Source organism: Ranitomeya imitator, chromosome 1, assembly GCF_032444005.1.
Source record: "Ranitomeya imitator isolate aRanImi1 chromosome 1, aRanImi1.pri, whole genome shotgun sequence".
Lineage (NCBI taxonomy): Eukaryota > Metazoa > Chordata > Amphibia > Anura > Dendrobatidae > Ranitomeya > Ranitomeya imitator.
Window position 1 is genome coordinate 1,032,876,996 of NC_091282.1, and position 144,179 is coordinate 1,033,021,174.

Genomic DNA, 144,179 nt, shown 5'->3' on the forward strand with positions numbered 1-144,179 from the left:
CAACACGTACACAATTTAGCCCATTCTACAGTCAAACTGTAGTTGAGGCGTGACTTGTATTTTTAAGGAGACGCAGCATAGGTGTCCCAAATAACGCCTTTGTGCTTGGCGCAGCTTCCTGAGCGTTGTTTTTTGCTGTACAGGAGTCTGCGCTCTTGTGTTATCCCTTGGCAATGCCCTGTTAGTGCTGCCCGTCTTATGACCTCATTTCATGTTGGCCGCTGCGGTTAACGATGGCCATAAATCCCAGACCCACACTGCCTTTTCATAAAGTCACACTGCGGTGCTGGGATTCGTGGCCTTGAGCAGTAAATATTTTCGACGCTCACACACGTCCTTACACCTGCTTCAGACTGGGCGGCCTCTGCTGTTCCCTTTTCGCATGCCGCGGCCATGAGGCCGCACAGTCTGAAGAAGACGGAAGGAGATGAGTGACGACAGGCGAACATATGCACTGCAAGTGCCCATAAACCACACCCTCGCTGACAAAATAAATAAGACAACGAGGGGCGTTGTTTCACGCAGGGCGGATGCACAGGTGCAGCCAGCTAACCATGATGTCAAAAGACGGGAAGCGCTACCAAGGGGGGTGCTGCGTATCATTACAAAGGAAAGTCACACCTCAGGGACAGTGGAATGGTCTCAATGAGACACATTTTGTACGTGTTGAGTTCCACGTGGGCAAGGAGAAAAAGTCAGCCACCTTGTACAAATGCAGCAGTACTGCTGAACAAGGTGGCTGTTATACATAGAAACACCTGGGGGTGGGGAGCAGGCTCCCTTCAATTTCAGTTCATGTGCCTGCATGGCGTTTGCAGGGCACATTGCCGGCTACACAGCTGGGGAACAGCTGGCGGTGCTGAACCCCACTAACACATTGGCTGGTGTCTTTCTCTGTGCAGCTAGCACTTCCAGGCTAAAACTGGCGGTGTTATGAGCCCAGGGTCAGCAGGAGGAGGAGAGGAGCAGAGTGTAGGCCGAAGCCTGCACTGGTGGCAGCTTTTGTTCTGTTGTGCCTGCGTGGCGTTTGCAGGTCACGTTGCCGGCTACACAGCTGGGGAACAGCTGGCGGTGCTGAACCCCACTAACACATTGGCTGGTGTTTTTCTCTGTGCAGCTAGCACGTCCGGGCAAAAACTGGCGGTGTTAGAGCCCAGGGTCAGCAGGAGGAGGAGAGGAGCAGAGTGTAGGCCGAAGCCTAGTTGAACCAATTTCAAAGGTAACCTTTAACCCCCCCTCAGGTGTTGCAAGGTACAAGAGCCACACCTTGTGCAGCATTAATGCTGCACAAGTAAAAGGTTGCTCTATTTAGTTTACTCCTTGTACACGCTGAATAAAACACGTACACTATTTAGCCCATTATACTGTCAAACAGTAGTGGAGGCGTGACTTGTCTTTTTAAGGAGATGCAGCACAGGTGTCAAAATTTACACGTAGGTGCTGGGCGCAGATTCCTGAGCCTTGTTATTTGCTGTACAGGAGTCTGCGCTCTTGTTATCCCTTGGCCATGCGCTGTGAGCGATGCCTGTCTTATCACCTCATTTCATGTTGGCCGGTGCGGTTAGCGATGGCCATGAAACCCAGACCCGCAGTGTCTTTTAATAAAGTCACACTGCAGAGCTGGGATTCGTGGCCTTGCGCAGTAAATTTTGTCGCCTGTCCCTCATGTCCTTACACCTGCATCAGACTGGGCGGCCTCATCTGATCCCTTCTCGCATGCCGCGGCCATGAGGCCGCACATTCTGAAGAAGGCGGAAGGAGATGAGTAAAGACAGGCGAAGATATCCACTGCTCGTGCCCATCAATCACACCCTCGCAGTCAAAATAAGTAAGACAACGAGGAGCGTGGTTTCAGGCAGGGCGGACGCACAGCCGCAGCCAGCCAACCAAAGATGTCAGAAGACGGGCAGCGCTAACAAGGGGGTGCTGCGTGTCATTAAAAAGGAAAGTCACACCTCAGGGACATTGTAATGGTCTGTAATGAGACACATTTTTTACGTGTTTAATTAAACGTGGGCAAGTAGACAAAGTCAGCCACCTTGTACAAATGCAGCAGTACTGCTGTACAAGGTGGCTGTTATACATAGAAACACCTTGGGGTGGGTGGCAGGGTCCCTTTAATTTCAGTTCATGTGCCTGTGTGGCGTTTGCAGGTCACGTTGCAGGCTACACAGCAGGGGAACAGCTGGCGGTGCTGAACCCCACTAACACATTGGCTGGTGTTTTTCTCTGTGCAGCTAGCACTTCCGGGCAAAAACTAGCGGTGTTAGAGCCCAGGGTCAGCAGGAGGAGGAGAGGAGCAGAGTGTAGGCCGAAGCCTGCACTGGTGGCAGCTTTTGTTCTGTTGTGCCTGCGTGGCGTTTGCAAGTCACGTTGCCGGCTACACAGCTGGGGAACAGCTAGCGGTGCTGAACCCCACTAACACATTGGCTGGTGTTTTTCTCTGTGCAGCTAGCACTTCCGGGCAAAAACTAGCGGTGTTAGAGCCCAGGGTCAGCAGGAGGAGGAGAGGAGCAGAGTGTAGGCCGAAGCCTGCACTGGTGGCAGCTTTTGTTCTGTTGTGCCTGCGTGGCGTTTGCAGGTCACGTTGCCGGCTACACAGCTGGGGAACAGCTGGCGGTGCTGAACCCCACTAACACATTGGCTGGTGTTTTTCTCTGTGCAGCTAGCACGTCCGGGCAAAAACTGGCGGTGAAAGAGCCCAGGGTCAGCAGGAGGAGGAGAGGAGCAGAGTGTAGGCCGAAGCCTAGTTGAACCAATTTCAAAGGTAACCTTTAACCCCCCCTCAGGTGTTGCAAGGTACAAGAGCCACACCTCGTGCAGCATTAATGCTGCACAAGTAAAAGGTTGCTCTATTAATTTTGCTCCTTGCACACGCTCAATAAAACACGTACACTATTTAGCCCATTCTACTGTAAAACAGTAGTGGAGGCGTGACTTGTCTTTTTAAAGAAAAGCAGCCCAGGTGTCGAAAATAATACCTTGGTGCATGGGCGCAGCTTCCTGAGCGTTGTTATTTGCTGTACAGGAGTCTGCGCTCTTGTTATCCCTTGGCCATGCGCTATGAGCGCTTCCTGTCTTCTGACCTCAGTTCATGTTGGCCGATGCGGTTAGTGGTGGACATGAATCCCAGACCCACAGTGTGTTTGGAAAAAATCACACTGCGTGGCTGGGATTCGTGCCCTTGTGCAGTTAATATGTTTGCCGCTCACACATGTCCTTACAACTGCTTCAGACTGGGCGGCCTCATTTGATCCCTTATCGCATGCCGCGGCCATGAGGCCGCACAGTCTGAAGAAGGCGGAAGGAGATGAGTTAAGACAGGCGAACATATGCACTGCACATGCCCATCAATAACACCCTCGCAGCCAAAATATATGAGACAACGAGGGGCGTTGTGTTGGGCAGGGCGGACGCACAGGCACAGGCAGCCAACCAATGATGTCAGAAGACGGGCAGCGCTACCAAGGGTGGTGCTGCGTATCATTAGAAAGGAAAGTCACACCTCTGGGACAGTTGAATGGTCTCAATGAGACACATTTTGTACGTGTTGAGTTCCACGTGGGCAAGGAGAAAAAGTCAGCCACCTTGTACAAATGCAGCAGTACTGCTGTACAAGGTGGCTATTATACATAGAAACACCTGGGGGTGGGGGGCAAGCTCCCTTCAATTTCAGTTCATGTGCCTGCGTGGCATTTGCAGGTCACGTTGCAAGCTACACAGCAGGGGAACAGCTGGCGGTGCTGAACCCCACTAACACATTGGCTGGTGTTTTTCTCTGTGCAGCTAGCACTTCAGGGCAAAAACTGGCGGTGTTAGAGCCCAGGGTCAGCAGGAGGAGAGGAGCAGAGTGTAGGCCGAAGCCAGCACTGGTGGCAGCTTTTGGTCAGTTGTGCCAGCGTGTCTTGTGCTGGACACGATGCAGGCTACACAGCAGGGGAACAGCTGGCGGTGCTGAACCCCACTAACACATTGGCTGGTGTTTTTCTCTGTGCAGCTCGCATTTCCGGGCAAAAACTAGTGGTGTTTGAGCCCAGGGGCAGCAGGAGGAGGAGAGGAGCAAAGTGTAGGCCAAAGCCTAGTTGAACCAATTTCAAAGGTAACCTTTAACCCCCCCTCAGGTGTTGCAAGGTACAAGAGCAACACCTTGAACAGCATTAATGCTGCACAAGTAAAAGGTTGCTCTATTTAGTTTGCTCCTTGTACACGCTGAATAAAACATGTACACTTTTTAGCCCATTATACTGTCAAACAGTAGTGGAGGCGTGACTTTTATTTTGAAGAAGACGCAGCACAGGTGTCAAAATTTATACCTAAGTGCTGGGCGCAGACTCCTTACCGTTGTTATTTGCAGTACAGGAGAGTGCGCTCTTGTGTTATCCCTTGGCAATACCCTGTTTGTGCAGGCCGACTTATGACCTCATTTCATGTTGGCCGGTGCGGTTAACGATGGCCATAAATCCCAGACCCACAGTGCCTTTCCATAAAGTCACACTGCGGTGCTGGGATTCGTGGCCTTGTGCAGTAAATATGTTCGCCGCTCACACATGTCCTTACACCTGCCTCAGACTGGGCGGCCTCAGCTGATCCCTTATTGCCTGCCACGGCCATGAGGCCGCACAGTCTGAAGAAGGCGGAAGGAGGGGAGTGAAGACAGGCGAACATATGCACTGCTCGTGCCCATCAATCACACCCTCGCAGTCAAAATATATGAGACAACGAGGGGCGTTGTGTCGGGCAGGGCGGACGCACATGCACAGCCAGCCAACCAATGATGTCTGAAGACGGGCAGCGCTAACAATGGGGGTGCTGTGTGTCATTAAAAAGGAAAGTCACAGCTCAGGGACATTGTAATGGTCTCTAATGAGACACATTTTGTACATGTTGAGTTCCACGTGGGCAAGGAGAAAAAGTCAGCCACCTTGTACAAATGCAGCAGTACTGCTGTACAAGGTGGCTGTTATACATAGAAACACCTTGGGGTGGGTGGCAGGGTCCCTTTAATTTCAGTTCATGTGCCTGCGTGGCGTTTGCAGGTCACGTTGCCGGCTACACAGCAGGGGAACAGCTCGCGGTGCTGAACCCCACTAACACATTGGCTGGTGTTTTTCTCTGTGCAGCTAGCAATTCCGGGCAAAAACTAGCGGTGTTAGAGCCCAGGGTCAGCAGGAGGAGGAGAGGAGCAGAGTGTAGGCCGAAGCCAGCACTGGTGGCAGCTTTTGGTCAGTTGTGCCAGCGTGGCTTGTGCTGGACACGATGCAGGCTACACAGCAGGGGAACAGCTGGCGGTGCTGAACCCCACTAACACATTGGCTGTTTTTTTTCTCTGTGCAGCTCGCATTTCCGGGCAAAAACTAGCGCTGTTTGAGCCCGGGGGCAGCAGGAGGAGGAGAGGAGCAGAGTGTAGGCCGAAGCCTGCACTGGTGGCAGCTTTTGGTCAGTTGTGCCAGCGTGGCTTGTGCTGGACACGATGCCGGCTACACAGCAGGGGAACAGCTGGCGGTGCTGAACCCCACTATCACATTGGCGGGTGTTTTTCTCTGTGCACCTAGCACTTCCAGGCTACAACTGGCGGTGTTATAGCCCAGGGTCAGCAGGAGGAGGAGAGGAGCAGAGTGTAGGCCGAAGCCTAGTTGAACCAATTTCAAAGGTAACCTTTAACCCCCCCCTCAGGTGTTGCAAGGTACAAGAGCCACACCTTGTGCAGCATTAATGCTGCACAAGTAAAAGGTTGCTCTCTTAATTTTGCTCCTTGCACACGCTGAATAAAACACGTACACTATTTAGCCCATTCTACTGTAAAACAGTAGTGGGGGCGTGACTTGTCTTTTTAAAGAAAAGCAGCCCAGGTGTCGAAAATAACACCTTGGTGCATGGGCGCAGCTTCCTGAGCGTTGTTATTTGCTGTACAGGAGTGTGCGCTCTTGTTATCCCTTGGCCATGCGCTGTGAGCGCTTCCTGTCTTCTGACCTCATTTCATGTCGGCCGTTGCGGTTAGCGATGGACATGAATCCCAGACCCACAGTGTGTTTTCTAAAAATCACACTGCGTGGCTGGGATTCGTGGCCTTGTGCAGTAAATATGTTTGCCGCTCACACATGTCCTTACACCAGCTTCAGACTGGGCGGCCTCATCTGATCCCTTATCGCATGTCGCGGTCATGAGGCCACCCAGTCTGAAGAAGGCGGAAGGAGATGAGTGAACACAGGCAAACATATGCACTGCACATGCTGCCCATCAATCACACCCTCGCTGTCCAAAAAAATAAGACACCGAGGGGCGTTGTTTCGAGCAGGGCAGACGCACAGGCGCAGCCAGCTAACCAATGATGTCAAAAGACGGGCAGCGCTAACAAGGGTGGTGCTGCGTATCATTAGAAAGGAAAGTCACACCTCAGGGACAGTGGAATGGTCTCAATGAGACACATTTAGTACGTGTTTAATTAAACGTGGGCAAGGAGAAAAAGTCAGCCACCTTGTACAAATGCAGCAGTACTGCTGTACAAGGTGGCTGTTATACATAGAAACACCTGGGGGTGGGGGGCAGGCTTCCTTCAATTTCAGTTCATGTGCATGCGTGGCGTTTGAAGGACACGTTGCCAGCTACACAGCAGGGGAACAGCTGGCATTGCTGAACCCCACTGACACATTGACTGGTGTTTTTCTCTGTGCAGCTCGCATGTCCGGGGAAAAACTAGCGGTGTTAGAGCCCAGGGTCAGCAGGAGGAGGAGAGGAGCAAAGTGTAGGCCGAAGCCTGCACTGGTGGCAGCTTTTGGTCGGTTGTGCCAGCGTGGCTTGTGCTGGACACGATGCCGGCTACACAGCAGGGGAACAGCTGGCAGTGCTGAACCCCACTAACACATTGGCTGGTGTTTTTCTCTGTGAAGCTCGCATTTCCGGGCAAAAACTAGCGGTGTTAGAGCCCAGGGTCAGCAGGAGGAGGAGAGGAGCAGAGTGTAGGCCGAAGCCTAGTTGAACCAATTTCAAAGGTAACCTTTAACCCCCCCTCAGGTGTTGCAAGGTACAAGAGCCACACCTTGTGCAGCATTAATGCTGCACAAGTAAAAGGTTGCTCTATTTAGTTTGCTCCTTGCACACGCTGAATAAAACACGTACACTATTTAGCCCATTATACTGTCAAACAGTAGTGGAGGCGTGACTTGTCTTTTTAAGGAGACGCAGCACAGGTGTCAAAATTTACACCTAGGTGCTGGGCGCAGATTCCTGAGCATTGTTATTAGCTGTACAGGAGTCTGCGCTATTGTGATCCCTTGGCCATGCGCTGTGAGCGCTGCCTGTCTTCTCACCTCATTTCATGTTGGCCGTTGCGGTTAGCAATGGATATGAATCCCAGGCCCGCAGTGTGTTTTCAAAAAATCACACTGCGTGGCTGGGATTCGTGGCCTTGTGCAGTAAATATGTTTGCCGCTCACACATGTCCTTACACCTGCTTCCGACTGGGCGGCCTCAGCTGATCCCTTATCGCCTACCACGGCCAGGAGGCCGCACAGTCTGAAGAAGGCGGAAGGAGATGAGTTAAGAAGACAGGCGAACATATGCACTGCACATGCCCATCAATCACACCCTTGCAGCCAAAATATATGAGACAACGAGGGGGGTTGTGTCGGGCAGGGCGGACGCACAGGCACAGGCAGCCAACCAATGATGTCAGAAGACGGGCAGCGCTACCAAGGGGGGTGGTGCGTGTCATTAAAAAGGAAAGTCACACCTCAGGGACATTGTAATGGTCTCTAATGAGACACATATTTTACGTGTTTAATTCTACGTGGGCAAGGATAAAAAATCAGCCACCTTGTACAAATGCAGCAGTACTGCTGTACAAGGTGGCTGTTATACATAGAAACACCTGGGGGGGTGGGGCCAGGTTCCCTTTAATTTCAGTTCATGTGCCTGCGTGGCGTTTGCGGGTCACGTTGCAGGCTACACAGCAGGGGAACAGCTGGCATTGCTGAACCCCACTAACACATTGGCTGGTGTTTTTCTCTGTGCAGCTAGCACTTCCGGGCAAAAACTAGCGGTGTTTAAGCCCAGGGTCAGCAGGAGGAGGAGAGGAGCAGAGTGTAGGCTGAAGCCTGCACTTGTGGCAGCTTTTGTTCTGTTGTGCCAGCGTGGCTTGTGCTGGACACGTTGCCGACTACACAGCAGGGGAACAGCTGGCGGTGCTGAACCCCACTGACACATCACCTAGTGTTTTTTCTGTGTAGACAACACTTCCAGGTGGCAACTGACAGTGTTGAAACCCAGGGAATCAAAGAGGAGCAGAGTGTAGGCCGAAGACTGCATTGGAGCAAGTTGAAAGGGAACCTTTAACCCCCCCCAGGCATTTGTTGCTGAAAGAGCCATCTTGTACAGCAGTAATACTGCACATCAGAGGCGTAGCTAGAGCTTTTGCCGCCCGGGGCTGTTCCCGAGTTTGGCGCCCCCCCCCCCCAGCTCAATACACACAAAGGTTACCAAAAATGGTTTTCCTGTTTTGTAGAACTTAAACTGGGCCTAATGGTGTCACCCCCACATGCCACACCTGTGACTTAATACCACCACACCATGACCAGGCCACATAGTGACCGAATAATACTACATACAAGGGACAAATACCACCGCACCATTTCCAGACCACATATTACCACCACATAGTGACTGAATACTACAATACTGATCAGTAATAAAAAAAAAAACCACAATACTATCACCATAAGTGCCAGTATTCACAGGAGATCTGTACTTAGTATGCAGTGTCTGTGTAGAGGTAATACAGAGATCACTGGTGACATTATACACAGGACCTCTATATAGTATACAGTGTATAGTGTCAGTGTATAGGTAACACTGACTCACCAGTGACGTCTCTAGGTGAAGTCCTTCATCTTTTATCCAGCACAGACCGCCATCATTCCTTCCAGCCAGGACTCGTTTCTGCAGGAAATAACACAGTTATCTCGAGCTCCGCTTGCAGAACACATTACTTAATTTTTCACAACTTCTACATTACATCACATGAAGAAAAAAAGGTGATATAGTGTCACTCTGCACAGTAACAGGACCGCCCCCCCATTTAAAACAGTATACTCAAAAAATAAAATAAATACATCACTGCAGTAACAATATCCCTTAATTATCCCCTATGGTAATAATATTCCCCACCCTGGCCCCGTTTATCTCATTCCTGGCTCCAGCCATATGTTGTCGTATCCTGCCCTCATGAGTATCCATTCTACCCCATATGATCTCCCCATCCTGCCCCACCAGCCTCCATCGTATCCGTCCTGCCCCATGATCCAATCCTGCCCCGTGTCTCCAATCATGCCCCGTATCTACATTCTGCCCATGCCTCAAGTCCTGCCCCCAGTGTGTCCAGCATATTACCCCCATGTTGTCCAGCAATCTGCCCCAGTGTGTCCAGCATATTACCCCCAGTGTGTCCAGCAATCTGCCCTCAGTGTGTCCAGCAATCTGCCCCAGTGTCCAGCCTTTCCCCAGTGTGTCCAGCAGTCTGCCCCAGTGTGTCCAGCATATTACCCCCAGTGTCCAGCATTGCCCCAGTGTGTCCAGTATATTACCCCCAGTGTGTCCAGCAATCTGCCCCAGTGTCCAGCATTGCCCCAGTGTGTCCAGAAGTCTGCCCCAGGGTCTCCAGCATTGCCTCAATGTGTCCTGAGATCTGCCCCATGGTCTCCAGTATTCAGAGTGTCCAGCATTCTGCCCCATATTCTCCTGTACTGCCCCAGTGTGTCCAGCATTCTGCCCCATGGTCTCCAGTATTGCCCCAGTGTGTCCAGCATTCTGCCCCATGGTCTCCAGTATTGCCCCAGTGTGTCCAGCATTCTGCCCCATGGTCTCCTGTATTGCCCCAGTGTGTCCAGCAATCTGCCCCATGGTCTCCTGTATTGCCCCAGTGTGTCCAGCAATCTGCCCCATGGTCTCCTGTATTGCCCCAGTGTGTCCAGCAATCTGCCCCATGGTCTCCTGTATTGCCCCAGTGTGTCCAGCAATCTGCCCCATAGTCTCCTGTATTGCCCCAGTGTGTCCAGCAATCTGCCCCATGGTCTCCTGTATTGCCCCAGTGTGTCCAGCAATCTGCCCCATGGTCTCCTGTATTGCCCCAGTGTGTCCAGCAATCTGCCCCATAGTCTCCTGTATTGCCCCAGTGTGTCCAGCAATCTGCCCCATGGTCTCCAGTATTGCCCCAGTGTGTCCAGCAATCTGCCCCATGGTCTCCAGTATTGCCCCAGTGTGTCCAGCAATCTGCCCCATAGTCTCCTGTATTGCCCCAGTGTGTCCAGCAATCTGCCCCATGGTCTCCTGTATTGCCCCAGTGTGTCCAGCAATCTGCCCCATGGTCTCCTGTATTGCCCCAGTGTGTCCAGCAATCTGCCCCATAGTCTCCTGTATTGCCCCAGTGTGTCCAGCAATCTGCCCCATGGTCTCCTGTATTGCCCCAGTGTGTCCAGCAATCTGCCCCATGGTCTCCTGTATTGCCCCAGTGTGTCCAGCAATCTGCCCCATGGTCTCCTGTATTGCCCCAGTGTGTCCAGCAATCTGCCCCATAGTCTCCTGTATTGCCCCAGTGTGTCCAGCAATCTGCCCCATGGCCTCCTGTATTATTGCCCCAGTGTGTCCAGCAATCTGCCCCATGGTCTCCAGCATTGCCCCAGCCCCAGACAGTCAGAAATAAAGAAAAAAAAAAAAAAGTAAAATCCTCACCTCTCCCGTTCCCAGCGCAGGTCCGGTGCAGTCAGCGTCTCTCCGGCTCTGCGACGCTCAGGACAGAGAGGCAGAGCGGCGCGCACAGTAGTGACGTCATCGCGCCCTCTGCTCTGAGACGTCGCAGAGTCAGAGGAGGCTGCAGCTGCCGGCGCCGCAGGAACCAGGAGAGGTGAATATAGAGCGGGGGGCGGGGGCGGGGGCGGGACCCGGGGGTGGGGGGAGCTGGCCCTGGTCGTGGCGGCGGACGGCGCCGCCCGAAGATTTAAAGGGGCGTCTTTTTTTTTTTTTTTTTTTTTTTTTTATCTTCTTCTGCAGCGCCGGCCGCCCCCAGCATTGTGCCGCCCGGGGCGGACCGCCCCCCCCGCACCCCCCTTCCTACGCCACTGCTGCACATGGAAAATGGTGGCTCCGAAAATTATGCTCCTTGCAAATGCTGAAGTACACACTCATGTAATGTGTCCCCTCACACTGTCAAACCGTCCCGGAAGTGGGACTTTCCTTTGTAATGTGGCACAGCAAAGCCGTCATTCCAACCCCCTTGGTGCCGTGCGCCACCTCCTCAACGTTGTTTGGTTCTGTCACGGAGCCCGCGCTGTAATGTTATCCCTTGGCCATGCACAGTTAGCGGTGCCCGTCTTCTGACATCATGAAGGTGTCAGGCTGGCAGTGCCTGTGCGTCCAAGCTGCCCGAGATCCAACCTTGCAGTGTCATCTAATGTAGTCCCACTGCGGGCCAGGGATCCATGGGCATGCATAGTGCATATCATCGCCTCTCACTCACCTCCTTCCTGCTTCTTCAGACTGTGCGGCGTCACGGCCGTGGCATGCTATTAGGGATCAGCTGACGCCGCCTAGTCTGAAGAAGCATGAAGAAGGGGAGTGAGAGTCTAGTATATGCACTGCGCATGGCCTTGGATACCAGGCCCACTGTGGGATCACATTAGACGACACTGCGAGGTGGGATTTCGGGCAGCGTGGACGCACAGGCGCAGCCAGGATGACAACAAATGATGTCAGAGGACGGGCAGCGCAAACTGTGCATGGCCAAGGGATAACATAACAGCGCAGGGTCCATGACGGAATCAAACAACGCTAAGGAGCCAGCGCACGGTGGCAAGGGGGTAGCAATGACGGCTGTGCTGCGTCACATTACAAAGGAAAGTCCCACCTCCGAGACGGTTGGACGGTGTGAGGGGACACATTACATGAGTGTGTAGTTCAGCGTTTGCAAGGAGCATAATTTCAAGAGCGACCTTTCCCTTGTGCAGTATTAGTGCTGCACATGGTGGCTCTTTCAGTAACAAACGCCTGGGGGGGGGGACAGGTCCCCTTACATTTTAGTTGTGCCAGCGTGGCGGTCGCATGACACGTTGCCGGATACACAGCTGGGGATCAGCTGACGTTACTGAACCCCAATAACAGAGGAGTGACTGTTAACTGTGCACACAGCACTTCCAGGCACCAACTGGCGGTGTTAGAGCCCAGGAACAGCAGGAGGAGCAGATTGGAGGTATTGCCGCACACACTGCTGGGGATCAGCTGATGTTACTGAACCCCAATAACAGAGGAGCGACTGTTAACTGTGCACACAGCACTTCCAGGCACCAACTGGCGGTGTTAGAGCCCAGGGACAGCAGGAGGAGCAGATTGGAGGTATTGCCGCACACACAGCTGGGGATCAGCTGACGTTACTGAACCCCAATAACAGAGGAGTGACTGTTAACTGTGCACACAGCACTTCCAGGCACCAACTGGCGGTGTTAGAGCCCAGGGACAGCAGGAGGAGCAGATTGGAGGTATTGCCGCACACACAGCTGGGGATCAGCTGACGTTACTGAACCCCAATAACAGAGGAGCGACTGTTAACTGTGCACACAGCACTTCCAGGCACCAACTGGCGGTGTTAGAGCCCAGGGTCAGCAGGAGGAGCAGAGGAACAGAGTGTAGGCCGAAGCCTGATTGGAGCAAGTTGAAAGGGAACCTTTAACCCCCCCCCAAGACGTTTGTAGCTGAAAGAGCCATCTTGTGCAGCACTAAGGATGCAAAAGGAAAAGGTTGCTCTTTTAATTATGCTACTTGCAAACACTGAAGTAAACACTAAAAATGTGTCCCCTTATACCGTTCAACCGTCCCGGAGGTGCGAATTTCCTTCGTAATGGGACACAGCACAGCTGTCATTCCTATCCCCTTGGTGCCGTGCGCTGCCTCCTCAGCGTTGTTTTAAGCTGTCACGGAGCCTGCGCTGTTCTGTTAGCCCTTGGCCATGCCCAATTAGCGCTGCCTGTCTTCTGACATAATTTGGTGTCAGGCTGTCAGTGCCTGTGCGTCCACGCTGCTCCAGATCCCACCTCGCAGTGTCGTCTAACGTAATCCCACTGCGGGCCTTGGATCCATGGGCATGCACAGTGCATATACTCGACTCTCACTCCCCTCCTTCCCTCTTCTTCAGACTGTGCGGTGTCACGGCCGTGGCATGCTATTAGGGATCAGCTGATGGCGCACAGTCTAAAGAAGGCGGAGGGAAATGAGCGAGAGCCCGAGGGGAAGATATGCACTGCGCATGCCCATGGATCCCAGGCCCGCAGTGTGACTCAATCCGAAGACACTGCGAGGCGGGATCTCGGGCAGCGCGGCCGCACAGGCGCAGCCAGCCTGACACCAAATTATGTCAGAAGACAGGCAGCGCAAATAGGGCATGCCCAAGGGATAACAGAACAGCGCAGGCTCCGTGACAGCTTAAAACAATGCTGAGGAGGCAGCGCATGGCACCAAGGGGGTAGGAATGACGGCTGTGCTGCGTCACACTACGAAGGAAAGTCCCAGCTCCGGGACGGTATAACGGTATCAGTGAACACATTTTATAAGTGTTAATTTCTGCGTGTGCAAGGAGCTAAACCAAAAGAGCTACCTTTTCCTTGTGCAGCATTACTGCTGCACCAGTTGGCTCTTTCAGTAACAAACGACGGGGGGGGGACAGGTTCCCTTACATTTTAGTTGTGCCAGCGTGGCGGTCGCATGACACGTTGCCGGATACACAGCTGGGGATCAGCTGACATTACTGAACCCCAATAACAGAGGAGCGACTGTTAACTGTGCACACAGCACTTCCAGGCACCAACTGGCGGTGTTAGAGCCCAGGGACAGCAGGAGGAGCAGATTGGAGGTATTGCCGCACACACAGCTGGGGATCAGCTGACGTTACTGAACCCCTATAACAGAGGAGCGACTGTTAACTGTGCACACAGCATTTCCAGGCACCAACTGGCGGTGTTAGAGCCCAGGGACAGCAGGAGGAGCAGATTGGAGGTATTGCCGCACACACAGCTGGGGATCAGCTGACGTTACTGAACCCCAATAACAGAGGAGCGACTGTTAACTGTGCACACAGCACTTCCAGGCACCAACTGGCGGTGTTAGAGCCCAGGGTCAGCAGGAGGAGCAGAGGAACAGAGTGTAGGCCGAAGCCTGATTGGAGCAAGTTGAAAGGGAACCTTTAACCCCCCCCCAAGACGTTTGTAGCTGAAAGAGCCATCTTGTGCAGCACTAAGGATGCAAAAGGAAAAGGTTGCTCTTTTAATTATGCTCCTTGCAAACACTGAAGTAAACACTAAAAATGTGTCCCCTTATACCGTTCAACCGTCCCGGAGGTGCAAATTTCCTTCGTAATGGGACACAGCACAGCTGTCATTCCTATCCCCTTGGTGCCGTGCGCTGCCTCCTCAGCGTTGTTTTAAGCTGTCACGGAGTCTGTTAGCCCTTGGCCATGCCCAATTAGCGCTGCCTGTCTTCTGACATAATTTGGTGTCAGGCTGTCAGTGCCTGTGCGTCCACGCTGCTCCAGATCCCACCTCGCAGTGTCGTCTAACGTAATCCCACTGCGGGCCTTGGATCCATGGGCATGCACAGTGCATATACTCGACTCTCACTCCCCTCCTTCCCTCTTCTTCAGACTGTGCGGTGTCACGGCCGTGGCATGCTATTAGGGATCAGCTGACGGCGCACAGTCTAAAGAAGGCGGAGGGAAATGAGCGAGAGCCCGAGGGGAAGATATGCACTGCGCATGCCCATGGATCCCAGGCCCGCAGTGTGACTCAATCCGAAGACACTGCGAGGCGGGATCTCGGGCAGCGCGGCCGCACAGGCGCAGCCAGCCTGACACCAAATTATGTCAGAAGACAGGCAGCGCAAATAGGGCATGCCCAAGGGATAACAGAACAGCGCAGGCTCCGTGACAGCTTAAAACAACGCTGAGGAGGCAGCGCATGGCACCAAGGGGGTAGGAATGACGGCTGTGCTGCGTCACATTACGAAGGAAAGTCCCAGCTCCGGGACGGTATAACGGTATCAGTGAACACATTCTATAAGTGTTAAGTTCTGCGTGTGCAAGGAGCTAAACCAAAAGAGCTACCTTTTCCTTGTGCAGCATTACTGCTGCACCAGATGGCTCTTTCAGTAACAAACGACGGGGGGGGGGGGGGGGGACAGGTTCCCTTACATTTAGGTTGTTGTGCCAGCGTGGCGGTCGCAGGACACATTGCCGGCTACACAGCTGGGGATCAGCTGACGTTACTGAAACCCAATAACACTGGGTCGTATGTTTTTACTGTGCAGCCTGCACTTCTGAGCCGCAACTGGCGGTGTTGGAGCCCAGGAATAGCAGTTCAGGTGGTAGAAAGATGAACACAGGAGACCTGGATGACACCCAATTACTTAATCAGGCAGAGGAGTGGCAAATTCCTGCGAGATCCAGGCCTGGTTCATTTTCAGGAAAGTAAGCCGGTCAACGTTATCGGAGGACAGTCGCATGCGACGGTCTGTTAGTACACCACCTGCGGCACTAAAGACACGTTCCGATAAGACACTAGCCGCAGGGCAAGCCAGCACCTCCAATGCATACTGGCTTAGCTCTGGCCATGTATCCAGCTTAGAGACCCAAAACTTGAACGGGGAAGAGCCGTCTGGGAGTACAGTAAGAGGGCAAGCCATGTAGTCTGTCACCATCTGACGGAACCGTTGCCTCCTGCTGACTGGAGCCGCCGGTGATGGTGTAGACATTTGGGGCGGGCACACAAAAGTGTGCCAGAGTTGTGCCATACTGGGCTTGCATTGGGCAGAGGCACTGCTTCTGCTCCCTCTTTGGGCAGAGCCTCCGCCACTGCCTCGACGCACTGAGCTGCTTTGTAAAGCACTAGCAGCACTCCTCTCAGTTGGACAGGAGAAGATGATGGAATTCACCAGTGTGTCGTGGTACTCCCGCAATTTACGCTCCCGGGTCAACGCTGGGATGAGGTTTTGGACGTTGTCCCGGTAGCGAGGATCGAGGAGGGTGAACACCCAATAATCAGGCATGTTGAGAATGTGGTCGATGCGGCGGTCATTTCTCAGGCACTGCAGCATGAAATCCACCATGTGCTGCAGAGTGCCAACTGGCCCAGAAACGCTGTCCCCTGCTTGAGACATGATCTCTGCCCGCTCGTCATCACCCCACCCTCGCTGTACACACTGACCACTGGACAATTGTGTCGCTCCCTCCTCTGGACGGAGCTCTTCCTCCTCCATTGACTCCTCCTCATCCTCCTCACAAATTGGCCCCTGCGTACCCCTTTGTGAGGAACCACGTGGCGCTGACTCTCCAGAAGCTGATGGAAAAGGTGACTCATCATCCTCCACCTCTTCCACAACATCATCCCTTAACCCTTGCAAAGTTTGCTGAAGCAGGCAGATAAGGGGGACAGTCATGCTGACTAGTGCATCATCTGCACTTGCCATCCGCGTGGAATAATCAAAAGGACGCAAAACCTGGCAGACGTCCTTCATAGTGGCCCACTCTGTGGTTGTGAAGTCTGATCGGCGCTGACTGCGACTTCTTTGCGCCTGATGCAGCTGGTACTCCATAACTGCTTGCTGCTGCTCACACAACCGCTCCAACATATGTAACGTGGAATTCCACCGGGTAGGTAGGTCACATATGATGCGGTGTTCGGGAAGGCGGAATCGGCGCTGCAGAGCAGCAATGCGGGATCTGGCCAAGCTGGAACGCCGCAAGTGAGCACACTCTAGGCGGACCTTGTGTAGCAGGGCATCAAGATCCGGATAGTCCCTCAGAAAACTCTGCACAACCAAATTGAGCACATGTGCCAGACATGGGATGTGAGTGAGGTTGCCAAGGGCCAAAGCTGCCACCAGATTTCGGCCATTGTCACACACTACCATGCCTGGCTGGAGATTCGCTGGCAGTAACCACACATCGCTCTCCTGCTTGATGGCATTCCAGAGCTCCTGCGCTGTGTGGCTTCGATACCCCAATGAAACTAGTTTCAAGACGGCCTGCTGACGTTTGGCCACGGCTGTGCTCATGTCGGTCATAGGTAAACGTTCACGGGTCCATGTGGAGGTGGACAGTGACGGCTCCTGCAGAGTTGATTCTGAGGAACTTGTGTAAGAGGAGGAGTCAATGCGTACAGACTGGATTCCTGCAATCCTTGGAGTGGGCAGGACACGTCCTGCGCCACTCGCACGATCTGTACCTGGCTCAACAACATTAACCCAATGGGCAGTGAGGGAAACGTATCGCCCCTGTCCATGCTGACTGGTCCACGCATCGGTGGTGAGGTGGACCTTGCTACTGACGGCGTTCAGTAGCGCATGTTTTATGTTTCCCTCAACATGCCTGTGCAGGGCAGAGACAGCTTGCCTGCTGAAGTAAAAGCGGCTGGGCACCTTGTACTGTGGGACTGCCAATGCCATCAAGTCACGGAAGCTGTCAGTCTCCACCAGCCTGAACGAGAGCATTTCCAGGGACAACAGTTTGGCAATGCCTGCATTCAGAGCCTGTGCTCGGGGGTGGTTGGCCGAGAATGCCCGCCTTTTCTCCCATGCCTGTACTACCGATGGCTGTAGAGCAGACTGGGAGTGTGAGGATGACTGGGAAGGTGGTGCTGTGGGTGGAATTACACAAGGTCTCTGGACAACAGTGCCAGAGGTTCTTCCATGGCGATCCTGGGAGGAAGCCAAACCAGCTGTGCGTGAGCTGGAGGAAGAGGCAACACGAGCTGAAGAGGTGGTAGCTGCCGCTGTTGGTTGGCCTACATCTTCAGTCTGTTTCTGTAACTCCCCCGCGTGCCTGGTCCGCACATGTTTCCACATATTTGTGGTATTGAGGTTGCTGACATTTTTCCCTCTTTTTACTTTCTGATGACACAGCTTGCATTTGACAAAACAAATGTCATCTGCAACTGTGTCAAAAAAGGACCAGGCACTGCAAGTCTTGGGAGCGCCCTTTTTGGCTTTGGAAAGAGACAGGCTCTTAACGGGTGCCAAAGTGGAGGCTACAGGCTCCGCAGTCTTCCCCCTCCCTCTCCCTCTTTGGCCCGTAAGGGTAATCTCTTCCTCAGAGCTGCTCCCACCACCTTCCTGTTCCTCACGCCACGATGGGTCAACGACCTCATCATCTCCACTACCCTCTGCCACCAACTGCTCCTCCTGGGTAGTCTCGGCAGCACAGTACGCACCAGAAAGCGGCACCTGAGTTTCATCATCAGATGCGTACTGCGCTGTGGTCACCGGAGGCACTGGCCCACCCGCCTCTTCAGAGTCAGAGAGACAAAGCTGTTGGGCATCACTGCACACTGCCTCTTCTTCCATTTCTCCAATGCTGCTTGGCTGGCCCCCTGTTTCCAAGCCAAGAGATTCAGAGAACAGAAGTAGAGACGGCTCCTGTCCTGGGCTCTCTGACTGCCTGGCCAATTTGGCAGGTGGTGAAGAGACAGATGGCTGCTCTCCAGTGGTCTGTGCCTGAGAGGATGTGGCACTAACTGAAGTCGATGCCGAGGCGTTAGCTGCCATCCACCCGACAACGGCTTCAATTTGGTCTTCATGCAGCAGCGGTGCACGGCGCTCTCCAACAAAGCTGCGCATGAAGGACTTCCCTGCTGAAACTGAGTGACGACGAGTCACCGATGCCCGCAGCAGGCACAGAATCACCACGTCCTCTCCCTGCTCCTCTCCCTGCTCCGCGCCCACGCCCACGTGCCTTACTCCCTGCCCTCTTCATCTTGGTTGACAGATAAAGATAAGCAGAAAAGTACTAAGGCCTTAGTGTGCTTATTCCTGAAATGCTCCTCCTAACAGGTGTAAGAAACACTAATGTTGTAAAGTGTGGACTAAACTTTATTATTTTTCAAATGTGGCCTACACAAGTGTTAAGTTGTGTTTGGTGAACTTTACTTTTTTTTTTTTTGCAGATCGGGCTACAGAGCTAGTTTAAATCACACGGAGACCGTGCAGACAGCCGTAAACGGCTCCTCTAGGTTATCCTATTTAGTGTTTTTCCACTATTTAGCTGGAGACGGGTGGAAAGACACTAATAGGGAATTTTTTTTTTTAATTTTAAACAGGCTGCACTATTTGAAAAAAAGGAAAATTTTTTTCAAGGTATGAGGCAGTAACACACCCTGAGCTGAATCCAACCGGCTATGGCTGCACACAGACTACAGGGCGAGCTGCGCTCACACAGAGACCGTGCAGACAGCCGTAAACGGCGCTGCAAGGCCCAATAAACACCCTCTAGGTTATCCTATGTAGTGTTTTTCAACAATTTAGCTGGAGACGGGTGGAAAAACACTAATAGGAAATTTTTTTTTTAAATTTTAAACTGGCTGCACTATTTGAAAAAAATGAAATTTTTTTTCAAGGTATGAGGCAGTAACGCACCCTGAGCTGAATCCAACCGGCTATGGCTGCACACAGACTACAGGGCGAGCTGCGCTCACACAGAGACCGTGCAGACAGCCGTAAACGGCGCTGCAAGGCCCAAAAAAACCCCTCTAGGTTAGCCTATGTAGTGTTTTTCCACAATTTAGCTGGAGACGGGTGGAAAAACACTAAAAGGAAATTTTTTTTTTAAAGTTTAAACAGGCTGCACTATTTGAAAAAAAGTAAATTTTTTTTCAAGGTATGAGGCAGTAACGCACCCTGAGCTGAATCCAACTGGCTATGGCTGCACACAGACTACAGGGCGAGCTGCGCTCACACAGAGACCGTGCAGACAGCCGTAAACGGCGCTGCAAGGCCCAAAAAAACCCCTCTAGGTTATCCTATGTAGTGTTTTTCCACAATTTAGCTGGAGACGGGTTGAAAAACACTAATAGGAATTTTTTTTTTTAAATTTTAAACAGGCTGCACTATTTGAAAAAAAGGGAAATTTTTCTCAAGGTATGAGGCAGTAACGCACCCTGAGCTGAATCCAACCGGCTATGGCTGCACACAGACTACAGGGCGAGCTGCGCTCACACAGAGACCGTGCAGACAGCCGTAAACGGCGCTGCAAGGCCCAAAAAAAACCTCTAGGTTAGCCTATGTAGTGTTTTTCCACAATTTAGCTGGAGACGGGTGGAAAAACACTAATAGGAATTTTTTTTTTTTAATTTTAAACAGGCTGCACTATTTGAAAAAAAGGGAAATTTTTCTCAAGGTATGAGGCAGTAACGATCCCTGAGCTGAATCCAACCGGCTATGGCTGCACACAGACTACAGGGCGAGCTGGGCTCACACGGAGACCATGCAGACAGCCGTAAACGGCGCTGCAAGGCCCAAAAACCCCCCTCTAGGTTATCCTATGTAGTGTTTTTCCACAATTTAGCTGGAGACGGGTGGAAAAACACTAATAGGAAATTTGAGAAAAAATGTGCAGCAGGCTGCACTATGAGCAAAAAAGGACAACTGTGTGAGGCAGTGTGAACCCCCCCTGAGCTGAATACAACCGGGTATATGGCTGCACACAGACTACAGAGTGAGCTGCACACACACACACACACAGAGACCTTGCAGAACGCTGTTAAAACAGCGCTGCAAGGCAAGAGCAAGGTGAACAGTGAAGAACACACAGCGTTTTGCTAAATTAGCCTTTGGAAAGGAAAATAAAGCAATTAGCTATCTCAACTGGCCCTCAGTTAGAACACAGCGTCCTGTCCCTAACTGAAATCACAGCAGAGTGAGCGCAAAATGGCGGCAGCGTTTTTTATAGTGCAGAGTGACATCATTTCAGCAGCCAATCACAGCCTTGCCAGTACTCGCATGCCCACCATGCTAAACAGGATGTGCCCACACTTCCAATCATTCCTCATTGGCTGCTGCGTTCAGTTTGAATTCTGGGAACTTCCGATTCCGGTATCCGATACGCGGGAAGTATCGGAATTCGGTATCGGAGCAAATATCGGCCGATACCCGATACTTGCGGTATCGGAATGCTCAACACTACCAGCGACCAAACAGCGACGCTGCAGCGATCGACATCGTTGTCTGTATCGCTGCAGCGTCGCTTAGTGTGATGGTACCTTTATACAGAACTGAGCATTCAGGAAACAGGTAGATCTGCAGCAGATAAAGCTAACTGCAGCTCAGTATTGTCTCTGCCCTTGTATCATGCTGCTCCCAGAGGGGCTTGCAAAAACCTGGCGACAGATTACTTTTAAGCAGAATGAAACTTTATGCAATCCATGTATAATACATCCATTTGCCACCACATGTGGACCTCTTGTTGGGGCATGGGGCACATAACCAGGCTCCTATAATTTTCTTCAATCAGAGACAAAAAGTGCCTAAAATATGTCCAAGTAAATTGTAGTTTTTATGTGACTTTATGAAATGGATATCCTTTAAATTGTAGGTACAGAATATTCCACATATTATTAGTTACCCATGTTCTGCCAACCACATGCCATACTTTACAGTCAGTAAATCTCGGCTTCATCCAGAAAAGCTCACAATGATTGCAGTCTTTACAGTTCTTCAATGCGGAATCTACTCTGCTCCTTTCATGTCAGGAAACAGACCCTTTGTATGGACATTGCCTTGAACAGTTGTTCTGTGAGTGCAAAGCTTTATGTAACGCGCACATCTGGATTGGGGTTCTCCTTGTACCTGTCTCACTCTAACACAGTCATTTATGAAATTGGAGATCAAACATGCATGTTTCAGTGAGAGTCCTGCCTCCTAGCCTACTCTTCTGTCCATCAGTTCTCCAGAAGTAATCCTGATCTTTTCTCTACATGGAAGAAGGGAGAAACTGCCAGGGCATGGGAGAAAGCTGCAGAGAGGAAATGGTTAAGAAGCTCAGTCCTTCCTCTGCCCCCAAGGCAGAGTCTTTTTGATGTATGTGCTTGAGGTTGGCAGTGGATCAGCTTGCTCTGTGTTTTATGTTTCTCTGTTCTGCCTCTTTTGTCTTCAGCAGGAGGTGGAGATTATCCATCCCACCCAGCCATGGTCTGTGGCAGGCTAGCACAGATGAAGTTAGGCTCTCAGACTGAAAGTTCACTGCTTGGAGGTGCTGTGGAGAAGTTTGGCTGCTGCAGTGTCCTCTCCTCCTCATGCTCTGGGATTTCTGCTTTCACAGGAAACATCTCAGACATCCATCAGCTGCTATACCTGGTAATGCCAAGTTTATTCTTTTTCCTATCTTACTGGATATTTAACCTTTCCCTATCTTTACACAGTGTTTAGTCAATACTGTAAAGGTTAACATTGAGCAATAAGTCTTGTCTTCTTTCCTTATTTTAAGCATGATGTTGTCTGGAGTTTAATCTAAGGAAGTCATTATTATCAGATGATCTATCTTTAATTTCTTGTTAAGGAAAAATGAACTAATCTCATAATTGCTGTAATTAATTAATCCCCGGTAAATAGTTGTGGTTCTGGGGTGTTGGCAAATAAAAGAGAAGGGAGGCAAAACTGTACATTCATTAAGCTACAACTGGGAACCGGTTACACTCTTTGTTTCTGGCTCATATGCAAGTTTTTTTAAAGAATTCTTATGAATGAACCTGGAGCCATCATCATCAATCACCCTGTACCCTATGTGATAGCGCCACTATCTCACAATGTACACCATTTGTGTATGGGGGCATTTACTAGTTACAGATCAGTTCCTTGAAATGTTCTTTTAAAGTGGTTCCTGGGAAAAAGTATGAAAATGCAGGTAAAGGATTATACATGTAGTTGCCCTGTTGAAATCAACATTTCATTTGCTCAGAGCAAATATTTCACCATAACCCCTAACATCTAAAACATTGGGTGAAAAGCCACCAAGATGTCCTATATCTCCTTGTGCGTACTAGATATCTTTGTAATTGCTTTGCACAGTTTGCATTTATGTGTTGTTTTGGAACTTTTCTGGTTTCCTTTGTATATAAAACAAATACTAGTATATCACATTGTAGCAATGGACATCATGATTGCCGTGGATATTCTTCATGCTTTATTATTATTATTATTATTCCGACTGCCTCAGTGACAGCTTGGATTTTGGGATTGCAAGCTTCTTTGACTTCCAATGTATGTTGTGTTTGAGACGTGACCTGGCGTGTTGTCCATCAGTATAAAATGCAGATGCAGCAGAGTTTACTTTGTCATGTGCAGCATTGCTAAATTATTCATTTGCTAATTATTGATGATATTGCAATGTGTTCTCTTACATAGGACTGCAGGCAAACCTATTATTTTAACTCATCTAAATTGAACTGTACTTAGGTCAGATTGTACATTTTTATATATGCTAAAAATTGCATATATTATGTGTCATATTTCTTGTATTTTATGATTGAAAGGCTTTTATTATATTATTATCAGTCTTGGCTGGAATGTTATTATTATTATTTATTATAGCGCCATTTATTCCATGGCGCTTTACATATGAGGAGGGGTATACATAATAAAAAACATGTTCAGTAATTGTAAATAACACAGGTCACGACTGGTAGGAGAGAGGAATTTGCAATGACCCACTGACTGATCAACTTGTAGTATATTACAGGTTTCCTATAGTTTATCCTATATTGTGCTGTGATGAGCATAGTAGCAGATGGTGGAACCTGGAAATACAAGGAATGCTGTGCAGCATGAAAATACAGTATTGATTTAATAGTCACACATTAAGAGCTTTATTAACAGGGAAAATACAATACATACAATGTACAACAAAAATTATATTGCGGTACCGTATTAGCCAGAAAAATACTTTTGTGCCTAAAAAACACAAACGTATTCTAAGAGTGATACCTCTATTCGTCAACCAGAAAAATATATTTGCACATTTTCCGAGCACAGAGGCTCCTTCCCTGCCTGAAGAAGGAGCCTCTGTGCTCTAAAATATATTTTTTCTGGTTAGACAATAAAGGTGTCACTCCTAAAATACGTGTGTCTTTTTTGGACATAAAAGTATTTCCATGGCAGTAGATAGAGAGGGGAGAGAGTACCTGATTGTCCCCCATTCCATTGGCGCTCCAGACATACTCATCCCATGGGGAGCCGCTTTCTCACACAGCTCTATTTTGGAGTAACACATATAAATAGCCATGTGAATACGGTGCTTTAACCCGAAATGAACGTGATTCCCAGAGTCACAATCCAAATATTTAGTTTGTGCTTTACAATGCAGTCTTCAGGAGAGGCCAAAGGAGAGCAATAAAATAGGCTTAACGTGCTCCCCGTGGGATTCTGGCTACTGCTGCACCCTTGGTCCTTCCTGCTGGGGGATTGGTTTCGTTGTGACACACCACACAGGCTGTATATCGAAGTGTGTGATTTACAAGTGGGTTCTATCCGGAATATAAATATTTACATCCATCTAAATATCTTTCTTTATAAACAGGAGTTTGCTGCAACAGAAATATTGAAACGAACTGCTCGTATTATTATGGCCGCTATCATTCATACATGCAATATGACACATGCAACAATCTGTTCAGAAAAAATGGTTTTGGTTTTATCACTTACTATATAGGTATATGGCGATAATATATTACTGAAGCGTTTACTCAGCGGAGCTCACAATCTCAGACATTTCACTGCACAGTGATTGACTGGAGTAATGGAAGCGCTGTTGACTTTCTAACATATTAGTATGAGCTCGTCATGAGTCCAGGAAAATATTTCTTGCATTTAATAAAGCACAAAAATGCATTTAGTGTTATGATAAACACTTATACATATTATACATAGTAGGATGGCACGGTGGCTCAGTGGTTAGCATTGCCACACTGGGGTCCTGGGTTCAAATCTCACCAGGGACAATATCTGCAAGAAGTTTGTATGTTCTCCCCGTGTTTGCGTGGATTTCCTCTTGGTACTGCCTTTTCCTACAGCACTACATGTACTGATAGCGAATCTAGATTGTGATTCCCAATGCAATGATGATTTCTGTATAGTGCTGTCAAAATGAATGTTACTATAGAAGTAAGTAAAATACATAAAATATATATTCACTCACACAAGTGGAAAAACTTTGAGTAAGGACTCAAAAGCAATGGAATGATGGATATAACATTCATCGCATACTGGGCTGACGCAGATTGCAAACATTTTTGAGTGCTCCGAAAGCCCTTTGAATATCTTGCGATTTGTGCTGGGTCCAATAGTTTACTTGTCACCTTGGTTGAAAGTGTCAGACGTAGAAAGGTAAGAGCAACCAACAATATAGAGCAGAAGGTTAATAGTCCAATTTAGGACAATTATACAACAGAGCCGATTATTTAATCTCTTTATCTAATGCTCAGTAAAATATTCTTTCAGTGATTTATTATAACCATATAAATGGTGGGATCTATTTCACTAGAAATCTGCTTATACTGATTGCACCCATCAGTCATGTCCTTGGCTCACAACACTTAACCTTAGGTAACGTTCAGTGAACTACCACAGTACCTTATACGACCCATCATTAGTGAGCTCTAAGTGCAGGCTCTTTGGGATGTAACCAGTGTTTTGGAATAGTATTTATTGTATATAAGTAACATCTTTTCCCAACAGCAGATACTTGACCTTGATATAATATGCTTGGTAATTCCCTATATAGTATACAATATATTTCAGAACTGTTTGTGTGCTCCAGCATGACATAAGACAGGAATAATGAAGCTGACGGTTGATGGTTTTCATCCTAGAAGCAATAATCAATCTGAATGAGAGAACTTTACAATTATTTCTACCCTAAATGCTTTCACCGAACATTTCCAAGTGTTGATGTAAAACATGAAATGCTTGGATGATTGATCTAAACTAAACGTTAGGTAGATATCGGGCTGAAGCCATTATCTACAAGACTAGTACAATGTCCAAATAATGAGCTCAGAAAAGCTATCACAGCAATAAACTGTAAACGGATGTCCGAGAAATGATATGTGATTGATTGGGGTTAATCCAGCAAAGTGGTTTGGGGCAGAAGTAGGGTTCAGCAGAGTACAGTGCAGGGAGGTTCTTATATATCGCATTCTCATATTATTATGATATAAGAGGGATGTCTCGTCAAAACTTTTGTTCATATGTCGTATTAGGGCATATAGGTATCATTGAGGTTGAGGGGTGGTCCCCAATCTGTAACCACTTTCTGAGCTATAAACGAAAGCAGTGACCATAGAGCATCTGCTGCAGACCTGGCCATTTTAATAAACAGTATTTAATATCACACTTAATTAAGAAATCTTAATCTGAAAAGGAATTGTCAAGATATAAAAAGTATTTAATGCAAATATAATACTTTCAAAACTTTGTAAAACTATCACTAGTCTGCAACTCACTATAAGGCCCCATACCATGAAGAATCTCTATTAAGCCCATATTAAGGAGGTGGGGCCTCCATGTCATGTTCCTCTCTGGAAGCATAGATATATAATATGTCATGCTAATATACCTTTTTTTTCAAAGTTTCTTAATCAATCCATGTGGAAAACCTTCCATGTGCATCCGTGTAAAATTGGAAGCACATGGAGGTGCAATAGAGGGTTACACCTAAATGTAAACATGCAGCAAGATCATATGGACAGAAGCTTTGCTGAGAGGAGCTGAATTTACACGGGAGGTACAGTATATGTAGGCGTACTAGCTATTCAAATTAATTTTTATTATTATAAGTGGATAGGCAAACAAGACCTGGTCCAAGTGACAACAGTCATCACCAGACCTTGCCCAGATGGACTTTTTCTTTTTGGAAGGTATCAAAGATTAGGTATATTCAATAAAACTATGCACAGTTGATAACAAAAGTATTAAGCTAGGTTCATATTGCGTTAGTGCAATCCGTTTAGCGCCTAGCGCTAGCAGATTGCGCTAACGCAATGTTGTTTTATGGGGTCACGTTAAACGTCCCCGCTCTCGCAGATCTCCGATCTGCGAGAGCGGGGAACGGACCTCGGGCGCCCCGCGGACGCTGCAAGCAGCGTCCGCGGCGCCCCACAAAACACCGGCACATCGCTAGCGCGTGCCGAAAATGGTGATGCGCATCCCCATTGCTGTTAATGGGCGCGCTAACGGACGCGTTGCACGGCGTTAATTTCGCCGTGCAACGCTGTCCGTTAGCGCAGTCACATTAACGCAATATGAACCAAGCCTTAAAGTGTTGTTTAAACTTTATACCTTTTTCTACACCTCTCTGTATACACGTATTAGCCCACGTTTTATCCGCTTAGGCAGCATACAGTATGTACATAGTTCTACACATCCCACATCGGACTAGGGTGCTAAGAACCCATCATTAACATTGACTCTGGTGGGTACTTTTCAGCTACAAGCAACTATTATGTCATCCAGTGTCCAAGTCCCATGCATCATTGATATATTCTGTGCTTGCTCGGTTGAGGCTCCCACTAGACCCAAAACAGTAGAATATCCAAGAATCCTGAGGCACCAGAGGAGAATCGAAACATTGCCTTATATTCCTATCATTGTGATTTTTTTAATACTATGAAACAAAGATCTAACTTTTTAAGGATTATCCTCTGGTGCCTCGGAATTTTTGGATATTCTACAAACAAATATTAAATTATCACTATTCTCAAATTTACCTATTCTTCTATACACTGGAAAGTTTGCTAAATGAATGATGAGATGCTGGTTTTGTCTGTACATAGTGAATCAAGTCTACAGTGCCAATTACTATTTATATAAGGTGGATGGGACTCACTTCTACATACATGCCCACCGGGGGACTCACTGGTTCCTTAGTGGCCAAATCCAAACCTGGACACATCCAACACCCAGGTTGGCAGTTGTTAAAAATTCCAGGAAAGTCTGTAAAAATAGGTAAATAGGTTATAATTTTCACTCCGTAAAATAAAATTGCATCTGTGATTTTAATTTATTTTTTTAGCTGGAGGAGCATGTACAGAGAATGATGATTGTAAAATTTTACTTGTACAGTGAGAAATAAATTCTACTTCTACTTGTTTTTCTATCAATATTATGGGCTGTAGACATGTATCACTTGTGATCTTTATGATTCATTACAGTTTTTCAGCACGTAAAAAATGTTGGCCATCTGTGATATCTTGATCAGTTGCCCAGGAAAAAAAAAAGGCTGGCAACCCTGATGTGTGGATTAGCATATATAAACACAACAAGAATTGCATGAATGGATGGGTGGAAGCCTTCCTAATTTGGATAGGCGGCAAATTATTTTGGCCTGTACTTTACTTGTAACCCTGTATAAAACATGTCTGTGTTTTCTGTTCCAGGTAAGCAGTTAGCGGTTCCCTAGAAGTGGTTTCCTCTGGGATTGGGGACAATAAAGAGACATGGGTTCTGTTATCCTGAGAGTTATTGTGCTGCTGGCATTGGCTGGACTTGCTATCAGTAAAAATGCTGGGGATTACTTCCACAATCGGACTGACGTCACTGCTGACTTCACAATAAACAGGACCTTTTCTCCGCGATCAATGAGACCAAACAGTACTGTTATCTGGTGTCCTCAGAGGACTAAAATCAGCCATGTCTTCAAGTACATAAACACCACATTATCTTGTGCTATTTTCATCATTGGGATGGTTGGGAACGCAACTCTTCTCAGAATAATCTACCAGAACAAGTGCATGAGGAATGGACCAAATGCTCTGATAGCGAGCCTGGCGCTTGGAGACCTTATCTACATTGTCATTGACATTCCTATTGTTGTGTTTAAGGTAAGCGACATATTTTTGATCTCTTCTCAGCCATGGTTGTCAGCCTCCTTGTTTGTTACAATATAATTAACAGAAATGTCAAATTAGTTAAGGGTGCATTTACCCTGACCATATATCAGGGATGAGCTTCCTAATTATCAGCCTGTCTAAACGGTCTGCCAATCACCTGATAAGTGAGCAAAATGCTCATTCATGAAGGAAATTAGTTTTAAACTTGCTTAAAAATCATCATTCTTGGCAGCACATCGTCCTGTGTCAATATTATAGCTTATGCCCAGAACCATGATATTCTGTGCACACAGAACAATCATTCACATGGAAGTGTGGTCAGCCTGTTTAAAAAGCATATTATATGGCCATTCATCAGATTCATGGATCCAATTGTCACTTAATGGCCAAGGGTCGGGCAGTGGGGATGCTCCTTAGCTAGCTGACCTTTGATTCTTAAAAATGATAACCTAGCAGGATCCCTCTGAGATCTGCTCTTGTTGTGTCACACAAAGATTGTTCTCATAGAATTTATCACTGGAAATACAAACTATGTCTTGTTAGAAAACTTATTTTTCTCTGGAAGTCATCTTTGTGATCAACTGATCACTTCCGGGTTACCTAAACCCCACAGTTGTTATTGTCATGAAGCCTATGGCCAGACATACTATGTGACATTGCACAACAGTCACTTAGGTAAATCTCTACTTAATGTAAAGAGCAGGCCCCATTTTATATGATATCCACAGGGCATATGAGCAGAGGTTATCTTCATAAGTCAACCTGCTTAATTTATTTATTCTGTTTTTATTATTTGAATGTGAGCCCTCAAAACAGCTGACAGCACTGTTTAGAGAGAAGACAGAAAAATTCATATAAGCATACCTTGTGTAATGGTTAGGAAAGGCTACATAAAAAAGAAGTCCAACAACATGATCGTAAGTGCCCAGAGACTGGCCCTTCCACATCCTTGCCAACGGTTTACTATACTAAACATTTTACAGCCTCTCACCTCTGCTCTGAGTGACAGCTCTAGCAGTTTCCTGATTGAACAATAGAGCCAGCACTGCATTGCATTCAGTGCAAAAGGTCCTGGGCACTACACTTGAGGGGTCCAGCATCTGGGCACTAGACATGAGCGGGACCTCTTTGGCAATACACAAAAGGGGGCCAACTTCTGGGCACTACACATAATGAGGCCACCTCTTGAGCACCACACATGAGTTGGCCACCTCCTTGGTACTGCACATAGGAGACCACACTCATGGGCCCTACACACGAGGGGGTGGCCTTCTGGGCACTACACATGAGAGAACCACCTCTTAGGTACTAAATAAGGAGGCCACCTCCTGGACACTACACATATGGGGATCACCTCCTGGGCACTATGCATGAAGGGCCCAGCATCTGGGCAGTACACATGAGGAGGCCATCATTTGTGCACTACACATGAATGGATCACCTCTTTGGCACTACATATAAGGAGGCCACCTCCTGGGCACTACACATAAGGGCCACCTTCTGTGCACTGCACAAAAGTGGGCCACCTACTGAGTACTACACATAAAGAGGCCATCATGTGAGCACTAATCATAAAGGGGTCAACTCTTTGGCACTACACATAAGTGAACCACCTCCTGGGAACTACACAGGAGGGGGCCACCTTCTGATCACTACACATAAAGGAACCCCCTCCGGTGCACTTTATATAATGAGTCCATCTCCTGGGCACTGCACATAAAGGTGCCACTTCCTGAGCACTACACATGAAGTGGTCACCTTCTTGGCTCTCGTGATTGCAACATACGAGTAATATCCCCTTTATATTTATTCTACTTTCCCTACACCTTCAATAAAGATTTCATCTGTTTTGAGGGATCACAGTTTTTTACTAACTATTTTAAATAAAGTTGTTCATATAAAGCATATTTTGTCACAGTATAGTTGTCCTGTGGAGCTTATAATCAAATGTCTTATCCATAACCAAGCAAATGCTGAGTTATAAATCAAATTAATCTGTTTTTCACTTTTGAATAAAGAGAAAACTGAATAAACCTTTGGCTGGTCTTTAAGACTCCTCCTCGGAAAAATGTCTTATACCAACAATACAAATAGCTTCCACCAGCAAGGTGTTTTTTTAACCATTAAAGTAAAATACTAATAATTCAGTAGTAAATTCATTGCTTCATCTCCTACACTTTCATAGACTATCACTGCAGATGTGCTGGTGTTATTTGTTTAATACGTTGCGTCGTAGAGTTTTAAGCTCATAGCAGAATACTTTTTTATCTGTTTTTCTCTACTTTTACTGTTGATAAACACCATCTATGTCTCAAATTGCAAATACTGGTAAAGATATAATCTGCTACTATGACTGTTGAAAGGAAGTGATATCTGTGGATCTCATAGAAGTAAGTGTGCAATATATGTTTTGTCTCACCTCACAAAGTGAAGAGATCCTTAAGATTGAAGATTGACCTGTTGAAATGATATTTTGCACAGGAATGGAGACTTTTGAAACTTATTTTTTGGAGCTATAATCACAGGATGATGGTCGCTTCCATTGCTTACTATGGAAACTGCCATTCCTTCATAACACATACATTAGTTTAAAGTGGCTCACAACTTATAGATAAATGGCCTAATAGCTTCAACTGCAGGAAAATGGAAGAAGTAGTAATGTTGAGCTTCAACTGAAGGAAAATGGAAGAAGTAGTAATGTTGAGTACGTCATTCATTTTCTTTGCAGAGTCCCATCTCTTTTTCTGCAATCAGAATGTTTATAGTAATCACGATTTTGGCCATAATAGTATCAGTTCGCATCTGAGTAAATGACAAAACATCATGTCAGTATAAGAGGTCCCAGAGGTCACATCTGTATTAGGTTAACATTCACCCAACATATGGAGATCATTTTCACAGGGCATCAGCTGCAATGTCAGACTCATATTTATTACAGATCCTCATGTTCAGCTATGTTCTCTTTTTTCATTTTTTTTTTAGCTCCATGCACATAATATTTATGATGAATTGTAATATCTCAAACACAGTGCTGCCAATATCCAATTCTTTGCTCATCATAGTGATTTCATATCTTCAATCTTCATATGTTTATAAAAGTTATTAAAAGGAAAGCTTTGTTTATTAAACAGTTTGATTTTCTATCATCCAGATCTATTCTGATACAATCCAGTGATCGCACAGAGCTGGTGTTTATCACAATCAAGGACAAGAGAAAAATCAAAATGTACTTTATTAGACCATTGGGATGTTTTGATGAGATATTTGTTGTGTGAGTGGATTATAAGGAAACTAAAAACAAAAGAAATAGAAGTTGGTATACATGCAAAGTGTAGGCGCATGTTCATACTGGCCACTAAACAGACATAACCTGAGATAAAAGCAAAATCAGAACATACCCTGCAAATGTGTAAATAAATAGCAATAGTGCATGTAAATAACAGGGTACTTAGTTAAAATTGTTTTAATAAAAAAACTTGTAAACCATCCCCCATGTTAAGGTGACTCTTAATCAGGATGGTTCTAACATCTAGTATTAAAACCTTGCCATGTGTCAAGTGTTAGGACCGTCCCGATTAAGGGTCACCTTGTTGTGGTGGGATGGCTTATACTTTTTTTGATCAAAACAATGTTACCCAAAGTTATATTCATGGACTATTGCTATTCATTTACTTATTTGCAGGGTATTTACTCATTTTGCTGTTATCTCAGGGGGAAATTGACTAAAGCTTCCAGAAAGTAAGCACTTTGCATTTTTTAAGGAAACCTGTCATGTCCTCAAACGCTGCTAACCTGCAGATACGCATTGAAAGCATGACTATCGGCAGGAAGTGAACTTTGGAAATGAACCCAGTCTTAGAGGCACACCCGATATGGTTTCAGTCACCATTCAGTACATAGGGAGCAACAGCTGTGAGAATGCACATTGACTGAAAGCCGTATGTATTAATGTAGTGCCAGCTATCAATCAGTACTGGGGCAAGCTTAAAGCCGCCGCTCACTAGGTACTGAGTGGTGACTGAAGCTGCGCCGGCTTTGCCTCTAAGATGTGAAAAAGTCTCGCACTCAACTTCAGTATTTTTTTAATTGTAGATTTATTGATACTAGAGGTAGCACTGGAAACGTTTCAGCCCAAACCGGGCTTTCATCAGTCACTACAACGTCAAAGAAAAGAAAATACAATGTGGTATACAAACAAAAAAACATGAATAAAACAGAGGTATATACAGAAATGTCACAAACATGTAATTAGAGCCAAAATTTGTAGATTTTCCATTTTAGTGGTGATATCGCAGTAAAGTCGTGCATAATAGCCTCGCTCAGTGTGTTGTCTGAATAACAGTTAAAATACGTAAAAATAGAACACATACCGTGCTGTGCCAACTAGTGTGTGGCAATATTCCTTATACTTAGAATGCGAACAAAAGTGTGGTGCTTAATGTGGCATAAGAAGAAAAAAACGATATATAACCGTTTGTATAAACTGGGTGATGGGACTAGTATGAAATAGGTGGTACTTACAGGAAGTAACCGCTTAAGGAAAAAATGGAATGGTAGATGAGAGGAGAATGCAGAAACTGTGGAATGATGTTAACAGACATGGGAGGGAGAGGGAGAGGGAAGGTTAGTTTAAATGTAGTATGCTGGTAGACTACTATGGCAGCAGGGCCCCCATTAGATTTATATATACCTCAGAGTTGCGTATACTTGGCTTGAGGTAATCACCTCGAACGGCCAGATTTGAGACCGGGGCTGCAGGGAATAAGGAGTAGGCACATATCAGCGCATGGAATAGATGTCAGCGCATATGGCTAAAATGTTCTCCTATCCAGTATAAAGATGTATGGTACACTACCTGAAGGGAAGCTGCTGGGGTGCGTGAGTCGTCCTCTCAGACGCACAGTCCACCGCTCGTCTGAGGAGGATGTAGCAGTGCCGTGCTTATATCCCAGTGTCGACGCTGTGATGAGACGCCGCGACCGGAAGTGACGACATGGGGTGCCATCTGACCAGAAGCGCATGGCCGTGCGGGTCACAGCAGTGATGTGCGTTCCAAGACAGTAACGCTAATGCAGGGGCGGCTTAAAATGTAACGTAGTGCACCTGGGCAACTACAAGGCGCGGTGGCAAGGTGGAGAGGAGGGAGGAAATATGTTTTGAATAAAGAAAAGGAATTACATAGAAAAGCCGAGGGTGGGAGGAGCCAGAAGGAGGGGAAAGGGACGGGGTGCTAAGTGTGGGACGTATCCTGTTATGACCTGGTGGTTAAGAGGCCACACTGAAATGACCTGGTGGCTAAAACGCAACATGGAACAGCTCTGAGAAGGTGGTATCTCTACTGACCGCAGTCCCTAATCCTAACAACACAACTAGAAATAGCCGTGGGATGTTCCTGACACTCCCTAGACACCTCGTCACAGCCTAAGATATGACTACCCCCAAAGAAGGAAATAGAAAGCTATCTTGCCTCAGAGAAACCCCCAAAAGGAAAGACAGCCCCCCACAAATATTGACTGTGAAAGGAGAGGGAAATGACGAACACAGAAATGAAATTAGAATTCAGCAAAGGGGAGGCCAATACTAAACTAGATAGACAGAGAGCAAAGGAAACTGTGCGGTCAGTATTAAAAACGACAAAATCCAGGCAGAGTTTACAAAAATGAACTCCACACTGACTCATGGTGTGGAGGGGCAAATCTGCTTTCCCAGAGCTTCCAGCTAGCCTAAATAAGACATAGTGACAAGCTGGACAAAGAGACAAAATGCAAAGCAATAGAGTCCAAACAAATGGACAAACAAACTAGCAAAACTTATCTTTTGCAGACAAGGACTGGCCATATGAAAAATCCAAGGGAAGAATCAAATCCAACCAAGAACATTGACAGCAGGCATGGACTAAAGCCCAGAGCAGGTTTAAATAACAAACCCAGGCAAGGCGATTAGTGAAGGCAGCTGCCACAGCTACCTAACGGAGCAGCAGTTCCACTCGAAACCACCAGAGGGAGCCCAAGGGCAGAACTCGCAAACATACCATTAGCAACCACAGGAGGGAGCTCCAGAACGGAACTCACAACAGTATCCATACCTAGGAATGAAATGGGGATAAGGAAACAACCTCATATGATAAGTGGGCAGTACTGAGGGATGAGGGGTGGAGACTATACCTACTGCAAACTCAGTGTGTATGGGAATAGCGAGGAGAAATTCAATAAAGGGGTTTTACGGACCCACTGGTGATACAGGGTGTGAGTGCGGTGCTGAGCATTATGACCTGTACAAGTGAATGGAATTATGTGACATATATACTTAGAATGCTGCTAGATGCTCCTATGCCTAGAGAGATAGCGTGTCCGTGGTGAATGGTGGCGATATGAACAAGAATCTATACACGGAGAGTGCTGATCAATCCGGTGGTGACAGTGGTTCGTGATGTGCCAACCAATCATTAATAGAGATGACTCTAGAAAACAAAGATATATGTTAGTACACATTATTGACAAATATATGTCATGTAAGGCATTCCAAACAATAATACATCAGTATCTAGAAAGAGCACTCAATCATCTTAGATAAATGCAGATAATTCATATTCCCTATTTAGTCCTTTTGGTGACAATGTATCCAAAGTATGTATCCAGTATGCCTCACGTTTTCTGAGCATAAGTATCCTATTTCCTATCCTATTCCCCCCCCCCCCCCCCTGCGCTGTATGGGAACTTGCACGAGGACTTGAAATTTTAATTGGGAGATATTGTGTCCTGATGTATGAAAGTGGTAGGGTAACGGTAACAGGAGGTTATTGCAGCGGATGGTAGATTTGTGTTTAGACACACGATCCCTAATTGGTTGGGATGTTTCCCCCACGTATAGCAGGCCACACGGTCATTTAATAACCTAGATGACATATGTGGAACTACACGTAAAATACCCTCTGATTTTGAATTCTTTGCCAGAATATGGATGTGTGACCACGTTACCCTTCAGAACATTGTTACATTGAACACAATGCAAGAAAGGGAAAGTGCCTTCCCTTGGTTTACCTAAAAAACTCTGTCTAACGGTGGTGTTGGTGCCAATGTCGGCTTTGACAACACTATCCCGCAAACTTGGGGCTCTTTTAAAACACGGAAGGAACGGGTGTTGGAACTCCGCAACATTAGGAAAGGCATTTGATAAGATTGGTCAGTTACTGCGTATGGCCCTATGAAGTTTGTACATAAAGGGGTGGAACGAGTGTACAAATGGGATACGTGAGGTTGTGTCCGCCCTGGGTCTGTTGGTCATAGCCCTGGATTCCTCCAGGATAGGTAAAGGATATCCTCTAGCTTGGAACTTCTGTGTCATCTCCTGTGTGCGTTGGTCCCTGGTGTTGATGTCAGAAACTATGCGTTGTACCCTCTGGTACTGTGCCTTGGGTATGGACCTTTTAGTTGATGGGGGGTGGAGACTCTGAAAATGTAGGAGACTGTTGCAGTCTGTACTTTTGGAGTAGAGATCTGTACTCAGTAGACCGTCAGGGTCCTTGACTACCAATGTGTCTAGAAAATTCATGCTCCAGAGATCATAGTTTATAGTGAAGGTAATACCAGGCCAAGAGGTATTCAGGAGTGACAGGAAGGAGTGGAGGGTTTCCTCTGACCCCCGCCATACACAGAATACATCATCAATGTATCTTTTCCATGTGATGATGTTCTCCTTAAACAAACTGTTCATGTATATAATACTCTCCTCAAAATGAACCATATACGCATTTGCATATGGAGGTGCTGCGTGTGACCCCATAGCGGTCCCCCGTTTTTGTAGGTAAAATGTGTCCTGAAATAGGAAGAAGTTAGATGTAAGTATGACCCTTAAGAAGTCAGTACATAGTGATATCTGATCTGTATCCATATCAGTTTCCTCAAGTAGATGACGGACCGAGTGGATACCCTCCTCATGAGGAATAGAGGTATAAAAATCCTTAACGTCGAGGGTCACTAAGAGGGCATCTGTAGGGATGATGTTGATCTCACTAATAAGTTTCAGGAAAGAACCCGTGTCTAACAGGAATGATCTAGCCTTCTGTATGAGAGGAGTGAGGATTCTCTCAATGTATCTCGCTATAGGGGATAATATCGAGTCCGTGGAGACCACTATGGGCCTCCCTGGTGGGTTCTCCAGGTTTTTGTGGATCTTCGGCAGCGTGTAGAAGACCGGTATGATGTGGTGACTGAAGCTGTGCCGGCTTTGCCTCTAAGACTGAAAGTCAGAGGCTGCTGGGAAGAATGAAATTAATTTCTCTCTGGTAGCCACACTTTTGAATGCTATTAACCTGAGGATTAATCCCATATCTGTAGGCTGGTAGTGTTTTTTAGGACATGACAGGTTCCTTCTAAAGTTGTTTATTTAATTAGTTCATTTCCAAGGAAGCACATTATCAACTAAATCGTGAGAAGGCTCCAAGATAGCTTACACAAGTCTATAAGTTATCTGATTTTCTTTCTAGTTCTAGGAAATAAAAGAAGCGGCAAAAAAAATGTGGAATATTTGAATGGGTCCTGTAACTGAGCATTTTATTTCCATATTTTTGCTCAAGTGGATCAGAAAACAAAAATTTGAAAGAAAATGTCAACAGGGCATTAGGAATGACTGGACCTGTATATTTAATCTGATCGGAATGAAATTCAAATTAATGGTGCAAATTTAAATAAATAATGCAATATTTCTAAAAAAATAAGACATAAAGTTGAATGTTTAAATCATAACTCATTATTCTATTTAAGATAAAAGGTGATCCTGGATTGAACCTATGCACTGCTTGTCGTGGCTGAGAATTCCTAGAAAGATCTGTGCTATGCAGTAAGAATTTCACATCGTTACTTTGTAGCTGCAGGAATTGTTTTCATTAATTTCTAACTCTAGTCATTGTAGTCATTGACAGAAGGATCATTTGACTGAGGAAGTTCTCTTGAACTTTCTACAAGTGGCAGGTCAAATATCATTACTAGCAAGCTTGGAGATCACATTCTATTAAGCCTTGTAACATACAATGCAAGACCTGTTACAGTCCTCTGCCCAGTCTGCAGTCTATGCCTTATCTGATTTTCATTCTGGTTTTCGGAATTAAAAGCCAATATCACTTAAGCTTGATAAGCATGAAACTAATTTTGGCCAATTATAAATTGATTAAATGTAAATTTGTGACACATACTGTTTATCATACAAATCAGTGCTTTTAACCAATATGTCAAATTTCTAGCAAAACAATTTTTAACCGGAGGCCGATTTTAAACAATATTTTTAGCACTTATAGATTTACATAAGTTATTTTAATACTTAAAAAATGGAAAATGGGAGCCTGTTTGTGGTCAACATTGGGCTTGAAAAGATGGCTGCTGGATCCCAAATGTGTCTCTTATCACGTCAATGTTTCTAAAACCTACTAATAAGTATATCATGTCTATAATTTGGGGAAACACTAACTTCATTACTAAAGTTAATGCATTTTATGTGACAAGCTTATAGGGTAAAGTTAGGTTTTCATGGTCTGTGAGCAGAAGTAAGTCAGTAAGTAAGACTTGTGGTCCTTTTAGATGAGACAATAATCAGTTAATGTGCATTCATAGTTGTGCTCGTTACTAACTATCAGCGCATTTTAACAGGCTGATGATCACCCAGTGAATGAGCAAAGAGCTTGTATATGGTGTGCAATGATTTTAGAGACGGCATAAAATTATTATTGGCAGCACATCGTCCCGTACAAATATACGATGTGCTGGGGATAAAATGTTTTCTATGCCCACAGAAAGATCATATCTGTAATTGTTCTGTAATTTCCGTTGGCAAATCTAAGCATAGGCTCGGACTGGCCCATAGGGTAACAGGGGATTCCCCCAGTGGGCCCCTGTGCAGATCTGTGCCCCCAATTCCACCGTATGAGAAGTACTTGGCATAATTCAATTGATTCTTTATAGAAAAGGCAAAATCTCATCATTCATTCATCAAACTACCCAGTTTATTATTTTATAGAGATATAGGTAAATTTGTGAACGAAGGTAGTGTAATATTTCTATGCAAGTGGGCCCCCAATGTCAGTGTTACTGGTGGGCCCTTGGCACCCCAGTCCGACACTTTCTAAACATGCTATTAAATGACTGACAGTCAGCTTCTTGTATATTGCTGATTAACAGTCATTTAACCGCCTGAATTGTCCTGTCTAAAGGGATCATTAGGCTACAAATTATCGAGACTGGCATTATCTATGCCAGTATTCATGAAGAGTCTGCTCGTGTAACATGCACTAAATTCATTAAAAGACAGGGACTTGACGCCTATTTCAGCTGGAACACATCAGCATGAGAAATGAAAATAGGACAAAAAGATTTCTTTGGTTTTATAGTCTGGTTTGGAAACAATTTCAACTATTATCAGACATTACTGTAAGGTGACAGAAATTGTCCATAAATGCACAGACTATATTAAAATTTACCTTTCTTTGATTTGGCTACTTAACGTGCAACATCAATCTAATATTTTCAAAAGGGATTTTAAAAACTGGACATGTCTTTGATAAGGGTTTTCTTTTTTATACTAGTCACATTTGTTTTTTGGGTAACTTTAGAGATGACATTTTTATTCTTTATCCCTATATTCTTTAGGAAGGGAACACAAAATAGTTTTGGATTTTTCACTGTTTTTCACCCATGAGGTGAAGGTAGGAATATACTAATAATGAAATCAGCATCACACGCCACACCAAGTGTCATTGAGAGCATAGGTACCTATGTATGCTGTGCAACTGATGCAGATCTTGATGATCTTGAGAAAATTTGGTCCCATTTTTGAGGCAGACCAGAAATGGAGAGGAAACATCTGAGAGATGTGTTGACCCGTAGCCATCTGGTAATGTTAAAAACTAAAAATGATGACAACTGGTTCAAAAGTCTACACAGAGGCTTGTTTCCATGTGAAAACTGTATGTTCTGCAAATACACAGACCTCGGCAAAAACATATATATTTTTATCCTAAGGGCAATTTGCTCTAGTTGCATTTGAAATGTACTTCATATGACTCGAGTTAATTTCTATCAAAATTTATACCACTTTTGTGGCAGAAATTATAATGATTTTTTTTCGCCTGGCTTAGCCACACCCCATCCTTCTAAGTACCGCTTATTTTTCTAAAAATGGCAAAACTGATACAAAAACTCCAAAAGGCAAATCATTTAAGTGTTTAACAGTTTATCAGTTTTATTCCAGATTTCTGGTGTAAACTATTATATGAATCAGCCCATATATTTACATAGTTTTTATTTATTAGGTTTGGCATGTGCAACAGAAAAACTGCTAACACACTCAGCTGATGTCATTTTGGCCTCCATTTGGATGGTATGCATTTGCATAATTTTTCTTTAATTTTATAGGCACTGTTATTCAGTGACCCACCATTTTTTTTACATTGGGGCTGATTATTGACTTTTGTCTCTGTATGACTATACAATGGCATACATTGAAGGCTCCTTTGAAATTGTATGTCAGGGAATACTTTTAATGTAATCAGACAAGGCTCATATGTGATTTTGACATAGCCTTAGCTTGCATTTACACTGCAAGATAATGGGGAACATATCATGCCGCCGATCCGCTCATGTAAAGGACTATTAGATTACCTAATATAGCAAGCAAGCAAGCAAGATATAGCAAGCAGATAACAAACTGATAGCAAACAGAAACGTTTATATGGTAAAAAATGAAAATACAAATTAAAGGGAACCTGTCACCCCCAAAATCGTGGATGAGCTAAGCCCACCGGCGTCAGGGGCTTATCTACAGCATTCTTTAATGCTTTAGATATGCTCCTGATGCATACTGAAAGATGAGAAAAAGAGGTTAGTTTATACTCACCCAGGGTTGGTCCTGCTGCGGTCCGGTCCGATGGGTGTCGCGGTCCGGTCTGGGGCCTGCCATCTTCTTACGATGACGTCCTCTTCTGGTCTTCATGCTGCGGCTCCGGCACAGGCGTACTTTGTCTGTCCTGTTGAGGGCAGAGCAAAGTACTGCAGTATGCAGGCGCCGGGAAAGGTCAGAGAGACCCGACGCCTGTGCACTGCAATGCTTTGATCTGCCCTCAACAGGGCAGACAAAGTACGCCTGCGCTGGAGCTGCAGCGTGAAGACAAGAGGAGGACATCATCGTAAGAAGATTGGGAGGCCCCGGACCGCGATGCCCATAGCAGCGGGACCGCCCCTGGGTGAGTATAATCTAACCTCTTTTTCTCGTCTTTCAGGATACATCGGGGGCTTATTTACAGCATTCCAGAATGCTGCAGATAAGCCCCTGATGCTGGTGGGCTTAGGTCATCTATGATTTTGGGGGTGACAGGTTCCCTTTAATAGTTTATTAACATATTAAAAGTTGGAGGTCCTACTTCCATCCCAACATAGGAAAAGCATAAAAGGATTTAATAAGTGCTCACCAGAGTATCACAGGGCCATGGGTGCCAGGTTCAATGTGGCTGGAGTCCACTTGTAAATGCAGGCAAAGAGAAAAAAAAAAAGATGCCTATGAGTAAGGGCATGAAGTCCGAAACGCGTCAAGCGTGTGGGGGATGTTTTGTCCCTTGACATGTAATGACACATATGTTATTAACTTTTTGCAAGCAATGGATTAAATAAAAGATAAAAATTTTAATTTTTATGGAAATCGCCTGGTGCTGTTTTTTTCTCTTTGCCTACTTCCATTCCTCCTGTTATCAGATGCCTAGGCAGAGAGAAAGATTGTATGGAAGAAATTAGCCAGAGAGTGATTATTTGTAGTGATTCTCCACTCTAGTTATTAGAGAGGCATCTTAAATGGAATAACCATCCTTATGACATGCAAAATGAAAAATAAAAATAAAGAATTAAAATAATGCAGCTGCCTAGATATGCACACGCCTAAACTAATACTTTGTTGAAGTACGCTTTAAATTTATGACAGTATTCAGTCTTTTTGGAGTTTATCAACATGCTACATCTAGTATTGGAAATCTTTGCTAAATCTTCCTCGAAGTAGTGCTCCAAATCTGTCAGATTGCAAGGCCATCTCCTGGGTACAGTGATCTTCAAGTTAACGCACATATTTTAATTTGGATTCAGGTCTGGGCTCTGGCTTGGCCATTCCAAAGCTTTGATTTTTGTCTGACAAAGCCATTCTTTTGATTTGGAGAGATGCTTACTGCCATTGTGCTGAAAGGTGACATTCATATTCAGATTGTTAGCAGAGGCCTGAAGGTTCTGCTCCAAAATTTACTTTAAGAAAAGCCCAAATTCAAACTGCCAAAAAAGACCCAAAGCATAATACTGCCTCCACAATGCTTCACTATGGGTATGGTGTTCTTTTGGTGATGCACAGTGTTGTTTTTCTTCTTGTTTTGACAGGCTTTATGTAGGTTTTGGGAAAACATAGCCCGACTTAGATGTTTTTATTTGTAAAAAAACACTTTTGTCTTGCCACCCTACCTCAAAAAACATAAGAATATGAGAGATTGTTGTGACATGCAGTACACAACCAGTACTTTCCAGAAATTCCTGCAGCTCCTTTAATGTTTTAATTTTCTCAGAAAATCAGAATCATGGTAAATGATGGCAGTTGCTTGCTAACAACTATTTAATCTGTTTTTAAATGTGATTGACTAATTCTGATCACAATCATATCCCCAATTATAAGACTGTATTCACACTAATGCAACTAATTTATTTTAGGGGTTTTTTTTACTTTTATTTCTCTCTTAAAAATTATTTCAGTTTGTTTCTCAAAGGATTTGTACAGATTATGGGTGACATTAAAAGTGATAAAAGTCTGAAGTTATTCTTCTTCTTGGGATTTTTTTCATGGCAAAACCATGACATTTTAACAAGGGTGTTTAGACTTTTTATATTCACTGTATATAACTAAACAAATAAAAACATTTCTACAAATTATATAAATGTGATACAAGCAAAATCTGAAATTGAGGAATCAGCATTTTTTTATTTTTTCTCTCTGAGACAATTTTTTCAATATGAAAGGATTGCTGTCTACTGTGAAAGTGAGTGGGCATAATTCACATTGTGCAAAGATAAAATTACCCGATTGAATTCCCACATGTATTTTATTTGCCCATAACATGATCAGCTAAAGTTTATCTTCATGACCCATCAGTATAAGTTCTCATATTTGATCTGTGAAAACATCTATTCTATCTATTAGTGATTCAGAATATCCCAGGACCTTTACACCATAACTGTGGGAATTACCGTATATACTCGAGTATAAGCCGAGATTTTCAGCCCAAATTTTAGGGCTGAAAGTGCCCCCCTCGGCTTATACTCGAGTCACGGTAGCGGTGGGGTCGGCAGGTGAGGGGCTGAGGGCGCTGGGGTATACTTACCTAGTCCCAGCGATCCTCGCGCTGTCCCTGCCGTCCCACGGGCTTCGGCGCTGCAGCTTCTTCCTCTCTTCAGCGGTCACGTGGGACCGCTCATTACAGAAATGAATAAGCGGCTCCACCTCCCATAGGGGCGGAGCCGCTTATTCATTTCTCTAATCAGCGGTGCCGGTGACCGCTGATAGAGAAAGAAGCTGCAGCGCCGAAGACAGGAGGGGACAGCGCGAGGATCGCCAGGACTAGGTGAGTATGTTATATTCACCTGTCCTCGTTCCAGCCGCCGGGCGCCGATCCATCTTCCCGGCCGGCGCCTCCATCTTCCCGGCGTCTGCGCTCTGACTGATCAGGCAGAGGGCGCGATGACGCATATAGTGTGCGCGGCGCCCTCTGCCTGATCAGTCAGAGCAGAGACGCCGGGAAGATGGAGGCGCCGGAACGAGACGCTGGGAGCTGCAATCAAGGGAGGTGAGTATGTGTTTTTTTTTTTTTATTGCAGCAGTAGCAGCGGCAGCACAGATTAATGTGGAGCATCTATGGGGCACAGTGAACGGTGCAGAGCACCGTATAAGGCACAGCTAGGGGGCACAATGAACGGTGCAGAGCACCGTATAAGGCACAGCTAGGGGGCACAATGAACGGTGCAGAGCACCGTATAAGGCACAGCTAGGGGGCACAATGAACGGTGCAGAGCACCGTATATGGCACAGCTAGGGGGCACAGTGAACGGTGCAGAGCACCGTATATGGCACAGCTAGGGGGCACAATGAACGGTGCAGAGCATTGTATATGGCACAGCTAGGGGGCACAGTGAACGGTGCAGAGCACTATATGGGGCACAGCTATGGGGAAATATGAATGGTGTAGAGCACTATATGGCACAGCTATGGGGAGATAATGATCTATTTTTATTTTTGAAATTCACCGGTAAATGCTGCATTTCCACCCTAGGCTTATACTCGAGTCAATAAGTTTTCCCAGTTTTTTGTGGCAAAATTAGGGGGGTCGGCTTATACTCGGGTCGGCTTATACTCGAGTATATACGGTAGATACTTCTGTAACTAAAGACACCTTTGTGCTGATGATAGTAAATTGCTTTCCCACAGCATGAGCATTTGCAAGACAGAAATAATAAGCATTCACAATGTCTCAAAAGGAGATGTAATATTTACAAATGTGCAAATTGCATCATTTCAGTTGACCATTATCTCACATTTGATTTGTTAGTTTAGTTATGCACTACCTTGATTATGTTAAAAAAGTAAACCAAATATGCATGATATGGATATCTATAAGGTCTATTGCGCTAGTAACTTTAGGTCTCTTCTAACCAGACCATTGCACATATAAGGCAACTATATATTGTACAGTGTGTTCTCTTTAAAATCTCATTGGTTTCTGGACCTATAGTTCCTTCCATTACGAAAAATTCATACTGCCTAAATAGATTTCCATTACATTAATATGTATAGGTGTGTCCAAGCTAGTAGGGAAATTACCGTATTTTTCGGACTATAAGACGCACTGGACCATAAGATGCACCCCAAACTTTCAGAAGGAAAATAGGGGAAAAAAATAATGTGTCAAATGGGGGTCCGTCTTACAGTCTGAATTCAGCTTACCAGGATCGGCACAGGTGGAGGAGTGGTCACAAGCGTCGTTCGGTGGTCCAGGCTGGTGCAGTGGGCTCCGGGGAATCCCATCCCAAGCTCATGCGGTGGCGGTGGCTCTGTGCTGGGTCAGGGTTGGCAGCTCTGTGCTGGGGCAGGGGCTCTGTGCTGGGGCTCTGTGCTGGGGCAGGAGAGCTGTGCTGGGGCAGGGTTTCTGTGCTGGGGCAGGGGCTGTGCTCCAGTACAGGGGCTGTGCTTCAGGGCCATGGCAGTGGCTCTCTGTGCTCCATGGTGGACTCCGCCGGCATTTTATCAAAGCCCAGAGGCCCCGCACATCCGTTGCTGCCATGTTGTGGTGGCCTCCAGGAACATGGCCTCCAGGAAGATGGCCGCTGGGCCAGGGGTGGCGTATGCTCAGATTCTGGGGACGAGATCTGAATTTGAGCATGCAAGATCTGAATCTTTGTTATATTGATAGATCTGGTGATTCTGAATGCAGCGACACCAAATATGTGTATACTTGATTTGTTATTGTTTTATTTTGAATGGGATGAAAGGGGGGTGATTTGAACTTTTATTTTTATTTTTTCAATATTTTTAATCACATTTTATTTTACTTTTTGCATGCTTCAATAGTCTCCATGGGAGACTAGAATCTGAAGTTGTCTGATCGGCACTGCTATACAAGGGCGAAGATCAGATTGCTTGTGTGTAGCAGAAATGCTCACTTGCTATGAGCGCCAACCACTGGGTGGCACCCTTAGAAATCCAGCAATGAAAAGTATAGAGGTCTGCTGGAGACTTCTGGTTGCCATGCCGACCCATTGGTTACCCGCGATGATGTGACAAGGTCACCGATGAGCGAGATTTCCGACGCGTTTCAGGTAAGCACGAGTTAAATGCCTGTGTCAGAGATTGACACCAGCCTTTAACAGGTCAACAGCCGTGGGTGGATCTCAATTCCACCTGCGGCTGTTAGAGACACATGTCAGCTGTTCTAAGCAGCTGACATGTGCAGAGAAAGACGTGGGCTCAGCGCCGGAGCCCACATCAAATGAAGGGATTCTGACGTGGGCGTATTATTACACTCAACGTCAGAAAGGGGTTAATGATACTGGTGTTATTTACATACCACATTCACACATGGGTAAAGGGATTAAGAAATATTTGCTATAAGAGAGACGCTGCATCTACACTCAACTGGTCCCATTACAGACTAGTCAGTCCCTAAAAGCACAACTGAAAACACCAAAGCTAGAATAACCTCCCAAAAACCTAAAGGTGGTAAAAGGAAAAGATGATGGGAAGGTAGACAAACAGACACCAAGCAAGAATATAAACAATGTAAGTCTAGCAGGGTAATTCCCGTCACTAAAGGGCTTGAACTCATTAGCACAAATCGACTTTGAAGTATAGCCAGCAAGTAAGTGCAGTGAAGGGATAATATATAAAGTTGTACCCAAAACGTGATAGGGCATAACAAAATGGGAAAATGCCTGGAACAGAGCACAGCAAGAAGAGAGAATAAAGACAATAGGAACAATCAGCAATTGGACAACAGAAAAAGAGCAACAGCTCAACAGATAAATTGGGCCACAAAGCAACAGGTCACCAGATCGAATCCTTAAACCAACCCATTACAACTAATATAATGGATGGAGAGTAGCAACATTTACATTTCATCATTAAAGCTTAATGAGGTTAGCAGTGTAGCTTTTACAACATTTGAGTTCTAGGTTCAAATCTCCCCAAAGATAACATCTGCAAGGAGTTTTTGTGTTCTCCCCTTGTTTGCTTAGGTGTCCCCAAATGCAACAGCAAATACTTGAAGTTCTGTAAGTTGCAAGCTGGGGTGCTTCATAGTTTGGACATGTTTTTTCAGCACACCCCATAGATGCTTCACAAGATTAAAATGGTTGTGCCATTTCCCAGTTTTAATTAGCAACATTTTCAAGTTGCTATCAAATTACCCTCATATTGTTTCTTGGCATCCTCAGTCACCCAAATCTACGCTAAGCGCAGTGTTCTATGACTCTTCCCCTTGCCTACTTAGGATCACGAATGCAGCAAAGTAGATCTGTACTATAAGCTTCATGGCGAAAACTACAATTCAGGCATTACACACCAATGCCAAGTGCTATATAGCCCCACCAACTGTTCACATCCTGCAGTTTTCTCTTTCCACAGGTCATACTCCAGCATATAAAGTCCTTTATTGGACTGCTCATGTACTATGTACTAGCAATGTCATTCAATAAGAAAGGGAGGAATGTCTGAGATAATTTCTCATCAACAGGGTGGTGATTTGAAGGCATTGTACTACATGATCTATTGATGAGACATCAGTTGAGTATTGCGCTGAAAGATAGAGATGGAGAGGGAGAGTATTTCAAGATTAGGAGGACAGCAGAATGCATCACAGTTATAAAGTTGCCTAGCCTGCCTAATATGTGGAAGAAAATTGTAATGGAACAACCCCTTTAAGATATAAGGAATTTGGAGGTGAACTGTTTATCCAGGAACATTTTTTTCAGCATGGCAGAGTTCATTATAATGAAGAAAAAGAAGGCCACTTCATGTAGTGAATACCATTGTCATACAGGGGTGTACTTAATATGCAGCATTATGTTAGGTACAGCAGGTGATAAATGGAAAAGTCTCATCCATGTGGATGCCAAGATCTGAAGTGTCTTACAATAATATTGACCTGAACATCACACTAGCTCACCTTATTACCTTAGAGCAGATTGGTGTTATTTATTCCCCAGGCAAGCAATAGACAAACCTGGCTGTCTGGCATGAATCATTATTCCAAGCCACATTCTTCCATTGTTCCATGATGCTTAGTTTTCGATTTTAAATATTTTTAGCTGGTTGCGCTTTGAAACCTTCTTAGAGGGAAATTAACAATGGGTCAACCCTCCTAAGCTGCTCATGTAGGCATGTAGATCATAGGAAGGTGAATAAAATGATAACTTGATATCTGTAATCCGATGTCTTATTCCAGGGAAATCCAAGTTTTTCTTAATATGTAAATGATCTGTAAAGATCTATGGGCTGGACATAGATCTCCCTGAGAATCTGCTTCCAGAGCTTATTTGAAATTAAAGGGAGCATCACCAGTGTGAGACATGACTCACAGTCTGGCTTTCCTGATCTACATATCTCATACTGATAACACTCTCTTTTATTAAAAATAATCTCTGGAGTCAGATTATCATGCAGATCAGTGTCCTGTCAATAGATCTTAACAGCTCATTTACATATAAGAAAAACATGGATTTCTCTAAAACATCAGAGTTCAGATTTCAAGGTATCCTTTTAGCAACTTTCTAAGACCGGCATGCCCATACAGACGGTTTAGGAGGAGCGATCCTACGATACATTCCTTTTTAAGATAAATTCTAAGGAAAAATATTTACTTCTGTCTAGTTCAAGAGTGTCTGCTATGTATGAAGCTCCTAATTATATCGTCTTTGATTTACTGCTTTTAGACACATTGTTTCATTTTTCATCATGATATAAAACTGAAAAAGTGTTTTTGTCATCTAGAATTAACATTGGAACTCAGATTTTACTAACACTTTTGACCATACAACTAGGAATGAGTATTTACTCGATACTTATAAATAGAAAATTCTTCCGTATTCTTATTGCGTGAGTAGACTTCCAGTAAACGTCTCTCTATGGGCTGTCTTTCATCTTGGTTGAAACTTCATGTGTACATTTAGTGCAGTGCCTTAAAATGTCTACTCTTCTTCGTGCTTCTTTCATCGTCTCAAAGGCCAAGGATATTATGACTTCAGATTTCCTCTCTTAAGCTATTAGCAACGGCATGATTCATGCACAAAAACAGTATTTTAGTAGAAAAACCGTGGAAACGTGCAATTGTTTCAGAGGGATGTAAAGGACATTCTGTGTACTAGAGTTCGTAGTGAAAGCTTTTACATAGCAAAACACACATAGTTGACAACTTTCACGTCATGTGGCTAGACAAAAAAACTAAAATCTTTGCTATTTTAAGAGGTTTTGACATGAATATATCCAGTCAATGTTCATTTTTATCCTCATTGTCAATGACTAATCTTTCTTTGAGTATTTACTTAAAAATGTTAGCCCCAAACATCAGCTCGGGGCGATGTGCAGTCCTGCGCTGCAATAACAGGATCACTCAAGAAGTCACATTACAACAACAAGGAGTATGATATCTATAGAAGAACTGACCTTACTGTATTAAACACAAAAACAATTACCTTGCGAGCTGTAGACATATTTGGCAGAATGAATTACTTCATGTCTATTGCTCGGAAATAAAAAGTTGTGATATGTAGACAAGTGTTCTAGTCATAAATTCCTAACTGGGATATTTGCTGGAATTGAACTTTGATGAATCCCAGCCGCTTGATTTCAACAATGGCTTACAATGTATTTGTACAGTAACACGGTGTTATCACCTCTGTAATGTATACTTCTGTGGGTGCTTTTTCTCCTAAACCCCAAATGGAAATTAATTTAGATTGAGCAGGAAATGCCTTTGAGGTGTGCAGATGAAATTATTGATTAGTGTGCGTTAGAAATGTATAATAATGTAAAATATATATCCTGTGCTAGAAGGGCAAATAGACACTATCAATCCATAAGTACCATAACTATATGATGGAAAAATGCTGTTATTAGGCCATAAAACACTAACTTATTACCCTTTTTTTCAAGGAACAAATTAAATACAATGTTATTTAGACACTGCATGATTCTATTATTTGGTATTTGTGGTAATAGAAGTTATTACTCAAGGCACAAAAAATACAAAATACTGGCACTGAACACTTATTAACCCCTCATTAAAGAATCACTTCCATCAGCGTTTTTATCCTGTTAATATAGTCCAATCATCATATTACATAGCACTGTGTACTTACAATTGCTCATTTTGCCCTTCAACCCAGTTAATTGTTCTTTTTTCCATTAGGCCTATGACGTCACATGTTTAAAAACTGACTAGCTGACACCTTCTAAGATCTATGTAGGAGGAAGAAGTCTCTCTTCCCTGCATGAGTCATACCCCTCTTCAACTCTTGACCGAGCTGCTCCGCTTCTCCCTCTGCCAGGGACTTTGCAGTGAGTAGAATTGTAGTTCTGATGACACATGCAGGAAAAAGAGACTTCCTGTTTCTACACAGAGCTTAGAAGCAGTCGTATAGTCTGTTTTAATCACATGATGTCATAGACCTGATGGAAAATAGAGCAAATAACTGGGTAGAAAGGCAAAATGAGCAGTTGTAAGTGCACAGTGTATGTGATATGATGATTGTAATATGGAATGCGGATAAAAATTTTCGTGAGAGTGCTTCTTTAAAGAATGGATCAAACTAGAAGACATAAATGAAATGAATTTTCCCTTGTTATAATTTTATAATTTTTTTTGCATTTATTACTGTCATTTATTTTTATCATATCCTGGCTTGAAAATGAGAAAAATGAATGTCAAGAAAGACTTTCACAACCTTTACATATAAATCACGTACTTGAAGTTAAGAAAGACGTGGTTTCTCACATTCTTACAATTTTAGTCTGACTAATAAATGTTTTTGAATATCTTCCAAATATTTGGCTTTCCCTGAAATGATGACACCGTCTGGTTACATTGAATAAAAAACACTTTGGATACGTGAAAGGAAATAGATTCCTTGTTAACATTAACTTCCTACAGTTTTAAAGACACAGGCTTGGTTGTTCCTGATAATGAGATGACCATATTGCTCGTTGTTGGGTGCAGTTCAGCAGGCAACCCAATGATGGTGACCCTACTGTCAAGGTACAGCAAACTCACTGAATCTTTAGGTCCTCATAATTCCAAAACCGTTGTCATCAATAGATTAAGATACAGTTACAGTTTATTAGCTTTTTAAAGAACTTATTATTATTATTTATTGTTATAGCGCCATTTATTCCATGGCGCTTTACATGTGAGGAGGGGTATACATAATAAAAACAATTACAATAATCTTAAACAATACAAGTTGTAACTGGTACAGGAGGAGAGAGGACCCTGCCCGCGAAGGCTCACAATCTACAAGGGATGGGTGAGAATACAGTAGGTGAGGATAGAGCTGGTCATGCAGCGGTTTGGTCTATTGGTGGTTACTGCAGGTTGTAGGCTTGTCGGAAGAGGTGGGTCTTCAGGTTCTTTTTGAAGATTTCGATGGTAGGTGAGAGTCTGATATGTTGTGGTAGAGGGTTCCAGAGTAGGGGTGATACGCGAGACAAATCTTGTATACGATTGTGGGAAGAGGAGATAAGAGGGGAGTAGAGAAGGAGATCTTGTGAGGATCGGAGGTTGCGTGTAGGTAAGTACCGGGAGATGAGGTCACAAATGTATGGAGGAGACAGGTTGTGGATGGCTTTGTACGTCATAGTTAGGGTTTTGTACTGGAGTCTCTGGGCAATGGGGAGCCAGTGAAGGGATTGACAGAGGGGAGAGGCCGGGGAATAGCGGGGGGACAGGTGGATTAGTCAGGCAGCAGAGTTTAGAATAGATTGGAGGGGTGCGAGAGTGTTAGAGGGGAGGCCACAGAGCAGGAGGTTGCAGTAGTCAAGGCGAGAGATGATGAGGGCATGCACTATGGTTTTTTCCAGATTCTTGGTTGAGGAATGTACGGATTCGTGAAATATTTTTGAGTTGAAGTCGGCAGGAAGTTGAAAGGGCTTGGATATGTGGTTTGAAGGAGAGATCAGCGTCAAGGATTACCCCGAGGCAGCGAGCTTGTGGGACTGGGGAGAGTTGGCAGCCATTTACTGTAACGGATAGGTTCATTGGGGGAGTCGCGTGAGATGAGGGAAAGATGATGAATTCTGTTTTGTCCATGTTAAGTTTCAGAAATCTAGCGGAGAAGAAGGATGAAATAGTGGACAGACATTGAGGGATTCTGGTTAGTAGGGAGGTGATATCTGGTCCAGAGATGTAGATCTGTGTGTCATCAGCATAAAGGTGATACTGAAAGCCATGAGATTCTATGAGCTGTCCCAGGCCAAAGGTGTAAATGGAGAAGAGCAGGGGCCCTTGGACTGAACCTTGTGGGACTCTGACAGATAGTGGGTGAGGTGAGGAGGTAGTATCATCAGTCAATATTGTGAAAAAATATACATAATAATGTACTATATAAATAAAAGCATGTTCCCTTAGGAGCATTGTCAAATCTATACCAGCCTGTTTCATGTTGGAAAGTACAGTCTCCATATGCTGCTCACTGTGCTCATCATTGCTTTCATGAGTTCCTATTTGTTAGTGTGCCCAATAAAATAGAAATAGTTCAATAAAGTGTCTGCCTCAATATCCAACACTATTTCTAGTGTCAGATTTGAAATAAAGAAACCATTTTACTGTCTCCTTGGGATATGTTAATGTAATAGAAGGTAGATCTTTAATCAGAACCTTAAGCTTTAAGCTAAAGTAAAGAAACCACATGGCTGTCTATGGCCATTAAATACAATAGACTCCCACTTTGACTTTGCTGTGGAAACGCAAGTATTTACAGATGTAGCTAGCTACCTATAACTTTTTTTGCATTTTCATGAAGTTATAAAGCTTGTTATGACACCAATTCAATACAATGTGTACCATCCAGGAAAAAAAAGTATATGTTACTAGTATACATTTAGTTTCTTACAGTATCTCAGGGTATAGTTTGTCTTTCTTTTACATGAAAATCAATTAGTGACCAACGGTGATGTTACACACATATCCTGGATATCCAAGGCTTCGCCCCCTTCTCCTAGGTCCGCTGCCCTCTGCTGTGCTCCATGCCTGATTTTGCATGTTGCCTGGAGTGGATCCATGCCATCATCTGCCTAGACCAATTTAAGGTCACACACGCACCTGTGTCTTTGGATTTAGTTTCTCGAACTCTGTTTGGTGTGCTCCACCGTCTGTCCCTACTGTGTCTACTAGCTTCCATTCCTTCTGGGTTACACTTCATCCGCCTTGCTGCTCCTGAGATTCCTGAGTGTCCCAAGTCCTCACTGCCCACATGCCTCCCAGCTTGCTGCACCAATACCTGGGATCCGTATTACACTCGGACCTGGGGATCAGAGGATCCACCTCACCTTGTGATTCTTGACAGGTGATTGATGAAAAGAAGATATCATAGATGAACACGCTTTTACCTATTTAACATTTCAGGATTAAGTTTAGTGAATCTCTCAGAATTTGAATAGGACTTAATTCTATTTTCTGTCTTCTTTCTTCTTCCTTGTATCTTCCTTCCATCTTCCTTCTGACTAGGTTTTCTATTGACTAGGCCCCACATTGTCACGTTGTATGTCATGGATGTATATTTTACCTCATGCAAAAAGGGGGGGTTATGAAGCATATCATTGACATTTGAAGCTCCATCTCAGAGTGCGGAGCATAGTATGTGGAAGACCAAAGTGGAAGGAAGAAGAAAGAAAGAAGATAGAGCTTTCTTTCTGTTACAATAAGACCAGCGAATCAGGCAAAGGGACGGGCAAGGAGAGTTGAGCAGAGGATATTTTTTAACACCTTCCTGGCCCTCTGTAATCCAACAAAATAATGGCCAGCAAAAAACGGATAGCAAAATAAATTGGTACTTATGTAAAATGCAAGGTGGATTCAATTTACCTCAAATTGTTTTGCTCAACTCTAGTTAGGACATGACAGGATTAGAACCAAGTTGGGATCATTCCTGTATGAGGTCTCTGAATTTAGATTGTAAATCCAGTTAGATATAAAGACTAGTGATGAGTGAATTTACTCCTTACTCGAGATTTCTCGAGCATGCTCGGGGTCCACCGAGTACTTTTTAGTGCTCGGAGATTTAGTTTTTCTTGCCACAGTTGAATGATTTACATCTGTTTGCCAGCATAAGTACATGTGCGGGTTGCATGGTTGCTAGGGAATCCCCACATGTACTTATGTTGGCTAACAGATGTAAATCATTCAGCTGTGGCAAGAAAAACGAAATCTCCGAGCACTAAAAAATACTCGGAGGACCCCCGAGCATGCTCGAGAAAAAAGAGTATATTCGCTCATCACTAATAAAGACTGGTGTGTGTTGTTTATCTCACTACATATGACACGGCGATATATGTTTGTGGTGTACATATAAGTAACAGTACAAAAAAATTATGTACATTCAGTGAGTCTGGATACACAGAATTTGATGTATGTAGCAGATTCATGTAATCACTGTATAGAATGGACAGGCTGGTGTAATCAAGGATAGAACTCCATAAATAAGGGTGATCCTCAAGATTTCAGCATTGCAAAACTGTGACAGGCAAAAGCATTATATTACTTCACCATTACTGTGGAATTTACAATGTAGGGTTTGTGTACTCTCCAAGGGCTGCAGGATTTGTTGATGAAGTGAGTGCTTTAGGGCATAGGTGAAGACCTTCAGTTAAGTAGGTTAAAAGGTTGATGGGAGAAACCTCTATATTCCGACCTCAAGTCACAGAAGCATTCATGGGAATTTTGTCTACAATGTAACCAGCCAAAGAAATCCATAAAACATTAGACACAGGGTTATGAATGAGTACTTAAAGCCTGTCCTTGAAATTTGTAGAAGAGCACATATTAATATTGTACGTTCCACATAGTTTGAAAGTCTTTTCTCAAGAATAATCATTTTATGTAAACCGTCACTGAAATGTTTACTAGGGAAGTCGTTTGTGTATGTGGCTCTGATCATGTTTTCAAATATGACTGATCTGATATAGTGGTTTGTCTGTAGAATGGTATCCGCTTGTTGATTTCTACAAACAATTCCTATTTATACTTGAAATCTAGCTCTTGGGACACATGTCTCCCCTGCTGCGGCCCTGCTCCATGGAAGAGATGTGTTTGTCTACCTTGGAGAATTCCATGGGGAGGAAGCTGCTGCCCAGATGACTGTACTTTGTCTACCTAGAGCAACCAAGGTTTTTTTTTTTTTTTTTAATAAAAGGACCAAGAAAAACATTTTACAAGTAAACATAAAAATGCGAACATTTTGCCGACCATGAGTTTCTTATAATGTTTGGTTACAGAAACATTCTTTAGACATTGGTGGACTCCTGTGTTTTTAGTTGTCCTGGAATATAAATTATTTCCATTTTTTATGTAAAAAAAATATTGATAACTGTACTTAGATAGTACTTAGACTTGCACATCTTTGTGCCAATCAGTCTCTCCATTCCGAGATTACTGGAAATGATAGGCTAGCGTGCTGGGAACCTGACATATTAAGTCTATTGGGTGCGTTTACGTTTGTCATGTCTGATCCTGCATGTATTCTGTTTTTCTGCTACTGAAAAATTAAGAAATAAACAGCCAAAATTAGAATTGGTAATGCAGATGTGAACGAATGCTTACAATTCTCCAGCTCGGTCAAAAACTGGTGTCATGATAAATCAATTAATGTATATTTTGGGTGTATAGTAGGTACATGGGATAATCTAAAAATCCTATATAAATTACTGTGTTTAGATCTGGGTCTTCAGCCTCAAAGCCACAAGGCAGCAACGCTAACTACTGATATGAAAATAGAGACCAAATGTCTTTATACGGAGCAATGTTACCATTCTGAGCACAAATCATGGACACATCATTTTTGTTCTTATTTTTATAAACTAACAACCCTGCTAGATAGCATGGTGATTCAGTGAACTATTGTCTTAACAATACTGGGTTGCTATTTTTATTTATTTCACCAAGGAAGTGGTGTTATTAATGCGTGTTCCCTGCCCCTAGTAAAATACTTATCAGCGGCCATCTTCAGGTCTTCCCGGCAATGTTCTGCCATCTTGTGACTGCAGCTCTTGTCTGGCCAGAAGTCAGAGGTACCAGTCACAAGCTCTCAATCAAAGCTTATGAAGGCCTCGTTTTCAGTATCATAGACTTACATTGAGAAGTGACTTCCAGACCGCCCAGTAAACACTAGAGCGATCCGGCAGGCCCCAACCAGCAGAAAATGACCAGAACAGAAGAAGACAGTAACTGGTGAGTATATTATTAGGGGCAGTGAGCATGTAGTGGTAGGCTGCATTCACACATCCATGTGCAATATTGGTTGTGTCGCCTGATTTATTTATTGAACAGAACACAGACACATTGAGTATGTCCTATTCTGATACTTAAAATCCCATCAGAATTGGACATGCTCCGAGTTTTACAGATCTCATTCTTGGATCGTCATTTTAAATATCTGAATAGATCCATTTTACTCAAGACATCTGTGTGCTGTGCAATAAAAAAAATTGGACAGTTTTATTTGAATGCAGCCTTAAGGTACCATAGGTGCACATTTAAGGTACCATAGGTGCACATGGTGTCATTTGCTGAAACTCAAATATCCTAAACTATGAAGGTTTATAATATAACAGGATCATTCAATACATTAATAAACAGGTAACTCAGATCTAAGGAAAATGCTAAATAGTCCAGTTTCGTAGCATGCTGAATAAGCTCTTAAGAGGAATGGTATGTGCATAATAAATGGAAGAAGTACTGTGAGGAGGCATTAGAAACATTTTCTACCATTTGCATCTCCATTATAATGATTCTTTACTTCCTGAGACATTAGTTATTCTGAGTACCTGCTGTAAAGATACAAATGAGACAACATAAAACATGCACTGGGTTATCAATATTCTACCGTTTGGTATTTTACTATATATTATAATGTGCTTCCAGTATAATTAATTAAGAAATTTTTGCTATGCATGACGGAAGACAGTACATTTATGTATATTATTAATGGATATCATGTAATATTAAAGAGAGGCTGTCAGCACAAAAGGAACTCCTCGGTGCACCCTTGGACCAGCCGAACAGTTCAATGTAGCTTTCCACATACTTGTTTGCCATCTATCTACTCCCTCCTCTTCCTTGATTGACAGCTTGGGCTTTACAGAGCCAAAGGAGAGTGGAGATAGAGGGAAAACAAGTAGGTGGGAAGGTGCACTCAATTCTTTGGCCATGCCATGGGTGCACCAAGCTCCTGTGTGTGGTTCGAACAGTTATTTTGAGCTTTAAAAGATTGCAGTGAATGCAACATCGTTCAATGTACACATACAATCCATGATAAAACATTACATAATGTGTAGTCTGTGGTCACGCTACAAATATCTTAGGACTAGACATAATTTGACTGAAACATAGTAATGCTTGGATTTTCTTTTCCAGCTTCTTGCAGAACGATGGCCCTTTGCTCAGTCACCCATAGGAACTTGTCTTTGCAAGCTGGTCCCATTCATACAGAAGGCTTCTGTTGGAATCACAGTGCTCAACCTGTGCGCTTTAAGTGTAGACAGGTACATTTACCATTTTTTGCTCATAACCCAGAATGTTTCCTTCCTATAGAGATTCCATTATAAAGTCTAAGACTAATGGGAAAGTTGTATTTGCCGCTAGTGAAACAACTGAACTAGGTTAACAGTCTAGTCTAAAGACCATATGTTTGGTAAAATGGATAGCAGAATCTTGGACTCCCTGTGGATCTCTATTAAATGGACTTTAGAGCAAGAATATATGTCATTCTTTAATGATAGGTGCTCGGATAGGATACCACTCCATATATTCAATACACAAAAAATCCGTCACTCTTCAATGTGCAACGAAGAAAATGTAGCTTTATTGAAACAGCAATCCAGTTAAACATAAAATTTCAGTCTAACATTAAGACCTTCCTCAGATTGGAAAGCCATGCTAAATGAGGAGTGGAGTAAGGTGCAAAATAGGAGCCCACATCACTAGGGCTGTAACCCATTTTCTATTTTGCGCCTTCATCCCTCATTAAGAGTGGCTATCCAATCTGGAATATGTCTGAAGAAGGTCTTAATGTTACACAAAAATGTTACGTTTATCTAGATGCTGTTCAAATAAAGGTACATTTTCTTCATTACAGATTGGAGAGTGCTGGATTTTTTGTGTATTAAATTAGCTTTAGTTATGTACAAGTTAATTATTTCTTAGCTCTAAGCAAAGTAAGAAGTAGATGATTTGATGGTAGATGAAATTATCACAAAGGGTGGGAAATAAGACTGAGTAAGGGGAAGTTGTAACATTAATGTTCTATGATATCACTGAAACAAACATTAGTCCATCTTGATTTAGTTGCATCGCATCTTGCAACTTATACAAGAACAATATAGTTCTTATTTTTGGACCTGTATAGAGGGAACTTCTAATTACGCGGCCTATACAGTTATTCCCTTGTTTGACATTCCTCTCAAGATTTCTTCCCACAATCAGAAAGCCTAAATTCCTGCTTCTTTTTGACGTGGCAGTATCTTCAAAGTGTAGGTTCCCCTCTAGTTCAGTATTGGCAGAACATTGGCTGGGATGTCCAAAGGTCTTTGTATTGGCTTAGAGAATTCTGGGTAATTCGCCACAAATTTTTGACAGATGGCTATTTACACCAGATGCAAGATGATAACAGCATGATGCTTTACTTAACCATAATGTGTTATTCCTTATTATTTTTTCTGAAGAGGATTCATGATGGCTTTTTACAGGGGTTTCAATAGAACAAGTTTTACCAGAACATTTCCTACCATCTGTTAGCACTCAGACAACAACATTTAACATGACTTTCAAGAGTGAATAAACATAAGTGGAGATGATCTGGCAGTGAGACTTGCATAATGGCAATGAGCAGAAATAACTAGTGCCAATCTTTTAGATATTTTTTTTATTTTGGATTGAACTTAATTAAATTACATTTACCGCTACATGAATCAATCAATGCATATTGCAAATGCGGAAACAAAATATAATTATGTTCTATAATCTGTGCATGCCTGGAGCTATGACCACCTAAAGGCTTTTCATTTATTCCAACAGTATATTTTGTAATTTCCTCAGTATAATCGGTTCACAGTACGTGAATAATCCTAACATCTGTACAAACAGTTAAACTGATAAAAATTCCCCAAAAAAGACTGATAATCTGCCATCAATCAAAATCCAATGGTACTGCATTACAAGTAAAAGCATGCCCCCAGAGTTTCACAGAAATATGTCAAGCCACTGAACCCTCTTGCCTGAATGCTTCCCCCAGTAACAAAAGTGTGAGATCTTTATTAGCACATAACTTAACAAGTATTTTAAAGGGAAAACACTTTTGCAACCATTTCTCCATAATGTTCTGATGCACCTAAAAAAAAGTCATGAGAAAAAAAAATCTGCCATTTGGTCTCTATAACTCCTATGTGTCTTCATGGTAGCAAAAAAAAAAAAAAACAGTCTGTGGTCCACTAATTCTTGTTAATCTACCAAATGTAACAGAGAGGAACAGTTGAAAGATAAAATGATCAGACTATACAAGATCATTTGTAGGCCTGTTACCAAAGTGACAGTCATCTTGATAATCTTTCTACCTCCGGTAGAAAGCTAGCAACATGTATTTATAGAATAACACATGCGATTAATGTGATCTTTACAATGATACAAATCAAATAATTACTCAATTATTTATCACTACAAATAGATAATGAGCACTATTCACCAAACTTGGCATTTTGAACTGGAAACCTAATATATTAGTGGTTACAGAGCACAATAAAACATTTTTTGTGTGGTTTTCTTGCCTGTCCATTGCGGAGATGATGGCAATAAAAATATATGGCACCTAATGAGTTAAATTATGCTAATTCCAAGTAGTTGTTATCAAATAGTTTTCACTGTGGGCATGTACTTCACCCTGTATGACGCTGACCAATCATAAGCAGGCAGTAACAGACTGGAGAAAGAACACACCCTCACCATAATGTATAGCAGGTTTCTCAGTGTGTGAGATGTAATGAGACAGCTCTGATCGCCTGGTCTAACCTCCTCCATGATTAGAAAGTGCTGGAGAGTAGAGCACATACAGTATGACTAACACCTTTCAGATATGGTCAATATATTAGGAGAACAGGCTGTCATTTTATATATCAGAGAGTAGCCAGCTATGCTCTTACTGCAGTCTGTTTCCAACTTGCTGTGACTACAATAATATTGATGCCTGTGAACTCATCTCTAGACAGACATGGTTAGGGGAGGAGCAGTACAGCAGAAGTGAGAAGTAGTAAAGAAGAAGAGTAAATTAAAAACAGCGTGGGGTCCCCCCCATTTTTGACAACTTGTCAAGCTAAAGCAGACAGCTGGGGGCTGGTATACTCAGGCTGATAAGTCACCGTGGATATTGGTCCCCAGCCTAAAAATAGCAGCCCACAGTTACCCAGAAAAGGCGCATCTAATTTTGGCGCTTTGCCCGGCTCTTCCCACTTGCCCTGTAGTGGTGGCAAGGGGAGTTCATATTTATTGGATTGATGTCACCCTTGTATTGTCAGGTGACATCAAGTCCACAGATTAGTAATGGAGAGGCATCTATAGCATGCCTATCCATTACTAATCCTATTACTAATCCTATAGCTATATTATAAGCAAACACACAGCCAGAATAAAGTACTTTATTTGAAATAAAACAAAACACACTTTTACTTTTTTATTTAAAAATAACAGTTACACTCGCCTAATGCCCATTCCATTAAATCCCTCGTCTCCTGTAATAAAACAAAAATTAAAAAAAATATATATATCCCTCACCTGTCCATCATTCTGCCCCATCCAATAATTCTCCCAGTGAACTGCGGTAAACTCACCTCTTCGCCGTGAGACTTTTCTCACTATGCTAGCGGAGATCTCACCAAGGTCACCGCAGTTTATTGGCCGCATGAGAATGTGGCAAACACTGGATGTTCAGGGCCTCCATTCAAGTGAATGGGGATCTTGGTTTTAGTTCGGGTCCGGGTACTCTTTTGGTAACTGTTCGGCCACACCCGCCGGACCCCAATATGGTGTCCACCCATCCCTAATTATAAGCTATGGAGAGGGTGTGTTCTTTCCTTTGAGTGTTGCTGCCTACTTATCATTGGGCAATGTCATACAGGGAGAAGATGTACATACCCCTAGTGAAACTATCTGATAATGCCCAGTTGGACTTGACAAAAGTTAACTTTTTAGGTGCCAAATATAAGGAAAGATAAATAAGAGGCAAAATAGAAAAAAAATAAAAAAAAAACATTTTATTCTGCTCTGAAGCCAGTATTACATCTTTGTGTCCAGTTCAACATGAAAAATTTGGTGGAATTTCATCTATAATAACAACAAGAAACTCCATTTTAAATTCTAAGTTTTATCTTTAAAAAAATAGCATTTACTTGTGATGAAGTATTCATCTATATTACAAAAAATATGTACAGCTAAAAGCATTGTTTCATATCAAGCAGTGGTTGTTTTTTGAGATTTCTAAGTAGTTAAAGGTTGTAAAAGTAAATACTGAATTACATCCAATTACATCTAATCACTGAATATAAGGCTACAGAGAAGTTTAGCACAAATTCCCAAAAATATTCTAGCTCTAATTGATTTCTCCCAGAATGTCTTCCTGGCTGCTAAGAAATTAAGATATTCCTGCGCAATATTGTCTTCTCACGCAGACTTCGAGTATAGTAACAATCATTCATTTTGGCTGTATTTGCTTAAGGCGCAAGAAACACATTAGTACAAATGGCACTGACTTCCCTATCCTATAATGTCAATAGCATATTATTGTACACTAAATGTAAATAGTGTAAATGTTCCCATCTGATACATTTGTTGAGAATTTCAAAAGTTTAATGTCCTTAATGAAACCGGTAACCACAGTTCTTGGACACTAATTAAAAGCAGACAGCAAAATACATGAATCCAACAACACTTCTGTGATCTTCCTCTGCTTACACTGCAACGCAGACATCTGCATGGAGAATGTGTATGATTGCTGTTAATAAAAACAGCCAGATGTGGATCAGCACCAGACAGAACATCCTACACAGCTACCAGTGACCTCACTTCTCCGAAAAATCAACTAGTAAATTACCATCAAAGCCAATGGCATAATCTTCAGTAATCTCCGGTAATGCAAAGCAGCAGGTACACATCTACAAGAATTAAGTAGTGTTTTACCATACAATATTTAACCTGTATCATTCTTACACATAGTTAACAAGAAAACATCTGAGGATCAAAAATAAAACTAAATATGTTTATTAAAAATTGTATCAGATTAGACTGTAGTCTTTACTCATTGATTGAGGCTTGCTACAGAAATAATGTGAAACTTAGAGGGCACCTGTCAGCTCAGAAAACACTATTTACCTGCTGATACAAGTTAAGTAGCATTACAATTTTGCCTGGTCATTCTGAATTTAACGTATTTCCTTCTGGGAGCCGCCGGCTTTCAGTCATAGGGGAATACATGGAGTGACTGCTCGCTCAGCTGTGAGTGGCGACTGCAAACACATCCCAGCTCTCTGACTGACAGCTCGCTCTGCACAGAGGGACTACAGAGTGAGCTGACAATCAGTAATATATGTGCATTTTCTTTCAGTAGCCACACTTTCAGTAAAGTGGACGAACAACATGTAATGCTATTTACCTGCAGATGAGCGGTCCAAATCGATAAGTTTGCAGTCACTCTGTGTGACTACAGACTTATGAATCCCCACAGCGCACGCCCGGGTTTCTGAACTGGGACCTGAAGGTATGTATTCGTTATACATACCCCTGGCCAGAGCCCATCCAGTGGGCGCAGCATTGCGCCATACATTTGTATAGAGCAAGACCATGCCCTCTAGTCAGCCACGCCCACTGGACGGCCGCATCACTAGTCAGGACACGACCCCACTCCATACAAATATATGGAGCAAGGCTGCGCCCACTGGATGGGCTCTGGCCGGGGGTATGTATAACTCATACTCAGAAACCGGTGAATCCCCGCAGTATATAGTGCGTGCGCTGGGGGCGATTCATAAGTCTGCAGTCACACAGAATGACTACAGACTTATCGATTTGGACCAGAGAACCCCTTTAACTCTACATCTGCAGGTATGCAGCATTTTCCAAGGTGACAGGTACTCTTTAAATCAGAGATTGATATATAGTTCTGTGGAACAAAGCAGCATAATTTGAAACATATTGATTGGCATCTCTGGTCTAGGAGACCAGTGGGTGGTGTGATTCCATGACTGACAGTCTTCCATGGTTGAGTGTGCATGTAGACATAGCTGTCATTTACTGAGTAAGACCACCCACTGGACTTCTGACCCCAGAATAAGCAGAGGTTTAGGATAAATCAAAAGTTATACTGAATAACCTTTTATTATTGAGTATTATTTTGTTTTAAATGACATATAAACGCACAGCTACACAAAGAATTTATGGTTTACAACTTAAAATCAATTAACACTAGTACTTACAGCTAGGCTTATTAGGTCGTAGAATGTAGAATTCTACCTTTTACAAATCTAGCTAGTAGATTAGATAGACATTGGACCACCAACTGGCTTCAGGGGGATGTAAAGTCATAGCGGTAAAAAAGCTAGGAGAATTGAGAATATAGCTCTGGATGAGCATCAGTAACTAACAAGTAATATATTTATAAGAAATATTACACATTTTATGCAGACATAAGCTATAAAAACATTAATCTATTCATTAATCAGACTTACCGTAATCTTTTTTTTTTGGAGACTTTATTTCCCATCTTTTCTCCTTTATTAAAGGCATATTGCACGATGTTGACCTCTTACTGTATGTTTTATTGATGTGTGCATATGTTTATAATGTGTATATATTGGGTATATGTCCCATTAAAGCAGTCATGTAAATGTGATGTAATCTTAGGAGCAATGCTAGCTATTGTATATATAATTATGTACATTGTAACGTGAAAGAATAATAAGTTTGATTAAAAACACAACTGGGACCTTTGGAAACTCCCTGAACATGTCTCATACTGATAAACTACCGGTGTATATCTTATTGCATATATGTTCGCTTATTTAGGTATAGAGCAGTAGCATCCTGGAGCCGGGTTCAAGGAAATGGAATCCCTCTTATCACAGCTATTGAAATTGTCTCCATCTGGGTTCTCTCGTTTGTCCTCGCAATCCCTGAGGCTATTGGATTTGTCATGATACAGTTTGACTACAGAGGAGAACAGATTCGTACTTGCATGTTCCATGCTACATCCCCATTTATGGAGGTATGTGTGTGTGTATACTATATATGATGTTCTCATTTACATGTGTTCATATTGATCTTCTTTGAGGGCAATGCCATGAGCCAGACCCTGTATGGTGGCAAAAGAAATGGCTATGGGTCTGTATTACGTGTATCACTGGTGTTTCAAGGAAGGAACCATATTCTTCCTTAGGAGCAATGCACACCTTCATAATATGACACGTAATCTTAAATGCTACATTTTTTTCTTACTCATTTGCATGGAGTCCTTTGAAAAAAAACCTCCATGTGCCACTATATAAAATCAGAGGCACACAGACGTAGAGTATGAACTAAAATATTTTGTCAAAAAAACAATATTTTCCATTCATCTGGTCTTAGCACAATGTGGAATATGTGACATTCGACATTTGTTATTACACACTGGACTTAAAAGCAGACTGCATGTTTAATATGTCACCAATCCTGGACTGTAAAGCAGGTTATTGGTCTGTACGATTTATTGAATGGTTGTTTTGTAAATTTAGTTGAATTGATCCCAAGATATTAGAGATGTAGTTCTCCAGAGACACTGTAAAAAATAAATCAGCGTACAAATAGAGTGTGGTCCAAAAATCTCTGGAGCAGTTTTCTATTGTGGAGCTGTACTATATGGATTGAGATAAAAAATAAAATAAAATGTATGCTAGATGGTTGTCAGGTATTATGTAGAGATGAGCTAATTTGCTCACGTTCCCTCTTATTCGGCAAGCTATAGCGCTTGCCGAATAAGCTGCAGATGGAACTCGGCTTCCTGGATTAGGTGATGGGCACCGCAGATGCATGTGTGGCGGCTGTGACACTGTCACGACACATGCATGGACAGCCTGTTTGTTGGGCTCTCCATGCATGTGTCATGACTGTCACACAGCCGCCACACATGCAGCTGCGGCGACTACCAGCTGATTATCGGGAGCGATCCAGGAAGCAGGGTTTCCTCTCCAGCTTATTCGGCAACTCAAGCGTCATAGCTTGCCGAATAAGAGGGAACCCGAGCAAATTCGCTCATCTCTAGTATTATGCACCTGTTATTGCCATTGAATAGGTCATGCGCACAAGACCCACCGACACTGCATGCACCTTGCAGGCAACAGCTGATGGAATGTCATCATTGCCGCTCACCTCCTGATTCAGAAGTGGACAGCATCTAGCAACCCAAACATTCATTGTCAGAGTTGATGTACATATGCAACTGTCATCAAACTTCAGACACTATGTTATGTCAATGTAACAAATTAAGCCAATGTGATCTGAGGTTTTGGTGTAGAATCATGAATCAAAAGAGATTCCCACAGAATTGTTTTGATAAAATTGCATGTCAACAATACAAACATAATGACATGTCAAATCAGTATGGATGTTCTGTATACTGTAAATGTGCGGCATGTCCTTGAAAGTATCCAGCTAACAATATCACAGAATGGTCTTTTAAGTTCCACATTAAAAAAAGAAGTACAGGCTTAGAGTGCGAAATTAGGAAAGCGCACTTCACACATTGTGGATGACAATAGTACTAATTTATAATGATTTATTAGGAACATGAAAGGCAGTTTATACTCTATTGTAAAGATGAAAGACCTGGAAGGACAAAGAGGTAACTCATCAAAGTTTACTTTGAAATTTTAATAATAAATCTCCTAGTTTACTGCAGTTCAACGCCCATTGTAAAATATGAATAATATTTAATTATATTTTGCATTGTGTACAGTATATTGTTATCAGGGAATATATCACATTGTGATTAAAGGTCCAGTGAAATAAGATATACTAGTTAATATATAGTCTTAAATCCATATATTTAATGAAATCACTGTATTCCTGGGTCAAAATATACTTCACTTGTAAGCAGTCTGAGTATATGGCCAGTATATTAATTTGTGCAAAGAACTATGAAAGAGAGTGCTTCAGTTTATAATATAATGCTTCTTCAGCAAAAGCATGTAGATGTGAGGTCTTCATCACCACCACTGGTCGAGGTCTTTGATAAACCTAATAATATTGTTCAGTTTATCCTGCATTGTGTCCTGAACCCAGCATAATGATATGTTACTAGAAAAAAGATTGTAGCCACCAAAGGTAGTTTATGATGACTTCTGTAAAAACCACCTCTCCAGCGCTTTTACGGCACTTTATCAACAACTGTAGGGTACCTCCTTGGTGAGCCCCACCTCACAGTGTGAAACTGTGTAGCAGGGCCTGGATGGTTTATGGAAGCTGAAATAAATGTTAATCAATTGACAGAGACTATAAGTCTCCAGTAAGTGAAGGCTTACAGACTCTACTGACAGAGACCAAAACATTAGAGGGAAGGTGTGTACAGATAAAACAAATAAAAGTATCCCGCCGTTTGGATATAAAATTTCACCAATTTATTAATACTTTGGTGAAGTTCCAGGTACTTTAACAATATGGCACCGAGGCAAAAACCAACTTGTTTTAGACATTAAACAGTCATGGTCAGTTCTGTGTCCGAAAACTGTTTATGCTTTGATGCAATATTTTTAATGCGCATGGAACCTTTTAAGGTTGTACTAATAAATTGGTGAAGATTTTTATCCAAACGGCTGGATACATTTGATTGCTTTGTCTGCATCTCAAGCCAAGCAGGAGCATTTACTTTCCAGTCCGAGGATCTTCACAGCCCATCTGATGAACCTTGTACTTAAGATGTGCGCAGAACCTTAGCTGTGCATCTGGTGTGGATATCCTGCTTTATATACACCTTCAGCAATGTACTTCAGCTGTCACTAATTCACACCCTAAGGCTTCATTCAGATGTCCAAGTTTCATGCACCTATTCTATCCATGTTTTTTTCATGGATAGTATCCATTATAATAAATGGAGCTGTTCATATGTCCATGTTCTCGGGTGGACCGTTTGCAAAAAAAATAATGGAGACATGTCCGTTTTTAAATCGAGTTATGGATCAAAATTACAAAAATAAAATGATCGGTCCATGAAAAATCACTGACAGCACACATTGTAATCTCTGTGCAATTGTGATGTCTGTGATTATTAGTGATGAGCGAGTGTGCTTGTTACTCGAGTTTTCTGATCATGCTCGGGTGTTCTCTGAGTATCTTGGGCGTGCTCATAGATTATGTTTGTGTCCCTGCAGCTGCATAATTTGCGGCTGCTAGACAGCCTGAATACATGTGGAGATTCCTTAACAAAAAGGCAATCCCTGTATGTGTTCAGGTTGTCTAGCAGCCACAAATCATGCAGCTGCGGGGACTCAAACATAATCTACGAGGACGCCCAAAATACTCGAACACCCGAGCATGCTCGGAAAACTTGAGTAACGAGCACACTCGCACATCACTAGTGATTATCATTTTAATGGGTAGGAGAAGCTTTGTAATTTATTTATTTTTGTCATATAAGTAAACTGGCACCTTGACCAAAACCTTATAAAACTATGATCTAAAGCACTGAATAAACCATTTTTTACAAAGCAGAAAAATCACTGACATCTGAATGAGGCCTAATAATAATGAGGTGACTCTGCTCATTTTGTCCAAGACTGCACTGCAAAGTAGATAAGTGAGCTGTAAAAAATTGGAAAGTATAAGCCTGTAGTGCCTGCTGTAAGTTAGAGCTAGAATATTTTAAGAATTTTTAATGTGCAGAGTCACAAAAAAAATGTAGAAATTAATTAGATAGGACAAATATTACCTTCATTTTTAATGTATACATATAAAGTAATGTAAAAGACAGAGGCAGTGATCAATGAGCTGCGTAAGGGAAGAACATTAGAGATAGAGAAACACACCACATGTATCAGTATCATTTATGGTCAAGCGTTTCACTCGCTTTGCCTCGGATGCCTGAAGGGTCATATTGTTAGTCGGTCATGTTCAGTGGAATACTGCTTTAACAAGAACTGTTGTTGGACAGTGCTTATCTCTCTTGGAAATCGAAATGCTTGGCCTGCAGAAGTATCGTGGTGCACAAGGAAGCCTGCTTTAAATGCACTCTTCCTGTTGAAAATTGTTAACATCTGGACCTGCAGGGAAAACAAAAGCACTTTTATCCTTTTCAGTCGGGCCCTGATGTAAGAAGAGAGGGACACCCTGTTCAGTACCCATATTTAATCAGTCACAGGCCCTCCACAGAAATATATTATTTCACATATGAGAACAGGAAAATAAAATACATTACCTTTCTACATATGAACATAAGATTTTTGGGCTTTTTATTTTTCTTTACTGCTCCAGTTTGTATGTACAGTATGTATAAATGAGAATGTTTGTTATGACACAGTAAGTGAGTAGTCACATTGACATTGACGATCTTCTAGAAAGCACTTGTCACTTTCCTGTGGTGTTCACCCAATGTTTTCTGCTACTGGGATCATTTTTATTATATCTATAATATAATAATTCTGATATCAGATCTATATTTTGTAAATAACTGAAATTATACCTTAGTATACAGAATAAATTGTCATGTATATGAGATAAAACACTAGAAGCTGCAGCAACTTTGTCGTGTCTCCCTCTGCCAGTTCTCTCACAGTGCTCCTCCCTTCACCACTCCCCTCTAAATAAACTTAAAGGGAACCTGTCATCAGAAAAATGCTATTATCCCGCAGACATTGAGTTAATCTGCAGATTAATAAAGTAATTAACCTGCCCGGCTCCTGCACTTGGCCAAACGCTATGAAGGAAACATGGCAGAATTTTGGCTTCAGTCACAGGGGTGGCGCCAGTGCCCCCAGCCCTGACGAACACTGACTCTATATTGGAGCCGGCTGTCAGTCAGGGCCGAGGACAAGGTTACAGCCACCACTCTGTATACTCGGAGCACTGACTGAACCCACACTGGCACTGCCCCATGATGGAAACTGGAATATTGCCGGGGGGAATAAAGCTCATTTTCTACCCGCATCATTCGGCTAAGTTTGGGCGGCTGGCAGGTAAGTAATGATATTAACCTGCAGATTAACCCTACATCTACTGGTTAATAGCATTTTTTCTGATGACAGGTTCCCTTTAAGTGACTGTATTCTGAAACTTGAAGGAATGACTCATACATGGAGAAAGAAGCATTTTCTTTCAAAACATATGTTAAAAAGTTTCTTCTGTACTATTAATTGAGGATGTTGAAAGGTCAGTGACCATTTAAGCATTAATTGATTTTTGACCCTGGCAACTGATTTATGCAACTCATGGGTTTTTCACACATGCCTCAATCCTGGCCCTATTGTAGTATTTATCTACAAAAAATCAAGCTATGTACAGTCAGCATAAAGAGAGGTTTGCCAATACTAGCACACAAGGAATGATATTTCTTAAATTGTGAGATATAATCAGAGCTTTTTGTTATGGTGAATGTTCTTAATCCAAGATGTAACGTCCATAAATGTGGCTATAGCATATAATTACAATAGAAAGGTTTACTCGGTACACGTCTGCCTAACTTTGTTTCACTATTGATAAGCAAGAATTTCACAAAATATGGAAATCATGGTTACATTGCTTGATAGCTATATACAGTTAGGTCCAGAAATATTTGGACAGTGGACATTTGGACAGTGACTGAATCTTCATGATTTCGTCTCTGTATGCCACAATTATTGATTTTAAATGAAACAACTGAGATGCAATTGAAGTGTAGATGTTCAGGTTTAATTACAGGGGTTGAGCAAAAATATCCTGCAAAACTTTTAGGAATTGTATCCATTTTTTTTACAAAGCCTCCTCATTTTGGGGGCTCAAAAGTAATTGGAAAAATCAACTTTACCATAAATAAAATATTCATTGTTAATATTTTGTAGAGAATCCTTTGCAGGCAATGACTGCCTGAAGTCTGGAAGCCATCAACATCACCAATCCCTGGGTTTCCTCCACTGTGATGCTCTTCCAGGCCTTTACACAGCTGACTTTAGTTGTTGCTTGTTTGTGGGTCTTTCTGCCTTAAGCTTTTTCTTAGACATGTCAAATGCTGCTCGAAGAGGTTGAGAGCTGGTGATTGCCTCAATTGCAGAATATTCCACTTCTATGCCTTAAAAACTCCAGGGTTGCTAAAACCGTATTTTTTGGGACATTATCCATCTGTACTGTGAAGTTCTGTCCAATCAACCTTGCTGCATTTGGTGAAATCTGAGCAGAAAGTACCGCCCTATACACTTCCATATTTATGCGTCTGCTTCTGTCTTCAGTTGCCTAATCAATAAACACTAGTGACCCCGTGCTATTGGAAGCCATGTGTGCCCATGTCATCACACTGCCTACATCATGTTTTACAGAGTATGTAGTGTGCATTAGATCATGAACCGTTCCAAGCCTTCTCCATACTTTCTTCTCCTCATTCTGGTTACAGGTTGATCTCTGTCCAAAGAATGCTTTCCCAGAATTAGGCTGGCCATTAGATGGTTTTCAGCAAAGGCCAATCTGGCCTTCCTATTTTTGAAGGCCGATTAATGATTTGAACCTTGTGGTGTGGTGATGCACCATCTTGGGTGTCAGGTCCGAGCATTCCTATATGAGCAGTTTTCTGGAAAGTTGATTGGTCATCGTGGGCAAGTTGAATGGCCACCAAGGTCTCCCGATCTGACCCCCTTAGACTTTTATCTTTGGAGTCATCTGAAGGCAATTGTCTATGCTGTGAAGATACGAGATGTGCAGCATCTGAAACAACGGATACTGGAAGCCTGTGCTAGCATTTCTTCCGCGTTGTTGCTATCAGTGTGCCAAGAGTGGGAGAAGAGGGTTGCATTGACAATCCAGCACAATGGGCAGCACTTTGAACACATTTTATAAGTGGTCATAAACTTGTAAATAACTAATGAAAGAATAAAGTTATGTTAAAACCAAATACACCGTAGTTTTTCTTGTGAAATTCTCAATAAGTTTGATGTCACATGACCCTCTTCCCATTGAAAAAATAAAGTTGGATCCAAAATGGCCGACTTCAAAATGGCCACCATGGTCACCACCCATCTTGAAAAGTTTTCTCCCTCCCATATACTAATGTGCCACAAACAGGAAGTTGATATCACCAACCATTCCCATTTTATTTAGTTGTATCCATATAAATGGCTCATCTTGTATCATGAATATGTTTTGATAAATAGCTAACATGCCAAACTTGCATCACTGTCCAAATACTTATGGACCTAACTGTATCTGTACTCTGGGAAATGAATAGTTATTCTCTTTAACAAGCCATCTGGAACTTTAGAAAAAAATGTACCTAAGTACTAACAGGCAAGTAATTGCAACTTACCTGCCTGTTGTGCACTGTTCTTCCACGTCACGGAGTGGTCACAGACCCCTCCTGCCGAGGATTCAGCTGTCTCTGCTGACATCATGTCTACGGAGCGAAGGCTACTTTTACACTCCGCTCTATCAACAGGGTGGGATTTCCAATGTCATTCTGATTGACAGCCAGATCCCCGCTGCCTAATTGGGGGTGCTGGCAGTCAATCAGAATGATGTTGGAAGTCATGCCCCATCGCATCAGCAGAGGTAGCAGTCTCTGACCGCTCTGTGATGGGGAAGAATGGCACCATGCACAACAGGCAGGTAAGTTGCAATTACCTGCCTGTTAGTGCTTAGGCACATTTTTTGTTTTTCCATGAAGTCCCAGATATACCCTTTAAGGCTGCCATATACACAACATCAAAATTTGCCAAATCTTGAGTTTTTAGTGGGACCAGCTACTGTGTGTGATGGCCTCCCAAATGTTTAACAGGAGATGATGGTTTGGGAGGAAAAGAGTCAGGAAGTTTGAACTTACACCCTCAGTACTTTTCCCTAATGAAAAATGATGAACTCTTGTCCGAGCCAAACATTTATGCGAATCAGGAAGTTGAGAAAAGTGGGTGTGGGCCAAATATACATAGACAGATGTAGTTGGTTACCACTAGCTGGTACAGTAAATGAGTGGGAACGTGTGCTCTATTTGAGTTGGTAATTTAAAACAATGCAAATTAATATTTTTTTATTTTTCATTCTAGTTTTACCAGTATGCAAAGGATTGGTGGTTGTTTGGCTTTTACTTCTGTGTTCCCCTGGCATGTACCGCAATATTTTATACATTAATGACATGTGAAATGCTGCACCAAAGGAAAGGAAGTTTGAGGATAGCCCTGAGCGAGCATCTTAAGCAGGTAAATTGACATTACAGTATTCATATTCTATCTGGTCCACAGTCACCAGACCTGAACCCAATCGAGATGGTTTGGGGTGAGCTGGACCACAGAGTGAAGGCAAAAGGGCCAACAAGTGCTAAGCATCTCTGGGAACACCTTCAAGATTGTTGTAAGACCATTTCCGGTAACTACCTCTTGAAGCTCATCAAGAGAATGCCAAGAGTGTGCAAAGCAGTCATCAAAGCAAAAGGTGGCTACTTTGAACAACCTAGAATATAAGACATATTTTCAGTTGTTTCACACTTTTTTGTTAAGTATATAATTCCACATGTGTTAATTCATATTTTTTATGCCTTCAGTGTGAATTTACAATTTTCATAGTCATGAAAATACAGAAAAATCTTTAAATGAGGTGTGTCCAAACTTTTGGTCTGTATATCAAAATATCAAAACAGTCCCCTTTCTGGGTACGGTAAAGTAAATCAAACGATCACACCAACCTCGCCTTACAGGAACCTTTCAGGCTGCACTATAGACTATCCTTTAGCTCTGTCTTTCTCCTGATTAAGCACACTACTCCTACTTGAGCTTGACCAGGTGTGGTATTTATTAGGCCAGTAAGGCCCATACTTTAGTATGGGAGAAACTTTTCCCACACAGGTTCTTTTGGTCGCTCCTAAATCCCGGAGCCAAAATCCAGTCAAAATAAAAATCATCTCAGTGATACATACCTACCATCCAGGATCTTACCTCCTACTTTCTTACTATGTATATATATATAAATATATATATATATATATATATATATATATATATATATATATATATCAGATAGGGGCAGAACTCAAGGCAAATAAGGTGCAAACATTCTTGACATTTATTAGCCCATGTGGTGAGTGGTGACGTTTTGGTTTGAAAAATTAGACAGGCTTGGCAGCTAGATATTGCTTGTAGATAGTTCTGGACCCTGTTTTCAAGATAGACGCATGTCCAATTGAAGGGATCCGCATCTACTATACATATATGGTATACACCATTGATAAGCTATAAATGTACGAGATGAGAATACCAGTGGTTCTCTGCATATTTTTTAAACTTGCCATATGGTAGCCGAAAAAAGTGAATCCAGCTTTAGAAATCCAATTTATATTTAAGTATCAAATTTATTATGTAAATTAAAAATATGACAACAGCGTGGTAGTCACAGCCCCTTCTTAGGGACATAATAGGCAGACGTGTTTCAGACCCTCAGGTCTTTAATCATTGCCCAATGATAAAAGACATGAGGGTCTGAAACGCATCTGCCTATCATCTCCCTGAGTCGGGGCTGTGACTATCACGCTGTTGTCATATTTTTAGTTTGCCTAACAAATTTGATACTTTTATAGACATCGAATTTCTGAAGCTGGATTTACCTTTTTTGGCTATCGATTGATCTTCCTGCTGCACAGCTAGATTTTCCTTTTTCCAGACTCCACTATGGGAGAGCTGACATAATCCCCTGTCTTATGTTTATTCCATATGGTAGGTTGACGTATAACAAAGTAAATCAACTACCGTATATTTACAATTAGGCAGCACTGGAGCGAGAGGGGTGGATGTATTCTGATAATAATAATAATAATTTTTATTTATATGGCAGATATGACTTGTTTCTTTGCTTATAAGCCAGCCTATGCTCTCTAACAATTTTAAAAATAAGTTGAAAAAAACCTGATGGAATGTCCGTAACTGATCTGTATCAATCTATATAATTACATGTAATGATAAAATTTAATATCTTCTTCACACAGAGGCGTGAGGTTGCAAAGACCGTGTTCTGCTTAGTTGTGATATTTGCTCTGTGCTGGTTCCCCATGCATCTAAGTAGAATAATTAAGAAAACTTTATACAATGAATATGACACTGGACGTTGTGAGCTTCTCAGGTAATAATCACACAATGAATTTCTGCTTTTAGTAATAGGAAAGCATTTTGCATTATATAATTCATTATGTATTTCATTTCAGTTTAATTATAGTATTTAGAAATAATTGACTGAAGAATGAATATGTTTATACATTATTTAAATTTAGCTGTTTTTTCTTAAAATCCTCTCCTGGGATCGCCATATTAGAGAAATTAATTTATTGTAGTCTTCTGTATAGACCGTATCGCTTTATGTTAGCTTTGTTCTCTCGGAGTGTTTTTATTATTAAGGTTTTTAGGAAAAGAGGAAAATATCAATTACAGCTTCACACCAGAGAACAGACAGTGACAAGGGAGATCTATACAAAGCCTTATCTTTGTGTGCAATGTATAGCGTTAATATCCTGTCTGATCTATGCCTCCAGCAGTAAAAAGCCTATTACTTGTCAGAAAATTCCATGACTTCTAAAGAAAATTGGTAGACTCAGATGATCCTGCCCCAGTCTACACAGCAAATCTGAAAAATGTACCACAGAGATCTTTCTGTCATTTTCTGGTTCTACGTTCCCTTCTTTTATTGAAACTTTAACAAAGTGAATGGTCGCCATCCATACTTTATTAAAAAACAATCTATACTTTTTAGAAAAAAATGCAAGACAGACAAAAGACAACAAAAACATTAAAAGTGCACCAAATGTACAAGAACCTCAACATTCAAAATAATTGTGGGTATAATATAGAATTTAATCAGTACCTCAATGTAAGGTTATACACATGGGAAGAAGGAATCAATGTCACCATTACACACTGAATGGGAAACCACTGGGTAAATCTGACAGGGAGAAGGACTTGGGGATCCTAGTTAATGATAAACTTACCTGGAGCAGCCAGTGCCAGGCAGCAGCTGCCAAGGCAAACAGGATCATGGGGTGCATTAAAAGAGGTCTGGATACACATGATGAGAGCATTATACTGCCTCTGTACAAATCCCTAGTTAGACCGCACATGGAGTACTGTGTCCAGTTTTGGGCACCGGTGCTCAGGAAGGATATAATGGAACTAGAGAGAGTACAAAGGAGGGCAACAAAATTAATAAAGGGGATGGGAGAACTACAATACCCAGATAGATTAGCGAAATTAGGATTATTTAGTCTAGAAAAAAGACGAATGAGGGGCGATCTAATAACCATGTATAAGTATATAAGGGGACAATACACATATCTCGCTGAGGATCTGTTTATACCAAGGAAGGTGACGGGCACAAGGGGGCATTCTTTGCGTCTGGAGGAGAGAAGGCTTTTCCACCAACATAGAAGAGGATTCTTTACTGTTAGGGCAGTGAGAATCTGGAATTCCTTGCCTGAGGAGGTGGTGATGGCGAACTCAGTCGAGGGGTTCAAGAGAGGCCTGGATGTCTTCCTGGAGCAGAACAATATTGTATCATACAATTAGGTTCTGTAGAAGGACGTAGATCTGGGGATTTATTATGATGGAATATAGGCTGAACTGGATGGACAAATGTCTTTTTTCGGCCTTACTAACTATGTTACTATGTTACTATGTTACTATCTCCAAAGCAAGGGTAAAAAAAGACTTGATTTTGTTCCAAATGTTCTAAAGAAAAATAATGCAGTATCAAAAAATTACTAATTTGAGTAGGCATAAAGTTCATCTTCAGAGTGCAATGTGCATAATCATAACAAATAGAGGGTTCATCCAATAGAATCAAAAGTGGTGGGAGGATAGCACAATTCTTATATCAAATTTTTGTAGTAATATGTGTTAGTGGTCGAGTTCCTGCCTCTGCACAGGGGGAATCTCGGGCCATCTCCGCTGCGGTCTCCCATTCTTCTCCTGCCGCAGTGGAGCGTGCTCAGCGGAGATGTCGGTCCCAGCGTCTCGCTCAGTCTGACTCTGTGCTGAGAGTTACTGCTGCATTTCCTGCTTCTGCCATTGAAGTCAGTGCTGGGCAGCGGCGACCAGACGCTTCCGGGTCTAAGTCCTGCTTTTCATGTTCTGAGCATGCCCAGAGTAAGATCTCTCAGTGGAGATCTGGGGTCACATGCTCAGGTACTGCGGCAACTCCATTGGTCCTTCTTTGGAAGGTCCTAAACGTGCTGCAGCTATTTAAGGCTCGCATGGCCATGCGCTAGTATCAATTCTAATATGTGCTTTGCGCCAGTGTGGTTATGTATGTTTGTATTCAGGGACCCGGCTGAAATAAGCCCCTAGAATGCTGGCACCTCCGGCGAGGAGATTGTGTGAACGTGATTCAGTGACTCGGCTGAAATAAGCCCCTAGAATACCGGCACCTCCGGTGAGGAGATTGCATGTGTGTATAACCACTGACTGCTATCAGTTCGGCAGTAAGCTTGTGCTCCTGTGAGGCTAACAGGGTGCAGTGCTTTCCTCTCATGGTTGCTCTGTGAGGTAACAGAGCTAGTCTATACTGCCAAACAGTGCCGCCGTTCACTAGCAGCAGGTTCCTCCTGCACGGTGGACCCCGGGCTGTGAACGCACCATTCATAATAAACATCTATTTTACTCGGTGCGTTCCGCTAGCCCTAACATAATACTAGCGCCAGGGTCTGGCTAGTAAATGGCGGACGATCAGCGTCTACAGCGGTACATCCAGCAGCTGGAGAGTAGGTTGGCGGCTCTAGAGCGTGCAACCTCAGCTGTGGACATCACTGCTGTCGCTGTTCAGGCTTCAAGTGTAGCTGCAGCCAGTTTGTCCACTGCCACCCCTGCTCCGACTTTATCCCATCTCCCGCTTCCAGACAAGTTTGCTGGTGACAGTAAGCTATGTCGGGGATTCGTGAGCCAGTGCTCCATACTAGGGTTGAGCGAAACGGGTCGTTCATTTTCAAAAGTCGCCGACTTTTGGCAAAGTCGGGTTTCATGAAACCCGATCCGACCCCTGTGCGGGGTCGGCCATGCGGTACGCGACTTTCGCGCCAAAGTCGCGTTTCAATGACGCGAAAAGCGCCATTTCTCAGCCAATGAAGGTAAACGCAGAGTGTGGGCAGCGTGATGACATAGGTCATGGTCCCCACCATCTTAGAGAAGGGCATTGCAGTGATTGGCTTGCTGTCTGCGGTGTCACAGGGGCTATAAAGGGGCGTTCCCGCCGACCGCCATGTTACTGCTGCTGATCTGAGCTTAGGGAGAGGTTGCTGCCGCTTCGTCAGAAGCAGGGATAGCGTTAGGCAGGGTCCATTAACCACCAAACCGCTTGTGCTGTAGCGATTTCAACTGCCCAACACCACCTTCGGTGTGCAGGGACAGTGGAAGCTACATTTTTTTTTTTCCCCTCAGCGCTGTAGCTCATTGGGCTGCCCTAGAAGGCTCCCTGATAGCTGCATTGCTGTGTGTACGCCGCTGTGCAAACCAACTGCTTTTTTCAAAGCACAAATCCTCTTGTTCCTTCCTTTCTGCACAGCTATCTTGTTTGTTTGTCCACACTTTTTATTTAATTTGTGCATCAGTCCACTCCTTATTGCTGCCTGCCATACCTGGCTGAGATTACTGCAGGGAGATAGTAATTGAAGGACACTCCCTGTTTTTTTTTTTTTTTTTTTTTTGTGGGAGATTAAGATTGACATTTCTGCTAGAGTTCCATCCCTGTGTGTGCCATCTCTCACTCAGTGGGCCATAGAAAGCCTATTTATTTTTTTGCTTGATTTGGGTTATAAAATCTACCTGAAAAAATCACTACATCAATCAGTGGGAGAAAAATATTGGCCTCAGGGCTTGTGTGCCACTCTTGACTCCTGTGTGTGTGCCATCTCTCAGTCAGTGGGCCATAGAAAGCCTATTTATTTTTTTGCTTGATTTGGGTTCTAAAATCTACCTGAAAAAATCACTACATCAATCAGTGGGAGAAAAATATTGGCCTCAGGGCTTGTGTGCCACTCCTGACTCCTGTGTGCATCATCACTCACTCAGTGGGCCATAGAAAGCCCTTTTTTTTTTTTTTTTGCTTTATTTGGGTTCTAAATTCTACCTGAAAAAATCAATAAATCAATCAGTGGGAGATTAATATTGGACTTTGGGCTTGTGTGCCAGTCCTAAGCGTGCCATCTCTCTCTCTCAGATAGTGGGCCATAGAAAGCCTATTTATAATTTTTTTTATTGGGTTTATAAATTTTCCCTGGAACAAAAAAAAAAAAGTGGGAGATTAATATTGGCCTCTGGGCTTGTGTGCCAGTCCTGAGCGTGCCATCTCTCTCACAAATAGTGGGCCATAGAAAGCCTATTTATTTATTTTTTTTTGGTTTTATAAATTCTCCCTGAAAAAAAAAGGGAGATTAATATTGGCCTTTGGGCTTGTGTGCCAGTCCTAAGCGTGCCATCTCTCTCTCTCTCTCAGATAGTGGGCCATAGAAAGCCTATTTATTATTTTTTTTATTGGGTTTATAAATTTTCCCTGAAACAAAAAAAAAACAGTGGGAGATAAATATTGGCCTCTGGGCTTGTGTGCCACTCCTGATTCCTGTGTGCGTCATCTCTCACTCAGTGGGCCATAGAAAGCCTTTTTTTGTTTTATTTGTTTTCTAAATTCTCCCTGAAAAAATCATTTTATTTTATTTGGTTTCTAAATTCTTCCTGAAAAAATCATTTTATTCTATTATTTTTTTTTCCCTAAAGTCTCCCTGAAAAAAAAAAAAAAACAAATCAGTGGGAGATTAATATTGCCCTTTCTGCTTGTGTGCCAGTCTTGACTCCTGGGTGTGCCATCTCTCTCTCCCTCTCCAATTGTGGGCCATAGAAATCCTATTTTTTTTTTTAGCTTGATTTGGGTTCCAAAATCTACCTGAAAAAATCACTACATCAATCAGTGGGAGATAAATATTGGCCTCTGTGCTTGTGTGCCACTCCTGACTCCTGTGTGCGTCATCTCTCACTCAGTGGGCCATAGAAAGCCTTTTTTTGTTTTATTTGTTTTCTAAATTCTCCCTGAAAAAATCATTTTATTTTATTTGGTTTCTAAATTCTTCCTGAAAAAATCATTTTATTCTATTATTTTTTTTCCTAAAGTCTCCCTGAAAAAAAAAACAAAAACAAATCAGTGGGAGATTAATATTGCCCTTTCTGCTTGTGTGCCAGTCTTGACTCCTGGGTGTGCCATCTCTCTCTCTCTCTCCAATTGTGGGCCATAGAAAGCCTATTATTTTTTTAGCTTGATTTGGGTTCCAAAATCTACCTGAAAAAATCACTACATCAATCAGTGGGAGATAAATATTGGCCTCTGGGCTTGTGTGCCACTCCTGACTCCTGTGTGCGTCATCTCTCACTCAGTGGGCCATAGAAAGCCTTTTTTTGTTTTATTTGTTTTCTAAATTCTCCCTGAAAAAAATCATTTTATTTTATTTGGTTTCTAAATTCTTCCTGAAAAAATCATTTTATTCTATTATTTTTTTTCCTAAAGTCTCCCTGAAAAAAAAAAAAAAAACAAATCAGTGGGAGATTGATATTGCCCTTTCTGCTTGTGTGCCAGTCTTGACTCCTGGGTGTGCCATCTCTCTCTCTCTCTCCAATTGTGGGCCATAGAAAGCCTATTATTTTTTTAGCTTGATTTGGGTTCCAAAATCTACCTGAAAAAATCACTACATCAATCAGTGGGAGATAAATATTGGCCTCTGGGCTTGTGTGCCACTCCTGACTCCTGTGTGCGTCATCTCTCACTCAGTGGGCCATAGAAAGCCTTTTTTTGTTTTATTTGTTTTCTAAATTCTCCCTGAAAAAATCATTTTATTTTATTTGGTTTCTAAATTCTTCCTGAAAAAATCATTTTATTCTATTATTTTTTTTTCCTAAAGTCTCCCTGAAAAAAAAAACAAAAAACAAATCAGTGGGAGATTAATATTTACATTTGTGCTTCAGTGACAGTCCTGCGTGTGTGGCATCTCTCTCATTTGTTGCCACCAACAACAGAGTGTGTAACATTGTGCCTGATTTTTGTTGTGGTCTCACTCACCTGTAAAGGGGTAGCTAAATCATACTGAAGTTATAGCTCACCGTGTAATTTGTGTGACAGCAACAAATACCGTTAGTTTGTTTACGTTTTTAAAACAATGAGGAAGTCTGGTGGAAGAGGTCGTGGCCGGGGGCGTTCATTGTCAGCTGGTAATGAGGGTAGTGGTAGTGGTGGAGCATCAGCTGGTCGTGGGAAAAAAAATATTGCACCTAAGCCTGGAGCTGTGGAGCCAGGTTCGTCGTCTGGCTACACAAGGCCTCGAACGCTCCCTTTTCTGGGAGTAGGAAAACCGCTTTTAAAGCCGGAGCAGCAAGAGCAAGTTTTGGCTTATCTTGCTGACTCAGCCTCTAGCTCTTTTGCCTCCTCTCGTGAAACTGGTAAATGTCAAAGCAGCGCGTCGTTAGTGGATGTTCACGGTCAGGGACAAGTCGCTTCCTTGTCCTCTTCAGCAAAAACAACAACAGAGAAGAATGCAGCAGGCGACACAACGGGTTACTCCATGGAGCTCTTTACACATACCGTCCCTGGCTTAGGAAGTGAAGCAGTTAACAGTCCATGCCCATTACAAGTTGAATCTGACATGGAGTGCACTGATGCACAGCCACAGCCAGACTACTATGCTGGTCCTTTGACTCAGACCACAACATTGCCCTCGCAGGGTAATGATCAAGAATCAGACCCTGATGAGACTATGTTGCCCCATCACGAACGCTATACCACCGACCGACACGGTGACACAGACGAAGTTGCACACGAGCTACAAGAAGAGGTAATAGATGACCCAGTTCTTGACCCCGATTGGCAGCCATTGGGGGAACAGGGTGCAGGCGGCAGCAGTTCTGAAGCGGAGGAGGAGGGGCCGCAGCAGGCATCAACATCGCAACAGGTTCCATCTGCCGGGCCCGTATCTTGCCCAAAACGCGTGGCAAAGCCAAAACCTGTTGGAGGACAGCGTGGCCATCCGGTTAAAGCTCAGTCTGCAATGCCTGAAAAGGTATCCGATGCTAGAAAGAGTGCAGTCTGGCATTTTTTTAAACAACATCCAATTGATCAGCGCAAAGTCATCTGTCAAAAATGTTCAACTACCTTAAGCAGAGGACAGAATCTGAAAAGTCTCAATACAAGTTGCATGCATAGACATTTAACCACCATGCATTTGCAAGCCTGGACTAACTACCAAACGTCCCTTAAGGTTGTAGCACCCTCGGCCAATGAAGCTAGTCATCAACGCAACATCCCTTCCGGCAGTGTAGGGCCACCATTTTCCGCACCACCTGCAGTATCTGTGCAGGTTTCTTTGCCAGGCCAAAGCAGTCAGGGTCAGGGAATCACCAGTTTCGTAGTAGGAAACACTGCATCTAGGGCACCGGCGGCAACAATACCATCTCCCACCGTCTCTCAGTCTGCCATGTCCACCGGCACCCCCGCTAGTTCCACGATCTCCAGCTCTCCAGTCCAGCTCACCCTACATGAGACTATGGTTAGAAAAAGGAAGTACTTAGCCTCGCATCCGCGTACACAGGGTTTGAACGCCCACATAGCTAGACTAATCTCGTTAGAGATGATGCCCTACCGGTTAGTTGAAAGCGAAGCTTTCAAAGCCCTGATGGACTACGCTGTACCACGCTACGAGCTACCCAGTCGACACTTTTTTTCCAGAAAAGCCATCCCAGCCCTCCACCAGCATGTTAAAGAGCGCATCGTCCATGCACTCAGGCAATCTGTGAGCACAAAGGTGCACCTGACAACAGATGCATGGACCAGTAGGCATGGCCAGGGACGTTACGTGTCCATCACGGCACACTGGGTAAATGTGGTGGATGCAGGGTCCACAGGGGACAGCAAGTTTGGGACAGTTCTGCCTAGCCCACGGTCTAGGAAACAGTTGGCTGTAGCCGTTCGCACCCCCTCCTCCTCCTCCTCGTCCTCCTGCAGAAGCGAGACCTCGTCCACAGACCGCAGTCGCACAACCACTCCATCCGCAGCTGCCACTGTTGCACACCAGGTCTCCCATTATGGGGCAGCTACTGGCAAACATCAGCAGGCTGTATTGGCTATGAAGTATTTGGGCGACAACAGACACACCGCTGAAGTTCTGTCCGAGTTCTTGCAGAAAGAAACGCAGTCGTGGCTGGGCACTGTAGATCTTGAGGCAGGCAAGGTAGTGAGTGATAACGGAAGGAATTTCATGGCTGCCATCTCCCTTTCCCAACTGAAACACATTCCTTGCCTGGCTCACACCTTAAACCTGGTGGTGCAGTGCTTCCTGAAAAGTTATCCGTGGTTATCCGACCTGCTCCTCAAAGTGCGTGGACTTTGCTCACATATCCGCCGTTCGCCCGTACACTCCAGCCGTATGCAGACCTATCAGCGTTCTTTGAACCTTCCCCAGCATCGCCTAATCATAGACGTTGCAACAAGGTGGAACTCAACACTGCACATGCTTCAGAGACTGTGTGAACAGGGGCGGGCTGTTATGTTTTTGTGGGAGGATACACATACACGGGCAGGCAGTAGGATGGCAGACATGGAGTTGTCAGGTGTGCAGTGGTCGAAGATTCAAGACATGTGTCAAGTCCTTCAGTGTTTTGAGGAATGCACATGGCTGGTTAGTGCAGACAACGCCATAATAAGCATGAGCATCCCCCTAATGCGTCTGCTGATGCAAAGTTTGACGCACATAAAGGATCAGGCGTCTGCAGCTGAGGAAGAGGAAAGCCTTGATGACAGTCAGCCATTGTCTGGCCAGGGCAGTGTACAGGACGAGGTAGCGGGCGAACAGGAGGAGGAGGACGAGGAGGATGATGGGGATGATTATATTTTTAATGAGGAAGCTTTTCCGGGGCCAGTGGAAATTGTTGGCGCCGCAAGGCCGGGTTCTGGTTTTTGGAGGGACACAAGTGACGTGGATTTGCCTGAAACTGCCCCTCAACCAAGCACAACCACAGATTTGAGAACTGGAACTTTGGGCCACATGGCGGATTATGCCTTACGTATCCTCAAAAGGGACACACGCATAACAAAAATGATGAACGATGACGATTACTGGTTGGCCTGCCTCCTTGATCCTCGCTATAAAGGCAAATTGCAAAATATAATGCCACATGAGAACTTGGAACTAATCAATCAACTCTTATTGACCGTTTGCTTCTGGCATTCCCTGCACACAGCGCCCGTGATCGTTCTAACATGAGCTGCAGGGGCCAGCAGACCAGAGGTGTTAGAGGGGCAGAAATCAGAAGTGGCGTTGGCCAGAGGGGTTTTCTGACCAGGTTGTGGAGTGATTTTGCTATGACCGCAGACAGGACAGGTACTGCAGCATCAATTCAAAGTGACAGGAGACAACATTTGTCCAGTATGGTTACTAACTATTTTTCATCCCTTATCGATGTTCTCCCTCAACCGTCATTCCTATTTGATTACTGGGCATCAAAATTAGACACCTGGCCAGAATTGGCAGAATATGCATTGCAGGAGCTTGCTTGCCCGGCAGCTAGTGTCCTATCAGAAAGAGTATTCAGTGCTGCAGGTTCAATACTAACAGAAAAAAGGACTCGTCTGGCTACCCAAAATGTAGATGATCTAACCTTCATTAAAATGAACCACAACTGGATTTCGAAATCTTTTGCCCCACCTTGCCCGGCTGACACCTAGCTTTCCTATGTAAAGGTCTTGCCTGTGGACTATTCTGAACGACTTTTCCAATCTCGTAATTTGCAGCACCTGATTGTCCAGCATCCGACATGTTAACACCTCCCTAAATGGCCAAAGTCCCCACACGGGGCCGTGGTATCGCCACTTGGCGCCAGCACCCGTGAGAGTACTGTTTGTCTGAAGAGGTGGGTGTGCCCGCTTTTGGTCGACGGCACTGCCACTAGGTCCCTCATAGTACAATAAAGTGTCTGGCGGTGGTGGTGCGCACCCAACGTCAGACACACCGTTGTAATATGAGGGGCCCTGGGCCTGTACCGCCGGCCACAAGACAGTCCCCCCCCCCCAGGTCAAACAGTGCTCTACAACTTGCAAAATTTTCTCTCACAGCTCCACCAATGTTTAGTCTATGCGCTGACATCCTTCAATGCCTGGCACTGTCAATACCATTGTATTGACATTTTTCTTATGTTAGGCCTTCGAAGCCTGTCTGCGGTCACTCCTTCCACTAGGCCTCCACTGACCTGTCTACTGCTGCCCGTGTTCCCCTGGAACCAATTTTAAATTGCCTACAGCCAGCCCAATTTATTATGTTAGGGCTTCGAAGCCTGTCTGCGGTCCCTCCTTCCACTAGGCCTCCACTGACCTGTCTACTGCCGCCCGTGTTCCCCTGGAACCAATTTTAAATTGCCTACAGCCAGCCCAATTTATTATGTTAGGGCTTCGAAGCCTGTCTGCGGTCCCTCCTTCCACTAGGCCTCCACTGACCTGTCTACTGCTGCCCGTGTACCCCTTGAACCAACATCAGAAAATATAAAAATAAGTATTTTGCTTATAAAAAAGAAAATACTGGAGAGATATCAAATGCAGACATTTTAACATTAAAAACAAACACATACAACAAAAATCTGGTACAGTACTAAAAATGGCCACCAGCTACAATAACTTTCTCCTGCAAGTAGTTAACTGAAAGTTTTTTTCAATTTAAAACACAGATATGGCATCCACCGAGTGTTGTCCTGTCGCGTCTTCTTTATATTATTGCCAAGAAGATGCAAAACAATGAAAATAATAAAATCATTATTTACCAAAAAAATAGAGTAAGTCAAAACCACATTGCAAATAAACATTCATTACAAATAAAGAAGCAGGGCGCGTCCGAGGGTGAGTATATACCTAATAAGAATATAATCACCCTCGGACGTGCCCTGCTTCTTTCCGACAGCCTTCCTTCCTAAGAATCAGCCCTTCCGTGGTGTAGAGAGAGGGTTTGTTACACTCCAAGGTGTTCCCCAGGTTGCCTTTCCTGAGCTTCGATCTTCATGCTCTCGTTTAGTAGTTGTCGGAAAGTAGGCTGCATTAGGACTACAAATTGGGTATGGGGTGGAGAGAGATGGTGTGTTACACTCCAAGGTGTTCCCCAGGTTTCCTTGCCATTGCTTCGGTCTTCCGACTCTCGTTTAGTAGTTGTAGAAAACTACACTGCATTAGGCCTACAAAATGGGTATCGGGTGGAGAGAGATGGTGTGTTACACTCCAAGGTGTTCCCCAGGTTGCCTTTCCTGAGCTTCGATCTTCCGGCTCTCGTTTAGTAGTTGTTGGAAACTACACTGCATTAGGCCTACAAATTGGGTATGGGGTGTAGAGAGATGGTGTGTTCCACTCCAAGGTGTTCTCCAGGTTGCCTTTCCTGAGCTTCGATCTTCCGGCTCTCGTTTAGTAGTTCTTGGAAACTCCACTGCATTAGGCCTACAAATTGGGTATGGGGTATAGAGAGATGGTGTGTTCAACTCCAAGGTGTTCTCCAGGTTGCCTTTCCTGAGCTTCGATCTTCCGGCTCTCGTTTAGTAGTTGTTGGAAACTACACTGCATTAGGCCTACAAATTGGGTATGGGGTGTAGAGAGATGGTGTGTTCCACTCCAAGGTGTTCTCCAGGTTGCCTTTCCTGAGCTTCGATCTTCCGGCTCTCGTTTAGTAGTTCTTGGAAACTACACTGCATTAGGCCTACAAATTGGGTATGGGGTGTAGAGAGATGGTGTGTTCAACTCCAAGGTGTTCTCCAGGTTGCCTTTCCTGAGCTTCGATCTTCCGGCTCTCGTTTAGTAGTTGTTGGAAACTACACTGCATTAGGCCTACAAATTGGGTATGGGGTGTAGAGAGATGGTGTGTTCCACTCCAAGGTGTTCTCCAGGTTGCCTTTCCTGAGCTTCAATCTTCCGGCTCTCGTTTAGTAGTTGTTGGAAACTACACTGCATTAGGCCTACAAATTGGGTATGGGGTGTAGAGAGATGGTGTGTTCCACTCCAAGGTGTTCTCCAGGTTGCCTTTCCTGAGCTTCGATCTTCCGGCTCTCGTTTAGTAGTTCTTGGAAACTACACTGCATTAGGCCTACAAATTGGGTATGGGGTGTAGAGAGATGGTGTGTTCCACTCCAAGGTGTTCTCCAGGTTGCCTTTCCTGAGCTTCGATCTTCCGGCTCTCGTTTAGTAGTTCTTGGAAACTACACTGCATTAGGCCTACAAATTGGGTATGGGGTGTAGAGAGATGGTGTGTTCCACTCCAAGGTGTTCTCCAGGTTGCCTTTCCTGAACTTCTATCTTCAGGCTCTCATTAAATTGTGGTTAAACGGAACAACTGCATTTGGCGTACTAGTTGGTTTGGGGCCTACTATCGGTGTCTGCCACTCCTTGCTGTTCTCCTGGTTTCCTGTCCTGAAATTCCGTTTTCAGGCGCTCGTTAAGTAGTTGTTAATGTTAGACTGCATTTGGCCTACTAGTTGGGTTGGGGCCTACTATCGGTGTCTGCCACTCCTTGCTGTTCTCCTCCACTGAACAAAGCTGTGCCGCCTGTTTACTACGGTTGCCAATTTTGAACTGCATTTCAACTACTTACTGATTTGGGCCTACTCTCTGTGTCAGCCTCTCATTCCAGTTGTCCTCCACTGCAATGCCCCCTGGTTATTCCTGTGTTACCAATTTTGAACTGCATTTAGCCAACTTTATTCTTTGGGCCTATATCTGTGTTTCCTCCTCATCCTGCCCATTGCCCAGCCAGTGATAGATGAGTCTGCTGGTACATTGGCCCATAACGCAACATTCCCCGTGCACGCTACACAACAACATTGTGACCCTGCTGAAAGTCAGGTTGCTCTTCCCGCATACCATACCACCTTACACGGGGACAAAGACGAAGGTGCAGATGAAAGTGCAGGTTCCTTCATCAGGTGGGGGGAGGAATACTAGTTGGCGACGTCACTGGCACAGGGCCTCTCATAGTACGCAAAAGTGTTGCTGCTGGTGGAAGGCGCCCCCGCCGTGCAAACACACCGCTGTACTTTGAGGGGCCCTGTGCCAGTGCCAATGCCAACGAGTGGGCCCCCCCTGCTTGCTCAGGTTCACAGCACTTGCAAAGTTGAAATACTTACCTCTCCCTGCTCCACTGCCGTGACGTGGTCCAGATTTCCTGGGCCCACTAATTACTTGAACCAGCCCTACCCACCACAACTTTAGCCAAATGACCCCCAATTTCAAATGCCTTCCAATTATTATAAGGGAAATTAAGATTGACAAGCTTCATTAAGAAGAATGCATGGTTTTGGCATTAAAATGGGCACTCTAGGTGTTTTCCTGGCCCCCACTCACTGCCGACTATGCTGCCCCATTGACTTGCATTGGGTTTCGTGTTTCGGTCGATCCCGACTTTAAGTCATAATCGGCCGATTTCACTCGACCCGACTTTTGAGATAGTCGGGTTTCGCGAAACCCGGCTCGACTCTAAAAAGGTCAAGGTCGCTCAACTCTACTCCATACATCTTGAGCTGCTGGCTGCACGTTTTCCTATGGAATGGGCGAAAGTGGGATTCATTTTGTCTCTTTTGTCGGGCAGGGCGTTGGAGTGGGCAACACCGCTTTGGGAACGTGATGATCGTGTGGTTCAGAGTGCTCCTCTCTTCCTGGACGCTCTGAGGCAGGTCTTTTTGGGACCTCGTGTCACCCACGATACCGCGCTCCAATTGTTGGCAATTACTCAGGGTTCATCCATGGTCAGCCAGTTCGCCATCCAATTCCAGACTCTAGCTTCTGAGCTGGAATGGTCAGATAAAGTCCTTATTCTGGTGTTCTGGAAAGGACTGGCAGATCATGTAAAGGATGCCTTGGCCACCAGGGAGATTCCCGCCACACTGGAGGAGCTCATTACTATATCTACCCGCATCGATCTCCGTTTTAACGAACGGAGGTTAGAGCGGATCCAGTGTAGGCAAAGGTTTCGGCTGGCTCCCACCTTTGCCAAACCTCTAGAATCTCCTGTTATGGCGTCCAACTCCCATGAGGCCATGGAGGTCTCTCGAGCGGGACCTAGGTCTCAGACCGCTTGAGTACCTGTGGTATGTAAAAATTGCCAGCAACTGGGACATTACGCTAATAAATGTCCACGGCAGTTGGGAAACGATCGCGTCTAGTGACCATTGGAGGAGGTTCACTGGACACAGCGGCATTTTCCTCCAAATTGTCCTTTAAAGGGATAATCCTGTTAGGCACATCCACTCATACAGTAGAGCTTTGTGTGGATTCAGGAGCAGAGGGAAATTTCATGTCTTCTGCTTTTGCTCTGCGCCATGCAATACCTCTGGTAATGCTTGCCAAACCAGTAACTGTTAGAGTGGTGAATGGGTTGACACTTCCGTTACAAATCACACATCAGACTGTCCCTTTCACGTTAGTCATGTCCCCATCCCACCAGGAGATTATTTCCCTTCTTGTCCTTCCCGAGGGAATGTATTAGATTCTGCTGGGAATACCCTGGCTCCGTTTCCACTCCCCACATATTGAGTGGACCTCTGGGAGGATATTGGGTTGGAGTGAATCCTGTAAGGGCAGATGTGTGAAAGAGTGCGTTCAGGTTTCCACCACTGAGATACCCGCAGATCTCTCTTCTCTCCCCAAATACTATTGGTCCTATGCAGACGTCTTCTCCAAAAAGGCCACGGAGACCCTTCCGCCTCACCGTCCCTATGACTGTCCTATAGATCTCTTGCCTGGAGCAGAACCTCCTCGGGGACGTGTCTATCCCCTCTCTCTCCTGGAAACGGAGGCTATGTCCCTATACATCCAGGAGAATTTGGCAAGAGGGTTTATTAGGAAGTCAGTATTAGCAGCAGGGGCAGGGTTCTTCTTTGTGCAGAAGAAGAACGGAGAATTACGTCCTTGCATAGATTACAGGGGTCTTAACGCCATCACCGTTAAGAATAAGTACCCGCTGCCCCTGATTTCTGAGCTTTTTGATAGGCTACGGGGAGCTAAGGTATTTATCAAATTAGACCTGCGGGGAGCTTATAACCTGATTCGCATTCGTGAGGGGGACGAAGGGAAGACGGCGTTTAACACCAGAGATGGGCACTATGAGTATCTGGTGATGCCCTTTGGGCTCTGTAATTCCCCAGCCGTTTTCCATGACTTTGTCAACGATATCTTCCGGGATATGCTTTCTACCTCGGTCGTAGTCTATCTGGATGATATTCTCATCTTCACTCCAGATATTGACTCCCACCGGAGAGATGTTGGCAGAGTCTTCGACCTCTTACGGGCAAACTGTCTTTACGCAAAGTTGGAGAAGTGTGTGTTTGAGCAGGAGTCTTTACCTTTCCTGGGCTATATCATCTCCGCCCAGGGATTGGCTATGGATCCTGCCAAACTACAGGCTGTGATGGACTGGCAAGAACCCCATTCGCTTAAAGCGGTGCAGCGCTTTATGGGGTTCATTAATTATTACCGCCAGTTCATTCCCCACTTCTCAACTTTGGTAGCTCCTTTGGTAGCCCTCACCAAGAAGGGAGCAAATCCCAAAGTGTGGTCTGAAGAGGTCTCCAGGGCCTTTTCTTCTATTAAGTCCCATTTTGCTAGCGCTCCCATCCTACATCGTCCCGATGTCGATAAGCCATTTATAATGGAGGTGGATGCCTCTTTCGTTGGTGCAGGAGCAGTCCTCTTCCAAAAGGATGCTCAAGGTCAGAAGCATCCGTGCTTCTTCTTCTCCAAGACCTTCACACCAGCGGAGAGGAATTATTCCATCAGGGACAGGAAGTTGGCTTTCTCAGAGTGGAGACATCTCTTGGAGGGGGCTCGTTTTCCCTTTCCAGTTTTCACAGACCACAAAAATTTGCTATATTTGCAAACAGCCCAGCGGCTAAATTCTCGCCAGGCCAGATGGTCCTTTTTCTTCTCCCGATTCCACTTCACCCTCCATTATCTCGCTGGGGAGAAGAACATTTGTGCTGACGCCCTTTCTCGCTCTGTTATGTCATCTGAGGAGGAGGAAGGAGAGCCTGGGCTTATTGTCCCTTCTGAGACCCTGAGAACCGTGGCTCCGGTGTCGCTTGAGTCTGTGCCTCCGGGCAAGACTTTTGTGTCCATAAATTTGTGACTGGAAGTTCTCTCTTGGGCTCATTCCTCCAGGGTGGGTGGACACTGGGGCAAAAAGGACATCTGAGCTGCTGGCGAGGACATACTGGTGGCCGCATATGCTCCGAGAGGTCAGAGATTACGTTCTGGCATGTGTCTCATGTGCCAAAAATAAGTCTCCTCGACAACGGCCGGCTGGGTTACTCTATCCCTTGCCTGTGGCAGACAGGCCCTGGGAGATGGTCGGGGTGGACTTTGTAGTGGGTTTGCCCAAGTCTCGCGGCTGTACCATCATTTGGGTTATTACTAGTGTTGAGCGATACCGTCCGATACTTGAAAGTATCGGTATCGGATAGTATCGGCCGATACCCGAAAAATATCGGATATCGCCGATACCGATATCCGATACCAATACAAGTCAATGGGACATCAAGTATCGGAATGTATCCTCATGGATCCCAGGGTCTGAAGGAGAGGAAACTCTCCTTCAGGCCCTGGGATCCATATTAAAGTGTAAAATAAAGAATTAAAATAAAAAATATTGTTATATTCACCTCTCCGGCGGCCCCTGGACATCAGCGGGAGGATCCGGCGTCCGGCACGGCTTCTTTCTTCAAAATGCGCGCCTTCAGGACCTGTGGAATGACGTCCCGGCTTCTGATTGGTCGCGTGCCGCCCATGTGACCGCCACGCGACCAATCAGAAGCCGCGACGTCATTCCTCAGGTCCTAGAAGGCGCTCATTCTAGGACTTTAGCTGAGGAATGACGTCGCGGCTTCTGATTGGTCGCGTGGCGGTCACATGGGCGGCACGCGACCAATCAGAAGCCGGGACGTCATTCCACAGGTCCTGAAGGCGCGCATTTTGAAGAAAGAAGCCGTGCCGGACGCCGGATCCTCCCGCTGATGTCCAGGGGCCGCCGGAGAGGTGAATATAACAATATTTTTTATTTTAATTCTTTATTTTACACTTCCGATACCGATACCCGATATCACAAAAATATCGGATCTCGGTATCGGAATTCCGATACCGCAAGTATCGGCCGATACCCGATACTTGCGGTATCGGAATGCTCAACACTAGTTATTACCGATCATTTCTCGAAAATGGTGCATTTGGTGCCGCTACCACAGTTACCTTCTGCATGGGCCTTGGCAGCGTTGTTCATAAGACACATCTTCCGCCTACACAGCATGCCAGACAAATTTGTCAGTGACCGGGGTCCCCAGTTTGCGTCTCGGTTCTGGAGAGAGCTTTGTCGTCTTCTCAGCATTGAGTTAAATCTCTCTTCCGCATATCATCCCGAGACGAATGGGTTGGTAGAGAGGGCCAATCAGACTCTGGTCACATATTTGCGACATTTTGTTTCTGCCAGGCAGGATGACTGGGCATCTTTATTACCATGGGCAGAGTTCGCCCTTAAAAACACTGTAGCCGACTCCACTGGTCAGACTCCTTTCCTCCTTAATTACGGCCAGCATCCGCGTGTTCCTGTGCCTATGCCTGTGTCCTCTGCTGACTCCAGGGTGGCAGACTGGGCAGTGGAGGCTCGGGACATTTGGGACCGCACTCAGGATGCCATTCGGGCCTCCAAGGAGAGAATAAGGTCCTCCGCCGATGCATATCGGCGCCCTGCCGCAACCTTTGCTCCTGGCGATTTAGTGTGGCTCTCCGCCCATAACATCAGGCTGCATGTAGAGTCCACTAAGTTTGCACCTCGCTACTTGGGTCCCTTCAAGGTCCTCGAACAGGTTAATCCTGTGGTCTACCGTCTAGCCCTTCCTCCACGCCTTGGTATCACCGACACCTTTCATGTGTCCCTCTTTAAGCCCGTATACATGTCCCGGTTTTCTGAGTCATCTGCCGGGACATCAGGTTCGTCTACGGACGATTTTGAGGTGAACGCTATTTTGGGGTGCAAGGTGGTACGTGGCAAAAAATTTTATTTGGTGGACTGGAAGGGTTATGGCCCTGAGGATAGGTCCTGGGAGCCTGCTGAGCACATTCGGGCTCTGCAGCTCATTGCTGCCTTCGAACGTAGCGAGGCCCAATAGGGGGCCCTAGGAGGGGGGATAATGTTAGGGGTCGAGTTCCTGCCTCTGCACAGGGGGAATCTCGGGCCATCTCCGCTGCGGTCTCCCATTCTTCTCCTGCCGCAGTGGAGCCTGCTCAGTGGAGACGTCAATCCCAGTGTCTCGCTCAGTCTGACTCTGTGCTGAGAGTTGCTGCTGCATTTCCTGCTTCTGCCATTGAAGTCAGTGCTGGGCAGCGGCGAGCAGACGCTTCTGGGTCTAAGTCCTGCTTTTCACGTTCTGAGCATGCCCAGAGTAAGATCTCTCAGTGGAGATCGAGGGTCACATGATCAGATACTGCAGCTAAGGTCCTTGTAGGTGCTAGGACTAAATCCTGCTTTGCACTCTGAGCATGCCCGGGGCAAGATCTCTCAGTGGAGATCTGGGGTCACATGCTCAGGTACTGCGGCAACTCCATTGGTCCTTCTTTGGAAGGTCCTAAACGTGCTGCAGCTATTTAAGGCTCACATGGCCGCACGGCCATGCGCTAGTATCAATTCTAATATGTGCTTTGCGCCAGTGTGGTTATGTATGTTTGTATTCAGGGACCCGGCTGAAATAAGCCCCTAGAATGCTGGCACCTCCGGCGAGGAGATTGTGTGAACATGATTCAGGGACCCGGCTGAAATAAGCCCCTAGAATACCGGCACCTCCGGTGAGGAGATTGCATGTGTGCATAACCACTGACTGCTATCAGTTCGGCAGTAAGCTTGTGCTCCTGTGAGGCTAACAGGGTGCAGTGCTTTCCTCTCGTGGTTGCTCTGTGAGGTAACAGAGCTAGTCTATACTGCCAAACAGTGCCGCCGTTCACTAGCAGCAGGTTCCTCCTGCACGGTGGACCCCGGGCTGCGAACGCACCATTCATAATAAACATCTATTGTACTCGGTGCGTTCCGCTAGCCCTAACAATATGTGCTCCTGAAATAATCATGATGGAGTACATAAAAAAGTTGAAATCCAATGGATACCTTATTGATTGCTCCAGTCCCATACTGAGAACAGGTATGATACTGTGTTCTGGCATCATATCACAGTAACCATTTTATCATCAATATGTAACCTGGTATATGAACTTTGGCATAACAACGCTGCACATCCTTGAAGGTTGCCAACGTTCATACAAGTCACTTGAGTTGAGTAACATAGCAGGCGACCATTACATTCAGATACTGCCTATCCCAAGCTAAAAGCCACAGCATATACTTATGATCCTCATGCAAGTAATGTGTCTGCCAAAGTATATGCTATCAGGGTTTACAGTGGGAGAGCAAGTAATCCTTTGCTGCTGGTAAGAAAGAAATTCTGAAGATTTTGAAGTTTGAAGATTATGTAGTCTATTCTCCTCGCGTTTTGAAATCTGTTTACTCCTTCAGGAGAACGACAAAAACAAAGATTTCTGTGTTGTTTTCTTGAGGAAGAAATCAGATAGACTTCGAAACGCATTGGGAATTAAATTAAATGTTCTTCAAATTTCAAGGACTTCAAAACCCCTTTCTTACAAGCAGCACAGCATTATCCGCTCTTCCATTGTAGATCCTGATATCTGTATTGAAGATTGCAACCAATAAAGCTGCAGAAGCTGGATCTATCTGGATATATCTATTTTATGAAATGTTGATCCCATCTGAAATCTTACTTTAATTTAATTTTTAAAAATGTCTAATTTTTGTGTCTCCAGCTGGGAAACCCAGACAAAGATAGGATGCGTCATTGGATGATGTGCTTATCCCTGTCTCTGTAGGGCTTACTTTTGTACTGCTGTGCATGGCTTTCATCATTGTCTGTCACAATTCAGAGTGAGATATTAAGGTCTCGTTACTAATTTTGTATCCAATAGATAAACAAGATGTTAATGTGTTCATGCTTTTTTCTTGTCTAGTTTTCTGCTGGTGATGGACTTCATCAGTGTTAACTTGGCTGCCCTCAACTCGTGTATAAATCCAATAGCGCTCTACTTTGTCAGCAAGAAGTTTAAAAACTGCTTCCAGGTAAGAATATTTGGTTTTGAAACATATTTAAAGTCTTAGTTACTTAGGCATCGTATAATAAAAAAGGAATGAAAAATATGCGCCAGCCAAAATGGTAAAAGAAAAGATAAATTTTATTACACTATGTATAAAAATATCACAAATATGATATAAAGGAAACCATAAATGTAACAGGCAAAGAAAACGTGCATTTGGGTGGGTGGATGTAAATGGCTATCATAATGCAGAAAAAAACACTGAATGCATGTGACATTGAGTTTGTAAAGAATAGTAGTGGGGGACTGAGTAGTCAAACTGGTTACTCCGCAAGTAAATGCCAGTCAAGTGTCTGTCATGATGGAAATCATAAAAAGGAAATCCAAGTACATGCAAGATAAACTGTATATTAGTGGGAGGCTAAATCATATGCCTTATCACTATCAATTGCCATATCAGTGGTAGGCTAAATATTCTGCTATATCATATAAATTGTAGCCATAACAAATCATATAACGTACATACATCCACCCAGGAAAAACACACCCACTGTGCGTTTCGCTTCAGCTTCGGCTTCGGCTGGAGTCATATGTTAATAAGATATGACGTGTCCACCATGCATTTCTTAACCAGTGAAGTTTCCTGGACTAATGTCTGTAAACATTCCTAAACCCCTCCCTTAAAGTGACAACTATATCTGTCGTCAGTGCCATATACCGTGCTATTTCAACCCCATCACTGTGGACAGGGTTAACCATCAATCAGATATATAGTGGGGAAAATAAGTATTTGACACACTGTTGATTTTGCCAGTTTTCTGACCTACAAAAAATGGAGAGGTCTGTAATTTTTATTGTAGGTACACTTCAACTGCGAGAGACAGAATCTAAAAAAAAAATGAAAATCACATTGTATGATTTTTAAATCATTAAATAGCACATTATTGCATAAAATAAGTATTTGGTTACCTACCGACCAGCAAGAATTCTGACTCCCCAAGACCTGTTAGTTTTTCTTTAAGAAGCCCTCCTACTCTGCACTCATTACCTGTATTAATTGCACCTGTTTGAACTAGTTAGCTATGTGAAAGACACTTGTCCACACAATCACACTCCAACCTCTCCACCATGGCCAAGACCAAAGAGCTGTCTAAGGACTCCAGGGACAATATTGTAGACCTGCACAAGGCTGGGATGGGGTACAGGACAATAGGCAAGCAGCTTGGTGAGAAGGCAATAACTGTTGGCATAATTATTAAAAAATGACAGAAACACAAGATGACTGTCAATCTTCCTCAGTCTGGGGCTCCATGCAAAATATCGCCTGGTGGGGTAAAGATGATTCAAGATGATTCTGAGAAAGGACAGGAAACAGCCAAAAACTAAATGGGAGGACCTGGTCAATGACCTGAAGAGAGCTGGGACACAATAGAAAATCTTTGGAGGAAGCTGAAACTCAATATGATCCAGTGACAGTCCTGAAACCTGAAAGATCTGGAGAAGATCCGTATGGAGGAGTGGGCCAAAATCTCTGCTGCAGTGTGTGCAAACTTGGTCAAGAACTACAGGAAACGTCTGATCTCTGTAATTGCAAACAAAGGTTTCTCTACCAAATATTAAGTTCTGTTTTTCTATTGTATGAAATACTTATTTCATGCACAGAAATGCAAATTAATTATGCAAAAGTCATACAATGTGATTTTCTGGATTTTTTTTAAGATTCCATCTTTCACAGTTGAAGTTTATCTATGATAAAAATAAATTACAGACCTCTCCATTCTTTGTAGGTGGAAAAACTTGCAAAAATGGCAGTGTATCAAATAGTTATTTTCACCACTGTATATTAAGGGAAATCTCCCTTCATATACCTTATTATACAGGAAATATATACCTAGCCTTGACAAATAACCAAAACATAGCAGGGGAATTTAGTGGTCAATTTGTTGAGGCCATAATATGGCACTCAAAGCCTCTTATGCTGAGCTTCACGGCCTTTGAACCTATTAGCTTTGCATGAGAAAATTCTAACATTGCACAGCTGCCTAAGAAAAAGAAACAACTGATCTGACGCTTTTCAATTTTTGGCAGAAGAAACGGCTTTAAATATAAGTTGAGCGGAGGTACAGTTGGAGAAATGAATTTAATTAAATTAATCATGAACTATTGTAAAATATGGAAGAACAGAGTGAGACCAGTGTAGTCTGGCCGAGTTGCAAAATAAATAAAATTGGGGTAGTGACTGAGGTTGTGAACAGTGGGTGAGATAGGGGGAAAACCAGATAGTGGCACACAAAGTACAGTGCGGCTGATTCTACCAAATGCCATGTCACCATCAGGAGAATATGGTAAAGTATGGGAAAATAGGCATGTAAGGGGGGAAAGTAACAAATTAAAGAGCATAGTAATCCATGACAGTAGAATTACATTTAAAGAGTGTGTCCCATCTTCTGAAGCAGAAGCACACCGCTCCTAGGCCTCCATTGTTTCTGGTGGCTGAGGGGGTGACTGTTCTTTATTTCTGCTGTGGGCCTGGACTGTTTGTTTTCATGATGCTCCTACTGTACAATGGCATGTAAAAGTTTTGGCACCCCTGTTCAAAATTATTGTTAATGTGAACAGTTAAGCAAGTTAAAAATGAAATGATCTCTAAAGAGCCTAAAGTTAAATATGACACATTTCCTTTGTATTTTAGACAAAAAAAAATATGTACATCATCATTGTTTATGTTTTAAAAATGACAAAAAGGAAAATGAGATGATACAAAAGTTTGGGCACCCTTGGAGATTTGTGTTCAGATAACTTTGACCAAAGTGTCAGACCTTAATTAGTCTGTTAGGGTTCACTATCATTGTTAGAAAAGGCCAGAGGATGCTAATTTCCCAGCTTTATAAAACCCCAGCCTCCTAACCTTGAACCAAAAAACAACAGCCATGGTTCTTCTAAGCAGCTGCCTAGCTCTCTGAAAGTGAAAATGGTGAAGGCCCACATAGCAGGAGACGACTATAAGAAGATAGCAAACTGTTTTCAAGTTGCCCTTTCCTCAGTTAGTTCAAAATTTAATTAAGAAATGGCAGTTAACATGAAGAGTGGAGGTCAAGATTAAATCTGGAAGACCAAGCAAATTTTCAGTGAGAGCTGTTCGTAGGATTGCTAGAGAGGCAAATCAGAACCCCCACTATGTGTGGATAAAAAAGGGCACAGAATTTCAGGAAAAGAACATCTCACCAACTATTAAGCATGGTGGTGAATCAATCATGCTTTGGGATTGTGTTGCAGCCAATGGCATGGGGAACGTTTCATGGGTAGAGGGAAGAATGGATTAAATTAAATTTCAAAAAATTCTTGTTAAAAAAAGCTAAAGTTGAAAATAAGATGGCTTCTACAAATTGGTAATGGTTCTAAACACATACCGTACCACAATGATAAATAAACCAAGGAATCAACATCAAAAAGTGAACATACTGTATATTCCCTTAAGAAATTATATTTTAATGATCCAATATTAAACACACCTACCCATTGAAATATCTGGAAAATACCATTATAAATAGACCAACCAAAAAACAAGCCTACAATGCCCTGCAATAAACCTTACTGAGAAACCTGCCTAACTGTGGAGGTTGGCATCCTAATAACGAGTTTGGCGCCCCCACTCACCGAGGACTATCCCTCACTCCCCTAATTCACACTACCAACAAATAAAATAATGCGATGCATTAAAAGAGGCATAGATGCTCATGAGGAGAACATAATTTTACCTCTATACAAGTCACTAGTTCGACCACACTTAGAATACTGTGCACAGTTCTGGTCTCCGGTGTATAAGAAAGACATAGCTGAACCAGAGCGGGTGCAGAGAAGAGCGACCAAGGTTATTAGAGGACTGTAAAAGATGAAAACATTTTTTTTTTGCCCAAGATTGTTTTTTCCAGGAAAGGGCAAATTGTAATAAAAAAAAATAATTGCAGAGTTGCTTGTTTTTTTTCTATAGGCTTACAAAACTTCATTAAAAAGAACTTGTCATCAGAATGTTATAGCCATAACTAGTGGCATGCATGATAAGGCACTACAATGCTGAGTAAATCCTTACCTTACTCGTAGATATACATTTTTCTGTTTTAGAGAAATCAATAAATGAAATTGTATGCTAATGAGTTGTAAGTGCAGTGGGCGGGCCCTTCTCCTCCCTCTCTCCTGCCTATCTCCTTATACCCCGCCCCAGCCTGCATCATGTCTCTGACTGACAGGTCACTCCTGTGTCAGTTACCACTCAGGATTTTTTCAAGCAAGGTAGGAATTGAATCAACATTAATGAACCCTTACATACGTGACATTAGTTTAGGGGTATAAAATCGTGATGACAGGTTCTCTTTATCATAGATTCTGTTTCCAGTAACAAAGTCTATATCCTTCCTTCTACACAAGTCCCTAGTGTCATCATGTGCTTTCCCCTACAATAAATGGTTAATCATTTACAGTATATCCTATGTACCTACATGAATACATATATATATATACCTTTCCTATCTTTCATTCTAGTCGTGTCTTTGTTGTTGTTGCCAATCAAAGACTCTCACAAGTACATCTCCAATGAATGTCACCAGTATCCAGTGGAAAAATCATGACCAAAATTACTACGTTGCTGACAGAAGCATCCACAAGGACAGCATCAACTAACCACATCCTTCCGGTTCAACGGCATCAGGAAACATCAAAATGAATGGCTTTCTTTAAAGCTAGGATCTTTTTTTTTTTTTTACAAAAATGGAAGAACTTTTTCAACAGACTTTGAGGAATTTGCCATTGGGTTTCAAAGACTACCTGGAGCACTGTTGAATCAGAGCTACATGCACATGGTTTTTATTGGCTGTAATACAGTCTTCATGTTTTTTTCTTGGTATTGCTTGCAGGTAGGTCTAGTGTTGTCCTACATATGGGCCAGAGAAGAATCAGACACAAGAATGGCTGTATTAAGACTGGCATGAGGGAAATCCTGAAGAATTTGTGGGCAGCTATACCTCCTGCGATGTTCCACTCACAGAAATCCAGAATTTTATCCAATGTTATATAAGTCCTCCCGTGTGTAAGGTCTCGTGCATACGGCACAGAAGCTTTGTGATGGCACAATGATTACCATATGGGTCTCAACTACACAGCTGTGCGTGACTGTGTGCCGCCTTACATGTGTGGTGTACCGTATGTACGGAGCTATTTTCACCTAGTGCCATTCCTACATATACATGACATCCAGTAGAGCATGCCACAATTTATTTTTTGTTGCATTCATACAGAATCCAACAGAAAACTAAACTTTGTGCCTTCATATGGAATTGGACTTATACGAAGGTACAGTAAAGATGCCCTAAAGGTACCCTATTACAGCTCCATGTAAATCTGCAGTACGGCCTTATGCATGAGGCCTAAGAGGGTGAATTTAACCTACAGTATTTCTATTGTTATTATATATAAATATAACTATAATTTCTTTGTATATAGCAATTTTTATTTAACGTATCTTAAAAAATATATTTTTTAATCTGAAAGCCTAGAAGATTGTGGAATATTGTATTATGGCATGAGCTGTACGTGCATTTTTCAGGGAAGTGATGTAATAGGGAAAGGACACGCATTTTGTAGCACTTCATTGTACATAGCCTTACTATATAAGAATAGATAATGGCATTTTTAAGTGCATGACAACAAGACACATTAAAGTGTGTTTACGAATGAAATTATTGTATCTGAATATATTGTATTCATATGATGTATACATCATATAAATGCTAGTACTTGTGAAATGTAATTAAAGGGTTTCACTAAAACTGAACTTTCCAACAAATGATTAATTTATAACACTTTTTTGGTTAGAAAAAAAATATATGAAGGGTCACATAAAAATGTGAAAGCTGTCCTTGGCCATCGGTAGGCGGTGGCTAAGTAGCACTATCTATCTACCATATCATATCTACCTCTTATGTTATGCCATATAGTGCCCAAATGATGCAATAATCCCATGTCTAAAAAACTCAGAAGACAGTTGCCTAAATAATACTTTCCAATTAATCGAGGATGGAGCTGTTTTGGACATCATATATGGGAATGTGCTTCCAAGACTATCAAAGACAGTAATGACACAAGATGGGAGTCACTGGTTGTCCACCTATGAGAACAGACCTGGTCTTGACTAAGCCAACTAATAATATTCCAGATGGACATTTTTACATCAATTTTCTTAGTCTCAATCTTGTTGGGTTTTATGAGTATCATCTCTATTTTTTATCAGAACTTATTTATATATATAGGATTGTGTTATTAGATATATCAGCTAAAGAGAACTTGTCACCAATGCAAATTGTCAGTTTTTGCTTTTATTATATTACCACTGCTCCCATGAGTATTTAGTTTTTTATCTTTTCACCACCATATGGTTCTGGAGATAAGGGCCTTTTCATTTTCTGCAAATTTTTATGGTTTTTACCAAAATGGCATGCCTCACAGGACTCTTTGTCTTTAGGCTGCTCTGCATTATCGTGAGCACCTCAACATTGTTAAAAACGTAACATTTTTAAACCACAAAAATTAGAACAAAATAAAAATGCCAATATCTCTGGAACTGTATGGTAGATTTTTAAAAAGAAAAAAATTGGAATAATCAGGGGAGAGGTGGAAGATAGAATACGGTGAGTACAAAAACTGATCACTATTGACCTGGCAACAAGCACTTTTTAAGTAGATGTAGACTATTGTAGTAAGAAAACAATATTCCCTTGAACAGTGTGATTGTGGTACTGTTAGTACTATTATCCTTTGTTCTACCTGAGAAGATCCACAAACTATGTAAAGGCAAAGCTTCAATACCATAGAGCTCTAACAGAAAGAACCTTATAGAAATCTAACTTATTCAAAGTTTTGTCTACGAGAAAGAAACAATCGAAAAAGCAAAACACATTTCTGCAATTCTTCCCTTGAACATATTTGGTCTCATACTGTAATTAAAACTAAGGGGCAATTACCATTCTGTATTTGGCCCAGATGATACATCTCTCCCTCCTCTTCACAATCCAGTGCCTAGTGGTAAGGTAGGCAGCTGTAGAAGAAGCCTTCCCACTGGTCTGTCTGCCTAAGGAACATCAAGCACTGCATAATTAAAGGAGATTTCCTCCCCTGATCTTCTTAATGACCTAGGATAATAAAAAAAAAGAAGGTACAGTATACTCGCCTCATTGATTCCACTCTGACTAGGACATCACGTGGTCTCCTTGCTTCCAACTAGACAGACATGTGACTTCTGCCGCCCATCACTAAGCTCAGTGATAATGCATTGGTCACTGTTTCAACCAGTGATTGGCTGCAGCAGTCACATGTCTGTCTGCCTGAAAGTACCGCAGTGAGAGATCAACTGGATAAGTACGGTATTCATTTACTTTTATTTTTGAGAATTCTGGGCTATTGAGAAAAAAATAAATTATTTGTATTATAAGTTTTAATATTGTTAGTTGCTACCACTCGCGATACCTGAGAGCAGGCTAGTATCTAGTCTTGGAGACATTTTGTGGTTAGTAAATGACTTGTCATGTGCTTCTTATTAAATCTAGCATGTATATAAGCTATAAGAAGAAATTAACCAAGAATTTGTAGATGAAATTGTGCAGTAGTGTAATCAAGGAGGAACTTTCTTTGAAAGTAATCTGCAAACTTCACTTCAAAGTTAAAATCCCCATAACAGCTCTACCCCTTGGCATATTGGCCATAGCAGGCACATAACAATTTAAACATACTTTGAATATTGAATTATGACTGTTTACAGTGTTGGTACATTTAGCCATACAGCCCACCCTTTATAAAATCAGAGAGATTGCTTCCATACGCCACCACTTCGCTGACAGAAATGCTAACATAGCCTGACCATTTTCAAACTGCTTGAATTGGCACTCAGATATCATTCCTATTTATTTGAATTCTAGAAATAATGTTTCTTGGAGTGAACTGCGTTTTTTAAGGCTGAAATTATTACAATTCTATAATACGTGTATTGTTAATATGCTATTTTCTCTTTTTACAATGTAACAGACATGTTGGTCCTGATTGATTATGGCTGATGTCTGTACACCAGTCTTGGTGAAGATTGTGCTGTAATAAGACTCATGCCTATTAATGAAATTGGCGCCATTTCCCACCACGAGAATCTACTTCTGTGATAAATGATGCCACTTTTGTGGTGAATATGTTGGCATGGCCCCTCTTGACTAAGCACACATTTCAAACAGTTGGCGAAACTGGTGTAAAAACAGCAAAAGCTACAAGTTGTGCAGACAGTGTGTGACATATTAAACAGTTTTACAACAGAATACTGGAATAAATCAAGAATTAATCTATATGAAGTCTAGGCCTAAATATATTCATTTATAACTCACACCTAGTAAAGTTCCAAAAAGTACAGGAATGGATCCCAAATATACCAAAATATTCATTGTAATTAATTTCTTTATTCTTCGGGTCACAATTTTGTCAGTACTTTGGTCGTTATTTTGCAACAGTATCTGTAAGCCAGAAATAGGAGTGGATTGTACAGCAAGAAAAATTATGATTGAAAGATTGACCTCCTGTTCTGTTTTAGACCGACTCCTATTTTTGGCATACAGATACTGATTCAATAGGGACCAAAGATGCTGATGTGTAAATAGAGCCTTCGTATTTTATGTAATGTAATGAATGTAATGTTATATATATACAGAATATATGTATATATGTTACTACTAAATTGATAAAACATTATACATTCCTTTTATATAAATACAATGCACAGAACTCTGGAAGGTTTTATATATTTCCAAGAGATAAGGAAACTTCTTACGTGTAGTTGTTCATACCCTTGGGTCCTTTCTATGTGGCTAGGATCTGTCTGTGACCACCACAATCAGTAATATGTCGCTCATGGGCTATGGGGGGCTACTGGAGCTCGATAGGTGTCCGTCGTAATATGTAAAAAGAGTGAGGTTTGTTTTCTCACATACCTTATAAATTTGGCAGATGTGTCTTCATTATAGAGATACAGACCCATATTGAGTAAATATATGGAAATACTCCATAGTGTAGAGCTGCACGGTCTGTGTGCGTCCGTACGGCCTCTGCCATGTGTCTGATGGCTAACCATGCACCAAGATAGACATAGCTGTTTTATTATTTTAGTCACCACATCCAGTATCAAGATCATTGGCTAATGTTACAGTACCAAGTTATATTTTGGATAAAATTTTGAATAATATTAAAACTGTGAAAACAAAGTATCATCAATCTGACATGTACCACTGACAAATTCCAAAAAGCACTTTTAGGAGCCCCTCGGCTGAAAACTCATAAGTAATTACCAGCACAATCGTTCACAGTGTGTGGACAAAAATGTGAAAAGTAGAAAGATTTGACTAGCAGGCAAATGTTACATTTCAGTAAAAATTCTATTTTGCCACTTTTTCATTGCTTGTTTGTAATACATGTCTTCTTAAAACATGGTATTCGCTCCCCAGCAATCTCATTTTAAATATTTGCTTGTTATCCCGTGAACACGGTTTTGCAAATTTCCCGTGGATTAGTTAAAAGTATGCAAGACCTATTCTCCAAAGGAAAAACAGTGCATTTTTACATGAACGGGTTTGATAAATGATTGTGAATGTTTCCATGGACCTGTGGTCTTTTACACAGTATTTTGCTTCAATAATAAAATGAAACTGTAGCCTGTGGTATGTTATTTTTCAGTTCTATGTGTTATGTTATTGCGATTGTTTTTCAAACAGGATTCCAGGGTCTGCTTTGCATTAAAAAATTATGTTTGGTCTGCTTAGCAATGCATAGTCGGCAATTCAATAGCTCTTTAAAGATTCACAGTCTTAATGGAAAGTAGGACATTTTGAGGAAGAACATACTTATGGAACGCTGGACTAAAAAATGTAGCAGTCTTAGATTTTAGGTTTAGTATCCACAAACTTTAGTTTGAGTAATTTTAGAAAGAACACAGAGACCCCACAACATCAAATCCTTAATGGCTCTGCTTGGCGGGGCAGGCATCTCTCCTTTATAGTAGTGTTATTGTACACATTTTCTGTTCAATGGCTATTCATCCTTGCCAAAACATTTGAAATGGCACAAATGGCAACCTCTCTGCCCAGGCTTGTAAATGCTCGCAGCGTGCATCAATGCCTAAGAATCATGCCCACGCAGATTTCCATATATCTTTTCTGGCAATTTTCATTTTGTTTTATTTATTTCTTCTTTATTTGCTATGCCCTGACATCAGCTCTGCTGTCACATTAATAACTTCCTCGTCAGGTTACTCTGCCTCCTTCTGACTACATTTCCCATCAGCCCTTGTGCAGGACAGCAGTGTACATACCCCTTGCAACTCCTCCTAAACCACTCCCTCAGGTTCACACACAGCTTCAGCATAATGTCCTGTCCACGAATCCACGTCACTTTTATGGGGAACGAAAGAAATGCACAAAGTGTCAGAACACCAGCCCCAGTAATACAAGATTATTCTCAACCCCCACTCACTGACTAATCATGTTCTACTGTAATGGATGGATGGATGGATAGATAAACGGATGGATGGATAAATGAATGGATAGTTAAATGGATGAATTGATGGATGGGGAGAGAGAATGTATCTATATAATAGAGTAAAAACAGCATGGTATATACAGTGGGTACGGAAAGTATTCAGACCCCTTTAAAATTTTTATTCTTTGTTTCATTGCAGCCATTTGGTAAATTAAAAAAAATCACTTTCTTTTCTCATTAATGTACACGCTGCACCCCATCTTGACTGAAAAAAGCAGAAATGTAGAAATTTTTGCAAATTTAATAAAAAAGAAAAACTGAAATATCACATGGTCATAAGTATTCAGACCCTTTGCTCAGACACTAAACCAGGGATTCAAGCTTCAGGAGGCTAATTTGCATATTCCAGGTGCCTTCTGGGAGAAGCGAAGTCTCCCTAAGCTAGAAGGTCGTTGGGTACAGCCGGGACCAGCTGCTTCGAAAGCATCACCAAACCAGGGATTCAAGCTTCAGGAGGCTAATTTGCATATTCCAGGTGCCTTCTGGGAGAAGCGAAGTCTCCCTAAGCTAGAAGGTCGTTGGGTACAGCCGGGACCAGCTGCTTCGAAAGCATCACCAAACCAGGGATTCAAGCTTCAGGAGGCTAATTTGCATATTCCAGGTGCCTTCTGGGAGAAGCGAAGTCTCCCTAAGCTAGAAGGTCGTTGGGTACAGCCGGGACCAGCTGCTTCGAAAGCATCACCAAACCAGGGATTCAAGCTTCAGGAGGCTAATTTGCATATTCCAGGTGCCTTCTGGGAGAAGCGAAGTCTCCCTAAGCTAGAAGGTCGTTGGGTACAGCCGGGACCAGCTGCTTCGAAAGCATCACCAAACCAGGGATTCAAGCTTCAGGAGGCTAATTTGCATATTCCAGGTGCCTTCTGGGAGAAGCGAAGTCTCCCTAAGCTAGAAGGTCGTTGGGTACAGCCGGGACCAGCTGCTTCGAAAGCATCACCAAACCAGGGATTCAAGCTTCAGGAGGCTAATTTGCATATTCCAGGTGCCTTCTGGGAGAAGCGAAGTCTCCCTAAGCTAGAAGATCGTTGGGTACAGCCGGGACCAGCTGCTTCGAAAGCATCACCAAACCAGGGATTCAAGCTTCAGGAGGCTAATTTGCATATTCCAGGTGCCTTCTGGGAGAAGCGAAGTCTCCCTAAGCTAGAAGATCGTTGGGTACAGCCGGGACCAGCTGCTTCGAAAGCATCACCAAACCAGGGATTCAAGCTTCAGGAGGCTAATTTGCATATTCCAGGTGCCTTCTGGGAGAAGCGAAGTCTCCCTAAGCTAGAAGATCGTTGGGTACAGCCGGGACCAGCTGCTTCGAAAGCATCACCAAACCAGGGATTCAAGCTTCAGGAGGCTAATTTGCATATTCCAGGTGCCTTCTGGGAGAAGCGAAGTCTCCCTAAGCTAGAAGATCGTTGGGTACAGCCGGGACCAGCTGCTTCGAAAGCATCACCAAACCAGGGATTCAAGCTTCAGGAGGCTAATTTGCATATTCCAGGTGCCTTCTGGGAGAAGCGAAGTCTCCCTAAGCTAGAAGATCGTTGGGTACAGCCGGGACCAGCTGCTTCGAAAGCATCACCAAACCAGGGATTCAAGCTTCAGGAGGCTAATTTGCATATTCCAGGTGCCTTCTGGGAGAAGCGAAGTCTCCCTAAGCTAGAAGATCGTTGGGTACAGCCGGGACCAGCTGCTTCGAAAGCATCACCAAACCAGGGATTCAAGCTTCAGGAGGCTAATTTGCATATTCCAGGTGCCTTCTGGGAGAAGCGAAGTCTCCCTAAGCTAGAAGATCGTTGGGTACAGCCGGGACCAGCTGCTTCGAAAGCATCACCAAACCAGGGATTCAAGCTTCAGGAGGCTAATTTGCATATTCCAGGTGCCTTCTGGGAGAAGCGAAGTCTCCCTAAGCTAGAAGATCGTTGGGTACAGCCGGGACCAGCTGCTTCGAAAGCATCACCAAACCAGGGATTCAAGCTTCAGGAGGCTAATTTGCATATTCCAGGTGCCTTCTGGGAGAAGCGAAGTCTCCCTAAGCTAGAAGATCGTTGGGTACAGCCGGGACCAGCTGCTTCGAAAGCATCACCAAACCAGGGATTCAAGCTTCAGGAGGCTAATTTGCATATTCCAGGTGCCTTCTGGGAGAAGCGAAGTCTCCCTAAGCTAGAAGATCGTTGGGTACAGCCGGGACCAGCTGCTTCGAAAGCATCACCAAACCAGGGATTCAAGCTTCAGGAGGCTAATTTGCATATTCCAGGTGCCTTCTGGGAGAAGCGAAGTCTCCCTAAGCTAGAAGATCGTTGGGTACAGCCGGGACCAGCTGCTTCGAAAGCATCACCAAACCAGGGATTCAAGCTTCAGGAGGCTAATTTGCATATTCCAGGTGCCTTCTGGGAGAAGCGAAGTCTCCCTAAGCTAGAAGATCGTTGGGTACAGCCGGGACCAGCTGCTTCGAAAGCATCACCAAACCAGGGATTCAAGCTTCAGGAGGCTAATTTGCATATTCCAGGTGCCTTCTGGGAGAAGCGAAGTCTCCCTAAGCTAGAAGATCGTTGGGTACAGCCGGGACCAGCTGCTTCGAAAGCATCACCAAACCAGGGATTCAAGCTTCAGGAGGCTAATGTGCATATTCCAGGTGCCTTCTGGGAGAAGCGAAGTCTCCCTAAGCTAGAAGATCGTTGGGTACAGCCGGGACCAGCTGCTTCGAAAGCATCACCAAACCAGGGATTCAAGCTTCAGGAGGCTAATGTGCATATTCCAGGTGCCTTCTGGGAGAAGCGAAGTCTCCCTAAGCTAGAAGATCGTTGGGTACAGCCGGGACCAGCTGCTTCGAAAGCATCACCAAACCAGGGATTCAAGCTTCAGGAGGCTAATGTGCATATTCCAGGTGCCTTCTGGGAGAAGCGAAGTCTCCCTAAGCTAGAAGATCGTTGGGTACAGCCGGGACCAGCTGCTTCGAAAGCATCACCAAACCAGGGATTCAAGCTTCAGGAGGCTAATGTGCATATTCCAGGTGCCTTCTGGGAGAAGCGAAGTCTCCCTAAGCTAGAAGATCGTTGGGTACAGCCGGGACCAGCTGCTTCGAAAGCATCACCAAACCAGGGATTCAAGCTTCAGGAGGCTAATGTGCATATTCCAGGTGCCTTCTGGGAGAAGCGAAGTCTCCCTAAGCTAGAAGATCGTTGGGTACAGCCGGGACCAGCTGCTTCGAAAGCATCACCAAACCAGGGATTCAAGCTTCAGGAGGCTAATGTGCATATTCCAGGTGCCTTCTGGGAGAAGCGAAGTCTCCCTAAGCTAGAAGATCGTTGGGTACAGCCGGGACCAGCTGCTTCGAAAGCATCACCAAACCAGGGATTCAAGCTTCAGGAGGCTAATGTGCATATTCCAGGTGCCTTCTGGGAGAAGCGAAGTCTCCCTAAGCTAGAAGATCGTTGGGTACAGCCGGGACCAGCTGCTTCGAAAGCATCACCAAACCAGGGATTCAAGCTTCAGGAGGCTAATGTGCATATTCCAGGTGCCTTCTGGGAGAAGCGAAGTCTCCCTAAGCTAGAAGATCGTTGGGTACAGCCGGGACCAGCTGCTTCGAAAGCATCACCAAACCAGGGATTCAAGCTTCAGGAGGCTAATGTGCATATTCCAGGTGCCTTCTGGGAGAAGCGAAGTCTCCCTAAGCTAGAAGATCGTTGGGTACAGCCGGGACCAGCTGCTTCGAAAGCATCACCAAACCAGGGATTCAAGCTTCAGGAGGCTAATGTGCATATTCCAGGTGCCTTCTGGGAGAAGCGAAGTCTCCCTAAGCTAGAAGATCGTTGGGTACAGCCGGGACCAGCTGCTTCGAAAGCATCACCAAACCAGGGATTCAAGCTTCAGGAGGCTAATGTGCATATTCCAGGTGCCTTCTGGGAGAAGCGAAGTCTCCCTAAGCTAGAAGATCGTTGGGTACAGCCGGGACCAGCTGCTTCGAAAGCATCACCAAACCAGGGATTCAAGCTTCAGGAGGCTAATGTGCATATTCCAGGTGCCTTCTGGGAGAAGCGAAGTCTCCCTAAGCTAGAAGATCGTTGGGTACAGCCGGGACCAGCTGCTTCGAAAGCATCACCAAACCAGGGATTCAAGCTTCAGGAGGCTAATGTGCATATTCCAGGTGCCTTCTGGGAGAAGCGAAGTCTCCCTAAGCTAGAAGATCGTTGGGTACAGCCGGGACCAGCTGCTTCGAAAGCATCACCAAACCAGGGATTCAAGCTTCAGGAGGCTAATGTGCATATTCCAGGTGCCTTCTGGGAGAAGCGAAGTCTCCCTAAGCTAGAAGATCGTTGGGTACAGCCGGGACCAGCTGCTTCGAAAGCATCACCAAACCAGGGATTCAAGCTTCAGGAGGCTAATGTGCATATTCCAGGTGCCTTCTGGGAGAAGCGAAGTCTCCCTAAGCTAGAAGATCGTTGGGTACAGCCGGGACCAGCTGCTTCGAAAGCATCACCAAACCAGGGATTCAAGCTTCAGGAGGCTAATGTGCATATTCCAGGTGCCTTCTGGGAGAAGCGAAGTCTCCCTAAGCTAGAAGATCGTTGGGTACAGCCGGGACCAGCTGCTTCGAAAGCATCACCAAACCAGGGATTCAAGCTTCAGGAGGCTAATGTGCATATTCCAGGTGCCTTCTGGGAGAAGCGAAGTCTCCCTAAGCTAGAAGATCGTTGGGTACAGCCGGGACCAGCTGCTTCGAAAGCATCACCAAACCAGGGATTCAAGCTTCAGGAGGCTAATGTGCATATTCCAGGTGCCTTCTGGGAGAAGCGAAGTCTCCCTAAGCTAGAAGATCGTTGGGTACAGCCGGGACCAGCTGCTTCGAAAGCATCACCAAACCAGGGATTCAAGCTTCAGGAGGCTAATGTGCATATTCCAGGTGCCTTCTGGGAGAAGCGAAGTCTCCCTAAGCTAGAAGATCGTTGGGTACAGCCGGGACCAGCTGCTTCGAAAGCATCACCAAACCAGGGATTCAAGCTTCAGGAGGCTAATGTGCATATTCCAGGTGCCTTCTGGGAGAAGCGAAGTCTCCCTAAGCTAGAAGATCGTTGGGTACAGCCGGGACCAGCTGCTTCGAAAGCATCACCAAACCAGGGATTCAAGCTTCAGGAGGCTAATGTGCATATTCCAGGTGCCTTCTGGGAGAAGCGAAGTCTCCCTAAGCTAGAAGATCGTTGGGTACAGCCGGGACCAGCTGCTTCGAAAGCATCACCAAACCAGGGATTCAAGCTTCAGGAGGCTAATGTGCATATTCCAGGTGCCTTCTGGGAGAAGCGAAGTCTCCCTAAGCTAGAAGATCGTTGGGTACAGCCGGGACCAGCTGCTTCGAAAGCATCACCAAACCAGGGATTCAAGCTTCAGGAGGCTAATGTGCATATTCCAGGTGCCTTCTGGGAGAAGCGAAGTCTCCCTAAGCTAGAAGATCGTTGGGTACAGCCGGGACCAGCTGCTTCGAAAGCATCACCAAACCAGGGATTCAAGCTTCAGGAGGCTAATTTGCATATTCCAGGTGCCTTCTGGGAGAAGCGAAGTCTCCCTAAGCTAGAAGATCGTTGGGTACAGCCGGGACCAGCTGCTTCGAAAGCATCACCAAACCAGGGATTCAAGCTTCAGGAGGCTAATTTGCATATTCCAGGTGCCTTCTGGGAGAAGCGAAGTCTCCCTAAGCTAGAAGATCGTTGGGTACAGCCGGGACCAGCTGCTTCGAAAGCATCACCAAACCAGGGATTCAAGCTTCAGGAGGCTAATTTGCATATTCCAGGTGCCTTCTGGGAGAAGCGAAGTCTCCCTAAGCTAGAAGATCGTTGGGTACAGCCGGGACCAGCTGCTTCGAAAGCATCACCAAACCAGGGATTCAAGCTTCAGGAGGCTAATTTGCATATTCCAGGTGCCTTCTGGGAGAAGCGAAGTCTCCCTAAGCTAGAAGATCGTTGGGTACAGCCGGGACCAGCTGCTTCGAAAGCATCACCAAACCAGGGATTCAAGCTTCAGGAGGCTAATTTGCATATTCCAGGTGCCTTCTGGGAGAAGCGAAGTCTCCCTAAGCTAGAAGATCGTTGGGTACAGCCGGGACCAGCTGCTTCGAAAGCATCACCAAACCAGGGATTCAAGCTTCAGGAGGCTAATTTGCATATTCCAGGTGCCTTCTGGGAGAAGCGAAGTCTCCCTAAGCTAGAAGATCGTTGGGTACAGCCGGGACCAGCTGCTTCGAAAGCATCACCAAACCAGGGATTCAAGCTTCAGGAGGCTAATTTGCATATTCCAGGTGCCTTCTGGGAGAAGCGAAGTCTCCCTAAGCTAGAAGATCGTTGGGTACAGCCGGGACCAGCTGCTTCGAAAGCATCACCAAACCAGGGATTCAAGCTTCAGGAGGCTAATTTGCATATTCCAGGTGCCTTCTGGGAGAAGCGAAGTCTCCCTAAGCTAGAAGATCGTTGGGTACAGCCGGGACCAGCTGCTTCGAAAGCATCACCAAACCAGGGATTCAAGCTTCAGGAGGCTAATTTGCATATTCCAGGTGCCTTCTGGGAGAAGCGAAGTCTCCCTAAGCTAGAAGATCGTTGGGTACAGCCGGGACCAGCTGCTTCGAAAGCATCACCAAACCAGGGATTCAAGCTTCAGGAGGCTAATTTGCATATTCCAGGTGCCTTCTGGGAGAAGCGAAGTCTCCCTAAGCTAGAAGATCGTTGGGTACAGCCGGGACCAGCTGCTTCGAAAGCATCACCAAACCAGGGATTCAAGCTTCAGGAGGCTAATTTGCATATTCCAGGTGCCTTCTGGGAGAAGCGAAGTCTCCCTAAGCTAGAAGATCGTTGGGTACAGCCGGGACCAGCTGCTTCGAAAGCATCACCAAACCAGGGATTCAAGCTTCAGGAGGCTAATTTGCATATTCCAGGTGCCTTCTGGGAGAAGCGAAGTCTCCCTAAGCTAGAAGATCGTTGGGTACAGCCGGGACCAGCTGCTTCGAAAGCATCACCAAACCAGGGATTCAAGCTTCAGGAGGCTAATTTGCATATTCCAGGTGCCTTCTGGGAGAAGCGAAGTCTCCCTAAGCTAGAAGATCGTTGGGTACAGCCGGGACCAGCTGCTTCGAAAGCATCACCAAACCAGGGATTCAAGCTTCAGGAGGCTAATTTGCATATTCCAGGTGCCTTCTGGGAGAAGCGAAGTCTCCCTAAGCTAGAAGATCGTTGGGTACAGCCGGGACCAGCTGCTTCGAAAGCATCACCAAACCAGGGATTCAAGCTTCAGGAGGCTAATTTGCATATTCCAGGTGCCTTCTGGGAGAAGCGAAGTCTCCCTAAGCTAGAAGATCGTTGGGTACAGCCGGGACCAGCTGCTTCGAAAGCATCACCAAACCAGGGATTCAAGCTTCAGGAGGCTAATTTGCATATTCCAGGTGCCTTCTGGGAGAAGCGAAGTCTCCCTAAGCTAGAAGATCGTTGGGTACAGCCGGGACCAGCTGCTTCGAAAGCATCACCAAACCAGGGATTCAAGCTTCAGGAGGCTAATTTGCATATTCCAGGTGCCTTCTGGGAGAAGCGAAGTCTCCCTAAGCTAGAAGATCGTTGGGTACAGCCGGGACCAGCTGCTTCGAAAGCATCACCAAACCAGGGATTCAAGCTTCAGGAGGCTAATTTGCATATTCCAGGTGCCTTCTGGGAGAAGCGAAGTCTCCCTAAGCTAGAAGATCGTTGGGTACAGCCGGGACCAGCTGCTTCGAAAGCATCACCAAACCAGGGATTCAAGCTTCAGGAGGCTAATTTGCATATTCCAGGTGCCTTCTGGGAGAAGCGAAGTCTCCCTAAGCTAGAAGATCGTTGGGTACAGCCGGGACCAGCTGCTTCGAAAGCATCACCAAACCAGGGATTCAAGCTTCAGGAGGCTAATTTGCATATTCCAGGTGCCTTCTGGGAGAAGCGAAGTCTCCCTAAGCTAGAAGATCGTTGGGTACAGCCGGGACCAGCTGCTTCGAAAGCATCACCAAACCAGGGATTCAAGCTTCAGGAGGCTAATTTGCATATTCCAGGTGCCTTCTGGGAGAAGCGAAGTCTCCCTAAGCTAGAAGATCGTTGGGTACAGCCGGGACCAGCTGCTTCGAAAGCATCACCAAACCAGGGATTCAAGCTTCAGGAGGCTAATTTGCATATTCCAGGTGCCTTCTGGGAGAAGCGAAGTCTCCCTAAGCTAGAAGATCGTTGGGTACAGCCGGGACCAGCTGCTTCGAAAGCATCACCAAACCAGGGATTCAAGCTTCAGGAGGCTAATTTGCATATTCCAGGTGCCTTCTGGGAGAAGCGAAGTCTCCCTAAGCTAGAAGATCGTTGGGTACAGCCGGGACCAGCTGCTTCGAAAGCATCACCAAACCAGGGATTCAAGCTTCAGGAGGCTAATTTGCATATTCCAGGTGCCTTCTGGGAGAAGCGAAGTCTCCCTAAGCTAGAAGATCGTTGGGTACAGCCGGGACCAGCTGCTTCGAAAGCATCACCAAACCAGGGATTCAAGCTTCAGGAGGCTAATTTGCATATTCCAGGTGCCTTCTGGGAGAAGCGAAGTCTCCCTAAGCTAGAAGATCGTTGGGTACAGCCGGGACCAGCTGCTTCGAAAGCATCACCAAACCAGGGATTCAAGCTTCAGGAGGCTAATTTGCATATTCCAGGTGCCTTCTGGGAGAAGCGAAGTCTCCCTAAGCTAGAAGATCGTTGGGTACAGCCGGGACCAGCTGCTTCGAAAGCATCACCAAACCAGGGATTCAAGCTTCAGGAGGCTAATTTGCATATTCCAGGTGCCTTCTGGGAGAAGCGAAGTCTCCCTAAGCTAGAAGATCGTTGGGTACAGCCGGGACCAGCTGCTTCGAAAGCATCACCAAACCAGGGATTCAAGCTTCAGGAGGCTAATTTGCATATTCCAGGTGCCTTCTGGGAGAAGCGAAGTCTCCCTAAGCTAGAAGATCGTTGGGTACAGCCGGGACCAGCTGCTTCGAAAGCATCACCAAACCAGGGATTCAAGCTTCAGGAGGCTAATTTGCATATTCCAGGTGCCTTCTGGGAGAAGCGAAGTCTCCCTAAGCTAGAAGATCGTTGGGTACAGCCGGGACCAGCTGCTTCGAAAGCATCACCAAACCAGGGATTCAAGCTTCAGGAGGCTAATTTGCATATTCCAGGTGCCTTCTGGGAGAAGCGAAGTCTCCCTAAGCTAGAAGATCGTTGGGTACAGCCGGGACCAGCTGCTTCGAAAGCATCACCAAACCAGGGATTCAAGCTTCAGGAGGCTAATTTGCATATTCCAGGTGCCTTCTGGGAGAAGCGAAGTCTCCCTAAGCTAGAAGATCGTTGGGTACAGCCGGGACCAGCTGCTTCGAAAGCATCACCAAACCAGGGATTCAAGCTTCAGGAGGCTAATTTGCATATTCCAGGTGCCTTCTGGGAGAAGCGAAGTCTCCCTAAGCTAGAAGATCGTTGGGTACAGCCGGGACCAGCTGCTTCGAAAGCATCACCAAACCAGGGATTCAAGCTTCAGGAGGCTAATTTGCATATTCCAGGTGCCTTCTGGGAGAAGCGAAGTCTCCCTAAGCTAGAAGATCGTTGGGTACAGCCGGGACCAGCTGCTTCGAAAGCATCACCAAACCAGGGATTCAAGCTTCAGGAGGCTAATTTGCATATTCCAGGTGCCTTCTGGGAGAAGCGAAGTCTCCCTAAGCTAGAAGATCGTTGGGTACAGCCGGGACCAGCTGCTTCGAAAGCATCACCAAACCAGGGATTCAAGCTTCAGGAGGCTAATTTGCATATTCCAGGTGCCTTCTGGGAGAAGCGAAGTCTCCCTAAGCTAGAAGATCGTTGGGTACAGCCGGGACCAGCTGCTTCGAAAGCATCACCAAACCAGGGATTCAAGCTTCAGGAGGCTAATTTGCATATTCCAGGTGCCTTCTGGGAGAAGCGAAGTCTCCCTAAGCTAGAAGATCGTTGGGTACAGCCGGGACCAGCTGCTTCGAAAGCATCACCAAACCAGGGATTCAAGCTTCAGGAGGCTAATTTGCATATTCCAGGTGCCTTCTGGGAGAAGCGAAGTCTCCCTAAGCTAGAAGATCGTTGGGTACAGCCGGGACCAGCTGCTTCGAAAGCATCACCAAACCAGGGATTCAAGCTTCAGGAGGCTAATTTGCATATTCCAGGTGCCTTCTGGGAGAAGCGAAGTCTCCCTAAGCTAGAAGATCGTTGGGTACAGCCGGGACCAGCTGCTTCGAAAGCATCACCAAACCAGGGATTCAAGCTTCAGGAGGCTAATTTGCATATTCCAGGTGCCTTCTGGGAGAAGCGAAGTCTCCCTAAGCTAGAAGATCGTTGGGTACAGCCGGGACCAGCTGCTTCGAAAGCATCACCAAACCAGGGATTCAAGCTTCAGGAGGCTAATTTGCATATTCCAGGTGCCTTCTGGGAGAAGCGAAGTCTCCCTAAGCTAGAAGATCGTTGGGTACAGCCGGGACCAGCTGCTTCGAAAGCATCACCAAACCAGGGATTCAAGCTTCAGGAGGCTAATTTGCATATTCCAGGTGCCTTCTGGGAGAAGCGAAGTCTCCCTAAGCTAGAAGATCGTTGGGTACAGCCGGGACCAGCTGCTTCGAAAGCATCACCAAACCAGGGATTCAAGCTTCAGGAGGCTAATTTGCATATTCCAGGTGCCTTCTGGGAGAAGCGAAGTCTCCCTAAGCTAGAAGATCGTTGGGTACAGCCGGGACCAGCTGCTTCGAAAGCATCACCAAACCAGGGATTCAAGCTTCAGGAGGCTAATTTGCATATTCCAGGTGCCTTCTGGGAGAAGCGAAGTCTCCCTAAGCTAGAAGATCGTTGGGTACAGCCGGGACCAGCTGCTTCGAAAGCATCACCAAACCAGGGATTCAAGCTTCAGGAGGCTAATTTGCATATTCCAGGTGCCTTCTGGGAGAAGCGAAGTCTCCCTAAGCTAGAAGATCGTTGGGTACAGCCGGGACCAGCTGCTTCGAAAGCATCACCAAACCAGGGATTCAAGCTTCAGGAGGCTAATTTGCATATTCCAGGTGCCTTCTGGGAGAAGCGAAGTCTCCCTAAGCTAGAAGATCGTTGGGTACAGCCGGGACCAGCTGCTTCGAAAGCATCACCAAACCAGGGATTCAAGCTTCAGGAGGCTAATTTGCATATTCCAGGTGCCTTCTGGGAGAAGCGAAGTCTCCCTAAGCTAGAAGATCGTTGGGTACAGCCGGGACCAGCTGCTTCGAAAGCATCACCAAACCAGGGATTCAAGCTTCAGGAGGCTAATTTGCATATTCCAGGTGCCTTCTGGGAGAAGCGAAGTCTCCCTAAGCTAGAAGATCGTTGGGTACAGCCGGGACCAGCTGCTTCGAAAGCATCACCAAACCAGGGATTCAAGCTTCAGGAGGCTAATTTGCATATTCCAGGTGCCTTCTGGGAGAAGCGAAGTCTCCCTAAGCTAGAAGATCGTTGGGTACAGCCGGGACCAGCTGCTTCGAAAGCATCACCAAACCAGGGATTCAAGCTTCAGGAGGCTAATTTGCATATTCCAGGTGCCTTCTGGGAGAAGCGAAGTCTCCCTAAGCTAGAAGATCGTTGGGTACAGCCGGGACCAGCTGCTTCGAAAGCATCACCAAACCAGGGATTCAAGCTTCAGGAGGCTAATTTGCATATTCCAGGTGCCTTCTGGGAGAAGCGAAGTCTCCCTAAGCTAGAAGATCGTTGGGTACAGCCGGGACCAGCTGCTTCGAAAGCATCACCAAACCAGGGATTCAAGCTTCAGGAGGCTAATTTGCATATTCCAGGTGCCTTCTGGGAGAAGCGAAGTCTCCCTAAGCTAGAAGATCGTTGGGTACAGCCGGGACCAGCTGCTTCGAAAGCATCACCAAACCAGGGATTCAAGCTTCAGGAGGCTAATTTGCATATTCCAGGTGCCTTCTGGGAGAAGCGAAGTCTCCCTAAGCTAGAAGATCGTTGGGTACAGCCGGGACCAGCTGCTTCGAAAGCATCACCAAACCAGGGATTCAAGCTTCAGGAGGCTAATTTGCATATTCCAGGTGCCTTCTGGGAGAAGCGAAGTCTCCCTAAGCTAGAAGATCGTTGGGTACAGCCGGGACCAGCTGCTTCGAAAGCATCACCAAACCAGGGATTCAAGCTTCAGGAGGCTAATTTGCATATTCCAGGTGCCTTCTGGGAGAAGCGAAGTCTCCCTAAGCTAGAAGATCGTTGGGTACAGCCGGGACCAGCTGCTTCGAAAGCATCACCAAACCAGGGATTCAAGCTTCAGGAGGCTAATTTGCATATTCCAGGTGCCTTCTGGGAGAAGCGAAGTCTCCCTAAGCTAGAAGATCGTTGGGTACAGCCGGGACCAGCTGCTTCGAAAGCATCACCAAACCAGGGATTCAAGCTTCAGGAGGCTAATTTGCATATTCCAGGTGCCTTCTGGGAGAAGCGAAGTCTCCCTAAGCTAGAAGATCGTTGGGTACAGCCGGGACCAGCTGCTTCGAAAGCATCACCAAACCAGGGATTCAAGCTTCAGGAGGCTAATTTGCATATTCCAGGTGCCTTCTGGGAGAAGCGAAGTCTCCCTAAGCTAGAAGATCGTTGGGTACAGCCGGGACCAGCTGCTTCGAAAGCATCACCAAACCAGGGATTCAAGCTTCAGGAGGCTAATTTGCATATTCCAGGTGCCTTCTGGGAGAAGCGAAGTCTCCCTAAGCTAGAAGATCGTTGGGTACAGCCGGGACCAGCTGCTTCGAAAGCATCACCAAACCAGGGATTCAAGCTTCAGGAGGCTAATTTGCATATTCCAGGTGCCTTCTGGGAGAAGCGAAGTCTCCCTAAGCTAGAAGATCGTTGGGTACAGCCGGGACCAGCTGCTTCGAAAGCATCACCAAACCAGGGATTCAAGCTTCAGGAGGCTAATTTGCATATTCCAGGTGCCTTCTGGGAGAAGCGAAGTCTCCCTAAGCTAGAAGATCGTTGGGTACAGCCGGGACCAGCTGCTTCGAAAGCATCACCAAACCAGGGATTCAAGCTTCAGGAGGCTAATTTGCATATTCCAGGTGCCTTCTGGGAGAAGCGAAGTCTCCCTAAGCTAGAAGATCGTTGGGTACAGCCGGGACCAGCTGCTTCGAAAGCATCACCAAACCAGGGATTCAAGCTTCAGGAGGCTAATTTGCATATTCCAGGTGCCTTCTGGGAGAAGCGAAGTCTCCCTAAGCTAGAAGATCGTTGGGTACAGCCGGGACCAGCTGCTTCGAAAGCATCACCAAACCAGGGATTCAAGCTTCAGGAGGCTAATTTGCATATTCCAGGTGCCTTCTGGGAGAAGCGAAGTCTCCCTAAGCTAGAAGATCGTTGGGTACAGCCGGGACCAGCTGCTTCGAAAGCATCACCAAACCAGGGATTCAAGCTTCAGGAGGCTAATTTGCATATTCCAGGTGCCTTCTGGGAGAAGCGAAGTCTCCCTAAGCTAGAAGATCGTTGGGTACAGCCGGGACCAGCTGCTTCGAAAGCTTCGAATTTTTGCCTGTAGGACATTGTTGCAAGAGAGCTTGGCTGAGTAGATTACACAAGAAGGAAAACACACAGCAAGTCAGCAGGATCTAGGAGCAACATGGCAGATGTGACAACCTACATGGTGAGCTGCAGCATGTGCTACATGTTCACAGATCGACCAGAAGAAGAATCCAATTTCACCTGTCAGAAGTGTAGACTAGTGGCCCTTTTAGAAGAAAAGGTGCGGGGTCTGGAAGAAAGAATAGCAACTTTGAAACTCATCAAAGAGAATGAAGACTTTCTAGACAGAACAGAAACATCTCTACTGGTCACAGAAGGTGAAAAAAGTGTCAGAGAACCTCCAAAAGCAGATGAGTGGAAGCATGTGACCAAAAGAAGCAAGAAGACCATGGAGAAATCACCAACCACACAACTGAAGAACCGATATCAAATCTTTGTAGAGGATGAAGATGGCACACCTAAGAATGAAGCAATACCAGCAAGCAAAAAAGAAAAGGGCACACAGCAACAAGTGACAGCAAAAAGTACAGCCAAGAAGCAACGAAGAGTGGTGGTGGTGGGAGACTCACTACTGAGAGGCACCGAAGCAGCCATCTGCAGACCGGACATAACTGCAAGAGAAGTATGCTGCCTTCCAGGTGCGATGATCAAGGATGTGACCGATAGGATACCAAAGCTCTTCAGCTCCAAGGACGTCCACCCATTTCTTCTGATACATGTTGGCACCAATGACACGGCAAGGAAGGACCTACCGACAATCTGCAAGGACTTTGAAGAGTTGGGGAAGAAAGTAAAGGAACTGGATGCACAGGTAGTTTTTTCTTCTATCCTTCCAGTAGACGGGCATGGCACCAGGAGATGGAACAGGATCCTTGATGCAAACAACTGGCTAAGACGATGGTGCAGACAACAAGGATTTGGATTCCTGGACCACGGTGTGAATTACTGGTATGATGGACTCCTCGCCAGAGACGGACTACACCTCAACAAACCTGGGAAACACACATTCGCCAGAAGACTCGCTACACTCATCAGGAGGGCGTTAAACTAGAAGAAGAGGGGACGGGAAGAAAAACATTAGACTCGAACAAAGACGACCCAGGAAAACATACTCAGAAGGGAGGTAAGAACATTTCTAAAACAATCCACAGTGAGGAGATTGGAACAAAACAAAATCCTCTAAACTGCATGCTCGCAAACGCCAGAAACCTGACAAACAAGATGGAAGAACTAGAAGCAGAAATATCTACAGGTAACTTTGACATAGTGGGAATAACCGAGACATGGTTAGATGAAAGCTATGACTGGGCAGTTAACTTACAGGGTTACAGTCTGTTTAGAAAGGATCGTAAAAATCGGAGAGGAGGAGGGGTTTGTCTCTATGTAAGGTCTTGTCTAAAGTCCACTTTAAGGGAGGATATTAGCGAAGGGAATGAGGATGTCGAGTCCATATGGGTTGAAATTCATGGAGGGAAAAATGGTAACAAAATTCTCATTGGGGTCTGTTACAAACCCCCAAATATAACAGAAAGCATGGAAAGTCTACTTCTAAAGCAGATAGATGAAGCTGCAACCCATAATGAGGTCCTGGTTATGGGGGACTTTAACTACCCAGAAACCTGTGAAACCCATAAAGGCAACAGGTTTCTGCTAATAACCAAGAAAAATTATCTTTCACAATTGGTGCAGAATCCAACCAGAGGAGCAGCACTTTTAGACCTAATACTATCTAATAGACCTGACAGAATAACAAATCTGCAGGTGGTTGGGCATTTAGGAAATAGCGACCACAATATTGTGCAGTTTCACCTGTCTTTCACTAGGGGGACTTGTCAGGGAGTCACAAAAACATTGAACTTTAGGAAGGCAAAGTTTGACCAGCTTAGAGATGCCCTTAATCTGGTAGACTGGGACAATATCCTCAGAAATGAGAATACAGATAATAAATGGGAAATGTTTAAGAACATCCTAAATAGGCAGTGTAAGCGGTTTATACCTTGTGGGAATAAAAGGACTAGAAATAGGAAAAACCCAATGTGGCTGAACAAAGAAGTAAGACAGGCAATTAACAGTAAAAAGAAAGCATTTGCACTACTAAAGCAGGATGGCACCATTGAAGCTCTAAAAAACTATAGGGAGAAAAATACTTTATCTAAAAAACTAATTAAAGCTGCCAAAAAGGAAACAGAGAAGCACATTGCTAAGGAGAGTAAAACTAATCCCAAACTGTTCTTCAACTATATCAATAGTAAAAGAATAAAAACTGAAAATGTAGGCCCCTTAAAAAATAGTGAGGAAAGAATGGTTGTAGATGACGAGGAAAAAGCTAACATATTAAACACCTTCTTCTCCATGGTATTCACGGTGGAAAATGAAATGCTAGGTGAAATCCCAAGAAACAATGAAAACCCTATATTAAGGGTCACCAATCTAACCCAAGAAGAGGTGCGAAACCGGCTAAATAAGATTAAAATAGATAAATCTCCGGGTCCGGATGGCATACACCCACGAGTACTAAGAGAACTAAGTAATGTAATAGATAAACCATTATTTCTTATTTTTAGTGACTCTATAGCGACAGGGTCTGTTCCGCAGGACTGGCGCATAGCAAATGTGGTGCCAATATTCAAAAAGGGCTCTAAAAGTGAACCTGGAAATTATAGGCCAGTAAGTCTAACCTCTATTGTTGGTAAAATATTTGAAGGGTTTCTGAGGGATGTTATTCTGGATTATCTCAATGAGAATAACTGTTTAACTCCATATCAGCATGGGTTTATGAGAAATCGCTCCTGTCAAACCAATCTAATCAGTTTTTATGAAGAGGTAAGCTATAGACTGGACCACGGTGAGTCATTGGACGTGGTATATCTCGATTTTTCCAAAGCGTTTGATACCGTGCCGCACAAGAGGTTGGTACACAAAATGAGAATGCTTGGTCTGGGGGAAAATGTGTGTAAATGGGTTAGTAACTGGCTTAGTGATAGAAAGCAGAGGGTGGTTATAAATGGTATAGTCTCTAACTGGGTCGCTGTGACCAGTGGGGTACCGCAGGGGTCAGTATTGGGACCTGTTCTCTTCAACATATTCATTAATGATCTGGTAGAAGGTTTACACAGTAAAATATCGATATTTGCAGATGATACAAAACTATGTAAAGCAGTTAATACAAGAGAAGATAGTATTCTGCTACAGATGGATCTGGATAAGTTGGAAACTTGGGCTGAAAGGTGGCAGATGAGGTTTAACAATGATAAATGTAAGGTTATACACATGGGAAGAGGGAATCAATATCACCATTACACACTGAACGGGAAACCACTGGGTAAATCTGACAGGGAGAAGGACTTGGGGATCCTAGTTAATGATAAACTTACCTGGAGCAGCCAGTGCCAGGCAGCAGCTGCCAAGGCAAACAGGATCATGGGGTGCATTAAAAGAGGTCTGGATACACATGATGAGAGCATTATACTGCCTCTGTACAAATCCCTAGTTAGACCGCACATGGAGTACTGTGTCCAGTTTTGGGCACCGGTGCTCAGGAAGGATATAATGGAACTAGAGAGAGTACAAAGGAGGGCAACAAAATTAATAAAGGGGATGGGAGAACTACAATACCCAGATAGATTAGCGAAATTAGGATTATTTAGTCTAGAAAAAAGACGACTGAGGGGCGATCTAATAACCATGTATAAGTATATAAGGGGACAATACAAATATCTCGCTGAGGATCTGTTTATACCAAGGAAGGTGACGGGCACAAGGGGGCATTATTTGCGTCTGGAGGAGAGAAGGTTTTTCCACCAACATAGAAGAGGATTCTTTACTGTTAGGGCAGTGAGAATCTGGAATTGCTTGCCTGAGGAGGTGGTGATGGCGAACTCAGTCGAGGGGTTCAAGAGAGGCCTGGATGTCTTCCTGGAGCAGAACAATATTGTATCATACAATTATTAGGTTCTGTAGAAGGACGTAGATCTGGGTATTTATTATGATGGAATATAGGCTGAACTGGATGGACAAATGTCTTTTTTCGGCCTTACTAACTATGTTACTATGTTACTATGTTACTATTTAAGTCACATGCTGTCCATTTCCTTGTGATACTCCTTGAGATGGTTCTACTCCTTCACTGGAGTCCAGCTGTATTTAAATAAGCTGATAGGACTTGATTTGTAAAGGCAAACACCTGTCTATATAAGACCCACAGCTCACAGTGCATGCCAGACCAAATGGGAATCATGAGGTCAAAGGAACTGGCCAAGGAGCTCAGAGACAGAGTTGTGGCAAGGCACAGATCTTTCCAAGGTTACAACAGAATTTCTGCAGTACTCAAGGTTCCTAAGAGCACAGTGGCCTCCATAATCCTTAAGTTTGGAAGAAGTTTGGGACCACCAGAAGTCTTCCTAGACCTGGCCGTCCAGCCAAACTGAGCAATCGTGGGAGAAGAGCCTTGGTGAGAGGTAAAGAAGAACCCCAAGATCACTGTGGCTGAGCTCCACAGGTGCAGTAGGGAGATGGGAGAAAGTTTTACAAAGTCAACTATCACTGCAGCCCTCCACCAGTCGGGCCTTTATGGCAGAGTGGCCCGACGGAAGCCTCTCCTCAGTGCAAGACATAGAGTTTGCTAAAAAAAACACATGAAGGTCTCCTAGACTATGAGAAATAAGATTCTCTGGTCTTATGAGATGAAGATAGACCTTTTTGGTGATAATTCTAAGCGGTATGTGTAGAGAAAACCAGGCACTGCTTATCACCTGCCCAATACAATCCCAACAGTGAAACATGGTGGCGGCAGCATCATGCTATGGAGGTGTTTTTCAGCTGCAGGGACAGAAAGACTGGTTGTCATTGAAGGAAACATGAATGCAGCCAAGTACAGAGATATCTTGGATGAAAACCTCTTCCAGAGTGCTCTGGACCTCAGACTTGGCTGAAGGTTTACCTTCCAACAAGAAAATGACCCTAAGCATATAGATATAGCTAAAATAACAAAGGAGTGGCTTCAGAACAACTCTGTGACCATTGTTGACTGGCCCATCCAGAGCCCTGACCTAAACCTAATTGAGCATCTCTGGAGAGACCTGAAAATGGCTGTCCACCAACGTTCACCATCCAACCTGATGGAACTGGAGAGGATCTGCAAGGAAGAATGGCAGAGGATCCCCAAATCCAGGTGTGAAAAACTTGTTGCATCATTCTCAAGAAGACTCATGGCTGTACTAGCTCAAAAGGGTGCTTCTACTCAATACTGAGCAAAGGGTCTGAATACTTATTGACCATGTGATATTTCAGTTTTTCTTTTTTAATAAATTTGCAAAAATTACTACATTTCTGTTTTTTTCAGTCAAGATGGGGTGCAGAGTGTAGATTAATGAGAAAAAATGAACTTTTTTGAATTTGCCAAATGGATGCAATGAATAAGAGAGTGAAAAATGTAAAGGGGTATGAATACTTTCTGGACCCACTGTATATATTACACAGGGTATAGAGCTTGACGTGACATCATAGGAAGCCAGAGAATTCTCCATCAGAGATCATGTGACCAAGGGAGCATCTCAGGTTACAGCACGAATTTGGAAAACAAGGTATTCACAAAAGAGTTTATCTATTGCAGTTAGGTCACACGATAGGGACATATAAAGTAGTTGCCAACCCCTTTAAATGTCAGAAATCTTCAGGAGTATATGCCATTCCACACTGCAACTGTTCTGAGGACAGTAGAGAAGGAGTTCAGTTAACGGCTGGGTATATTATATACCAATAAATTGCTAACTCCGCACAAGTAACAAGAACATTTGAAATTCACAAGCCCAATACTGTAAAAACAAACCTTAGTATATAATAGCCTTAGAATATTTATCATCTATTATCCTTTAAATCAATCATTTTCCTTTAATATACATTGAACAAAAATATAAACGCAACACTTTTGTCTTTGCTCCCATTTTTCATGAGCTGAATTCAAAGATCTAAGACTTTTTCTATGTACACAAAAGGCATTTTTCCCTCAAACATTGTTCACAAATTTGTCTAAATCTGTTATTGAGCTCTTCTCCTTTGCCTCAATATAGAAGACAGGACACACTACAATATAATAACATTATACAGCTCTGGCAAAAATTAAAAGACCAATGTAAAATGTTCAGTTTGTCTGATTTTTCTCTTTATAGGTATATTTTTGAGTAAAATGTAAATTGTTCTTTTATTCTATAAATTTCTGACAACATGTCTCCAAATTTCCAAGCAATACATTCTGTATTTTTTTTTCTGAAAAGGAGAAATGGTCAACATTTTTTAAGAAAACCCAATTCTTTCAGACCTCGAATAATGCAAAGAAAACAAGTTCATAATCATTTAGAAACAACAATTCTAATGTTTTAACTCAGGAAGAGTTCAGAGATCAATATTTTGTGGAATAACCATGATTTTTATTCACAGCTTTCATGCGTCTTGGCATTCTTTCCTCCAGTCTTTCCCCCCTTCTGGCTCAAAAATGTAAGCTGTTCTTTGTTTGATGGCTTGTGACTATCCATCATCCTCTTAATTATATCCCAGAGGTTTTCAATGGGGTTCAGGTCTGGAGATTGTCTGCCCATGACACGGTTTTGATGTGGTGGTCTCTTCATTTTTGCCAGAGCTGTATATAGGTGCTACATCCAGTAGTAAGACAATGTGCAGGGAAAAGGAAAAAGAAACCACTACTGTAAGATATACACACTAGAAGTCACATACAATAACAAAGTTACTTTATTAGCACACAAGTTCCAAACATTAAAAAATATGTAAAACCATGTGGGTCCAACCATTCATAAACCAACAATATGCATGTAAACAACAATACTACAAATAGTGCATAAACCCAATCAAATATCATAAATAATTGATTAATATTATATGGGAACTCCAAGTGTCTATCTAGATTGTAGCAAGCTGACAGTGGAATGAATAAGCTCCCCAACCGGTCCCAATGACCCAGAGATTAACAGCTAAAGGGTGGGACAGCAAAAAGGCATAGTATAAGCTAAAATAGCACTATGCATGAACAGAAGCCTGACGTAAGAAGCCAAAAGCACAAGCAAGCAATCTGCTCACTCCTAATAGGTGCTGCCGCTATGGTAAGAAAAATAACCCAAATGGAATGAAATGGTGGGCCAAGGTGGCGATGTCCGTTACTGTAAGGAAACCAGAGGTCAGTCCATCATGGGCAGCATAAGAGTGAGTGGGGACCAAGCCATAGCCCAATGTGTATCGTCATGTCAGGCACGGCATCGTCAGCGGAAGTCTTCTCCTTTGCAGAGATAATTCATCCACCTTACAGGTGTGGCATACCAAGATGCTGATTCGACAGCATGATTATTGCGCAGGTGTACCTTAGGCTACCCACAATAAAAGGCCACTCTAAAATGTGCAGTTTTATCACACGGCACAATGCCACAGATATCGCAAGTTTTGAGGAAGCATGAATTTAGCATGCTGACTGCAGGACTGTCCATCAGAGTTGTTACCCGTGAATTGAATGTTCATTTCTTTACAAACACCCTCTCCAAAGGTGTATCAGAGAATTTGTCAGTACTGCACTTCCAACCGGCCTCAGAAACTCAGACCACGTGTAACCACACTGGCCCAGGACCTCCACATCCAGCATCTTCACCTCCAGATTGTCTGAGACCAGTCACTCAAAAGAGTTTTCCCTTATGCAGTTTACTGACGGTCAAATCTAGGTTTATTTCACTCCATAAAACAAATGCATTGTAGGCAGATACAGCAACAATGTTGTAAATAAAACCATTGGCCTTCGATTAGTTTTGCATTTGTTCGTGTCTGTAGCTATTAGTTGATCCAGTGTATTTGGTGGCATTATAATCCAATATCCCCTGCAGCTTTTTGTCATCTCCACTACTTACTGCATTGTCCTGGTGCATCGTGCTCATCAGACCTGTTTGGGCTTTTTTGGGAATATAAGAAACCCCTGTTGTATCTCCAATAAAGTAAAATGATGAACTATGAACATCTCTTTTACCAAGGATACCTTGAGGTAGTTCAGTCTTGATTTTTCTTAAGGTACCGTTACACTTAACGATTTACCAACGATCACGACCAGCGATACGACCTGGCCGTGATCATTGGTAAGTCGTTGTGTGGTCGCTGGAGAGCTGTCACACAGACAAATGTAAAAAAAAACACTACATACTCACATTCCGGTATCTGTCATGTCCCCCGGCGTCAGCTTCCCGCACTGACTGTGTCACCGCTGTGCTTTACGGCCGGCGCTCACAGTCAGTGCGGTAAGCTGAAGGCGGGGGACGTGACAGACACCGGTATGTGAGTATGTAGTGTTTTTTTTTAACTTTTACAATGGTAACCAGGGTAAATATCGGGTTACTAAGCGCGGCCCTGCGCTTAGTAACCCGATATTTACCCTGGTTACCAGTGAACACATCGCTGGATCGGCGTCACACACGCCGATTCAGCGATGACAGCGGGTGATCAGCGACCAAAAAAAAGGTCCTGATCATTCACCAATGACTAACGATCTCCCAGCAGGGGCCTGATCGTTGGTCGCTGTCACACAGAACGATTTCGTTAACGATATCGTTGCTACGTCGCAAAAAGCAACGATATCGTTAAAGAAATCGTTGTGTGTGACGGTACCTTTACCAGTTTTGTAAGTTTTTGTTTCAGCAACAGCCACCCCAGATGGTGCAATGAAAAAAAAGTTGTCACATATTGTCCTCTTAGCCCATACATCAAATCTGAAACAACTCGCATAGGCTAGGTTCACACTAGCGTTGCGCCGCCCTGCGTCGGCGACGCAACGCGCGACGCACGTAAAAACGCGCGCAAACGCGCGCAAAAACGCGCGCGTTTTGCGACGCGTGCGTCGTTTTTGACGAAAATCGGACGCACAGAAAATGCTACAATGTAGCGTTTTCTTGCGTCCGACGCTAGCGTCGGAAACGACGCACGTGGCGAAAAACGCCACCAAAACAACGCACGCGTCCCCTATGTTAAACATAGGGGCGCGTCGCCGCTGCGTCGCCGGCGCAACAGCGACGCACATTGGCGGAACTCCAATGTGAACGTAGCCATACCCTGATTCTTGTCAGGTTTTTCCTGTATATACCTTAGCGTTTAGAGTGTATAAACTGCTGCTGTCACAAAGTGTTAATATCTTGATGCCATACTTTGCTGTCTGATGCTGTATAAAGTATATTGTTTGAATGGGCACCTACCTCAGAAAGATGCATCCACAGTGACATGTTCAACAGTATTGTATAATTTTGGAAGAATATCGATTAATCCTAAACATCTCTAGTAGCGGCTAGTTTGTCTTCAGCTCTTCTTTCATTTCGATCAGATTTGATATCAAAACGTAGTACTCTAGAAATCTCATTAAACTTTTCAAATGACATTGTAGCTCTAAACATATGGCGAACAGTTTTGCGATCCCATTAGCTTTTAGTTGATTCACTGTAAGACTTATATTCTCCTGCTAAAAATAGTAATCCAATAATGCACTTACAGCTGCCGAATCTAAATTGTTCCATTTATGCCGTACACTTGTTGTCACTTTGTCCGCAATTTGAAGTAGAATATTTTTGATGGTATAACTTAACATACAAAGGCTGATTCGATATCACTTATTCTTGAGGCAGCGTACCTAGCTGGACCAGGAGTAGCTTTTATGATGTTAGGACAATTTTCCAGCCTGGGCAGGAAGCTACAAGTTCCAAATTACATTTTTGCTTTTAGACTGAATTTGTTACACTGGACTAGTTGTCTGGGTATCATGTGCCTCATCAGATTCAACTTCAGAATCAGAATTCTCGTAATCCCTTTTCCCGACACTTATGTGGTCCTCATCTTCGGACACTTTCTCCAGTTGGATATCTTCTTCAGAATCTGAGGCGTTGGCACGCTTTTACAATTCACTCAATGGACGTCTTTGCTACATTTTTATCCAACTTTCTAAATAATAGACACTGACAACTTTCACGGGGTGAAATCAATTGTGGAATATATTAGCACTATATGAATAAATAATAATAATAATAATAATAATAATATCGCAGCAAACACTACCCAGTTTAGTAACATTAAGAACTTATATACTACAGGAAAACAGACCTGCACAGACCTGTACTCAAAGCTCATCCATCTGCAATAAATAATTCACAATGATAGTATAAATCGTTTATGTGACTAAAAATATAATAATAATAATAATAATAATTTTATTTATATAGCGCCAACATAATCAGCAGCGCTTTACAATTATAGAGGGAATTTTACAGCATAACAAAAATCACAGTTCAAAACAGATACCAAGAGGAGTGAGGGTCCTGATCGCAAGCTTACAATCTATGAGGAAAAAGGGAGACACGAGAGGTGGATGGTAACAATTGCTTTCGTTGTTCGGACCAGCCATAGTGTTCATGTATAAGGTGTTAATGTAAAGCTGCATGAACCAGTTAACAGTCTAAATATGTAACAGTTCAGACACAGAGGGCTAATTAACTGCATAAATACGATGGGAGATTTGTATAAAACACTATCACTACATATGTAACAATCATTATTTCATACAAAAAAAAGTTAAAATAAAAAAATTTAAATACTCATAATAACAGCACCTACCCATAAACACATTCACCTTACCACGATTTGCAGATCCTCATACTAAATAATCTGCAGCTTCACAAACTTTGTTTCAAATAAACCCAAACTGAACAGAAAGGTTAAGGGGTTAAAATGCTTGAACCACTAATTACACAAGCAGAAAAACTCCCAGCTTTATAGGCATCATGAAATACTGAGAGACCAAGACCTCTCATACCTCCTGCCAATCAGTTCTTAGACAAAACTTTCTAATGGAGTGTATGTTGGCAGCTATCCAGCCAGCTATGCTTCCGTGCAATAAAACCCTGGCTACTTGAGTCACTGCCAGGATATCCAATCAGACATCAGTAAGAGAAACACCCAAAAATCAGATGTGCATTCCTTTAATTAACAGTAAACCCATAATACTCTCAATAATGCAATCCTTCCTCCTTTATATACTGTCTTTATTACAGTGGATATAAAAATTCTATACATTCTATTAAAATGCCAGATTTTTTAAAGAAAAAAACATACCAAGAAGAAATCATTTCAGAACTTTTTCCATCTTTAATGTCACCCACAATCAGCTCAACTGAATTGAAAATAATTGAAAAGGAAAAGGAAAATTAAATAATTAAAATAATGTGCATAAATATGAACACCCATAACCTAATACTTTTTTGAAGCACCATTTGAATTTATAACAGCATTCAGTCTTTTTGGGTAGGAGTTTATCGGAATGGCACATCTAGAATTATCAATCTGTGCCCACTCTTCCTTGCAGCAGTTCTCCAAATCTATCAGATTGTGAAGACATCTCATGTCATGTGTACAGTGCCCTCTTCAGATCCCCCGCAGATTTTCAGTTGGATTCAGGTCAGAGTTCTGGTTGGTCCAATGCAAAACTGTTAACTTCTTCTGGCAAAGCCATTCTTTTGTTGTTGATGGTATACTTATGGAAGTTGATGAAATTCATCTTCTGCTTCAGCTTTTCAGCAGAGGTCTGAAAGTTTTGTTTCAAAATTAACTGACATATGAAACTGTTCATAATTCCCTTCAACTTGAGTAAAGTCCAGTTCCAGCTTCCCAAAGACAGCCCCATAGCCCAAAAAGGCTTTTGTTTTGCCACTCTACCCTATAGGCCAGACACATGAAGAATACAAGGGATTATTGTCACATGCAGTACACAACTAGTATTTGGCATAAATTCCTGCAGCTCCTTTATTGTTGTTGTAGGCCTCTTGGCAACCCCCTGGACTTATTTTCTTCTTGTCTTATCATCAATGTTCATTTCTGAGTAATGTCACTGCTGGGCCAAATGTAAACCACTTCTTGATGACGATCTTAGAAATGTTCCATAGTATATCTGAGGTCTTTGAAAAATGTTGCACCCTTCTTCTGACTATTTATTTTTTAACAATGAGATTATTTTGCTGTGTTATAAGCTGTATAAAGATCATGGCTTGTGTGGTAAAATTCAACTAAGAAAATGTCAGGGTTATCAAACTAGAACAGCTATACTTTATATGAGATTAACCATGATCAATTTACATGATGGCAGCTGAGAATCTGGCCCAAGAGCTTATTTTAACCCTTTCCAACGTTGGTCATTATAATATGCCCTCGTCGGACTCCCTCCCTTTGATGTGGGCTATTTTGAACAGCTGAAATGTGCCTCTAACAGCCGTGGGTGGAATCGCGATCCAACCGTGGCTGTTAACCCGTTAAATGCTGCTGTCAATCTCTGACAGCAGCATTTAACTGGCACTTCCGGCCAAGCGCTCTGGAATTCCCGCCCATCAGTGATCCCGCCCATCGGTGACCCTGTCACATGATCGTGGGTCATCTATGGGTTGGCATAACAACCTGGTGGTAGGTGCTCATAGCATTTCTGCTACATACAGGCAATCTGATCATCGCCTATATGTAGCAGAGCCGACCAGACAACTGCAGCTTCTAGTCTCCCATGGAGACTATTGAAGCATGCAAAAAGTAAAAAAAACCTGTTTTTTAAAATATAAAATATATATATATATAAAAGTTCATATCGCCCCCCTTTTGCCCCATTCAAAATAAAACAATTAAAAAAATACACATATTTGGTAACGCCTCGTTCAGAATAGCACAATCTATCAATATAAAAAAATAATTAACCTGATCACTAAATGGTGTAATGAGAAAAAAAGTCAAAATGCCTGAATTACGTTTTTTTGGTCGCCGCCACATTGCAATAAACTGCAAAGACAGGCGATCAAAAGATTGCACCAAAATGGTATCATTAAAAATGTCAGCTTGACACACAAAAAATAAGCCCTCACAGATCCAAATCATGAAAAATAGAGACGCTACAGGTCTCGGAAAATAGCGCTTTTTTTTTTGCCAAAGTTTGCATTATTTTTTCACCACTTAAATAAAAGAGAACCAAGACATGTTTATTGTCTATGAAAACGTAATCACTCAAACAAAAAAGGTAGCAAACATGAAAATATGAAAATTGAACTGCGTTACTGCATTAGAAATATGAAAAACTGAGAACGCTGGGCGCATAAATTGGCCAATTCATGTGTACCTGGAAGCCATGTTAAGGCATTCCTCGTTTCCAGGACCTAGCAATGCCTTTCTTCTTTTAGAATAAAGTCTTCATCTGTATGGGAACATGAATCCTCTCTTGGGCTAAAATCTCTCTCGCTCTCTCTCTCTCTCATTTCCCACATGTCTACTTTACATCAGCACAATTTTGGAACCAAATTATTTTTGGGGGGGAGTTATAAGGGTTAAAAGTTGACCAGTGATTTCTCATTTTTACAAAACCATTTTTTTAGGGACCACATCACATTTGAAGTTACTTTGAGGGGTCTATATGATGGAAAATACCCAAAAGTGACACCATTCTAAAAACTGCACCCCTCATGATGCGCAAAACCACATTCAAAAAGTTTATTAATGCTTCAGGTGCTTCACAGGAATTTTTGGAATGTTTAAAAAAAATGAACATTTAACTTTTTTTCACAAAAAAATTATTTCAGATCCAAATTCTTTTATTTTCCCAAGGGTAACAGGAGAAATTGGACCTCAAAAGTTATTGTGCTATTTGTCCTGAGTACTCTGATACTCCATATGTGGGGGGAACCACTGTTTGGGTGCTTGGCAGAGCTCGGAAGGTAAGGAGCACCATTTGACTTTTCAATGCAAAATTGGCTGGAATTGAGATCGGACACCATGTCGCATTTGGAGAGACCCTGATGTGCCTAAGCAGTGGAAACCCCCCAAATTTAACTCCAACTCTAACCCCAAACAAAACTCTAACCCTAATCCCAACCCTAACCATAACCCTAACCACAAACCTAACCCTAACACACCTCCAATCCTAATCCCAACTCTAACCCTAATCCCATCCCTAACCCCAATCCCAATCCTAAACATAACTTTAGCCCCAAACCTAAATTTAGCCGCCCAACCCCAACCCTAGCTTTAGCCTCAACCCTAACCCTAACCCCAAACCCAACCCTGATGGGAAAATGGAAATAAATAAAAAAAAGTATTATTTTTCCCTAAGGGAGTGATAAAGGGGGTTTTGATTTACTATTTGTAGCAGGTTTTTATTTTGATTGACAGCTGTCACACTAAAAGAAGCTTTTATTGCAAAAAAAAGTTTTTGCATCACCACATTTTCAGAGCTATAATTTTTCCATATTTTGGCCCACAGAGTCATGTGGGGTCTTGTTTTTTGCTGGATGAGTTGACGTTTTCATTGGTACCAATTTCAGGCACATGACATTGATTGATCGCTTTTTATTCCGATATTTGTGAGGCAGAATGAACAAAAAACAGCAATTCATGAATTTCTTTGGGGGGGGCATTTATACCATTCTGCATGTGGTAAAATTGATAAAGCAAAGAAAGGTTTATAGGGTAGCGGTGCTAGTATAGGTGGATAAAGATAGCTGCGGGTAATATACCGTACCACACAAAGGAACGGATAATTGTAAAACAGTAAAAATTATATATTTTACCTGCGCTAAGCCGTAGAGTACATTAGTCAAACATTCACGATGAATGTTTACCTTTTTGGTGGGAAGGGTGCTCAGGTTTCTCTGTTAAAATGTATATCGGGTCAAGGATTAGCTGGGGGTAAGGGCTGTGATGAAAAAAAGGGGGGGGAGAAAGAGATATGTCTCAATGACTAGATCACTCGTGTGCCCCTTAATTGTTATGCATGAAATGTCTTAACCCCATTTAGCAATAAAAACAATTAGGACTGCTTAAGGTCAAATCCAACTGATCAAGGACTGCTTAAACTGCCTGGAAGCCAACGAACAAAGACAGCATCCACTAAGTTAAGTAACCTACCCTACTATTACCGCCCGGGATTCATGGACAGCTTTTAATTTAATTTATTCTTTGCAAGTATCAGCATCACAGGTACAGAATTGAAACTGTACCTTCTATTGAACCCCTCATATAAGCGACTTCACCAGCCTAATAAGCACCGGGGTTCTTTCTCGGGCAATCCACCTGCAGGGTAATAGTTTAAGCACTCCTTGATCATAGGATCACATCTATGTACATATATATTTCCTTTATCTTTAAGTATTCTAATTGTTTTTATTGGTAAATGGGGTTAAGACATTTCATGCATAACAATTAAGGGGCACACGAGTGATCTAGTCATTGAGACATATCTCTTTCTCCCCCCCTTTTTTCATCACAGCCCTTACCCCCAGCTAATCCTTGACCCGATATACATTTTACAGAGAAACCTGAGCACCCTTCCCACCAAGTAGGTAAACACTCATCGTGAATGTTTGACTAATGTACTCTATGGTTTAGCGCAGGTAAAATATATAAATTGATAAAGCAGTTTTATTATTCTGGTCAGTACATTGACAGTGATACCTCATTTATATCATTTTTTATGCTTTGTTGCTTTTATAGAATAAAAACTATTTTCTACTAGATTGTGGCCTGATTCTAACGCATCGGGTATTCTAGAATATGCATGTCCCCGTAGTATATGGACAATGATGATTCCAGAATTCGCGGCAGACTGTGCCCGTCGCTGATTGGTCGAGGCAACCTTTATGACATCATCATCGCCATGGCAACCATTATGACATCTACGTCGATACTGTGCCCGTCGCTGATTGGTCGAGGCGAATTTGCAGCAGACTGTGCCCGTCGCTGATTGGTCGAGGCAACCTTTATGACATCATCGTCGCCATGCTGTGCCCGTCGCTGATTGGTCGAGGCATGGCGGCCTCGACCAATCAGAGACGTGGGATTTCCAGGACAGACAGACAGACAGAAAAACCCTTAGACAATTATATATATAGATAAAAAAATAATTATTTTTGCATCCCTTTATTCTAAGAGGTATAACTTTTTAATTTTTCCGGTGATGGAGCTGTATGGTGGCTCGTTTTTCGCGGGACAAGATGACGTTTTCAGTGGTACCACATTTATTTATATCCGTCTTTTTGATCGCGTGTTATTCCACTTTTTGTTCAGCGGTATGATGATAAAGCATTGTTTTTATGGCTTTTTTTAATGGTCTTCACTAAATGGGTTAACTAGTGAGGCAGTATTATAGGTCGGGTCGTTGCGGACGCAGCGATAGCAAATATGTGTACTTTTATTGTTTAGATTTTTTTTATTCAAATATGTATTTATTGATAGAATAAATATTGATTTTTTTTTATATATTTTTACAATTATTTAAAAATATTCTTTTTATTCCATTCCAACTTTTACACTATGTCCCAGATCTGCATGCTGTAGAAGCTGTCAGAGCTGCAGCTTCTGTACACTAACCTGAGAGACTTCCTGACATGCACTGTGCATAACAGGAAGCCTATCAGCTCTGGAGACCCAGATGTCATCATGAAGACATCGGGATTCCATGGCAGCGATCGGGCCCCCGCGGCGTGCAGCGGGGTCTCCGATCCAAAGGCAGAGGGGCTGTTAGCCCCTTTTCCGGCTCCAGAATGCTGCGATCATGTTTGATCACAGTGTTCTGGGGTAAAAGTGACGGGATCGCTCCTGGCACTTAGTGCCAGGTGTCAGCAGTGACAGCTGACACCCGGTCCCAATCGGCCGCACACCACCTGTGTGCATGGCCGATCGGCTATGACGAACTATTCCGTCCATGGTCAGACGAGCCCAGCCCACATGGACCGGATAGTACGTCGGATGTCAGACAGGGGTTAAGAATATACAGTACTTCATATATAAATGAACAAACGCACAATGCATATTGACAGGATCAAGTGCGGACTTATTCTATCCAATGAAATCTAGCCAGTTATACTATGGGAAGATATGTAATACATAAAGATTCTGTGCCCTGATTAGCAAACACCTGAATGATTTTCATGCAAGACTTATAGTCTTCTCACATTAACAATATGTAACATTTGGCACATTTGCCACACAGGATAAAAATGCAATGTAATTGATATAAAATATTTGCCATGGATGATGCATTATCTATGGCAGGAGTATACTTCCTCTAGTATTCACAAAGTGTAGCTAATTACTTCACGACATGACAGCATTTCAATGCATATATAGATCATCTCTATTTTTCTTCTGGGCATGAGATACTGCATGCCCTAACTAGAAGTGTATGTATAGTTGGTGCTGCAGGAGGACAAAAACTAATATCAAATGCTGAAAGATACTAATTTTAGGTATGCAAATTGCCTCTTCAGAGAAAAAGAGGACTTAAACTCTATAGTGCCACCTGTTGGAAGTAGCGATCCTTGCAAATTGCCTCTTCAGAGAAAAAGAGGAACCTGTTGGAAGTAGCGATCCTTATTTTAGGTTATTTTAGGTAGAGAGTGACCACTTACAGAAGTTAAGTGCTACTTCCAAAATGCGTAGAATTAAAGTCAATGAAAAGAGAAAAAAAAAGTATGTAAGAAATAAAAAAGAGAAACTAACTAAATGCATTTGATATGATCCATACCCAGAGATTTTGTAGGTTGTTTTTTTTGTCTATAAATGCTAGCAATAAATAAAATATTGTAAATTATTGGTATTAATGATATGTTTAGTGCTCTTCTTTTCTTTCCCATACACAATCATATTTTTTTATTGGCTACATCATATGCTAACATAATATAGGATCTACAGTGGGGAAAATAAGTATTTGATACACTCCTGATTTTGCAAGTGTTCCCATCTACAAAGAATGGAGAGGTCTGTAATTTTTATTGTAAGTACACTTCAAGTGTGAGAGACAGAATCCTAAAAAAATAAATCCAGAAAATCACATTGTATGATTTTTACACAATTACCATATTTTCCGGCGTATAAGACGACTTTTTAACCCCTATAAATTGTCCCAAAAGTCAGGGGTCGTCTTATACGCCGGGTACGAGTGCACGGAGCAATCCTGGATGGTTCTCTCCTTCAGGCCCTGGGATCCATATTCATGTAAAAAATGAAGAATAAAAATAAAAAATATGGATATACTCACCCCTCCGACGGACCCTGGCTCTCAGCGGTGCAAGCGTCTGCTTCCGTTCCTAAGAATGCAGTGAGTGAAGGATGTCAATGACGTCGCGGTCATGTGAGCGGTCGCGTGACCGCAACATCATCGAAGGTCCTTGACAGCGTAGTGTGCTACTAACGGCAATGTTTGAGTCTGTGGTCCCAGCTCTCTTTAGGTCATTGACCAAGTCCCCCTGTAGTTCTGGGCTGATTACTGACCTTTCTCAGAATCATCCATACCCCACCAGTTGAGATCTTGCATGTAGCTAAATACCAAGGAAGTTCTATTCTCATACGTCTTCCCTTGTTAGTCAGGTTTCAGTATTTTATACACTACAACTCTCCACTTCCCTGGAGGCATAAGGTAAGGGCTGATTTAGGAGCTCAGCAAGGTATGTGACTTTGGCGTCTTTGCCATCAAAAGTAATCTGGGGAGCGACGATAGCTCTAGCTTTTGGGATAAACTGTAAAAGGATACAAAGCGCAATAGGATATTATCTGGGTATTATTTTTAGACTTTTAGATTTTTATTTTTTGCTTGAAAGCTGCTCAACTGTGAGGGTTGTGTGTCTATCATAGCCTAGTTGTCGGCGACTGCAACATCCACTGAGCTGTATAAAATAGAGAGTCATAATAAGTGGACTTCAAGTGCGCTGCAGATTCAGGAATGAATCATAGACAATTTAGTTGAAGGTGGTTTATTTGTTAACTTGTTTCAGAGTCAAATCCAACTCCTATCTCAGGACAACTACATGTGATTGACCTGAGGAAGAAGTTGGATTTGACTCTGAAACGCGTCCACTTATAGTGAAGTCCACTTATTCTGGCTCTCTAGCTTTAGGGATAGGGAAGGATCCCCTAGCCCCGGGATATTCTAGGAGAGTGCCGTGACAATATTGTGTCTAAATGCTTGTCATACATTGTTTACTTACCATTTGAATACTTTCCAATAAAACTGCAACAAAACCATAATAAACAAACATAATAACACTGCCCTACCTTGTCCATTTATTGATCACCTACATGTATGAAGAAACAGCCATATAGTGACCAAATAATAATATTACACAGTGGTTCTCCAGAAGTTGGCTATAGATGCTACTATGCAGTTGTGGTCCCAGGGAGGGTTAGAAAGATATCACATTGGTAAATTTTAAAACTAACTATTTTTAGTAACTCGTTTGGCTTGTTTTTAAAAGTGTCTCAAGCTAAAATAACTTATGCCTTCCAGTATTCACAAAATAAATAATAGATTAGCGCCATATTTAATTTTTTTATTGTCAAATAAAGTCTTAAAGTTGTTTTTCAGTTATCGAAAACTTCTGTTCCCGGCTGCAGTTGTTTTAAAAAAACAAACAAACTGTGCTATATGCATGTTTCCTGGGTCCAGCACTGAGTCTCCTCTACTATTGTCTAGAGTGCTGACATCATGATGATGTAAGGGGGTGTGCAGCGGGCTGGTTTGGGCCCTGCATTCCTGTGCATACCTAGTACCTACCTAATGAAAGTGGGTACATTTTGTGTTTACTGTGTGCCCTGTGTAGTATATGATAGCTGACACTGTATAATATAATAACGGCTGACACTGTTCTGATATTTGTGTGTTAGGGAAAAAAATAAGGACAGTCAGTGGCAGTGATAGGTCAGCATTGGTAAGGGTTATGGCAGTGTAGTTGCAGGTTAGACACACTGGAGGACACTATAGAGTTAGATATTAGTGTCATGATCCGGTCGGTTTTTAGTCCTGTCTGCCCTTTTCCCGGGTTGATCATGTCAAGGGTTAACTTTGCTCTGCCTCATTTTGGGTTCAGGTTTGCTGTGTAGCTTCGTTGTATCCTGCAGGTGGTGTTAGTTATAGCTTCTGCCTACAGCGTGAGTAGCTGACTCTTGTTAAACCCTGATTTGTCCTGCTGCGATCCCTGACTGTTCCTGTCTCTTTTTTTCCCCTTCCCCCGTTATGACTCTGTGTTTTCCCTTTTGTGTTTGGACTCTCTGGTACTTCACTCGGCTTTGTCTCAGATCCATCTCCTTATTTTGCTCCTGGTACTTCTGCTTCCATCTGGTATTGACCCTCTGGCGCGTCCCTGACTCTGAGTTGATTTTCCCCTTTGTACTACGTTACTCTCCTGGTTTTTGATGCAGTTTGTTTGACTACCCTGTTGCCACCTGGTGGGGGCCTCGCTGCAGCGCTGCAGGTTTGCTCTGGCAAGTGTTGCAGTCTTCCTTCCACTCTACTGCCATCTAGTGGAATGTGCATCTACCTGCATAGCTGCAGCGTGACAATTAGATTCAGATAACAACTGGAGTTGTGACAGTTGAAAAAGGGGGCGAGGCCAGTGCAGTGGCAGGAAGAGGGTCTCCCTGAGGTAATTAGTCGGGTAGTAGAGATGAACAGAGAAGCTGTGGGACAAGGCAGCTGAAAGATTAGAAGTGTGACATGTCTGTCTTTGTGACTGGTATGATCTGGGCAGTTGGAGTGGTCAGCGGTTAGGTCTTTTAGAACTCCCGTGACGTCTTGGACCTACAGTCTGATAAGGATTAGAAGCATAAACCTGTAATTTCACCCAAGGAAGGGGAAAGTAGACGGGGAGCATCGGGGACAATCCAGGCCAACAATCCAGAAAACTGCGGGAATGGAGATCACGGTACCAGATAATGTGTTGTCAGGAAAGACCAGGGACAGCTTAGAAGGTGAAACATCTGTGACATTTGAAGACTGTTGGACGGTGTCTGTAATGAAGCCAAAGGAATTAAGTAAAGTTCTGTTGGAAATGAATCTGGAGTTTTAGAGTAATTGCGTGTTGCTGAGACAAATCAGGACTTTGCAGTCTGGGGAGAATGCTGACCAACAGGTGGGTGAAATACATTACAAACACAGCACACCGGAGAAAGGACATTTTATTAATGCAGCGGAGAACCCGGGTGTGTTGGAATAGCAGCAGACCCTCGGTGCAACTACTACCCTGGCCCCCGTTACAAAGTGGCATAGTCAGCAGGAACAAGAGCTTTTGCTTATAGAAAATGGAGAAACCCCTGAAACGGCACAGCTGGAGGCCGTTAAAGACTTTAAAATGGTGAATGATAGCGCAGAAGCTGGATATAGCTCTGCTCATCACGGGCGCTCTAAACTGAAAATGGCACCAAAAAATTTGTCTGGTGGGGAGGGTGCCTTGGGCCTAGGCCCCATTCCCTTGTAAGCGGTGCCTGCCCATGGTGGGCATGGTGAAAGAAGGAGAAATCCCAACTCCCAGAGCGGATTCCTGAAAAGAAGGAGGAGTCCGATGGTAGAGAGGAGAACCACCGCCCTGGCCCGGGAGGGGCCAGGAAGAAGAATTGCATCTGCCTGGAAGGATGGCGCCATTACGGGAGTTGACTGCGGCGGAGAACATGGCGCACTCCTGTGTCCGAGCTTGCAGCGGGATCGGCCGCATAGAACGGGAGTGGAGGAAGACTCGTGAACTTGCTCACAAATTCCATAATTTTTCCCCTATGCTTGGTTAAAAAAAGTAACCATTTCTGACTACCACATATTTTGTTCTTGATTTCTTTTAGTATTTCTTAAAGCCAGAAAGTTGCCATTTGAAATGGCTTTAGTTTTGTGCCATGTCTGTGATCTGCTTTTTTTCTACAAAATTAAACAACTGAATGAACATCCTCCAAGGTCGGTGATTCCATAATTTTTGCCACGTGTTGTAGATTAATGCCATTGCCAACCAAAGATGTTGATTTCGGCAGGACCAGATGACAGTCAATAGTTTATGGTGTAGATGTCGGGGATAGAATGATAGGTGGTCAGATTTCTGCCAGAGGTGTCTGGCAACCACTTATTCCCTTGTATGCATGTGTGTAAGGCAGCCATCACACTAGCAGTATTTGGTCAGTATTTTACATCAGTATTTGTAAGCCAAAACCAGGAGTGGGTGATAAATGCAGAAGTGGTGCATATGTTTCCATTATACTTTTCCTCTAATTGTTCCACTCCTGGTTTTGGCTTACAAAGGCCGGCCTCACACTAGCGAGTTTTACGGACGTAAGAGAGGTGCTGAAAATACGGATTGCACACGGTACAATGCTTCTCTATGCCCCTGCTCCTATCAGCCGTATTTTACTGATCTGTATTATACGGTCTTCTACGGCCGTAGAAAATCGCAGCATGCTGCATTTGTCACCGTATTGCGCAAACAATGCGCCAATGAAAGTCTATGGGGGCCAGAAAAATACGGATTACACATGGACCAGCAGTGTGACTTGCGAGAAATACGCAATTCAGTGCGGTGTACAGTAAAATCACACTGACAGCTTACAATAGAAAATGTAGAATAAATGTGTACACATAGAATAGGTATATATATATATATATATACAGTGGGGCAAAAAAGTATTTAGTCAGTCAGCAATAGTGCAAGTTCCACCACTTAAAAAGATGAGAGGCGTCTGTAATTTACATCATAGGTAGACCTCAACTATGGGAGACAAACTGAGAAAAAAAAATCCAGAAAATCACATTGTCTGTTTTTTTAACAATTTATTTGCATATTATGGTGGAAAATAAGTATTTGGTCAGAAACAAAATTTCATCTCAATACTTTGTAATATATCCTTTGTTGGCAATGACAGAGGTCAAACGTTTTCTGTAAGTCTTCACAAGGTTGCCACACACTGTTATTGGTATGTTGGCCCTTTCCTCCATGCAGATCTCCTCTAGAGCAGTGATGTTTTTGGCTTTTCGCTTGGCAACACGGACTTTCACCTCCCTCCAAAGGTTTTCTATAGGGTTGAGATCTGGAGACTGGCTAGGCCACTCCAGGACCTTGAAATGCTTCTTACGAAGCCACTCCTTCGTTGCCCTGGCGGTGTGCTTTGGATCATTGTCATGTTGAAAGACCCAGCCACGTTTCATCTTCAATGGCCTTGCTGATGGAAGGAGGTTTGCACTCAAAATCTCACGATACATGGCCCCATTCATTCTTTCATGTACCCGGATCAGTCGTCCTGGCCCCTTTGCAGAGAAACAGCCCCAAAGCATGATGTTTCCACCACCATGCCTTACAGTAGGTATGGTGTTTGATGGATGCAACTCAGTATTCTTTTTCCTCCAAACACGACAAGTTGTGTTTCTACCAAACAGTTCCAGTTTGGTTTCATCAGACCATAGGACATTCTCCCAAAACTCCTCTGGATCATCCAAATGCTCTCTAGCAAACTTCAGACGGGCCCGGACATGTACTGGCTTAAGCAGTGGGACACGTCTGGCACTGCAGGATCTGAGTCCATGGTGGCGTAGTGTGTTACTTATGGTAGGCCTTGTTACATTGGTCCCAGCTCTCTGCAGTTCATTCACTAGGTCCCCTCGCGTGGTTCTGGTATTTTTGCTCACCATTCTTGTGATCATTCTGACCCCACGGGGTGGGATTTTGCGTGGAGCCCCAGATCGAGGGAGATTATCAGTGGTCTTGTATGTCTTCCATTTTCTAATTATTGCTCCCACTGTTGATTTCTTCACTCCAAGCTGGTTGGCTATTGCAGATTCAGTCTTCCCAGCCTGGTGCAGGGCTACAATTTTGTTTCTGGTGTCCTTTGACAGCTCTTTGGTCTTCACCATAGTGGAGTTTGGAGTCAGACTGTTTGAGGGTGTGCACAGGTGTCTTTTTATACAGATAACAAGTTTAAACAGGTGCCATTACTACAGGTAATGAGTGGAGGAAAGAGGAGACTCTTAAAGAAGAAGTTACAGGTCTGTGAGAGCCAGAAATCTTGATTGTTTGTTTCTGACCAAATACTTATTTTCCACCATATTATGCAAATAAATTGTTAAAAAAACAGACAATGTGATTTTCTGGATTTTTTTTTCTCCGTTTGTCTCCCATAGTTGAGGTCTACCTATGATGTAAATTACAGACGCCTCTCATCTTTTTAAGTGGTGGAACTTGCACTATTGCTGACTGACTAAATACTTTTTTGCCCCACTGTATATATGTCATTGAGACACACATATGTATATATATTAATAGTTCATCAAGCGCGAGATAGCTTTAAAGCCGGTAATTCAATTGCCGGCTTTTGCTATCTCCTTCCTAAACCCGACATGATATGAGACATGGTTTACATACAGTAAACCATCTCATATCCCCATTTTTTTTGCATATTCCACACTACTAATGTTAGTAGTGTGTATGTGCAAAATTTGGACTCTCTAGCTAAATTAAAGGGTTAAATGGCGGAAAAAATTGGCGTGGGCTCCCACACAATTTTCTCCACCAGAGTAGTAAAGCCAGTGACTGAGGGCAGATATTAATAGCCTGGAGAGGGTCCACGGTTATTGGCCCCCCCTGGCTAAAAACATCTGCCCCCAGCCACCTCAGAAAAGGCACATCTGGAAGATGCGCTTATTTTGGCACTTGGCCACTCTCTTCCCATTCCCGTGTAGCAGTGGGATATGGGGTAATGAAGGGTTAATGTCACCTTGCTATTGTAAGGTGACATTAAGCCAGATTAATAATGGAGAGGCGTCAATTATGACACCTTGTTAAGGACTGGCGGAACGCACCAAGTATAGATGATATGAAACTAGGTGCGTTCGCAGTCCGAGGTCCACCGTGCAGGTAAAAACCCTGCTGTTAGTAAGACGGACTATATGGCGGTACTAAAAGTATACATGCACGGGTTAACTTCACCCTGCGTGAAGGAAGCGATCCTGTTGAGTCACAGGACCGCGGTACCGCACATAGAGCGCGAGCAAGAAGTCAGCGAACACAACCCCAACACAGGATTGAAGTCCGATTAGACCACTTGCTGGCACAACACTGCAACTGGGTGTGTAAGGAAACTATTAAAATAGTATATAAAGGCACGAGAGTGCATGCAGTGCCACACTGACGAACGCCACTAACCACCCAGGCTTGGGTAAGGAAAGCGCAGAGGAAGCGCACGGCGCCGTACAGGCGGTCACAGCAACTAGACGCTGTTATGTGTGTAACGTGCTGTTGGATAAGTCGGGCGCTAGATAGCAAACATACACCTTCCGCGAACAGTCATCCAATAGGGAGGGTATTTTAAAGAGCGACTTTCACACACAACACACACACATATAATCAAGACAATACTAGCGCATGGCCGTGCGGTCATGCGCAGTTTATATAGTTGCAGCACAGGAAGCTGCTACTGAAGTTTTGCCCTTTCAGGACCTTCCTGGAGGACCAATGGAATGTGCTGCAGTACCTGAGCATGTGACCCTCGATCTCCAACGGGGGATCTTGCCCTGGGCATGCTCAGTGTGTGCAAATAAGGACTTAGTCCCAGAGAAGCCTGCTTGCCGCAGATCAGTGCAGGGTACAACAGGAGAGCCAGAAAAGGCAACAGTAACCCTTTGCACAGAATCACTCCCAGCAAGACACTGGGAGCGACGCCTCCGCTGAGCAGGCCCCACTGCGGCCGGTACAGAATGGGAGACCGCAGCAGACAGGGATCGAGATTCCCCCTGTGCAGCAGAGGAAACTCGACTCCTAACATTACCCCCCCCTAGGGCCCCCCACCTTGGGCCTCGCCACGCTCGAAGGCAGCAATGAGCTGCGGAGCCCGAATGTGCTCAGCAGGCTCCCAGGACCTGTCCTCAGGACCGTAACCCCTCCAGTCCACCAAAAAAATTTTTTTGCCACGTACCACCTTGCACCCCAAAATAGCATTCACCTCATAATCGTCCGAAGACGAACCCGATGTCCCAGCAGATGACTCGGAAAACCGGGACATGTACACGGGTTTCAGGAGGGACACATGAAAGGTGTCGGTGATACCCAGGCGTGGCGGAAGAGCCAAGCGATAAACCACAGGATTAACCTGTTTGAGCACTTTGAAGGGACCCAAGTAGCGAGGAGCAAACTTAGTGGACTCAACTTGCAGCCTGATGTTACGGGCGGAGAGCCACACCAAGTCGCCAGGAGCAAAGGTCGGAGCGGGGCGCCGATGAGCATCGGCGGAGGACCTCATTCTCTCCTTAGAGGCCCGAATGGCATCCTGAGTGTTGTCCCAAATATCCCGTGCCTCCACAGCCCAGTCTGCCACCCTGGAGTCTGCGGAAGACACGGGCATAGGCACAGGTACCCGTGGATGCTG

General features: G+C 43.9%; 1 protein-coding gene across 2 annotated transcripts; it reads left to right on the top strand.

Moving 5' to 3' along the window:
- Nucleotides 1-21,857: 21,857 nt before the first annotated feature.
- Nucleotides 21,858-99,658, top strand: EDNRA (endothelin receptor type A). 2 transcript variants are annotated; one of them, XM_069744038.1, is made up of 8 exons: nt 21,858-22,152; nt 28,227-28,670; nt 56,857-56,984; nt 63,544-63,742; nt 71,724-71,876; nt 73,652-73,785; nt 93,748-93,856; nt 98,371-99,658. In XM_069744038.1, the coding sequence occupies exons 2-8, from the start codon at nt 28,287-28,289 to the stop codon at nt 98,506-98,508; spliced, it is 1,245 nt and encodes a 414-aa protein (XP_069600139.1). In that variant the 5' UTR covers nt 21,858-22,152; nt 28,227-28,286; the 3' UTR covers nt 98,509-99,658. The 2 variants fall into 2 exon arrangements, with proteins under 2 accessions (XP_069600139.1, XP_069600140.1); XM_069744039.1 differs by lacking the exon at nt 28,227-28,670 and having other exon boundaries at nt 21,970-22,152.
- Nucleotides 99,659-144,179: the final 44,521 nt, after the last annotated feature.

What these genes read in the sequence shown, in the direction of transcription:
- EDNRA (XM_069744038.1), top strand. Translation starts at nt 28,287, where the DNA reads ATGGGTTCTGTTATCCTGAGAGTTATTGTGCTGCTGGCATTGGCTGGA. An exon ending in TGCGCTTTAAGTGTAGACAG is followed by an intron (nt 56,985 to 63,543) that starts GTACATTTACCA and finishes TCGCTTATTTAG; the next exon opens with GTATAGAGCAGTAGCATCCT. An exon ending in GGACGTTGTGAGCTTCTCAG is followed by an intron (nt 73,786 to 93,747) that starts GTAATAATCACA and finishes TTTCTTGTCTAG; the next exon opens with TTTTCTGCTGGTGATGGACT.